We start from the raw sequence: 121,896 nt of genomic DNA, 5'->3' as shown, positions 1-121,896 counted from the left end.
AGGACTTTGACTCGGCCACTCCAAAGTCCTAATTGTGTTTTACTTAAGCCATTCAGAGGTGGACTTGCTGGTGTGTTTTGGATCTTTGTCCTGCTGCAGAACCCAAGTGCGCTTCAGCATGAGGTCAAGGACAGATGGCCAGATATTCTCCTTCAGGATTTTTTTGGTAGACAGCAGAATTCATGGTTCCATTTACTACAGCAAGTCTTCCAGGTCCTGAAGCAGCAAAACAGCCCCAGACCATCACACTACCACCACCACATTTTACTGCTGGTATGATGTTCCTTTTCTGAAATACTGTGTTTCTTCTACGCCAGATGTAATGGGACACACACCTTCCAAAAAGTTCAACTTTTGTCTCATCAGTCCACAGAGTATTCTCCCAAAGGTCTTGGGGATCATCAAGATGTTTTCTGGCAAAACTGAGACGAGCCTTTATGTTCCTTTTGCTCAGCAGTTTTCATCTTGGAACTCTGCCATGCAGGCCATTTTTGCCCAGTCTCGTTCTTATGGTGGAGTCATGAACACTGATCTTAACTGAGGCAAGTGAGGCCTGCAGTTCTTTGGATGTTGTTGTGGGGTTTTTTGTGGCCTTTTGGATGAGTTGTCGCTGCACTCTTGGGGTAATTTTGGGCAGCTGGCCACTCCTGGGAAGGTTCACCACTGTTCCATGTTTTCGACGTCTGTGGATAATGGTTCTCACTGTGATTCGCATAATAATAAAGACCTTCATTAATAAACTGCATTTTGTGTTTACTTGCGTTATCTTGGTCTAATATTTAAATTGATTTGGTGATCTGAAATATTTCAAGTGTGAGAAACATGCAAAAGAATAAGAAATTTGGAAGGGGCAAACACTTTTTCACACCATTGTATGCGTGATCATAAAACACATCTTCTGTTCATTTAAGGAGAGCTTTTACAAAAAATAAATAAATAAACCAAACTTTACATTTATTTCATGCAGTTACTGAATAATTTGTCTTAGAATTTGCTCATAAATTCAGATGGACATAACAAAAATACCCTGGAGAATAAGGTTAACTTGCTACCTAGCAAGCTAGCAGAGTAAAGACACTCTCTAAGTTGTCATGTAACAGAAAGTTTTTTCCATAAATCCCAATTTGAGCATAAATGTTATAGCTTTGAAAGATTAAATGCTAAAAGTACTTCACTGCTTATAAACAGCTTTGGCTGACATTTCCTCTGTCATCTCATAACACAATGATTTCTGGGCAAGTTCTGTCCTCAGAATAGAAGAATAGAATTTAGAATTTGTCACTGAGTTTGCTCACTGTGAAATTAGACCTCTGCATTTAACCCATCCGTGCAGTGAAACACCCACATACATGCACACTAGTGAACACACACACTAGGAGGCAGTGAGCACACTTGCCCGGAGCCGTGGGCAGCCACTTAAACTCTGATGTTTAAGGTTCATCTAATAAACTTCACTTGCCAGTCAGATTTGGCCAAGTTGCATATATGCAATAGAAAAACTTTATAAATGAAGTACATTTTCTTAAGGAATGCCCTCTTATGACCTACATATCTTTCACTATAAGCTTAGGTCAAGTCAAAATCAGGCTGCAGTATTTACGCTAAAGACGTTCCTTATGCCTGGGCTCATTCTGCCTGAGTCTTGTAGACTGTAATAATTTTGATCTGCTTTGATTAGATCAAATCAAAAATGATTTGATCTAATTCGCATCTGCTTTGCATAATTTACCATCAGAATTGGGCTCTAAAGAGTACTGAAAGATTCTGACTGTAATATGTATTTGGTGCTGGAAAAAAGGACACATGGAGAAAAAAAAAGAACAGATTTAATTGGATGATTTGACACAGAATTGGTTGATTATTTCGTAATGCATTTTCTCAGTTAATGCAGTGGGACATCATCACCCATTCAGGCCCAATCCCATTACCACTTAGCCCTTAACCCTCCGTTTTGTGCATTCATGATTAGGGGTAGGGGGTCCTGATTCTTGTTTAGATAGAGGGGGAGGGTGAACTATTAGGTCTACATGGCCCTCCAAACAGAGGTTTTTCATAGACTCACTCCAGAGGGTTATGAGGAAAAAAAAAGGATAAACAGCAAGGTGGCTGCACAAGTGGAATTTTCTCTGTTAAAAAATATGATAACCATTGTATTAACTTATCTTAGTTTAATGTTTCAGTGTATTATGCTCCTTTTCTTCATAACAAGTATAAAAAAACACTAGAATTATGCTGATATCTTAGTAGCTAAATTTCCCATTCCACCTTAAACGGAGCAGCAGTTACATTCTGGTGTGTCAGGTGTCAGAAACGCTGCACCGTTTAAGGTGGAACAGGAAAATTCAAACAAGAAGCTGGAGAATATCTGACTTCAACTTCATATCACTGATGAATTAGTGGTGGGTGATAATAAATAATTGCCCCCCGCTCTTTAAAGGGACATGATACCCTAAATGTAACTAAAGGGGTAGGGGTAAAAATAAGAAACAGGACTGGGCCTAAATGTCCACTGTCACAGAAATCCCTTTTGCTAACATCAGTGAAAAGTGATGAAACGAGTCAAAATGAATATTGATGACAAAATCAATGTTGCAAAAGGTGGAACGGGAAAATTCAAGCAAGAAGCTGGTGAACAGGAAGCTGACTTTAAAGCAGAGTTCTGGATGAGATCCTGTCCTGGCACTTCCTAAAAATCCTTAAAATCAGGAATGTACATGAACATTAGTAAAAAATTAAGACTCATTCTGATCACGCAACTCAGTGAAATTCAAAAAATACGTTTTTCAAGTAGTTTTGAAAAGCAGCTAAACACACATATCCATCATTAATGGTGTTTCGGTTGTTACTTAAAGGGAAATAAGATCAAAATTAAAAATATAACGCACCCCATGCCACTACAAACACCATTAAATGCGGATTTTAAGGCCAGAATGCCCCTTTAATAACAGAAAAATCATCTGTTATAAAGAAATTCCCTTCTTTAAGAGGTCAACACTTAAGGCACATAAGTAAGATTTAAGCAAGATAAATAAGTAGATTAACTGACTGACTGAAAGGCAGGTTAAAGGATTAGTGCGACCCTACATGCTACCAGTGCTGCTGCTAACAGTGAATAGAAAGCAGCAGGTAGTGATTTGCATACCTAATTTCCATAATCATAACTAGATTCTTTCACTGTGCTTCCATTCACTGATAGCAACGTTAGTTTTTGGACAGAGTTAATCTGCTCAACCGTGGCAACAATAAGAGCAGGTCGTTCAGGGAACTTGTCTTTTGAAGGCGTAGTTCAGCTCAGCTCCGCCGCTCAGGAGCAGGTCGATCCCGGTGCAGAACGTAGCGTCGGCAGCGAGGAAAAGAGCCATCAGCCCGCTCTCCTCTTCAGTCCCCATCCGACCCATCAGCTGCTCAAGAAAAAGGAGAGAGGTGAGTGAGAGGAGCTGAGAGAGTTACACTAGAGGAAGGAGAGGACTGTACACTGTGGAGGAAGGAGGCACTCCAAGACTGGATTTTAAGAAACTAATTTTTGTGAGGCCTAAAATACCAAAGTCACCTATGTGCGAGGAACTGGCTTTAAAATACACCACTATTACTAACAGGAATAATAATAATAATAATAATAATAATAATAATAATAATAATATGCAGGTACTTAGAGTAATTAATAAATGCACACCGTTCAGGCATAACATTATGACCACCTCCCTGTTTCTACAATCACTGTCCATTTTATCAGTTCCACTTTGTGGTTCTACAGTTACAGACTGTAGACCATCTGTTTCTCTGCATACTTTGTTACCCTGTTCTTCAGAGGTCAGGACCCCCATGGACCCTCACAGAGCAGCCACTATTTGGGTGGTGGATCATTCTCAGCACTGCAGTAACACTGACGTGGTGGTGGTGTGTTAATGTATGTTGTGCTGGTCTGAGTGGATCAGACACAGCAGTGGTGCTGGAGTTTTTAAACACCTCAGTGTCACAGCTGGACTGAGAATAGCCCACTAACCAAAAATATCCAGCCAACAGCGTCCTGTGGGCAGCGTCCTGTGACCACTGATGTAGGACTAGAGGATGACCAACATAAACTGTGCAGCAGCAGATGAGCAATCGGCTCTGACTTTACATCTGCGAGGTGGACCGACAAGGTAGGAGCGTCTAATAGAGTGGACAGTGAGTGGACACAGTGTTTAAAAACTCCAGCAGCACTGCTGTATCTGATCCACTCAGACCAGCACAATATACACTAACACACCACCACCATGTCAGTGTTACTGCAGTGCTGAGAATGATCCACCACCCAAATAGTTCCTGTTCTGTGGGGGTCCATGGGGGTCCTGACCACTGAAGAACAGGTTAACAAAATATGCAGAGAAACAGATGGACTACAGTCTGTAATTGTAGAGATACAAAGTGTACCGATATAGTGGAGCTGATAAAAGACAACTAGCGTAGAAACAAGGAGCTGGTCACAATTTTATCCTAAATTAAACGTATCCAATTCCACCCACAAGTCAGGACTCAACCAATGCTAACTGATCAGCACTCAGTAGCAGTAATTTTAACCACTTAGGACTCAATACTGCACAAACAGGAATACACTGATGAGTTTCCTTTCATTTTTAATGCACTATATCTTCATACTTTCCAAAATTAAAGAAAGCTGCCATATAAAAGACTGAAAGAATGCTTAGCTTTCAGTCTTTCAGGGCCCTTCAGTGACAACTAACTGGCACCCTCTAGTGTCATGATTTTGCTATTGTGGCTGAAACAGGAAATAACTAGGCTCCCCTTTGTGGCCCTTTAAGAATCTGCTCAGAATAACAAAAATAAAATGCTGTTTCTTCCATTTCCCTCCGTTTCACTGTAGGAATATCCATCGTTTATGATCTGACGATCTAATTCAGAATAAAATACAAGAAAACAAACTGGGTCCTTCTGTGCTAGTTTAACTCCCAGGTTTAAACAGAAGAACGTTAAAATCAAATCTAGAGGACGCAGGCAAACAGCGCAACGATGCCAGGCGCTATATTTTCTCTTCTGCTCCAGTGATCACTTTTTGATTGCAAGCTATAATCTGTCAGTAGTTTCTTAGCTGGTCAAAAAAAGGTAAAAGGTCTGTTGGTGCTGATGCAGATGTTTTGTTTGGCACAAGCAAAATGGGGATTTTTGGGGTTTTTGGTTTGTTCCCTTGTATATTTGTATTTTCTTTGTTACCTTGGGAGAAAACAACAAAATCTAAAGCAAGGACTGGAACATATTATCAATGTTACCATTTTATTTTTATTGTGATTGCTGCTCCTGCTTTGAAATAAATAAATAAATAAAAAAAGGGTAAAAGAACAGAAAAGCTAAATGAAGCAGCATGGAGTGAGCAGACCACCCCAGAGACTTCAGTGTTTTGGTTTACTGGATGGTGAAGGTGCTGGTGAGGGTGTAATGTGCCAATGTAACAGGAGAAATGAATGACAGTCAATCAGAACAGATTCCTTTGCCTTCTGTCTTTCTCTTTACCTGTGCGTTCTCTCCTTCTTTAATAGTGGCCAGAGCATCAGGTGTTTGTCCTGCGAGCTCCTCCCACAGAGGGGTCATCACGTTTCCAGGAGATATGCTGAAACACACAGAGGAGCGGGTACAATGCACGTACAATTCTATACAAACATGCCTGGTAAAATTACATGCTTTGTTAAATCTGTGAGTGAAAATTAGTCAAACCCTTCAAATCTCAGGCTTAGTACTACACTATACTAATCCTTATTATTCAGTAACTACAGGGACTTCATTACAAACTGGCTGAGCTATTCTTAGGTTATAGAAGTGTGTAATTTAAGTGGTTTGTTCATCCTCTATAGAGAGCTTAACATACTGGAAAATCACAAAATATAAAATATGTGGGAACACTATTTGAAATGGTCCTTTGTAGATGTAACATACTCTTAACAGAGCATCAGTAACAAATCAACATATCAGTTCAGTACCAGTGGTGCAGCATCTGAATACACTGAAGTAAATATCTTGATCTGTTGATACATTAACATTACATCTACTGAATGCAAGTAATGTTACTTTCATTACGCACAAAAACCTCATATTACCAACCTTACCCAACACCTAACCCTCACCCTGGCCCTAATTCTTACCCTAACCTTAACCTCAACTGTAAACCTAATCCTAACCCTTAGCCTAACCTTATCCTCAAACCTAATCCTCACTCTGGTCCTAATCCTTTCGCTAACCTTAACCTAAAACCTAATCCTAACCCTCACCCTGGCCCTGATTCTAACCCTAACCTTAACCTAAAACCTAATCCTAACTCTCACACGGGCACTAATTCTAACACTAATCTTAAACCTCAACCCTAAACCTAATCCTCACTCCAGGCCTAATCCTAACCCTCAAATGTTTTTGACATGTTACTGAGAGTCTGCTGAGTGTTTGTTTCATCTAAATGGACCCTCAAAGTGTCACCTAATGTGCCATTACATTTGCACAGGCCCAGCTGATAAACAGTACCTGTGCATTAAAATGTGAGGGGGGTGTCTCTGTAGAGGAAGTCTTCACTTATTTACACTTAAATCCACAAAATCAACCACAATTTCAACAAAAACATGGCCTTTGCCTGAGGTGCCCAAACCTTTGCACAGGACTTCATAAGCTGGTCAGCGAAATGAGAGAAGAGGAAAAACATCTGAGGGGTTATATCTGAGCTCACCAGTTCACTCTCACGTTGTAGCGGCTCTCGTCAACAGCCATGGCTTTGGTCATGGAAACAATGGCCCCCTTGTGGACAAAGGGGAGAATTACACAGCCTTAACATGAGCAGACGGCGTTTTAGTCCCAAACCGAGCGACTTATTTCAACGTGTTTTTATTTTTAACCACAGACTCAACTGATCAGCTTCATTTCTCATCCCCTCATGAGAACCAGCACTATAAAAGCAACCAGTGGTGGATGAAGTACACAAATCATGTACTTCAGTTAAAGTAGAGATACCCAAGGTAAAATATTACTCCAGTAATATTTTTATAACTAGAAACTTGCTCCACATGTAAACAAGTTTGAGTTGAATAAAACTGGCTTTAAACTCACAAATGAGTTTCCTTTACTATGTTGATCTGTAGGCCCCTGTTCATAAACATAAACTAGCCAAAATTAATTTACTGTGAAATGAAAGTTTGTATAAATTCAGAAAAAAGATGCGTCAGTCACGACTGCATGTGTGCACGTATTTCTATATCGTGGTCTATTTACACAAAGTTACGTTGGAGTCCGGAGTTTCTTCCATCATTTATGCCGGAAACTTTTATGCCGTCGGACTGTCGTTGAACCGTGTGCTGCACTGGACCGGTATGTCCAACAAGTCAAAACAAGTTAAAAGCGTGCGCTGTGCCCTGATTGGTATTCTTGATTTGTGCTTCTTTTGTTTTGACACACACATAAACCAAAAGGAAGGACAGATTTCTCAGAATGTAGTGGAGTGAAAATAAAAAGTCGCTCAAAAAAAAAAAAAAAAAAAAAAAGGAACTTACAATAAAGTACAGATACACGAAGAAACTACTTCAGTACCTAACGAATTACATTTACTTAATTACTGTCCACCACCGCAAGCAACAAAGTGAAAGATTTCCCACCTTCGTGGCCACGTAGGGAGCTGCATGCTTCTGACCAATAGAAGCCACCAGGCTGGCAACGTTGATGATGTTGCCTTGCGTTTGGCGCAGGTAGGGGAGAGCAAACTGTCCCGAAAGAAGAATGTGCAGAATAAGGATTACGTTCAAACATGAACTTTATGAGCTTGTTTGATTACAAAGAGAAGAAGAGAAGCAGAAGTGTTTCAGTAGTGCTGATCAGACAGGACAGACCGGGTTTGCAGCTCAAACCTTAGATGCGAGAAAGTAGCTGATCAGATTGAGGTTGAGTAAGTCTTTGAACTCCTCTGTGGTGGTCTCATCCGTGGGTTTATGAGGGGGATCTGAGGGAGAGAGAGAGGAGAGAGAGAATTGAACCTTTTTAACTTCTTGAGACCACCAGTGGTTCCAAAACACACTCCATCATATTTTTCATATTTCATAAGCTACATTCAGAAGGTGGGCGTCATATGAAGCTGTAACTCTTCTTTCCAGTCAAATGTGATGTCATTTTAAACCCTTATCATAAAAGAAGCTGAACTCACCATTTTGTTTTCTACTGAAAGTCGACTCATTTTTCCATAAACCCATAAATAACTAAAATAAACTATTATTAATATTACGTAATAAATAAATAAATTATTAATATGAATACATAAATAAACCCATACATTTTCCATTTTTCCATAAATAATTAATTTCATGCAGTTACTGAATAATTTGCAATTTGGTCACGTAAATTTAGATGGAATGCCATCTGCGCACAATTTTAAACACACCGTCGCTGTATAAAAAAACAAGCATCTCCAAACTGGTAACTTTACAGGGGAAGTTAAAAAAAAAACCTTCTTCACGGTTAAAAATGAGAGGTCAGCTCAACTTAAAATAGAAACTGACTACATGGCTTTTGTTGAGTTGACTCAACTTGAGGACACCAGAGGGGGGCCGTCCTACCCACCCAGAGAGAGCGAGGCCAGTTGTGCTCTCTTGGACTCCTGGCTACAGATGGCTGTAGCACAGTGCTCACTTTTTATTTAAGTTAATGTAACACGATTTTATTCCAGGCAATTCTGGAGCATTTCTATTGGTCCATTCATCTTGAAGTTGGCCCACAGTCTATAGAGCAGCGATGTTCATTTTTGGACAGTGAGCCTTGCTAAAACAAACACAATCAGGATGAGCAAAGCAACTGTACAAACTTTAACCAGTCTTTAAACTTTGGCCAGTCAAACAGACAATGCAGGAGAGGCTACTCACGCCATCCAACGTTATTGACCAAACAGTCTATCTGTCCGAACTGCTCGACGGTCACTGTGATCAGTCTCTGAGGGACAAAAAAAAAAGAAAAAAAAAAGAGAAGCACTGAACAAAAGCCCTCTAATGAAGCTGTGGGCAGTCAGGGTTTCATTATGGTCACCATCGCCGCACCTTGATGTCCTCTTCCTTCGCCATGTCACACAACACGAAGAGGCAGCTGCCTGGACCCACTTCATTCAGCTCCGCCTCCAGAGCTTTACCTGCGCCAGCTGACGGGACAGAAGAACATATATCCATATAAACATGCATATACAGCCATGCGCAAAAGTTCAAAGGGTCAAATTTAATGCGGTGCTGATGTTGCTGTGTAAATAAGTGACATCTTCTACAGAGATACTGTACATCCTTCTGCACACTTTAATGTACAATTACTCTTTATTTACGCACATTTACAAAAGATGGTTCTATATAGTGTTTTTAAATTGTTTTTAAAAGGTCTTAGATCACAAATACAAAATAAAACATTTACAGACAAAAGTACTAAAACAACAACTACAAAATATGGCCTTATAATCGTGAATGAATATGTAAATAAAATAACATGAAAGGAAAAATAATGGGTCTTTGGGATTGTTGTGTGTTCAAGAGGGGGGATTACCAAAGTCCTCCATGGGAAGCTACGGGAGGGATCTGAAAAAGGTGATGAAAAGTGACCAGCACCTATAAAAGTCCACTGAACCCCTCAAACTAAACTTGATCTTCTAGAGGTGCAAAACAACCCCAACATCTCTTAGCCAGAGGGAATGAGAAGGAGGAGAGCAAGACATCCAGCTGATAAGAATTCTTCACCTTGCCAATATCTACTGCTTTTGCTCTGTTTCCAATTCTTGAGAATTCAATCGTGTAGCGCCGACGTACGTAGTAAAAATAGCTAGTAGACTCGGGTGTTTATAAAGACTGTTGAGCGAGTAGAGTATACAAAGTCCCTGAGTCTCCCCAATTTGCGACAAAACCAAAACATATGAAAGAGGGTCGCCGGGTCCTCGTTGGAGCGAGGAATAGAACCATTTTCTTTACTGAAGAACCTTTGAGGGACCATCTTTTGTATGTGTGTAGAACCCAAAGGGCTCTATGTAGCACCAAAAAGGGTTCTTCTATCAAAGCTCGTCATCATAACAGAAGAATCCTTTTGATGCTATATAGAACCCTTTTCTATGCAGAACCATCTACAGCACAATCTTCATCAATTTCATGCTGCAAAGAATTCAATCATGCAAAGGGTTCTTTGAGTGTTCATGGCTCTATTTAGAACAACAGCAAATAAACAGAAACCCTGGGCTAAAATTTGCATAATTGAATGAAGATGTGTTGACTTGTTTTCAATCAGAAAATTAGGGAAGCATGTCGTTTATCCAGGGTTGGGTTTTGGACACAACTGTACATATAGCGCAACAACAAACCCAACAGTGGATTGATGTTATCCAAAAAAGTTGGGATGTTGTGCAAAATGTAAATAAAAACAAACTGCAATTATGTGTAAATCAATGTAAAACCACATTCTGCATGTATTACAGCAGCATTGCTGTATCCCGGTGCTCCCCTTCACCACTGAAAATATTTGGAACATTATAAAACGAAAAATCCGACAAATGAGACCCCGAGAGCAGCTGAACCCCTGCTGAGCAGCTGAAATCCTGTATCAAACCAGAATGAGAAAACATTTCACTTTCAAAACTACACCAGTGTCCCCTCAGTTCCCAAACACTTACAGAGTGCTCTTCAAAGAAGAGGTGACGAAACACAGTGGTAAACATGCCCCCGTCCCAACTTTTTTGGAATGTGTTGCTGGCATCAAATTCAAAAAGTGCAAATATTTTTCAAAAAACAATAAAATTTCTCCGTTTCCACATTTGTTATGTTGTCTTTGTAATAATTTCCTTTAAAAATATGGTTTACATCAATGCATCCTATTTTTATTTACATTCTGCACAGCGTCCCAACTTTTTTGGAAATGGGGTTGTAAATAAAGTGTATGTTGAAATGAAACAGTAAGACAACGTAAATAAAACTGTATGGCAAAAAAAAAATTTAATATTAAAAGAACCATATCTTTTTATATATATATATATATATATATATATATATATATATATATATATATATATATATATATATATTTAAACATGATTCTTTTCCAACCTTTCTTTAGCCCTATAATCAAAACAAGATATTTGTATTACTGTGCCTTTAAGACTGCTGTATGCGAAATGTTCTGATTGGCTGCCCTGAATTGGGCCTCATCTGAGTAGAAACACTCCCTATAACTTCAAAGTGAATGGGCGGGGCTAAACTGCTGTAGGCTGAAAAGGCAGATGTATGTAGCTAACAGTGTGCACAAACTACAAATTGATTTATTTTAAAACAGTGAGGGGAAAGCAGTTTTCCCTGTTACTGGCCCTTTAAATAGGACTGTTTGAATTCACAGTTCACAAGAAACTTAATTGCAATACAATACAAGACTACTTTTCCAATGAGGCAGAATTCAGGACAGAAGATCATAACAGCTTATTTACACACAGCAGTACAGTAACAATAAACAGCCTGCATATGTCAAAGGGGGAGATTGGAAAATGGCCATCCATAAATGATTATTGTTACTGTTTCTGGCTAACAAAACATGGGAAATTGTGATTATAAGAAGAAGTAAGGGGAAGTACAGGAAGAACAGGCAATGCATAAATGAATGAAAAGGCAAATGAACATGCAAACTCACACGTTATATGGACAAAAGTATTGGAGGAGCTTTTATGAATCCCATTCTAAACCCATAGGCATTAATATGGAGTTGGTCCCCCTTTGCAACTGTAACAGCTTCCACTCTTCTGGGAAGCTTCCTGAGGCATTAAGATTTCCCTTCCCTGGAACTAAGGGTTCTAAACCAACCACTGAAAAACATGAAAAACCTGAAAAACCCCATACCAATATCCCTTATCCACTAAACTTTACAGCTGGCACAATGCAGTCAGGCAGGTAACGTTCTCCTGGCATTCACCAAACCCAGACTCATCTATCCGACTGAAAGATAGAGAAGTGTGATTCATCCCTCCAGCATTTTGATCTTAGGCTTGTGTGCAGCTGTTCAGCCAAGGAAACCCATTTTGTGAAGCTCCTAATGTGCAGTTTTTATGCTGATGTTGCTTTCAGAGGAAATCTGGATCTCTTTAATGATTCAACAGATGACAGATACTGTGCTTCTGCACTCAGCTGCCCCACTCTGTGAGTTTACGTGGTCTACCACTTCATGGCTGACCTGCTGTTGCTCCTGGATGCTTCCATTTCACAATAATAGCACTTACAGTTGTCTGGGACAGATTTAGCAGGACAAAAATCTCACAAACTGACTTGTGGCAGAGACGGCATCCTATGACAGTGCCATGTTTAGAGTCACTGAGCTCATCAGTGCGACCCTCTACTGCCAGTGTTTGTCTATGGACACTGCAAGACCACGCGCTTAACTTCATCCACCTGTTAGCAACGGGTGTGACTAAAACACCTGAACTCAATGATTAATAGGGGTGTCCCAATACTTTTATCTATACAGCGCAAATAAGTATATAAATAAATAAATAAATAAATAAATACCCATGTCAACTCGTCATTATAAGTGTATATTTGCATATTTACCTTCATTGGCGCAGAAAACAACTTTGGCCCCATTCTGCACTGCAAAGAAGGAAAGCAGGACAGCCTCATTACACCAACTCCACACACACCGCGCTCCTCTTTCACCCGCCCCCCCTTCGCCCCCCCTTACCGAAAACTTTAACGACTCCTCTCCCGATGCCCCTCGACCCGCCGGTCACCACCGTCACCTTCCCGCTGTAGCGGAGCCGAGCGCTCGCCATACTGCGCCTGACCGACCGGCTGCTGCTCTCCAGACTGAAGTCAGTCACCTGACCGCCAAACTCCCTGCAGCTTTCACTTCGCTCTCATTGACCAATCAGCGCCGCTGCTGCTCCTCAGCCCCGACCACAGCTTCCCAAACATCAGCCGCCTGACACGCGCCCTGTCAACTGAGCCGGCGTGGTGCATCATGGGACTTGCAGTGTTTTTTTTTTTTTATATGTACACACACACACACACACACACACACACACACAGACATACACAACCACACACACTCTCACACCTAGGGGTATTTAGCATGTCCAAACAGCCTGACTGCATGTCTTTGGACTGTGGGAGGAACCCGGAGAACCCGGAGGAAACCCACGCAGACACGGGTAGAACACGCAGACTCCACACAGAAAGGACGCTGGTCGCCTGAGCGGGAATCGAACCCAGGCCTTATATGAAAACAATATAAATGGATAGATCATAGTCAATAAATCATTAATAGTGATTACTGAATAATTCGTAGTCGACACTGAATAATTTATAATAGATAATCAATAATTCCTAGCATTTACTGAACAATTCATAGTAGATACTGAATAATTCATAGTGGATACTGAATAATTCATAGTACAAACTGAATAGTTCACAGTAGATACTGAATAATTCATAGTGGATACTGAATAATTCATAGTACAAACTGAATAATTTACAGTAGATACTGAATAATTCATAGTGGATACTGAATAATTCATAGTGGATACTCAGGCCATCTAGTGTTCATTACATAGAGTAAATGAAGTTTTAGTGTAGACGCTACATAAGCATAAACAACAGACAGGGGGAAACTCATGCATACGTTACTGATAACTGTATTATTACTTGGCCAGACAGCAAGCCTTGGAAAAAGAACTTCAAAGGAACAGTATTCATTGGCATTCACATTTACAGCACTTGGCAAAGCTGCTTACGTAGATGGTATTACAGTAGTGCTTTTCTGTTTACTTGGACACCTTTTCCTATGATGCTGCATTTAGGCCAGTGCCTAAAGATACCATCAATCTACATGAGTTTGGCTTGGAAATGTTTTGCTTGTAAAAGCAATGACATTGGGATAAATGTAAATAGACGCTGATCAGGCATAACATTGTGACCACCTCCTTGTTTCTACACTCATTGTCCATTTTATCAGCTCCACTTACTGTATAGATGCACTTTGTAGTTCTACAGTTACAGACTGTAGTCTGATCCACTCAGACCAGCACAACACACACTAACACACCACCACCACCACCACATCGGTGTTCCTGCAGTGCTGAGAATGATCCGCCACCCAATTAGTACCTGCTCTGTGAGGGTCCATGGGGGTCCTGACCACTGAAGAACAGGGTAAAAGGGGACTAACAAAGTATCAGAGAAACAGATGGACTACAGTCTGTAACTGTAGAACTACAAAGTGCACCTTATACAGTAAGTGGACAATAAAATGGACAATGAGCGTAGAAACAAGGAGATGTTATGCCTGATTGGTGTACAGTGCTACGCAAAAGACAGAGAACACAGTCAAACAAAATCTGAAAAAATATATTAATATCAACGTAGAACAGGAATAAATTTTGATACAGAGATTAAAAAGAGAAAAAAAATATGATAATAATAGTAATATAAAGAAGAAGTGGAAGAAGAAGAAGAAACTGAACAGACAGCAGAAGTAAGACAGTAGTGACATTCTAATTTGGGCAGGGTGTACTGGCACCTCCTGAGGTAGTGCGTTGTGGGAGTGTGTGTGTGTGTGTGTGTGTGCGTGTGTGTTGGTGGTGGGGTGGGGGTATGATGGAAGCTGGATTGAATTTCGGCATGACAGCATTCCCAACTCTGCCTGAGTGAAGAGGCAGCGGAGACGAGAGACGGGGGGCCAGTGACCTACAAACAGCTTTAAGGGTCCCACTGTGGCGAGAGAGGGGCACAACGCCTCCTGCTGGACACACATGCCAGATGGGCACAGGGAACCACACAAACACACACACACACACACACATACAGACAGACAGTTCATGGTGTTGTGGAGGTTGTCAAGAAAACAGTGGTGGTCTCAGAGGAATCAGCCAAGACCTACAGTAGGTGACCGACACCAGTGTGAAGAAGCATTTCACAAGTAAGCGACACTCACACTCACAAACAGACTTAATGATCAGAATGTTGAGAAAATGTTCTAACTGCATTTGATAGTAAAATAACTTCATTTACTTAATAAAACTTAATTTTATCCGTGCAACTTAAGCCTGATCTAACCACTTGATATTTAAAGTCATATTTAATATGAATAGGGACATTCAGTGGAGATTCTAAGTGAAAACTCACTGCAAACTGGCTTTTAAAGCATCTCTGCAAACATTTGGGTGATTTTTAGGACCATAGAGCAGTGAAGTGTTTACTATGTCAGCTGCCGTAGATCACAGCTTATGATGGATGTGCTTCTAGTTATCATGTTCACTATTTGCAGATTATGGACGAGTAAATAAATCAAGGTATCATCTGATATTGAAAATGAATGATATCTGTTCCAATTTATGGCAACTTCTAAAATGTGAGCTTTAAGGTGCAGATGACTTAATAGACTAGATCTAGTGTAGACAACAAATACACAACATTGTGGAAAGGTAAACACATTAGTTGTTACTGTAGTTACTGAATAATTCATAGTAGATGTTGAATAACATAGTGTTTAATAAAGTATAGTAGTTAACAAATGATATATAGTAAATACTGTCAACTTCATAATAGATATTTAATGATTCATATTACTTACTAAACAATTGATGGTAATTCATGAATGACTTATAGTAGTGTAACAAATAATTCATAGTAGATTCCGAACAATTTACAGTCGTTACTGAATTACTGGAAATGACTAAATAATTTGTCTTGATATTAAACAATGTAATAACAAGCCTGCAGTTTAAGGGGTTTAAAGTGTTAATAGGGAAACAGAGGAACAGAGAAGATAATGTTTGCTCAATAACAGCAGCTCCTGAAGGCCACGCTGTGTGTTGATTTCGCGGTGAATAAAGTCGGAGCTAATCCTGGGGCAGCATTAAGTCAGCCCTCTGCTCCGTACGGCTTGTGCTCAAGTGACATGATGGTATTTCTGCTGCACGACAGGGGAACCGAGCAGTCCAGAGAGCAGAGGAGTGCCTCACAGCAGGATTTCACACAACTGAAGCCCCAAAACCAAAATTTTCCGCCAGAAGGAGAGGTAAGAGACATTTCTATTGGGAGTAACCCAGAAAAGTCACCCAGAAGAGTTATTACTCTTATTTTGCTGCACTATTTAAGTGTACAGTAGTTTTTAATTCTGATGTTGTTCTACTTCACTTTGTAACTGCTTGTGCTGTGACTTTCCTGCTGCATCTGTAGGTTTAATTACATAATTATATAATAAATTGCAGTTAGTTATGCAATAATTTGCATCAGGTTAGACAGGCTTGAGTCTGGACCTGTTTATTTAATTAATAATAATACAATATCTCTTTTACTAACAAACACAAAGACAGGCTGGATTGAAAATCTGCATTCTCTAAAATCAAAATGTAACTTTTTAAAAAAAGGTTTCATGTCTTTGTTCATGTTTTGCATGGACAAGATCAGATCATATGCTGTCCCTCAATCGTCGATCAATATCTAAGGACTTCTGCCCCGCCTCTGAAACGTCCTGCAACTTTTAATGATGTCACTGTGCACCAGCATGTGTGGCAAAATAATCTTAACCAATAATATCACGCTTCTCTCCCCCTCCCACAACTCCCCACCTATCAGCGAGCTCAGAGACCTTCCCTGAAACCGTATACGACACAGTACAATACAAATTATGATTTCACATCTGTTTATAGTTGTGATCTGTTTATAGTTGTGCATGTAATGGGGAGCTGAGGATGGTCAACATGTGGTTTAACGAACTACACTTTAATGCTTTTAATCACTGACCAACAGAGAAGCAAAGAAAGCGAACTGAGAAATCTTGTTTGGTGGAATTCCCCCTAGAGCAGCAGAAAAGCCCTGTAGGCCGAAGAGATGGACAGCCAGAGAAAAGCTGGAGGAGAGGGAGGAGGAGGAGAGAGGAGACAGACGGAGGAGGAGGAGGCCGGAGAGAGTGATAAGAGGAGTAAAGAGCAGCGGAACAAGGCGGAGAAGGGTGAGAAGGAGAAGGGAGAGAAGGAGAAAGAGAAGAGAGAGAGCAGGAGGTCAGTCTCTCAGTACAGAGGAGGGTGGGCTTTGACCGAGCGTCTGGCCATCAATGTGTCCGGCATGCGGTACGAGACCCAACTGCGCACACTGGCCCAATTCCCTGACTCCCTGCTGGGTGACCCGCACCGACGCCTGCGCTACTTCGACCCGCTCCGGAATGAGCTCTTTCTGGACCGAAACCGCTTCTGCTTCGACGCCATCCTCTACTTCTACCAGTCCGGCGGACGCCTGCGCCGGCCAGCCAATGTACCGCTGGACGTCTTCATGGATGAGCTGCGCTTCTACGAGTTGGGCGATGACATCATGGCCCGCTTCAAGGTACAGCTGTTTGCATTTGTATTGTTTTTAAAAGGAGCTGGAAGTAGGAGTGGCTTAAACTGGATACTGGGTATATTATGACTTGTGGGAAGTCATATGAGTCATTCCATGCCATTTCCATATGTCTATAGATTTCCATAGAAAAATTCAAGTGAAAACTTCCATTTAACTATATTCCAATTAATTCTTCAGTTATGAATTTTTAAGTTTGCCTTATTAGGCTCTAAATTGCATCTTAAATGTTCAACTCTATTCAGAAAGGTTGAACTGAGATAAAACATTAACTGTATATAAATACAACATTAATATATTACTTCAGTTTAATGTAGTATCACTGAATTTTGAGCAAATCTACTGCATGCAACATTTGAAGCTCTACCACGAGTTCAAGAGGTCCATTTTTAAGATGCTTTTTGACCTATAATTTCCCGATAATCCAATTTTCTTCAAACTTTCTTCAAACTAAGCCAGAAATATCTCTGAGTAACATATAAAAAATTACAGATGGTCTGACCTCAGCTGGCTTAATCATTTTATAACATGAGATATTTGAATAATACTATTTATTGTATTTGTCTTATAATATTTATTATATTATGTTTCTTATTACATTTATTATAAGAAACCAATGATAAAATTACAAAAAAAGAAAATAAAGAAAGATTGAAGTCCAAAAATAATCTCTAGAGATTGTTACATATAGAGCTTTATAGACAGGAAGGCTGCAGATTTTTTTGAGAGGTAATAATTTTCATATTAAATGGATGTTTGGTGTTAGAAGCATGCACAATAACATTTTTGGCTAATAACAAAAAAAAAACAGTACTTATTCCTGCACACTTAGATTTAAATATAAAAATGTGACGGTTTAAAAATGGCTAGTGTGCAGTCAAAATGTGTGGAGTTGAAGAGGAAACTGAAGGAAATGCACAACATGATATAAGAAAAAAATCCTAACAAATAAGGATAATTAAAGAATTCATTAAAAAAATGATCATTATAAGCTTTTTCTAAAATACAAAATGTATAAATACAGTCTAAATGTTTAAAATGTAACACAATATCTTTACAGCCTAAGATTCTGTACGCAGCTTGTTTACATGATTCCTTTTGCTATATAACATGTTATAGGCTGTTTTTCATAGGCCTACATTCTATTTAATGTATCATAATTAGGTTTATGAAAAACAGACACTGGCCTCTATTTCACTGCAGGGCTGAATGGTGCTGAGCACAGATGGTACCCTATTCAGTGGTGTTTCCACACAAAACGCTTAAAAACTGGGCCCAGCATGTTTTTTGGTACAATGAGCTAACCGTGCTCAGGGCCATAGAACCGTTCTGTGAGATGCCGTACCAATGTAGCTATTCGCTGATTGGTTCTGTGTTTATGTTTCTATCTTGCCACTGCAGTACAGGCTTGATTCTAGAGAACCGATGATTAAAAACACCAGTTTACATGGAAAAGACTCGTATATGAGAACACAGATTCAAATAACTGTTGAACTGACAGAAAGATAAAAAAAGAATTGCTGTCCTGCCAGGTGATGCTAATGCTAACGTAGCTTGTTATCCGGCTACAGGTGACACCCACCGCACTACAGGCTGTTGGAGTAACAGGTGCTCAAATAAACTGGCTCTAGACAATAAAGAAGATGAGAGCACACCAAGAGGCTGAAAGAAACAATCGAACATGTTTTGTGATGGGTGGTGTGTGCATGGCTATTAGCATGTTAGCAGTTAGCCACTTGTGTAGTTTTCTTGGATATTTCCTGGTTTTGATTTAGTGGTACAACAGATGGAAAAAGAAACTGCAACTAGTCTCGTGAGTCCAGATCGGTGCAGAAGGGCCCAGAATGGCCCTGAGAATCATTTGGCCCGATAGTGAGCCAAAGCAGCCACTGTCATGTCGAGTTGTCCTGCAGAAACAGCTATGATGTCCTGCAAATGAACTGTTCTGATCTAGTAACTCTCTCACCAATTGGGAGACAGGAAAAAAGTCTGTATTTGTAATATAGAACCATATAACCAAAATGAACTGCAGTTTAGTGTGGGATTTTTGATAATATATGTCCTTGAATCACTGTTTAATAAAAAGCTTAGTTAAATTGCTACCTTGAAATAACTAAAGTACGTTATGGTCATACAACTGAAGCTGATGAATCCTCTCACTAAGGACAGGTCATGGATGGTTTGGATAAATGAGGCAGGTAAAACCTTTAACCCAGGAACAGGCCCTGATTTGTGTAAGAGAGTTGTGGACACTGGAATACACCTGGAGCTCTGGAGGCCAGTAAAAATCTAAGAGAGAAAGTAAGCTGATAAGAACCTGCAAAAACTGCTTCTTGAGCCAAATTAATGAGAAAGTGTCAAAACAATGGCCTTGGGAGGATGGGACAGCCTGGTACGACCAGGCTGGGAATGTTTTAAAAGAACAGTTATCAGGGACGGTTGGAAATAAGGGTTTCCAAGGAAAGTGTCCAATTAAGAAATAATAGGAACCAAAAGTGATTCAAGATCATAAAATTAGGGAGGGGTGGGGTGATGGGCTCACCCTGAAACAGGGTATAAAGAAGGATACTTTGTGATGTTCTTTGCATTTGCTTGTCCGGGAACCATCTTGCCACCTGAAGCTCAATAAAGAAGAAGGCCTTTTCTTTCCTTCCTCAAAGAATTCAGTGACTGAAGTCTTTGTATTTCTTTTCTTTTACCTTTTGCAGAATACGTTTATTTTTATGATTTTTGCACGAGTGATCAGAATATACTTAGATAAAAAATCATAACTTAGAATAATTAATTGTAAAACTTCATATGTTGGGACTGTTGGCAAGTGGAGAACAACTCTTGGTCCTGACAGTAGAAATCAAAATTTCAAAAGTTTTTAAAAAAATTTCAATGAAATGCTGTTTACAAATTCAGAAGACGTGAAGCTAAATATATGCAGCTTGTATGATGTGCCACTTCACAGCTTCTCTATTGCTGTGCTGAGTGACTGCAGACCTGCAGACATGCACTCCCCAGGCTGGACCAACTGGCTCTGCTTTGGGCAAAAGACACAACACACTTAAAAAAGATAAAGAAAATGATTCTATATAATACCATCTACAGCACATTCTCCATCAGTCTGAAGAACAATGCAAAGAACCTTTTAATCACGCAAAGTGTTCTTTCAGTGTTCAGTTTTCAGTGTTTCCATATACTGTACATTCATTTTCTTTACTAAAGAACCCTTTAAGAACCATTTTTCAAGAGTGTATGTAGCTACAGTTTTGATGAAGTAGCTTACATTACCATTAGGTGAAGGCTTATTAGCAAAAATGAGAAACTGTGTTGTTCATGTATAATTATGTGTAAAGTTATTAACTAGCTCATGTAGTTATTGAAGCCTAACCCTAAAGCTAACCTGACTTGCCCTAACCCAGGGATCAGCAACATGCAGCGCTTTTACTGTCCTGTTGCGGCTCCAAAGCAGAATCAGGTTTGTAGATAAAAAATAAAATAATCCTCCTTTACAGTCAAATAAAGCTCTGCTGATCGTTCAACACTGTTTTAACAATAAATGCTCTTAAACGATGAAGTTAATGCAGAACTGAAGATCAGCTCAGACTGCTGGTCATCATAGCAATGCAGACAACAATCTCATCTAGCTAGTAGCTAACGAAACAGCAAAGAGAAAGATTTTAGACGAATATCAATAATTGGGACACATATCGACTTATTAGCATTTATAATCACTCCAGCTTGTTTCCTCATACGTTTAATCTGCAACGAGGAACTGCCAAACACTAAAACGTCACAAAAACAAAGCTGAAGAAAATTTGAATAAGAAGCTGGCAAATGAGAAGCAACTTCAGCCTCTGGGAAAAAATGGACATTGAGAGACATTTTAATAGAAACTGTTCTACTTTTGAGGAAAAGTGTCCTAAAAGCTGCTATAGCTGGGCTAAAGCTTAAAGGAGAGCAAAATAAGTCTGGATTGCCATATTTTTAGCCTGTACTAGTACATTAGCACATATTTACAGCCAAGATGGTAAAATGTTGCTTCAATAAATAGACAAAAAATGTTGGGGCTCACAAGGTCAGCTGATTTTTAACTGAAAGGACAAAATGGCTCTTCTTAACATTTTGGTTGTCGACCCCTACCCTAACCTAATCTTCATTGTTTTATTTTGAAGTTGTAATTCACATTCACCCAAGCAGGGGTTTTCTCAGTAGTCTAGGGTTTACATCACTGGACTACTGGGCTACAATTCAGTTTTCGGAATGAAAACCAACGTTAAAAAAGACAAAAAGCCATATAGCAAATATTTGGAAGGAGCAAATAAATAACACATTAATTGAGCCTCTCTGAACGGCATAGTGTGGATTTAGGTATTATGTGAAATTGGGTAATAGTGGACAATTAAAGAAATGCTTATTTATTCCAATTCTATTGATGTTTACTAGTTTGTTCTTTCTGAATGAGTAAAAAAAACATATTAATTTTTTTTCATAGTAAATAGAATGAAAAGCTCTGACAGGTGTTTCTTATAATACCTGAATCCCTGAATTAAACTCATCTATTTCCTTTGCTTATAAATCAATCATCTGTCAATCTTTCACAATACTGGGGAACACCTTTACTTCCAGGAGGATGAGGGTTTCCCTAAGGAGGAGCCGCGACCTCTGCCGGAGAACGAGCTCCAGAGGAAGCTGTGGATGCTGTTTGAGCACCCGGAGTCATCCGGAGGAGCGCGCATCATCGCCATCATCAGCGTGATGGTCATTGTAGTGTCCATTCTCATCTTCTGTCTGGAGACACTGCCGGACTTCAGGAACGAGAGAGAACTGAGAGAGGTGAGGAGAGGAACACAAAGATTAAGACGGTTAATGCAAGTTACTGTAGATACATAAAATAATTGTTGAGCAAAAGATGTAAGAACATATAAAACAGTGTTAATGAAATGAGTAAAACAAGGAATTTTAGCCCATATGTAGCCCATCAATCAAGACATGTTTGGTGTCTGAAGTTTGTTTCTTTAGTTTTAGAGCTGCAAGGCTAATGTCGCCAATAAGTTAGGAACAAAGAAGCTTATATCCCTCCAATTAGCATGGTGCTTTTCGCATGCCTAAATCATCATCATTGTTCAGTGATCTCTAATAGATCTCTAATAATAACAGGCCAAACCAAACATTGGTTTGGGTGATTGACAGATTTTCATGGAACTATTGCTTTAACCTTTGTGCGGTGTTAGTGTGTTTGATACTCAGTGGTCTGCTGGACCCACCACATTATTATTAAATCAATACAGCCATAACAATTTATGTAAAAATACAGGTTGTTTAAAATATCACGTGTCCAGTGTAGGGTTCTCTTTTAGCAGCTGTAGCCAGTCAGCAGCCTGTCCATGTGGTCCATCCTCACATACACACAAAAACACACACACACACACACACACTCACACACACACACACACACACTAACAGCTGGCCATGTAGGAGGAAAACAGAGTGAAGCACACAGCACCTCCTCACTTTTACTCCCCACGGGTTCAGCCCAACACCACATGTGTAATATAATTGTGTGGGGGTGAACAGAGTAAAGACACTGAAAATGGGTTATTTTATATGTTCTTCACAGAAAATGAGCAAGGACCAAGAATCTGAGGGTCAAATAATAATAAATCACATCATTTTGCTTTTGGTAAACATTGGTCCCACCAATGAGTCCCACAGACATGAACGCCAAACAAGGGTTAAGTTACCACACATACAGTACAATAAGAGTCCAAAAGAGTGGGCCAAAACAGCAAGAGCCAAAAAACGAAAGTGTGGGCAGCTGATCGAGAGAGAAGGAGTGGGGTGAGTGATACAGAGAGAGATAGATAATGTGGGAGAGAGAGAGAGAGATAGTGAGGGGTTAAGACTGAGATTATTTTGGACCAGTCGTTAAATCTGATCCAGATCAGAAGAGGGGAGGGATGAGAATGAGAGTAGGAAAAAAGACAACCGAACAGCAGAGGGTACCCGGTGGGGCTAATTCTCATGTTATTCCTACTACTAGTATTTTTAGTAGCCATGGTATTTATTTTCCGATCCTTATTTCTAACGCAATTATTTTATTAAAATTTCAGAAACCGTAGAACAGACAGGCTTATATCACAATATCTACATTTAATCTAATTTCATATAGTAAAACTGCATGTAAGAAATCAAATCAGTTTACTGAAACCAAAGTGAGAGGGAGAGAGAGAGAGGGAGAGAGAGAGAGGTGGGGAGTATGCTATATCAGATTAGTTTCCTATTTGCTGTCCAAAAGCCTGATCACCACTCACTACACCCTAAGGCTCCACCTGTGCTACTGGGTAGACCGGACAGATATTGATGAGGAGTGAAATAAAGAGCTAGAGGGAGCAAGGGCGAGAGACACAGACAGTGAGAGAGAGTGAGAAAGAGGCTCAGTCTCGTGTTACATCTTAGAGATCTGAGGTGCTAAATATAGAGGAAGGACAACCCTCAGCTCATCAACACAGAAACCAGAGTGTTCATAAACACACACATTGGAACAGGTACAGCAGAGGATTTTAAATCACACGATCAGTAATCCTTTCCTGGCTTCCACAAACACATGCTTTCATAGCTACTTGTGAGACTTGGACAAGCTTTACAGAACAGGGAAACCTTCATTCAACCTAATGAGAAACTGTAGAACAGACTCAGTTTATATCACAATACCTACATTTAGAGCCAGTTATTCATTCAGCCTAATGAGAAACTGTAGAACTGACTCAGTTTATATCACAATACCTACATTTAGAGCCAGTTATTCATTCAGCCTAAAGAGAAACTGTAGAACTGACTCAGTTTATATCACAATACCTACATTTAGAGCCAGTTATTCATTCAGCCTAATGAGAAACTGTAGAACTGACTCAGTTTATATCACAATACCTACATTTAGAGCCAGTTATTCACTCAGCCTAATGAGAAACTGTAGAACAGACTCAGTTTATATCACAATACCTACATTTAGAGCCAGTTATTCATTCAGCCTAATGAGAAACTGTAGAACTGACTAAGTTTATATCACAATACCTACATTTAGAGCCAGTTATTCATTCAGCCTAATGAGAAACTGTAGAACAGACTCAGTTTATATCACAATACCTACATTTAGAGCCAGTTATTCATTCAGCCTAATGAGAAACTGTAGAACTGACTCAGTTTATATCACAATACCTACATTTAGAGCCAGTTATTCATTCAGCCTAATGAGAAACTGTAGAACTGACTCAGTTTATATCACAATACCTACATTTAGAGCCAGTTATTCATTCAGCCTAATGAGAAACTGTAGAACTGACTCAGTTTATATCACAATACCTACATTTAGAGCCAGTTATTCATTCAGCCTAAAGAGAAACTGTAGAACTGACTCAGTTTATATCACAATACCTACATTTAGAGCCAGTTATTCATTCAGCCTAATGAGAAACTGTAGAACTGACTCAGTTTATATCACAATACCTACATTTAGAGCCAGTTATTCATTCAGCCTAATGAGAAACTGTAGAACAGACTCAGTTTATATCACAATACCTACGTTTAGAGTCAGTTATTCATTCAACCTAATGAGAAACTGTAGAACAGACTCAGTTTATATCACAATACCTACATTTAGAGCCAGTTATTCATTCAGCCTAATGAGAAACTGTAGAACAGACTCAGTTTATATCACAATACCTACGTTTAGAGTCAGTTATTCATTCAACCTAATGAGAAACTGTAGAACAGACTCAGTTTATATCACAATACCTACATTTAGAGTCAGTAATTCATTCAACCTAATGAGAAACTGTAGAACAGACTCAATTTATATCACAATACCTACATTTAGAGCCAGTTATTCATTCAGCCTAATGAGAAACTGTAGAACAGACTCAGTTTATATCACAATACCTACATTTAGAGCCAGTTATTCATTCAGCCTAATGAGAAACTGTAGAACAGACTCAGTTTATATCACAATACCTACATTTAGAGTCAGTTATTCATTCAGCCTAATGAGAAACTGTAGAACAGACTTAGTTTATATCACAATACCTACATTTAGAGTCAGTTATTCATTCAACCTAATGAGAAAATGTAGAACAGACTCAGTTTATATCTCAATACCTACATTTAGAGCCAGTTATTCATTCAGCCTAATGAGAAACTGTAGAACAGACTCAGTTTATATCTCAATACCTACATTTAGAGCCAGTTATTCATTCAGCCTAATGAGAAACTGTAGAACAGACTCAGTTTATATCACAATACCTACATTTAGAGCCAGTTATTCATTCAACTTAATGAGAAACTGTAGAACAGACTCAGTTTATATCACAATACCTACATTTAGAGCCAGTTATTCATTCAGCCTAATGAGAAACTGTAGAACAGACTCAGTTTATATCACAATACCTACATTTAGAGCCAGTTATTCATTCAGCCTAATGAGAAACTGTAGAACAGACTCAGTTTATATCACAATACCTACATTTAGAGCCAGTTATTCATTCAGCCTAATGAGAAACTGTAGAACAGACTCAGTTTATATCACAATACCTACATTTAGAGCCAGTTATTCATTCAGCCTAATGAGAAACTGTAGAACAGACTCAGTTATATCACAATACCTACATTTAGAGTCAATTATTCATTCAGCCTAATGAGAAACTGTAGAACAGACTCAGTTTATATCACAATACCTACATTTAGAGTCAGTTATTCATTCAACCTAATGAGAAACTGTAGAACAGACTCAGTTTATATCATAACACCTACATTTAGAGTCAGTTATTCATTCAGCCAAATAAGAACCTGTAGAACAGACTTAGTTTATATCACAATACCTACATTTAGAGCCAGTTATTCATTCAGCCTAATGAGAAACTGTAGAACAGACTCGGTTTATATCACAATACCTACATTTAGAGCCAGTTATTCATTCAGCCTAATGAGAAACTGTAGAACAGACTCAGTTTATATCACAATACCTACATTTAGAGCCAGTTATTCATTCAGCCTAATGAGAAACTGTAGAACTGACTCAGTTTATATCACAATACCTACATTTAGAGCCAGTTATTCATTCAGCCTGAAGAGAAACTGTAGAACTGACTCAGTTTATATCACAATACCTACATTTAGAGCCAGTTATTCATTCAGCCTAATGAGAAACTGTAGAACTGACTCAGTTTATATCACAATACCTACATTTAGAGCCAGTTATTCATTCAGCCTAATGAGAAACTGTAGAACAGACTCGGTTTATATCACAATACCTACATTTAGAGTCAGTTATTCATTCAGCCTAATGAGAAACTGTAGAACAGACTCGGTTTATATCACAATACCTACATTTAGAGTCAGTTATTCATTCAGCCTAATGAGAAACTGTAGAACAGACTCAGTTTATATCACAATACCTACATTTAGAGTCAGTTATTCATTCAGCCTAATGAGAAACTGTAGAACAGACTCAGTTTATATCACAATACCTACATTTAGAGCCAGTTATTCATTCAGCCAAATGAGAAACTATAGAACAGACTTAGTTTATATCACAATACCTACATTTAGAGCCAGTTATTCATTCAGCCTAATGAGAAACTGTAGAACAGACTCAGTTTATATCACAATACCTACATTTAGAGTCAGTTATTCATTCAGCCTAATGAGAAACTGTAGAACAGACTTGGTTTATATCACAATACCTACATTTAGAGTCAGTTATTCATTCAGCCTAATGAGAAACTGTAGAACAGACTCAGTTTATATCACAATACCTACATTTAGAGTCAGTTATTCATTCAACCTAATGAGAAACTGTAGAACAGACTCGGTTTATATCACAATACCTACATTTAGAGCCAGTTATTCATTCAGCCTAATGAGAAACTGTAGAACAGACTCAGTTTATATCACAATACCTACATTTAGAGCCAGTTATTCATTCAGCCTAATGAGAAACTGTAGAACAGACTCAGTTTATATCACAATACCTACATTTAGAGCCAGTTATTCATTCAGCCTAATGAGAAACTGTAGAACAGACTCAGTTTATATCACAATACCTACATTTAGAGCCAGTTATTCATTCAGCCTAATGAGAAACTGTGGAACAGACTCAGTTTATATCACAATACCTACATTTAGAATCATTCAATCCAATGAGAAACTGTAGAGGAGGCCCATTTTTATGCTGCCTCTTTTAATCTGTTTTTGATCTCTTATCTCCTCAGAACTACACTATATTGCTAAAAGCATTTAGTCACCTGCCTGCAAACTCATATAAACTTGAGAAACCCATTCCATGAAGCTCTAAATGCTGTTCTTGAGCTAATCTGAAGGCCACGTGAAGTTTGGAGGTCTGTAGTGATCGACTCTGCAGAAAGTTGGCGACTTCTGTGCACCATGTGCCTCAGCATCCATTGACCCCACTCTGTCATTTTACGTCGCCGACCACTTTGTGGTTGAGTAGCTGTCGTTCCCAATCGCTGCCACTTTGTTATAATACCACTGACAGTTGACTGTGTAATATTTAGTAATGAGGAAATTTCATGACTGGACTTGTTGGAGATGCAGGTGGCGTCCTATCACGATACCGCGCTGGAATTCACTGAGCTGCTGAGAACGACCCATTCTTTCACTAATGTTTGTAGGAGCAGTCTGCAGGCCTAGGTTCTCGGTTTAATACATCTGTGGCCATGGAAGTGATTGGAACACCTAAATTCAATGATTTGGATGGGTGACTGAATACATTTGGCAACATAGTGTCCCTTAGTTGCTTGTATGTTAGTGTTTGAAGGACAACAGAATGTCTGTGAGATCTTTGAGAAGCTTTAACTGGGAGGACACAGCTGTAACTGGTTAGTTTTAGGATTGGAAGGATGGAAGAGTCAAAGTGGGACTGCACAACAGTAACAAGTACACAAATACTATAAATATATAACATCAAACTTTGTAACACTGGGTTGACGAATTAGATACTTATGGATGTAAAATAAAATGGGAGGGTTTCACAAAGTAACAGTGAAACAGGCTTAAACACACAGTGATGACAATCAGGTGACATGTTGTAGGTGCTAGTTGGCTGGTTATTGGTGGACAAAGTCACATGACATACTGAGGGATCTCAGGAGTTGGAAGTTGGAGAATCAGCAAGAGAGACACACTGAGGCCCAATCCCATTTCACCCCTTGCCCCTACCACTTAAGCCTTAGCCTTCTGTTGTGCGTGTCCCAATTCTTATTGAGATAGAGGGGGAGGGCGAAGTGTTAGGGCTACATGGCCCTCCAAGCAGTTTGTTATGAGAAAAAAAAGACAAACCAGCAAGACGGCTGCACGAGCGACCAATGAAACCCACAAATTTAAATATTTTCTCCGTAAAAAATTCCGATAACCATTGTTTTAGCTTAGTTTAGTAACAAGCACAAAAAATCACTAATAGCATTGTAATGTCTCGGTAGCTAGCTAGCTAACTCCATTCCACCATAAATAATCCAGCAGTTCTGACGTCTGATGTGCCAGAATGTAACTGCAGCTCCATTTAAGGTGGAACAGGAAAATTCAAACAAGAAGCTGGTGACTATCTGACTTCAGCTTCATATCACTGAAGAATTAGGGGTGGGTGACGATAAATAATCGCCCCCCTCTTTGAAGGCATATGATACCCTAAATGTAACTAAAGCCCAGCAGTGAGGAGCTGAACTTTACTCTCCTCTGCTGTCACTACAGACTGGTAGGGTTGCCTACAGAGCAGCTCTAGTAGCTGTTAATGAAGTGATGCTCTTTTTAAAAAAATTTTGTAGGGCAAGATTTCAAACACTACCCCTTGTAACTCAACTCCAGGTCCAGCTCCTTGTTTCCTTTCGAAAACAAGGGGTAGGGGTAAAAAGAAGAAATGGGATTGGGCCATAGTGTCAAAAGCTTTTGTGTCATTTTCTGTTAAACGTTTCCTGCTTTTATTTTCTAACACTGAAAAATAAATATCTTTTACTCCGTGGCCATTTTGACTACTAATTAAATATTCAAAAAGGTGGTCTCTGACTTTTGCACAGTCCTGTCCATGTTTTGTTTAATATTTCTTCCCCCAAAAAAGAAAAGCAACCATTGTTTTTACTAAGCAACTGGTGGAAAGCAAGTGGGAAGAACAAGAAGCTGTTATCAGATCTTACAACATTAGTCTTAATCAAAGTAATTAGACTATGTAGTATTAGAGTAACTGAATGCTAAGCCTGTGGTCGAAAAGGTTAAGAACTGGTGATGGACATGAATGAGAAAGGAATGTGTGCACGTGAAGAACGCTGTCTATGCGTGTGCATGTAAGAGAGAAGCATAGGGCATTAAAAGTTGCTCATGTCCGAGCCGCTGATGATTTTAGACACGTGCAAAGAACATACAGTACTAGTAAACCTCTCCTCCTCTCTCCTTTCATCCCCTTCTCCTCAACTCTTTTCTACTCTTTCACCTGCCTTTTCTCTTTTTCCTCCTCTTCTTTCCTTCCCCACCTTTTCTGCATCTCACTTTTTCCACCCTTTCCATCACCTCGCATTTTCCCCTCTTCTTTCTTTCTTCGTCCTCCCTTTCTTTCTTTCTTTCTTCCTTCCTTCTTTCTTTTCTCTTTCCTTCCCTTATTTATTCCTTCTTTTTTTCTCCCTTTCTCTCTGTCTCTGCTTCATTTTTTTTAAAGCTGTCTTTCCCTCTCTCCTGGTTTAACCCCTGTTCCTCTCTTGTTCTTTCTCCTCCTTTTCCCCTCTTCCTCCCATTCTGCTCTTCTCCCCCCAGCAACATACACACCCCCTCCATCACTCCAACCCCAACTCCACAGTGCCGCATTCGTCGGTCTCCTCAGTCTTCCTGGATCCGTTCTTCTTGGTGGAGACCATGTGTATCTTCTGGTTCTCCTTCGAGCTCCTGATGCGTTTCATCTGCTCTCCCAGCAAGACGCACTTCTTCAAGGATGTTATGAACGTCATTGACTTCTTCGCTATCATTCCTTACTTCGTCACACTGGGCACAGAGCTGGCCAAGGCCAAAGGAGGAACGCCCACCATGTCTTTGGCCATCGTCAGGGTCATCCGTCTGGTCAGAGTCTTCCGGATCTTCAAGCTGTCGCGTCACTCCAAGGTAGGGATATGCCTTTTGCTACTCAAAAATCAATGTTTTTGACATTTTTTAAATTAATGCCTATTAATTGTTTGTCTTAATTACTAGTGGTTTTGTACTGTGTTTTGGCTTTTCTTGATGGGTTGATATCACAATGTAAATGGCTAATGGTTTAGTATTTTTCTGGGACTGATTCCAGATGCATCTCATGGTTTTCCAGTGGAATCTAAATGTGTTCTGCAGTATTTTGTTTTAGCTCACATAAATGAAGACTGTTGTATATAAAACTGAATATATCCTATGTACACTGTAAAAATAGCTTGTCAATTAAACCTAAAGAATTACTTTATGTGGTAAGAAGTAAACTAGTTTTATTCAACCTAAATACTGTGAACTTCTTTAAATCAATGTATTTTTTTCTTATTTGAATATAACTTGCTCAGTTGCTTTTTACTACATGAAGTAATTTTTTAAGTTGATCTGAGCCATTTTTACAGTGTACTACTCAACTATTTTAATTCAGGGAACCTTTTTGATGATTTATACACTCAAATGACTGCCTGACCTTGTATTGCTGGTAAGTTCTCTTTGTTCTCTTTTCTGTGGTTGACCATGTTCGGTTAACCCTTCAGTGTATGGCGAAGTGGTCAATATCAGTTAATTTGAAAATGTCACTTAATTACCTGACAAAATGTATAATTCAACTGGAATTTTAGGTTTGACAAACTCAAACAGTTTAAATAATTAGCATTTACGATTTGCTCAAACATGCTTTTATGTTAATCTAACACAAAAAAATTGTTATTCTAACATGCAGTGTTTAATGTCACTGACCTTATTTTTTTTTAGGGCAATGTTATCTGAAATTTTTTAAGTTAGGTGAACTAGTTTGGGCTTAAAGTGTAGAGGAAACTAGTGTTCTCCACTAGTAACCATTAAGTAAATTCCCATTAAGAAGCCAATCCATCAGGTTTTAATCCTAATGTTTGTAATGGTCTTTTTTCAGCACATTTTGACTGTCTTCCCCTTATCCACAATGTTGTGAATCAGACAAGATGTGTTCAGTGTGCAACAAATGCTTCTTCAGTTTTACATTGAAACTATGAGGCTAATGTACCTAACAAGTATAATCTCCCACCTCATGCTTATGTGGTTTCTAACACTGTATAACATCCTTTTGTCAATAAAAAAGGACAAAAGTTGATCAAATACACTGTAAAATCAATTCAACCTAAAAACACTTAATGTGGTAAGAAGCAAATTATCTAGTTTTATTCAAACTAAATAAATACAACCTCGTTTCCAAAAAGTTGGTATGCTGTGCAAAATGTAAATGGAAACAAAATTCAATGATGTGCAGATCATTTAAACCCTATATTTCCCTGACATTAGAGGAAAGACAACATACCAAATGCTAAAACTGAGAAATGTTATTGTTTTTTAAAAAATATATGCCCATTTTAAATTTGATGGCGCAACACATTCCAAAAAAGTTGGGACAGAGTCATGTTTACCACAGTGTTTCAACACTCTGTAAGTGTTTGGAAACTGAATAGACACTGCTGTAGATTAGGAAGTGAAATGTTTTCCTGTTCTTAAATGATATAGGATTTCAGCTCCTCAACAGTTCGGGTCTCTTTTGAAATATTTCAGGCCCAGAGAAGGTGGCAGTGTTTTTAGATCCTGTTTATATTTGGTTTCTTTTTGTGTTTTAAAGTTGTAATTTGTATTTGTGGATGCAGTGTTCACAGTGTTTTTCAAAAGTGTTTCTGAGCCCATGCAGTGATTTCTGCTACAGAATCATGTCTGTTTTTAATGCAGTGCTGCCTGAGGGCCCAAAAATCTTGGTCAGCCAATACAAGTTTTCAGCCTTTTACCTTACATACAGAGATTTCTCCAGATCTTCTAAATATTTTAATGATATTATGTACCATAGATGATGAAAAGCAAAAGTTCTTTGCTATTTTATGTTGAGAAACGTTATTCTTGAACTGTTGCACTATTTGATTGTGCAGTCTTTCGCAGAGTGGTGAACCCCCCCTCATCTTTACTTCTGAAAGACTCCTCCTCTCTGAGATGCTCATTTTACACTCTGTCATAATACTGACCTGTTGCCAAACAACCTTCAGGTGTTTTTTAAGCATTACACAACTTTACCAGCCTTTTATTGCCCCTGTCCCAACTTTTTTGCAATGTGTTGCTGCCATTAAATTCAAAATGGGCATAAATAAAAAAAAAAGATTGTTCAGTTTCAACTTTTGATTTGTTGTCTTTGTACTATTTTCAATGAAATATAGGGTTTGAATGATCTGCATATCATTACATTTTGTTTTCATTTACATTTTGCAAAGTGTCCCAACTTTTTTGGAAATGAGGTTGTACTCTGAAAGAATGGTTCTTTCAATCAATCTAATAAAGTTGAATAAAACTAGTTCAATTGTTTGATACTACATGTAGTCATTTTGTAGGTTGATCTGATGGGCCTTTTTTTTTCACAGGGCAGTTAGAAACAATGGACATGACCATCCGGAAGCCTGAATTTTGCCTGTGATTTTGTGCATTTCTACAGATAACAGCATGTCATATAGTGTCAAAAACCACATAAGCATGTCTAGCTGACATCACAACTTGATATATGAACTGGCGGCTATCAGAGCTTAATTTGTAAATGATGAGGTCTCAGAACATCCATCAGATCGATACAGTGGACGGGAGTCCTGGAACAAATATGACTAACAATGGCTCTTAAGCGTCAACCGTTCTTTCATACGTTGGTTTTCCAAAACTGAATAAAGTTTCAGTAATTATAGCTCCAGTGTAACATTAAAGAAGCAAATATAAGACACCAAACATGTCAGAATATCTGTATATGAAAATGACTACATGTGATTTTACTCATAGGGCCTGCAGATCCTGGGCCAGACGTTGAAGGCCAGCCTGAGGGAGCTGGCCCTGCTCATCTTCTTCCTCTTCATTGGAGTCATCCTCTTCTCTAGTGCGGTCTACTTCGCAGAAGTGGACAACCAGGACACAGCCTTCACCAGCATCCCCGAGGCCTTCTGGTGGGCCGTGGTCTCCATGACGACGGTTGGCTACGGTGACATGTACCCAGTTACGGTCGGGGGGAAGCTGGTAGGGTCCATGTGTGCCATCGCCGGCGTGCTGACTATTTCACTGCCCGTCCCGGTCATAGTGTCCAACTTCAGCTACTTCTACCACCGCGAGATGGAGTGTGAAGATAGCCAGGAGTACACACACATCAGCACATCACTGTGGGAGAAGGAGGAGGACAGCGAAGGAGAGGGAGAGCGAGAGAGAGAAGGGGAGGAGGGGGACTATGTACCCCTAGACGGAGGTGAGGGATGCAGGGGCATCTGTGCTCCGCTGAACGGGACGCTGCTGGCTGGACTGTGTGCAGGAGAGCAGAGGAGGGGAAACGTTTTTACACGAGAACCACTGGTCACTCAGGTCTGAAAGAGATAGAAAGAAAAAGACAGAGAGAGACAAACAGAAGATATGGGAGGAGAGAGTGAAATAAAGAAAAAAAGAGTGAAAGTGATCACAGGCAGGTAGGGAAAGAGTGAAGAGACTAGGGAAAAAAGAGTGTGAAGAAAAGAGAGAGAAATTTAAACATAACACAGTTATGCCAATAAAACCTCTTCCTGAGTTGAGAGAGAGAGAGAGAGAGAGAGAGACAGAGAGAGAGAGAGATGGTAGAGAGCTGTGAAGAGAGGAGTGGGCCGACCTGCCTGGCTGAAGAGTCTCTAAATGCATCTGAAGAACCTGAAGGGAAGACATGGACAAGAGTGTGCAAACCACGCACATCAACAGGAACAAGAGGAGAAAACAGGAATCATCCAGCTCAGCGGGCTTCCACAAACACATAGACACCACTACAGCACATGCAAGATCTTCATATTCTGACATTTCTATAACTGTTTATCTACATTTGTGTTATTATTTATCTATTTATTCTATTTTAATAGGTGGACATTCCACTGAATTTTCACATTTTCTGCTCAATCATTAATAAATAGACACTTAGAGTAGCTGTAGAGAATCATACCAACTTGAACTTCTACACAGTGGTGGCAATAGGAACCAGTCTACAACACAAATAAGGCCATTTTCTTTACTATCCAAAACAATCAGTGAACCTATACGTCTTCTGAGTTCATATGTGAAATGCTGTTGATGATAAAACAGTGGTAATTTTTGGGGGGGTACTGTTTTAACAGCTTACAGGATTAAATTAGCGCAGAGATTTTGAAAAATTGGTGGAATTTCCCTTTAAAGAGTAGCAGTCATTGTCTTAACGTTAGAATCGGTGTGGAGAGCATGATAATAGAGCTGGCTGAAAGACTGCAATGGCACAAACAATCACCCCTGAACTTCACAGGGCAGAAGGTGACCCGAGTCGAATGCCTGTTGTTAGGATGAGAATCAGAAGGAAAGTCTTAAAGAGCTCAGCCAAAATACAAGAAAATGGGCTTGAATAAGCTGATGTGGTTTGTGTGTACATGTACTGTGTGTATGAGTGTGTACTTTGTGTACGAGTGTATGTGTGCTTGAATGCCTTTTAGGTTGAAGCTACAGAAGTGTATTTATTCTAGAAACCAGTGTGACCCTTATTTACAAATGAATATTTAATAAAAAATATTTTCATCAATTAATGGGACTTTCTGTAGACATCTCTATTAGATAAACACACACACACACAGACACACACACACACACACACACACACACACAGACACACACACACACACACACACACACACACACAGACACACATACACACACACACACACACACACACACACACACACACCAGTCTACATAGCACATCTTGTACATCAACAAACAGAGAAAAAAGCTAATTATAAAAAAAAAACATTTCAAGGAATATTTCAGAACAATTTGTTCTTTCTTATGGACACATACAGTACAAACATAATCCAGTGGAACATCCATAAATACATGATAATAAATACATAAAAGTGTATTTACAAACTATTTAACAAAGAGAAAAATATAGTTCTGTGTTTTTTTGTCTGTTTTATATGTCAAAGGTCTAATTATTTATTTACCTTTATAAATACAGAATCAATTATAAATATATAATACAACATGTTTTCTCTTTAATAAATATGGACTGAAATGGAGGCTGTCACTGCAGACCTCGTCTCTTCTTTTTTCTGTGCATAGATGGACTGAAGATAGCGTGTGCCTGAGACATCTGGCCAAACCCCAATGGGTCTTCCGAGTTCACATCAGGGTCCTCAATTCCAGGCTCCTGTCCGTCCTTCTCCTCTATAAGAAGCCCAGGGTTTTTCACTGGGAGGAAGTGAGACAAATGTAAATGACCTCGCTTTTTCCCTGACTGCTTGGAGCGGAGTGAGACAGGAAGACTGGTGTGTGGGGAGAGAAACATAGTGTATGAGTCCACCAGCAGCTCCCTGAAGGTACAGTCTTCTTCGGTGTAATGCCACTGAAACAGTGAGGGAGAAAGAAAAGATGAGACAAAGTAGTGGATAAATCTACCCACAAAAAACCTCAAACGTTTTGACTTCTTCTGAACTTTGACTCTTCTCACTTCTCACTAACTTTTAAATAATTTAATAATAAATCAATTAAATACATTTACATGGCCCAAAAATGCGCTCTATTTAGTGGACATATACAACAGAGTCCAATGGGCAGTGTGAGCTTTACTGAATATAAGTATGACAGTGAGAGGCAGAGGGATAAAGGGTGTCAAGAAGAGCGTAACGATGGAAAGTGTGACGATGAGGAACGGAAGGAAGAAGATCATAATGATAAGGAATAATGATGAAGAGCATGATGAGAAGCTGAAGAATAAAGAGTGTGGTTACCAGGAGATGAGAGATGAAGAGCAGAATGATGAGCATGATGATAAGGAGCAGAATGATGAGCAATATGTGAATGAGAAGCAAGAAAATAGTGATGAGGAACAGAGAAAGAAGTAAGCAGCTGAGAGACGAAGAACAATAATAATAAGGAGCAAAGAAATAAAGAAAATGATGATGAAGAGCATGAGGATGATGAGCAGAAGGATAAAGAAAATAAAAATGAGTAGCACTGGGGGTGAAGAGCCCAAGCAGAAGAATGCGTGTGATGAGGAGCAAAGGGATGAAGAGTGTGATGTTCAGGAGCAGAGGGATGACGAGTATGATGAATAGCAGCAGAATGATGTGTGGTTTATTTAGTAGCGATGCTGTGAAGGTGTAGGAACAAACTCTTCGGTGACACTCGTCTCTTGCATAAAAAGATGTTTATTAGCATTGAGAGGTCGAAGTCACAAACAAGCCTTCGCAAAACAGCTTGGAGAGAACAGCCAATATTCTCTGACACATTCATTTCTGCTCCTGGTTTTATACCTGTGGTGGACGTGTAGCCCATATCTGGTTTCTGTTAAGATAGCCCCAGTTCAATGTATGGATCCTCTCAAGCCATATTAGGTATTTAACCTACTTTCTTCTCCAAAATGACCCTTGGTCATCTGCTTGCATTGATTATCATTCAGGGGGCCCCTTTGTCCAGATGCCTCCTTTATCTGCTCCACTGATACCCTATTGTCCTACTACTATTTTAGTCAGAGGCCCACAGAATGAACTCTAATAAACTCTAAAAAATTAATGTTACGACTATAGGATTAATAAGATCAAATTCACCACAGATGGATGAAGAGCATGATGATAAGGAGCTGAATGAAAGGGGTGTCCAAACATTTTTTTTAAAGAGGGTCAGATCGTACTGTGCCAAAATACCTGAGGGCTGAACTATTATTCAGAAATGAGTCAACATATTAAGTTTTCAAAATATCAGCTCTCAGAAACTAACCTACCATGTTTCTTATCACTGCATATAAGATGCACGAGGCTTCTTTTATTGTTGGACTGTACATTGAGAACAGTTTGGATTGATGAGCACTTGTAATACATAATTAAATTGTTTGAGAGTTACCATACCACATGTGTTAATCATATTCCTATTCATGTGTTTACTTGTTGAAAAATATACTTTAACAGACAAGCTAAACAAAACTCTATTTTTGATTTTGTTAGATAATGTTCATATCAAATAAACACAGTGTAGCCACGTAGTTGTTTGACCTTAAAGGATTAATATTTACTGAATGACTAAATTTGCTCTGTTTTCCATCTTGCCAGCATTGCCAGTCCTCAGAGTTTAGTTTGAGCTTTATGTTGTAGTCTTGACTAAATGTCATTCAGTAAATGAAGCTGCAAGTCTGGTCAGCTGCCATCATCAGGTGAAAGGAAGAAATGCAATGTATTGGGTGGTGGGCCAATACATTGCAAAAAACGCTGTAAAACATTTAAAATCTGTGGGCCACATTTGGCCCTGGGGCTGGACACAGAGAACACAGTGATAAGGAGCAGAGTGATGAGATGGGGAGCTGAAGGATCAAGAGTATGATTATAAGGAGTTGAGAGATGAAGAACATGATGATGAAGGAAGAAATCAGGAAGAAGAGCAGAAGGATGAAGAAAATAAAGATGAGGTGGAGGGGGGCGAAGAGCTAAGGAGCAGAAGGATGAGTGTGATGAGGAGTAGAGGTATGATGACTGTGATGATGGGGAGCAGAACGATGGATAAAGAGCATTATGACGTGGAGCAGAAGGATGACGAGCATGAGGATGAGAAGCAGAACGATGAAGCATGTAATGATGAGGACTAGATGAATGAACAGCATGAGGACGAGAAGCAGATGGATGAAGCATGATGACATGCATGGTAAGGAGAAGAATGACAAGGAGTACAAGAATAAACAGCAGAGAGATAATAGTGATAAGGAGCAGAGAAATGAGATGGTGAGCTGCTGAATGATGAAGAACCATCAGGATGAGGAGCAGAAGGATAATGAAAAAAATGAGGATCAGGGGGGTGAAGAACTAAGATGAAGTGTGATGAGGGTGATGAGGAGCAGAGGGATGAGAAGTGTGATGACATGAAGCAGAGTGATGACGAGTATGAGGAGGAGGAGCAGAGGGAGGAAAAGCATGATGACGAGGAGCAGAAAGACAAAGATTCCTCACCTGTCCTCTGAGATGCCCCGCTGGGTTCACACACAGGAATAGAGAGGCGGCTACTCCACGAATGACTGTCTCTCCTGGCCTCACTGACCGCAGCTCCAGCACACCTTCGACACAACAGACTGGTGTCATGTGCTGCTTTGGCTTAAGCTTTACTGACTGTGGTGAATTGATTACTCTTGGTCTATGAGTCTTGGTCTGTTTTTTCACCGTGAAAGTGCTTCTTTCACTCTCATGGTCTCATGTGGCACAGCAGCATGGCCGCCTTGATTACACACGGGATCAGCTGATCGCGCTGAAGCCGGTCAGCATGGCGACCAGGACAACGAACATCCCCGAAGAGCTTTGGAGACGCATGCACCGGGGATGCAGAGGAGGAACAAACCAGCGCATGGGGAAAGCGAGGGAGAGACGACGGAGACTTATGGAGAAGAGGAGATATAAACCGCATCTACCCTCCCTCACCATGGGCAACGTGAGGTCACTGGCTAATAAGATGGATGAGCTAACAGCACTAGCCAGGAGTCAGAGGGAGTACCGGGAGTGCAGTCTAATGTGCTTTTCGGAGACATGGCTACACCAGGACATCCTGGATGACAACGTTTCCATCGATGGCTTCCAGACTATTCAGGCTGACCAGGGCTGCACCAAAAGCAGTAAGTGTAAAGGAGGAGGGCTCGCTGTGCTAGTTAATAACCGCTGGTGTAACCCTGGTCACATTACCATCAAGGAACGTGCCCATTGCCCGGACATTGAGCTGTTGGCTGTTGGGACTCAGGCCATATTATTTACCACGCGAGTACTCAAGGGCTATTATCGTGACTGTTTACGTCCCCCCCCTCTGCCAACCTGGTGTCAGCGTGTGACATTATTTATTCAACTATAGCACGTCTCCAAACTCAACACCCGAGTGCCTTTATCACCATATCAGGTGACTTTAACTACATCATTACGGCCAAGGCACTACCACACTTCACTCACTATGTGGACTGTCCCACCAAAGAGGAAAGAACACTGGACCTGCTGTATGCTTATGTTAAGGATGCATACAGCTGTTCCCCCCTTCCCCCTCTGGGTTGGTCAGACCACAACTTCGTGAACCTCAGTCCCTGTTATGTGCCACTGGTGAAGAGTCAGCCTGTCACCACGTGGACAGTGAGCAGATGGTCTGAGGAGACTTCCAAGGCACTGCAGGATTGTTTTGAGGCTACTGATTGGCCAGCACTCTGTGAGCTGCACGGAAAGGACATCGATGGGCTCACAGACTACATTAACTTCTGTGTGGACACTGTCCCAACCAGGAATGTTAAATGTTAACCAAAGAACAAGCCTTGGGTAACAAAGGACATTAAAGCTCTCCTCAACAAGAAGAAGAGGGCCTTCAGAGCTGGAGACAGAGTGGAGGTGAGAACGATCCAGAGGGAACTGAAGACAGCTATCAAGGAGGCGAAGAACAAATATAGGAGGAAGCTGGAGTGGAAACTCCAGGAGAACAACATGAGGGAGGTTTGGAATGGAATGAGGACCATCACCAGCTTCAGGTCCAGCAACAACAGAGGAGTAGAGGGCAGTGTGGACGGGGCCTACAAGCTAAATCTGTTCTTTAACAGATTTGACACTGCAGGCTCCCTTTTCTTTGTATCTTACTTGTTTCTCTGAAGTCCAGGTTTGTGGGGTTTCTGTACCAAAAACACTGGTCAGTAATATTAACATGATGACTTTCTAACCTCTCTATAATCTGTAGAATTAAATAGGCTGATTCTATGACTGCCTTTAAGACTGATATGTCTAAATGAGCTCTGTTCTGATTGGCTGCTCTGTATTGTACCTCAAAAAGCAGTCCAGACTGAAAAACTCATTTACTTCAGTGTGAGTGGTCAGGCCTGCTATAGGCTGAATAAGTGGATATATGTAAATGTGCTGGTTTTTGTGAGATCACAGAAACAATGTATTCAAAATATAGGCTGTTTTTGCAGCTTAGTTTCTGTATACTGACTTTGTAGACTGGCTGATGAATGGCACATTTTAAAACGTGAACATACTGCATGAAACTCTTTAAAAAGTGAGGAAATATGATGTGGGTCCTTTAAAACTAGAGGAATGATACTGTTATATATTCAGTACATCTAGGACAGTTCCCATTTTCACCAGAGGGGGTGACAAAGCCTTACGTTTTGACACAAAAAAGCATGTCATGATCACAGCATGTTAAATATCTCTGCGCCTTATTCTCACTACCTCATGTCCAGAATGAGTGCTGTGTCAGTGCTGCACGGTCCTGTTTGTTTACTGTGTCTAATGTCTGTTTTATTTATCGTATTTGTTGTTTCTAGTTCAATGTCTTGTTTGCACACGATGTCTGCACGTTCACACTTTGTGCTTTTTGTTCCTTGTTGCACCTTGATGTTCCTGGAGGAACATAATTTCACTCCACTGTGTACTTGTACATAGATGGAATGACAATAAAAGCCTCTTGACTTGACTTGCTATCTTTCTCTTCAGGGGTACGGGATAATGCAAGGAAAACAAAGGCACCCAGTGTGGCCTTTGTTCTCCTAGTCCTGGACAGTACCACTAAACTCACAGTTAAAAAAACACTGCAGCAATGCATATCTTAGTGTAACCTTTTACTGTTTGTTAGGTTTTACTGCTTATTGCAAAGTACAACCCAACATTAAACGCAAGCTAAAATGCAATCCTTTTATATTTACATGGTGTATAACCACAGCTGTTGTCACTTTAAGTATTAACAATCACAGTTTCAGCAGAGGCATGTTTACTCTCTGATATCTCAAAATGAGATATGAGACAATACTGATTTGAACTGATATCTAAGCTGCCATAAAAAGGTCTGACCTTGATCAGCTCATTAGCTTCATGTGTCTATATTTTATTGCCATATCAGTCAGTGATTGAGGAATTTGTCTTAGCGCCACTCAGAAAAACAAACAATTCCAGTACAACATTTGCATTTCTCAGCACTTTCCTGTGTGCTCTGATGCTTTCATGGTGTAAGACTTTGTCACAGTGAGACACACAAGTTCTTTATAGGGGTTATAAGAGTGTATCAGAGAGCTCTAAAAGGCCTGCATACCTCACAGAATGTCTGTCTACGTTCCAGCATATAACCTTAGTTCTGGAGATTCTGCAAATAAATTCTGTATTTTCTCTGTAAAATACAGGAAACGTGGAGGAACTCTTTCAGTTATTCTGCTTCTAAACTGTGCCTAATAAAAGGTGAATTGAGCGTGAACGATTGGCTCCAGCAACCCCCTGCGACCCATAAGAATAAGCAAATTAGAAAATTGTGTGGGTATTATTATTATTATTACTATTATTATTATTATTCTTGTCCCAGAGTTTGTGTGTGTATAGTATGTTGAAGTTACTCACAGTTCGAGCTTGAATGAGGGGAGGCCCGTACAGAACCATCGGCAACAATCTCAAGAAAAAAACCCTCATTCCTGCTGCCTGAAACCCACACACACACACACACACACACACACACACACACACACAATGCTAAACATTAAAAACAGCTATATGAATGAAGGCAATTATTAAATGAAGTTGAAACTGTAATGTAAAATTTGTTTGCTGGAAGAACTGATCATACTGATCATACATTACTGTGAGGAAAATCACAATGTATCACGTTAACTTTTGATATGTCACCACATTCAATCCCTGAGTACAAGTCAACCCCCCAGTGCAAGCCACTTGCAACTTTCAGAGAATAGCTTGTATAGTTAGAATGAATCAAAATGACTTCTTTAGGACTTCCGAAATTATTATACTGCATATTATTGCTATTAGAACTAATGGTAAAACTAGAACTAGTGTGAAGAAGAAACACTGAGAGGAACCAAGATTCATAAAGAAAAACTCTCAAAAAGGAAGAAGAAACACTGAGAGGAAAAAGTCCAGTCCATATCTTAATTAGCAAGCTGGGTAAATTTACAAAGATACAGGAATCACACAGAACAAAGATTAAACAGATATAACAGTAAAAATGGTAAAGTCTGTATAGAGCTGGAGGATTTAATAATTGTGTGGGTCTCATACAAGATGACAGAGACAGATCACAATGAACACATATAGAATGACAGATACAGAGCCTGGGGAAAATATATAGGACAGCAGATATAGAACATGGTAGAACACATATAGGATGATAAAAAAGAACATGGTGGACACAAACAGGACAGTAGATAGAGACATGGTGGACACAAACAGGACAGTAGATAGAAACATGGTGGACACATACAGGACAGTAGATAGAAACATGGTGGATACATAAAGGATGGTAAATAGAGACATGGTGGACACAAACAGGACAGTAGATAGAGACAAGGTGGATACAAAAAGGATAGTATATAGTGACATGGTGGACACAAACAGGACAGTAGATAGAGACACAGTGGACACAAACAGGATGGCAGACAGAGACATGGTGGACACAAACAGGATGGTAGATAGAGACATGGTGGACACATACAGGATGGCAGATAGAGACATGGTGGACACAAACAGGATGGTAGATAGAGACATGATGGACACAAACAGGATGGTAGATAGAGACATGGTGAACACATACACGACGGTAGATAGAGACATGGTGGACACATACAGGATGGCAGATAGAGACATGGTGGACACAAACAGGATGGTAGATAGAGACATGGTGGACACATACAGGATGGCAGATAGAGACATGGTGGACACAAACAGGATGGTAGATAGAGACATGATGGACACAAACAGGATGGTAGATAGAGACATGGTGAACACATACAGGACGGTAGATAGAGACATGGTGGACACATACAGGATGGCAGATAGAGACATGGTGGACACAAACAGGATGGTAGATAGAGACATGATGGACACAAACAGGATGGTAGATAGAGACATGGTGGACACATACAGGACGGTAGATACAGAACAGGGTGGACACATACAGGACGGCAGATAGAGAACAGGGTGGACACATACAGGACGGTAGATAGAGACATGGTGGACACATACAGGATGGCAGATAGAGACATGGTGGACACATGCAGGATGGTAGATAGAGACATGGTGGACACATACAGGACAGCAGATAGAGAAAAGGTTGGACACAAACAGGATGGTAGATAGAGACATGGTGGACACAAACAGGATGGTAGATAGAGACATGGTGGACACATACAGGACAGTTATTACAGAACAGGGTGGACACATACAGGACAGCAGATAGAGACATGGTGGACACAAACAGGACAGTAGATACAGAACAGGGTGGACACATACAGGACGGCAGATAGAGAACAGGGTGGACACATACAGGATGGCAGATAGAGACATGGAGGACACATGCAGGACAGTAGATAGAGACATGGTGGACACATACTGGACAGCAGATAGAGAACAGAGTGGACACAAACAGGATGGTAGATAGAAAACAGGGTGGCCACATACAGGACAGCAGATAGAGACATGGTGGACACATACAGGATGGCAGATAGAGATAGAGACATGGTGGACACAAACAGGACAGTAAATAGAGACATGGTGGACACATACAGGATGGTAGATAGAGAACAGGGTGGACACAAACAGATGTGTAGATAGAGACATGGTGGACACATACAGGACGGTAGATAGAGACATGGTGGACACATACAGGACGGTAGACAGAGACATGGTGGACACATACAGGACGGTAGATAAAGACAAGGTGGACACAAACAGGACGGTAGATAAATACATGGTGGACACATACAGGACGGTAGATAGAGACATGGTGGACACATACAGGATGGTAGATAGAGACATGGCAGACACATACAAGAATGGAGATAGAGACATGGTGGACACAAACAGGATGGTAGATAGAGACATGATGGACACAAACAGGATGGTAGATAGAGACATGGTGGACACATACAGGACGGTAGATACAGAACAGGGTGGACACATACAGGACGGCAGATAGAGAACAGGGTGGACACATACAGGACGGTAGATAGAGACATGGTGGACACATACAGGATGGCAGATAGAGACATGGTGGACACATGCAGGACAGTTATTACAGAACAGGGTGGACACATGCAGGACGGCAGATAGAGAACAGGGTGGACACATACAGGATGGCAGATAGAGACATGGTGGACACATGCAGGACAGTAGATAGAGACATGGTGGACACATACAGGACAGCAGATAGAGAACAGAGTGGACACAAACAGGATGGTAGATAGAGAACAGGGTGGCCACATACAGGACAGCAGATAGAGACATGGTGGACACATACAGCATGGCAGATAGAGATAGAGACATGGTGGACACAAACAGGACAGTAAATAGAGACATGGTGGACACATACAGGACCGTAGATAAAGATATGGTGGACACATACAGGACGGTAGATAGAGACATGGTGGACACATACAGGATGGTAGATAAAGACATGGTGGACACATACAGGACGGTAGATAGAGACATGGTGGACACATACAGGACAGTAGATAGAGACATGGTGGACACAAACAGGACAGTAGATAGAGACATGGTGGACACATACAAGACAGTAGATACAGAACAGGGTGGACACAAACAGGACGGCAGATAGAGAACAGGGTGGACACATACAGGATGGTAGATAGAGACATGGTGGACACATACAGGATGGCAGATAGAGAACATGGTGGACACAAACAGGATGGTAGATAGAGACATGGTGGACACATACAGGACAGTTATTACAGAACAGGGTGGACACATACAGGACAGCAGATAGAGAACAGGGTGGACACATACAGGACAGTAGATAGAGACATGGTGGACACAAACAGGAATGTAGATAGAGACATGGTGAACACATACAGGACGGTAGATAGAGACATGGTGGACACAAACAGGACGGTAGATAGAGACATGGTGGACACAAACAGGATGGTAGATAGAGACATGGTGGACACAAACAGGATGGTAGATAGAGACATGGTGAACACATACAGGACGGCAGATAAAGACATGGTGGACACATGCAGGACGGTAGATAGAGACATGGTGGACACATACAGGACAGCAGATAGAGAACATGGTGGACACAAACAGGATGGTAGATAGAGACATGGTGGACACATACAGGACAGTTATTACAGAACAGGGTGGACACATACAGGACAGCAGATAGAGAACAGGGTGGACACATACAGGACAGTAGATAGAGACATGGTGGACACAAACAGGATGGTAGATAGAGACATGGTGGACACAAACAGGATGGTAGATAGAGACATGTTGGACACAAACAGGATGGTAGATAGAGACATGGTGAACACATACAGGACGGCAGATAAAGACATGGTGGGCACATACAGTACGGTAGATAGAGACATGGTGGACACATACAGGATGGTAGATAAAGACAAGGTGGACACATACATGATGGCAGATAGAGACATGGTGAACACATACAGGACGGCAGATAAAGACATGGTGGGCACATACAGTACGGTAGATAGAGACATGGTGGACACATACAGGATGGTAGATAAAGACAAGGTGGACACATACATGATGGCAGATAGAGACATGGTGGACACAAACAGGACGTCAAGTTAAAGCTGCTTCAGACCCTCCGAACCTACTGGATGAATATAACGATGTGAACAAATCACATCTGTATGATATTTAGACAAATCACATCTGTGCCATTTCAACCCTATAAGACAAATGCAGCCAAACTCGGAGATGATTTTTACCTGTGTAGAGCAGACGCTCTCTGACCAGGCCTGCAAATGGTGCCAACACGCTGTCAATGGGTACACAGCCACTTGGATGGAGAGAGACAAAAAAGAGGAGGAGCCAAGCTAGGGAGGAGGAGGATCTTACCAGCAACATGGATGACCACACTACAAAACTACTCAAAAAAAAAAAAGTCCAAAAAATGATGTAACTGACTAGACTAAGAATCCTTAATGAAGTAAATGATAAAAGCCTTAATGAAAGTCTGTGGCCTGTTACTTCGGGCTCCTGAACTGAAGGAGCAGAGAGAAATAAACATCAGCTTCACGGTCTGACTTATATACTCATTGCTTATATACTGCAGCTATGAGTCACTCATTCATGGGTGAATAGGAAGACAGATAAAGTAATTCTCTGGGAATTTACAGGAACAGAGGCTGTCATAAGAGCCTTGGGACCTTGAGACTCGTAGCACTTCCAGCACCTTCACGACTGTTTAACGCAGCGCAGTGAAATGTTTCTGATTTCTATCACGTTGGAGGTCAGTGGGTTACAGGAAATAGTGGTTAAATAACAAAGGCCATACAAGATTAAGTCTGGCTGTAAAGGCAGTAGGAAGTAGGAAGTCACAAGAGTTGTAATGCCCCAGAGTCATCTATAGGGGGTGCTGTGTTTTAAATAAAGGAACGAATTCATAAATGCTAAATTCCTAGGCTTTGTGAAGTGTAATGGCCCATATGTGGGTCCATATCTCAATATTTTACTCTCATAACTACAGAACGGACACATTACTTCTTGAATAATTTAAAGCAGTTACTGAGTCATAAGTTTTGAGTAGGTATGCACAAAGACATCGGAATTATACTGCTCTCAGCAGACAATCGGCACTAGACAGATGTTTACATTTGATTGATCATTCAAACCAACATTTGATGACGTTTTTACTAGATTTACTCTGAAAGACTAGAATGTTTAGACGACGTTGGACTACTGCACTAAAAAAGTAATTTATATGATTGCATTGATAAACTCTCAGTTATAATAATCCATTCAGAGGTGGTCCTAATTCCTACATTTTATAAGTGTGTATATATCAGCATTGGCAGATATGTTCATGAACAACATCAGAAACTGGCGTCATCCCCAAATTCCCATATGAGTGAATCCCTAGTATCACTACCTGAATTGTAAACATGCAGCTTGTGGTTTCGAATTGCTGTAATGCAGAGACAATTTCATTTTGTCCGATATGGTCCTATGAGTTAACCACTGGAAGTTGAATTGCTTTGCTTTGCATTCAATTTGCATTATATTAGACATTTGTACATAATCAATTATCAATCCATTTTTAATGAACTATCCTTGACTTCCACTATGACATTTTAGAGCCCATGTGTCAAACACGAGGCCCGTGGGCCAGTTGAGGCCTGTGACACAGTACTTTCCGGCCCGCAAAAGTATTTCAATTCTCTATTAATATTAGCCCGTTTCCCAATGCTCTGAACTACAGTTCCCAGCATGCACTGCAACGTGTTGCACGCACTGACCCCAACAACATCTGTAGGACAGTGGTTACACCTCAGTTCTATGCAATTCCACACCAGTCATATGTCAAAATGCATTTCAGCTGCAGTTCAATCAACATAAACAAGCTCAGCAGCTCAGAAACTGGGCCAAAGTATTTCTTTGCAGTAAAGATGCCAGGTGTCTAGATCAAGCAGGTTTAAAAGACCAAGCACCTGGAGGCCTTTCAGTTTTGAATATTTCAAGTGTCCATGTAATGTTTCAAGGTCTGTTACAAGTGTCTGTATTTCACTGTCGATGTTTCTGCATATTTTGAATAAACAGTGGCCAGTTTAGCTTAACAGCACAACTATAATTAAAAATGAAATTTGTTTTTAAAACATTTTTCTCTGGCCCGCTGATTTGTTGAGATCTTCTTTCACTGGTTGAGTTTGACACCCCTGTTTTAGAGTCTGTACTTCTCTGTTTTTTCTGTTTTGGTTTTGTCAGAAAATGACAACTGCCAAAATGTAAAGAATGGTTAGAATGTGAAACGTAAAGAATGGATAGAAGACTGGATAGACAAACTTTTCATCAAATCTCAATTTGAGTAAGACGTCACCTCCTCTACTTACAACCACAACTGTGGTGTGGATGCAAAGTTTAGAATCTGTGCATTCTGCACATTGTTTCTGCTCGTTTCGAGCCTTGTGTGTCATGGTGAAGCTAGTAGGGCAAGCGCGTGTGTGTGCAGGATTTATTCTGAACTCAGTCTTTCTTCATCACAGCATCCCAAATCTTCTGAGTGGATGCTTGACGCTGAGTCTGACCTCGCTGGTGCATCTTCTCTGACGTCCATGGTGTCCAGTCTAACGTCAGTCACCCAGCATCCCCTTCGCCCCCTACCCCCATCCCACCGCTGTCTGAGGAGAATGAGGGGGATTGACGTCTTTCTGGCCATCTGCCGCACTCTACCTCCTCTTCATCCCTCGCTCTGCCTCTCCTTCTTCAGCTCTCTCTCCCACTATCACTCTCTCTCTCTTCTTTGAGCGGATTAAGTGTGTCGATGTCTCTTTGTGTCTTTGTCTCTTTGCTGTGTGTGTGTGTGTGTGTGTGTGTGTGTGTGTGTTTCTACTGCGTCTGTTGCAATATCTGCATCAAGTAATGTCTTTGTCTGCAAGTTATTATTATTAAAGCCTTGTAGGTTTTAAAATACCATAAACTGAAGACTTGCAGGACCAAATGAAAACAGGCTGTAGAGAGTGAGAGAACACATACATACAGTACATCTACAGTGGTGTGCAAAAGTCAAAGACCCCCGTCATTTGTTTAATTTCCAGTTAAAGCAGAAGTCATTCACTTTTCAGTGATACTGTAGGAAAAAGCAGAAAACACACATTTAACAGAAATTTACACAGAAGCCTCAACAACAAAAGGTCATTTTTTCAGTGTTTAGCATGCCCATCCTTGGCATGTATAATAGCGTCCATTCCATTCACCAAAAATGCTTCCCAGTTGTGTAATATCTGCAGGTGTATTGTTCATCGCCTGTCGATGTTTTTGAACTCACACTGACCTTTGTTTGCCATGGTTTCACTGATGCCAAGCACAAATCAGATGTGTTCCTGCTAAAAATAAAAAGGCTGGTGAAAAATCGCTTGTGTCCTTACTTTCATTTAAGCCCTGTGTCCAGTGAGTGAGGAAAGCTGGTCTTTGGGATTACTGTCTATTGTGGTGAAAGCCGCACAACTATTACTCCATCTCTAGTAGGAATGATTATTTAGGAACTCAAAAAGGAGCGTGGTGGAGTCAAAGTGCATACTATGCTGCTCAATGCTCAATTCCTATTGGCAATCACCTCATCGCTTCACTCCTTATTTGCATAAAGTTCAACTCTGCTCAAATTTGCTCTGCTCACTTTGCGTTACCATCATTCGAGCTACCTCCTGTCACTGAAAATCAATGACTCCCAACCGCCTTGTCGTGTTGCTGCCGGTGTGAATGCAATGTAAGAATGGTTGTTTATTTGACTGAGATAGTTTCAGTGGTCCACCGGGTCTTGCATGTTTGTTAGGGGTCTCATTTTCTCTGTCACTGAGTCATTTTTTCTTCAATGTTAGCAACTTCTGTTTTTTTTCAATCATTTTCTTTTGACTTCCTCCATGCCTACGCAAGTGTATTATCGAATTTCATCATAAATATCTGCAGAAAAATGAAGAACTTGTACTTAATGGCTGTTTTGACCGTGAATTAAAGAAAACCAACACACATACACAGAAAAGAAGGTGGCACATACGTCAGGAGTAACTGAAATAATTCTCTAAGATTTTATTACGTACAGTATACACTCGAACTGGATGTGTCAGCTGAAGAGGAATGGGAAATGGCTGACGAAAGGCATTTCAGAGAGACAGAGAAAGACAATTAAGAGCCTATCATACAACAAACAAACGCTCAGAAAGACAGAAATCAGACAAAAGAGTGATGAAATGACACGTATACACAGATCTGAAAAAAATCAAAGAAAGAAAACTGGTTTGAATGTAGTTCAGAAAAAAAAAACAACTAATGACCCATCGTAGCACACACCACACGAAAAAGAAAGAATACTAGCAATACAAAGTAAAATCAAATCAAATCCAATAAAAATAAATATTAACATCAAGGTAACTTGACTGCTAAAACAGCTGTGACAACAGAATCCAGAATAGCAGGCAGGTTTTTTGCAAATTTATCAGTTTATCAGAATGTAGTTTATGAACATACAGCACGTTTTTGCTGTGATTAAAGGTTAAGCTAACAAGGAAATGGAGAGACATACTGGACAGGACTAGAAGACCTATATATAAAACTTCACTAGGCTATGCGCTCCCTGTAGCTGCCATGACAGCAATCTTGTGTTTTTATTTCTTGTTCGTCCGACACCTACCCAAGTCTTTACTGTATAAGAGAACATCTAGTAGGATAACGAATGAACGGGCAAACAAGGGACGTACATGATGAAGGAATTTCAAGAAAGGAGAGAAAAGAAACTGGCCTTTAATCTGATCTGACTGATCCCTTGTTCAAACACAGGGATTCATAAAGCAATATGAAAGGAATGATAAGGACCAGCAATAAAAGGAGTGAATGGCTGAGCAGGAACAGCCAATGACCCCGATTCACTCTCATTAAGATGTAAGAAAAACAACCCTAAAATTGCCCTACCAATAAATTAGTCAGTATGTTAGTATGTTATTTGGAAATGGGCTCAGAGTTGTTTTGGATAGGACTGTGGCAAAGCATTAAAGAAATAGTCTAGCAAATAAAAAAAAAATAAAATAAAAAAAAAGCACCCCCCCCCACCCCCCGCCTGACTCCGAATGTGGACAGTCAGCCAAGACCTGTTTTGTTTCTAAAGTTTTCATCTAATGCTAATGCAGCTAAAAAGTATTAGAACCCTATACCCCAGTAGCACCGTGCAAACTGCATGCCTAGATTATCACGCTGTCACCACTAAATGCAGCAAGTTCTGTGGTTTCTGTCCACCATTGTATGTTTTAACTGTGTTTTGAACAGTGCATGATGATGCAAATTGGTGGGGTATATTATATTGGCCTCGTTGTTCCAGTGCAAAACTAAAAAAACTAAATACTGGGCACAAAACATCTTGGCTAATCGTCCTACATTTGGGTTACGTGGAAAATTGTGTGAATCTGATTTTTATTAAAAAATGATTAGAATTAACCAAAAGCTTCAAAGCTTCTTCTCAGCCCATTCACACAAAGCAGAGAATCACATTGCGAAGAAAAAGAACCAACACTTGCTCCTGCCCAGACTCAAAAACAGCCAGCGTTTCACCTGATAACCAGCAGAAGGGAGCGTGGTGAAAGTGTGCTGAGTGGGCAGTGCGTGGGACTGACCAGCCCTCAGGGGAGATCACAGGGAGGGATAGCGTGACTTCGATCGTAAGCGGTGTCATCACTTTCTTCCCCGTCACTCCCCTCATCCATCATCATCCTCTCTTTCTCTTCTTCTTCCTCTGTCTCACTTTCTTTGTCTCTCTCTCGCCCACGCAGTCTCCCCCTCTCTCTATCTCGCTCTCTCTCTCGGTTTCTCTCTCTGTAGCCCCGGGGCAACGTGGGCACCTGAGGACATGAAGAGGAGACGTTGCGTGACTTCAAAGTATGGATCACCAAAACAGACAGAAATAAATCAATAAGATATAATACGAGTCAAATCTTTGGACACACTTGGGGACAAGATTGCTCACTGCATAATTCCATATGTTGTCACTGGGACAGCAGCAGAATAATGATAATGATATGCAGAATGTTGACCTTCAAGTTGTGGTCCAATCACATGTGTTACCTCATAGCATTCATGTTGATAGCACTATTATAAAGTTTGAAAAATACTAAGAAAATCTATTACCATTTCATAGTATCTTGATGAGTTACATTCCTTAGGAATTGGTTACCACTTTTCAAATAAATAACATTCTAGATATTATATATTATTAATATTATATTAACATTATTGATGTTCTACAACTGCACTTCCTAATCCTGCTCCTGACCTGCAACTATTACCTGCCTCCACTCATCAATTGATTATGAAGCCCTTCATGAACTGGATAAGGGGGGTAGGGGCAGACAACAGTTGAACCTGTGCAGAGCAATGAATCCCCAGGAGCAGGATTAAGAAACCCAGCTGTACAGCATCATGAAGGACGTTATAATAAAGTCGATATCCACATTGCATCATAATTGAAAAGTGGTAAACAACTCCCAAGGCAGATAACTTGACAAAGAGTCAGTCTTCACTGACCACCATGACTGTTCAAACCTTTTAAAGCACAGAATATACTTTTTATAACTGTTATTATTGGTGTCTGGTGTCTCACCTGGTTGTCAATGGAGGGCAGGGCACAGTATCCAGGCTCTGCGCGGCGCAGGAGGCAGGGAGAGTGAGTGCGGAAAGGCCGCGGGGAGTGGGAGCAGACGGAGCGAGGCGAGGGGGAACGGATAGAGCGGGGTGAAGGAGAGCGAACAGACCTGGGCGAGTGAGGGATGGAGTGAGACTGAGACTGGCTAAAAGATGGAGGGTGGTGGTGATTCAGTTTGGGGGGTCTTGGGGAGCGCGGGGGTAATTCAGGAGGACACAGAGGGTCAATCAGGTCAATATCAGTCAATAAAGGAGGAGGTGGGACAAACTCCTCGTCTGAGAGAGGAATGTCGCCGTCAATCTGAGCAAGCTCCGCCCGCGACAGGAAGTCCACGATTCCCGCTCCAAACGAATCGCCCACCACGTTGATGGAGGTACGCATTCTATCACTACACACACACACACACACACACATGTCGCAAAGCAAGATCCAACTTAAAGACACTGTGTGCTCTGTTGTTCAGGAGGCTAAATGCACTTCAGAACATAAATAATGTGATGTGATGCCTCTTGGCAAATATATATATGTGTGTGTGTGTATATATATGTATGTATAATCAAGATGACAAAAAACAGCTATGATGGAAGTGTAAAAAACATTCAGGAGTCAAACACACATGCAAGGATCCAGCGCTTTATAACGAGAAGACAGTAGACAATGAGAAGTTTTGTCTTTGTACTCCAGCACAGAATATCAAATTTAGTGAGTATATTTACTTCTAAACTGGGTGAACCACATAGGAATCACAGAGTCTCCCAGTGAGGGGACTGTATGTAAATGGACAACTACCTGTCCAGTTTTTTCTTGGCCCAAGATATAAGTATATCAAAATCAAAAGATTAGACGCACAAACACAGTGGTGAAATTAGCAATAGCAACTACCTGGAAGACAATGGAAAAGTACAGTAGTGGATGAGTGAAGAATGCTTTCAATTATGAAGAATAACGACTGCGTTTGACATATCAATAACGCTATCCAAGATGCAGGACAGAGGGGCCAAAGATGACCATAAAAACAAAAAAAATGTCAATATGACTTTAGACATTTTAGCACAAGGTACAAGCCACTAGTAATCCTCTAGAAAAGAAAGCCCAGGGTGCAGACAGCTGAAAAGTACATTGAAGGCCTCTATAGGTCTTGCCTGAAGTCTCATGGACAGCTGAGATGAAGGTTAAAATGTAATCCATCTCACCTGTGAAACAAGGTACACGAGTATGCATGACTGCAACACCGTGCAGCTGAACACTGAGGAGAAATGTACTGCTAAAGCAACTATGTAGCTTTCAGGTTTGAAAATGTAGAATGTTTCTAAATAACAAAGTCAGTGAACCTAATCCAGCATTTCAGGAGAGTAAAAGCTCCCAAAACATCCAGGAACTGAATCAGCTACATTACAGGCCTGGCAGAGTATCAGCAGAGAATATATCTAGTGTCTCTTAATGTTTATGGGTCACAGACTTTGAGGAGTCATTCATCGCAAAGGATTTGCAGCCAAGATGGTTCATTTGTCCAACTTCTTACAGTCCCCTGAAATGAAGGATGTGTATGAAAAGGGCTGTGAATCCAAGATGGCCCATTCCAAATAGATGTAAATGCCCTCACATTAAAACTGACATTCTGTGCTTCAAACTCAGTCACTCTTTCATGTGCAGGAGTCAAAACAACAATAACATGCTGAAATGTGGACTCACAGCAGCCAGTCTACAGCAATGAGCAGACTGATGTCCTGCGTTGGGAGGCCTACAGCAGTAAGGATTAGCAGCATGGTGACCAGTCCAGCACTGGGAATACTGGCCGCTCCCACACTGGCCAGAGTGGCTGTCATACTGCAGCCCAGATGAACAGACAGTGGGTATGAGACCATTGTTAAGTGACGGAATAGGAAAAAAAACAAGGTGTGATGGGTAGACAGAATGGAGAGATAGAGAAAAGAGAGAAAAATTAAGAACAGGGGGAAACTGGCAGGTGCAGATATAAGTACAAAATAAATAACACTCCATTTACAATTTACAGTGTAAATTGTGTATCTTAAACTTGTCACATAAAAAACTTTGTTTGTTTTTTTTTACACCATTTAGTCTTTTACACTGTGTAAGTATTCCTCGATCCAAAATGACCTATTGACCCAAAATTACATAATGCTTTTTTTATCTTCTCCTATAAAATGTACCATTTCGGAGAGATACACAGTATGTTTGCTACCATACTGACAATATGAGGCCTACAATGACACTAAAAATCCCTTTGATGAGGCCTACACATCTTCCTTTATTTTCCAGGAATGGGTGAAAACGGCTCAGCAGCCTTGATACAAGTTTTACAGACACACATACATACATACACACATACACATGCTATTATGATTCAACTTTCTGTGGTACTCTTTGATCACAACAACACTACTAAAGAAAGCCATTAAAACTGACTGGTAAGTTCACACAAATCAGCTGCTAATTACAGTAACAAAGTAAAATGCTTCACTTTGCCTCAGAGAAAATACGTAGAGTGACATTTATACCAGGTGTTATTTACATCAGTGATTCTAGACTAAAAGGAAGGAAGCCTTCTTCTGACTAAGGATACAGACAAAGAAGGAAGACTTATCACTAAGGACAGAGACAAGGTATGACAGTTACATTATACCTGTCATTATGTGATATCATATTATGACTTCAGGGAAAAACTGCTGGTGTTTACAATTTCAACGTAACAATCTTTACTATGTGTTCTTTATTCAACTCAAGAAATGTGCTTGGAGGAAAGTTTTCCAGGGAAATGTTTAAAATGAACTGCCCAAAACAAGGTCATTGACAGCTCCATACTCATTACTTTATCTTCATTAAATGTATTTTATTTAAACTTAATCTATTGCCTTAATAAAGTTCTTTTTTTATTTAATTTGTCTACACAGCATTTTGAACAATAGCCATGTTTACATGCAGCCTGATAATCCGTTAATAATCCAACTAATAGCTCAATCGGAATAGAATACGTCCATGTAAACACCTCAATCGGAATAGACTAATCCGATTGAGGCCATTCGGAATAGAGTTTCTATCCGATTTTTAGAAAAAATCTAAATAATCAGTTAAATAGAAGAATAACAGCCGTGTAAACACCTGAATACGATTACATTCCAATCGGAATGTGCAAGTATGGTCTGCGCATGCGCGCGTCATAGCGAAAGGTTTATAACATTCAACATTGCGGAGGAGAAACTGGTCTGCAAAGGAGACAAAGTTCATGCTCTGAGCTTTAAAAGACGGCGGTGGGACGGACATCCAGCTTATGTGTCTCAGAACACGACATCTTCCTCTTGCCACTTCCTTTATAAGGACATGTGAAGGACGTTTTTCTGACATAAGTTTAAAGCAATTAAAACCACAAGCACTGCTCACTGCTGCTCATCTCACTCTGACTGGACCTCACATGATGTTCACTGTCATAGTAACGTTTACTCTAAGCGCTACTCCACGCATGCCCATCATTTTGCATCGGATTACTTGTAGCAAGCATGTAAACGAAGATTTTCATCAGACAGTTGAATAGAGTGAGAATAAACACCTCAGTCTGAATCTGTAATCTGATTGTATTCAGTCGGATTGGCAAAAATCTTTGCATGTAAACACAGCCAATGTTGTGTATGAAAATGTGCTATAGAAATAAACTTGCCTTGCCTGGAGTTTAATCAAATCTACATACCGACTACAAACTAAAAGACTTTAGTTAAAAAAAGTATCAGAACCATCCTTTAGTTATAAAAAGTTTTATTTTATATTAGATCTATATATCTATCATATCTATAGATCTATCATATAATGCATTATGCCTTGTGGATTGTCAGTGTTTCTCACTTTACTAGTTTATTTACTTTTTGTACACCAAGTAAAATGCAACAGATTATAACTCAAAATACAGGATTTGTTATAACTATTTTAGTACAAACAGGACTGACCTCACAGTGGCAATCTGTCCTCCGTCCAAATCGATCCCATTCATTTGGGCTATGAAAATGGCTGCAACAGCCTCATACAGGGCTGTGCCGTCCATGTTTATGGTAGCCCCGATAGGCAGCACAAACCGGGTGACCCGTTTATCAATATTCAAATTTTCTTCTAGACAGCGAAATGTGACGGGCAATGTCCCTGCACTAGAGTAAAAAGAGCAGAGAGGGTGAGATTTGGAAGAAGAATCAGGTAAAAAATTCCTGGTATCAGGTAATAAAATCCATATCACATTTATGTTCAAACACAGGGGGTATAACAGACACACCACCTGGAATACTCATAGTCATACTTTAGTGATTTCACCAGCTCAGCAGTTCATTATAAAAACTTTTCAAGCCATAATTCAGGTGTGTTAGGGTAGGAAAACCTCTATACTCTGCGGTGCTGTTTGACAGCTCTACTATTAGAAGTCCTACTGTTACTGAGACAAAGATTCTCCCAGTAGCATGGCTTAGCCCTTGAAGCCAAATGCAAGACAAAAGCTTCAAAAACAATGCTGTAGTTGCAGATCATAAGCCAGAGTCAACAGCTGAGCAGAAATGCCGTTGTATAAATGTTGAGTTGAATCCAAGGTAAACCCGGGTTAGAAGTAATTACAGAATGAGCCGACAGGATTACACACTTATTCTGTGTAATAATGTGCCAAACTGACAGTTGGTTTAATATTCCTGAAAACGGAGGCCAGTTTGGCTCATCAGATGTAATCCCACAAGGCTGGGCGAACAGAACAACCCGGACAGACAACGAGACAAAAAGAAAAAGTGGAAGGCACAGAGAGACAAACATGAGGAAAATGATGAACAATAAAAAGGGAAAGTGATTCAACCGGAAGCTACAGCGATAAAGAAGCAAGCAGAGTGGACTACCAAAGCTCAGACACGCCTATCCAAGTTTCCAACAGTAAGCCAATGTTCCACAGTTTGAAACTGAAGTGAAATTAAATAAAAAAACGAATATATGAAAATAACTGAAATGCATCTAGATCTATATTTCACTGTGATCATTCATCTCTAAGTGAAACACACCGAGAGTCCCAGAGATGTTTATAGCCGAGCAGGAAGAGCCAAGCTTGCACCCCATCAATCAACACATTCATAAACACGTTTAGTACAGACAGCAGTTTAGTCTGACATTTCTTCTTGTCATAAATCTGAGAGTTTATAATATTATGTACATGATTTGACTGCATTTTGATTCCTTTTTTGGAACATACAGACATGAAAATATTGCATAGGAACCACCACTGGCTGATTTATCTCTAGCATACTGCACATACATCTAAAACAGAGTACAATAAAAGCAACAGCTTTTATATTATATATAACACAAAATATAATAAATATATTTACAATCCACATGCTAAAGCTTATTAACCCTCCTAGGTCCCCAACATTTTGAAATCCCTCCAGATTTTTCAATATATATATATAGAAAACTGAGAGGAGTTCAGTATGATAAGCTCTGCTTACCTGCTGGCTGTTCCTAGCGCAGTGATCCAGGCCTGGAAGATTCCAGAATAAAAGGCAAATGGGTTTTTCCGCGTCACAGTGAAGAATATGATTGGCAGGATAATTCCTCCATGGATAATCAGGCCGACGATGACGGTAACCATGTACATGCCCAGCTGCCTCGCAACCACCTCTAGGTCACCGATGGCTGCAATCTTCCCACAGATGAGGGAGGCGATACCCACAGGGGAATACCTACAAACAGGGCATTACAATTACTCTGGAAATCTCCACTCCAAATCATATTTCCCTTGCTTATCTGATTTAATCCCCCTTTTTAAATTATTTATTTCTTTCGTCCAACTGTCTTCTCTGTAAACTCTCATTGAAAGAAAGCCTTATTGTTTATTGTTTGACGATCTAGTATACCTACCATACTATTTACTATGGTTTTAACATCTTGAATGGCTGGCAGGTCAAGGCTTCCATTCCTTACTCCTATGATCTAAAAATAACAGACAGCCTAGAATTTGATGGAGTTCGTCTAATCCCACTTTTGGCAGAAGGTCAATATTTCTGACTGAAGTAATTCCATGTGTAGCACAGTTTTATTGTCATCATTATATACAACACAAGATTCTTGTAGTGCATGTATTGTATTGCTTTTAGGACAATAGCTGAGTGAAATATATTGATACACAGGCTTAAAGAGTCTAGTTACTAAAAGACATTTGAAGACATATTCAGTCTGAATAAAGAATGTCTGTCTTATAGCAGCTGTTCTTGTCAGACCTCCTGTTGTCTAATGGCATGGACAATGAACCCAAACATTGAAGCCTTACATGGTATAAAGATCTCGTGTTTGTATTTGGGGACCATTTAAAGTGTCTAAACCAACACGTATTTAGCGCTGTGTTAGGTCATTGGGATTTGTGTCATATCATTTTGAACAGGCGTGGTAGGAGCTGGTTGTGCACTATGCATTTGTTAAGAAAAGAAATGCTGCGGTTTGATATGGGGCCTGAATTTGGTGTACCTGCTATGCTGTGTGTACATACTTCACTGCATGCTATGGTAGATGAGTGATAGTGTTTACAGTAAGAGCCACAGTAAGAGTTTCATGAAGTAAGTTGACTTTGGGACAGGGCAATGAACTCAGTCTGGGCTTTATCAGCTTGCTATGCTGTTGCACTGATCTCAGTTTGTGACTGATCTTGCTGCAGCGATGTCTCACTGTAAAACTGCCCACTGTTTCACAAATCATTTCTCCAGGCTTTTATTGCTGTGAGATCACGTTCGTTCGACATCCTGGAACATGTTCATACGTTTCCCTTAAGAATTGATTGCGGCAGATCAGCTCCCACTCAAAACTGATTTCGCTTCTCTCCTTGTGGATATCCTCTCTCATTCTGTCTTTCTTTCCACTCTCTCTCTTCCTTTTGGCTCCTGCACTCTGTTGCTCAATGTGAAAACATCTATCTTTCTTCAATGCAAACCGTTCAAATTCAAACCAGATTTGAAAAAATATCATTTGTCCATTGTGTCATTTCTGTTTCATAGGTATGACTGATGGAAAACTACAGTGTGTTGGCTCTGAACGCAGGTAAGGAACATTTCTAGATTTGGGATAAGGGCATGTTAGCTATGTGAAATTCCACGATCAACTACAATGACACCAAGACAGCTGTCAGTTTCACTCGGATCATTTAAAGGAATGACATTTTAATTGAAACAGCCTCCTCATACTGCACTGCATCTTCAATAATCGGGTTGAGGTTGAAAAAATCTGTCATTAGTTTTCCTTTCTCTTGTATTTTATCCATGCTGATACCAAAGCGAGCGTATCGCCAGTGACCCACTTTGAGAATTTTAACTCTTAACTTGCTTAAATCTGTCATCAGAGGAGTTTCAGTGTATGTATATCCATGTAGACCCGAGTGAAACATATCAGTGTGAACAACTAGAGCTTTAGGTGAACTAGCATGTTTTCTACTGTACAAAAAAAAAAAGTGCACCTCATTCAGAGTGCTGTTCGGATCACAAAGGGCTTATTCAAGTTTGGTTGATAGGAGTTATGATGAAACACAACTGATGAGTGATATTTTAGGCTGCAACTAATGATTTCCACAATTGATTTGCGGGTTCATTATGGCTTCAATTAATCGATTAGCCTAGTTGGGAAAAGAAATAATTTAGCAAGTCGTCTGTCAATAACTAAATATTTCACATCATGCAGAATATTTCTTTTGATAAAAATACTAGAATCACTCCTCTTTTTGCACATTGCTCTTTTGATTCTAAAACACCTTCTCTGTCTTCTCCTCCTCATGGTAAGGTGCCTTGTTAAGGCGAGGAGGCTTGCACGAATCGGAGAAGAAGCGTTATGCCTGTCTGGAGTGTTTTCTTTCTTTCAGTCAGGTGATATAAATGTGAAGCACATACACCATTGTGACAACTACCAATGTGACAACAATCAAGATTTGTTGTCAACAATTTTTACTATCAATTTCCGGCTTTGTCAGATCACACTCTTTACATGTCAAATGAATGCAACAGCAGCAAAAGCACTAAGGAATCGTAAAAAACGCATCATTAATCGAAAACAGCAGAAATAGCCACATTTTTGCCTTGGCAAAACTGAGACACACAGAAACACACACATACACACAGTGTCACTGACCACATGATCATGGACACCATCTTCATGATGATCTCATTGAGGATGTTGAAGAAATCTGTCATTAGTTTCCCTTTCTCCCCCATTTTGCCCATGCAGATCCCAAACGTGATAAAGAATCCAATCAAACCTGAACACAAAGTAAAAAGACAGTTACAGAGTTACAGAGCAGCAGTGTCCGAATGGAGCTGCAAGGTTCGATGTGTTGTTTATTCTCAGTTGTGTAGGTGGGGAGACGAAAGCTCTGTAGACACTATATGGAGTTAAACACAAACACCTTTATTTCAAATTAATAAGATAGTGTTAAAGCCCTGTGAGAGTCCCGAAGGCCGAAATGGGATCCCCTCTTGTGTCCGAGTTGGCTCTGGTTTATGTATGGTGAATGACCACACGTACATAAGATGATTAGAGATGCACACACACATCCATACATCCCATAAGGAAACATCTGGAAAAACTTATTCTATACATTAGCTTCCTCTCTTGAAGGAAGGGGCGGAAGAGGCCCTCAAAAGAACACACACACACACACACATTAACAGAGGAAAAACAGCTTAACAGTCCGTAAATATAATATAAAGAAAAACATGAATATTACAAGGTAACAATATAACAAATACAAGATGAGTGTAAATACACTTCAAGTGTTTTTCTCTGATGTGTCTAATCAGGCTTGTCAGAGGGCCAATATATGATAAAACATTCCTCATGTCATGAACACCATCACATTTACATATACCTGCTTATTCAGCCTACACTCATTTAGCCTCGCTCATTCAATCTCATGTCAGAAGGGGTGTTCCAGTTTGGGCAGCTTTTTAAACGAGGCACACGACCAGGCAAGCCAATCAGAATAGAGGTATTTTACATACAACAGTCTTAAAGGCATGAGGCCCCTTTAAATCACACAAAACAACTCAACTGTGTGGTTCTGTGGCCTTCAAGTACTGGAGCCAGGCAGCTCAATGTAAATAAATACCATCCAGCAAAAACCATCATCCATTACTCTTAAAACTTCAACAGCAGCATAACAGACGTGTGAAATCACACACACTATAAACAGTGACACTTTGAATCATGACGTTTAAGTTTTCTCACTCGATATGCATAACTAGCAATGTTCATAATGGAAGGTCTTTTCCTACCCAGTACATTCATCCCCCACTTGAACTCCAGTTTCTTCTTGTTGATGAAAATGGGTTCTGTCTGGTTCTCAACGGGCACTGCGACCTTCTTCAACACTGTCTGAACCTACAGGGAGCAGACACAGATGACATTTTGTACACTTTTAAAAAATGAGAACATGAGCTGTTTAGGACAAAATTATAAATTTGCAGAGCAGAAAGGCATCATGAGTGAAAAAACTCACAACTGTAAAAGAGGACAAAGAAATAGAAAGTAAGAAAGAGAGAGACATTCTCTTGTCATGCATTGCTTCATGTTAGGTAGACATGTTGGCCACATACCATAGTAAACCCACATGGGTACGAAGAGATCATAGCCAACAGAAGCTTGGACCCTGAACTTCTTTAACTCCTAACTCAAACCCACATACACAAACTCAGGCTTCTAATCATTACATAGTGCTACAAGAAAGAGAACAGGAGGAAATTCTGATTCTAATCCTGCACGGGTCATTTATATTGGCATGCATTAAGATGTTTTGACTAAAGACAACAGCCTTTTAGATGCAGCCAACTTTGGATGCACTGTGGTTTCAAATAACCCATGAATTGTAAAGTACACTGGCTCCGCTCATTTACAGTCAAAATCAAACACTGCAAATAAAACAAAGGGACGAACATGTGAGCTTTCACTGTTTAATTTACAGTATTCAGCATTTTGTTAGCAAAAGACAATGAAATTTGCGTGTGTGCATGTGTAACAATGCTGAGGTGCCACAGAGAAAATGACACAATACTACATATTACAGACTTCTCATGATATGGTACCTTATCAAGGTAAGGCTTGCATACATTGTAGAAGCAGAGAGCTATGCTGCCTGGAGTTTAATGCTGTCTGGAGTTCTCCAATGGCAGAAATGTCTTAACAGAGGTATCAGACTGAACCTGCCAACTATATTGGGCAGCAGTAATACAGGACAATGTCTTCGGCAGATGATTACAGAAGTAAGAAATGTCAAAAAAGACATCAATTCAACTGTGTGGAAGAAAGCAACGGTAACCCACTTCTACACTTTACCAAGAGAACCACATGGATAGACACAACAGAATGACTGCTGAAATCAGAAAATGGGAAGATGGGACCCTCAGGTTGAAAAGCACGTGGCTAAATCAAAGTCTTTGGGAAGTCTACTTGCTAAAGTTGGCAAATGTGAAAAAAGACACAAAAACAAAATCACAGTTTGAACTTGGAATGTACAAAGTATGAGTCACACCAAGCCCAAAGCCTACGTCTACGCATCAACATCCTAGCTATCCGCATACAAAAATGGGCTTGATTAGGACACTTTCAATCAGGGGAACATATCATCTACTACTCAAGCAATGAACACCAAAGACGAAATGAAATGGCTTTCATTGGTAACAAGGATGTCAACAAGACTGTTAATGGATACAATGCTATAAAGGATTGACTGATGTCAATCCGATCTTATGCACAACCATTCAGATCATCCGGGTTTATACACAACAACAGATGCAAGTGCTGGTGATGAAATGCTAAGATCAAAAAGAGAATGAGAGAAATGCAGTTGGATAACATGGCCTTGGCACACAGGAATGAAGCAACAGAATGAGGTTCTGCAAGTACAATAACTTTTTCATTAGTAATACATTTTTAAAGCAACCAAAATTATGTGGCAGTTCACCAAAACCAAATAGATTACATTCTTTGCAGCAAGTGATAGAAATCTCCATTTAAATTGCAAAGACATGGACTGGGGCTCCAAGTGAAGCTGACAAAAAAAAAACTATCTTGAAAAATGTGTCTTGAGAACACCTGTCTTCAAAGAAAACATCAGGAAATGATTTCAAATGTTAGACATAACTGACCAAAGAGCCAAAGGAGCTATTTATGAAGTTCAAAAAGGTCATGAAAGAAGAATCAGAAAAAAAAGTCTGGGAAGTATAAAAGGAGAAAGAAATCAATGTGGACAACTGATACAATGGAGATCGCAAGAAAGAGAAGAGAAGCCAAAATCAAGAGAGACCTTTTAAGAAAGGGTGGCCCAATACGTCAATCCTCAGTGCACATATGTAGATTGTGCCTCATTCAAACAGGCTATTAAATTTCAACTTACTTACTGCTTCTAGCGGGCAGGTCAACATAATTGACTGATGTGAAATGTGTTCACTGTCTCTTTAATTTACTGCTTGTTATCATAGCTACACCCCAGCCAGCCTAAAGCACTGTTGACAGTTTGCCTTTAGCAGTGTAGAAAGTTTTCATTTGTCGTTTGCCAGTCAGTGTAGCGCCAGTGTAGTGTGTTTTCCTTTCGTTAACTACATTAACAAATGTTTCAAAGGTTTTTTTCTAAGATAGATCATGAGGACCTGTCCACTGAAAAAGTAGATCTCAAGCCATAAAAGTATGGGCACTCCTGTTTTAAGACACAACTGTCAGGAAGGACAAGGACCAATACTAGAAAGTGTATAAAGACACTGAAAAGGGGAACGAACATGGAAAAGCAAGGATTGTTTTTCACAAGATGCAGGAGATCAAAACTAAATTTCAGAGATGTCATAAAAAAGAAAAATCAAAAGAAGATGTAGGGAACACACAGAAGACCTCTACTGTAACATGGTGGCCAGCTTACAGAAATGCATGTGGCAGCATTAACTCAAGACTGAGCAAAGAGCTGCGTGTGACTTCCCTTAAATAGGGAACTCAACAACTGACAGCACTCAGTCCTAACGAGTCCGATATAGCTTTATTCCCCCCAAGACATTTTTCTTGGTGTTGGTTACACAGAAGAACCTTTAGTGTTAGAAGATAAAGCCAGACAGGCCCTGAGATCATTGCCAAAGAAGAAAGCCATAGCAATCGACAGCCTTGCAATAGATGTATTTTAAGATTCTGAGGAAGATTTGGTTAAAGTACTGACCAAATTATGACAACAAATCTGGAAAACAGCTCAATAACCAGTAGATTGGAAGTCAATACCCAAGAACGGAGAAAACAGTGTGTAAACTATCACGTAATTTCTCTCATATCACACGCCTGCCAAACATAAAAGCAGGATACAGAAAAGGCAGAGGAACAGGAGATATTATTGCAGATATATGCAGGAATGTTGAAAAAGCCAAATAATTCAAGAACGAAGACAACATGTTTCACTGACTACAGCACTGTGTCTACAAATATAGATCAGAATTGTTCAGGCTGTGGTCTTCTCTATGGTTCCTTATGGATGTGAAAGCTGGACAATTAATAAATGAGACAGGAAAATATAAATGCTTTTGAACTTCAGTGGTGGTGAAGACTTTTGAGAGTACTTTGGATGGCAAAAAAAAACGAAAGTCACACTTCTCACTCAAAGACCTTATTTTGGACATATTTTGCTAAGAACCAATTCATTAGAAAGATCTTTATGTTTGGAAGATTTGAGGGCAAAAAACGACCAGCAACATCACAAACAAATGATTTAGATGATTTAGAAGCCTGAAGACCCAAACAGAAGACAGGATATGCTGGAGAAACAATATGCATGGTCATCACGAGTCAGAAACAATTTTGACAGCACTATGAACAACATATTACAAACTTTTTAGGCAATTTGCCATTTCTGCATGTTCTTCAGCAAATATGGTAAAACATATAAAGTATATTGACATTCAAAAACTACAGATCAAGCACTGCAGAACAAACGTCTATTTTAAACCCAAATCCTTTATCTACTTCATAGCACAGTGTGACTTAATACTGAAATACCCAAAACATATACAATAACTGTGTAAGAACATGCTTACATGGCAAGAACATGGCTAAAAAATGAGACAAATATCTTTTTTATCTGATTTGGAAAGCTCCTCTAAACCACACTGCATATTAGGTAAGCAGTTCATGCAGCCAATTAAACTGAACTAAACAACTTTAACTGCAAAATGAACATAATTTACATCATTTATGGTTTTCTTGTAAACGTCTTGGAACGTTTGACCATGTGCATTAGAGCTACAAATTTATTACATTACATTTATAGCATCAGATATGAATATACTAATAAATCAGACATGTCCACTAAAAAACAGAATTCTAGAGAACAAATCTCAGTTCTTAACCCTTAGAAGTGCAGTCATCCCCACTGATAAGAGTTTTACACCTCACCTCAGCAACTCTGATTTGGCATAAATGCTCTGGAGACCTCCCAATTAAGCACTGATAATCTCTTTTAAAAAGCCTCACATTCCATAAATGGATACTAATAGTTTTGTGAAAATGTAACTTAATGTAATAATTAAAAAGTAATATGAAATTGTTTTCTATAAACCACTGACTGCTTGCATTTTAAGCATTTATTTCAAGTTAAACGTTTAAGGCATACGTTTAATGCTGAATATCACAACTGACCACTTGTGATCTAAAATTCAATTACACAGTTCATTTAAAGTAAAGGGAAAATTTGAGACCAATGATTACTTAAGATGTATGCAAGTGACCACAGGTCATGAAGACCAGAATATCCACTTCTTCTGGCTTGAGAATTGAGAATGTAGTATACAGACACTTGTCCTTGTGTTGTCATATTTAGGACATATGGGTGTTTGGTTGCTTCTGAGTAGTATAACTCATCTACAGGTGGGTCCCAAGCTCTGTGTTATTGGTTAAATTTCCCCTCTTAAAACTTTAGACAACACGTTTGGTATTGTAAGCTGTAAAAATTTGAGTCCTTGTGATTAGAAAATTAAATTTTTTCAAATTGCGATTTCGATATAAAAAGGTTCATCTTTTAGACTTATATTAAAACTAGTCTTTTTGGCTGCTTCAGGAAAAAAACATTTTGCACAGAAGCCGTCATGCGGCAATATTATTCTGTCAGCAGACAGAAATGCCCTGCTAGTGAAAGAGGTCCATGGAGAATGGCCAGACAGGTTTCAGCTGAGAAAGACTACAGTAACTCAGGTAACTCTGTACAATTGTGGTGAGCAGAAAAGTCTTTGAACACGCAACACATTGAACCTTGAGGTGGATGGGCTACAACAGCAGAAGACCACATTTCATTCTGAAAGAAGTTTCAATTCTGTCAGCCAAGAACAGAAAGATGAGGCTGCAGTGGTCACAAGCTCACCAAAAAAGGACATCTGAAGACTGGAAAAGCGTAGCCTGGTCTAATGAATCTTAATCTCTGCTGAGGCACACAGAGATGTCAGAATTTGGCACCAACAGCATGAATCCATAGAATCTGTAATTTAGGGTCATAATTTACCATCTTCTAATGGCTACTTCCAGCATGATAATGCACTATGTTACAAAGCAAAACTCATCTGAAATTGGCTTCATGAACGTGACAATGTTCTTCAGTCGCCTCCCCAATAAGCAGATCTGAACCATATAAAACACCTTTGGAAAATGACTTGCAGCATGAAAGTGCACCTGAAAAACTCCATGATGCAATATCAAGGGAATATCAAGGGAATGTTTCCAACATCTTATGTAATCCTCGTCACAAAAAACTGAAGCTGTTTTGAGAGCAAAAGGAAACCCTACACTGTAGTAGTATAGCTTTCTGGTAAAGCGCTCAGTGAGTGTATTCAGTAATTTGTTTACAGATTAAGTTAATTCTGCATAAGCTACATTTGGATGTAGCTCTACTGACAATGTTCTTTTGATGTAAAGGAGAATTTCCACTCTAGGACTCTATTTCTTTAAAAGTAACTGCTTATGAATAATTCTGCAAGTCAAAAAGTTGTAGAGTTTACCTGTTGAAAGCAGGCTTGAACCAAATTCTCAGGGAACAGGTTTCGGATTAGGTCCAGAAAAGCATCCATACTGCTGACTTCTTGATCCTTGGGGCCAGTGTTCACCTGGGTTGCCCTGAGTTTGGGGTTCCCTGGGTGTATGCCTAGTACCAGGATCACACCCAGTACAGCTGCGATAACTGTGGTGGACATGTAATACACCATGGCCCTAGTGCCCATTCTCCCACTGGAGCGTGCATCCAAACCGGCCAGACCTGCCAGACAAAAAATGGTAAGAAAGGCCTTCATATCTGAATAATGATTATCTAGTATTTTACTTTACTTTCCTTAACAAAGCAATAAAAAAATTTGTGTCTAAAGTTGGTTACTGTAATTTTTTGCTGGAGCTAATGTTGCTAACAAGTACAGAAGCTTATATCCCACTAATTAGCAAAGTTATATGCAGTAAACCTCACACATACCTCCAAAAGAATTGTCTGTCATCCAATACAGTTGGCGATTGTAACTGTGTTACGATAGGTACGTTGTATGGCTAAACCAGTAGGAACAGCCATCTCTAAGCCTCAATTTTGTACAGAATTTTGCCCAAACTACTTTTGCTCCAAAATGTCTTGGCTAATCAACTACGTTTGGGGTTGCAAAAGAGCACTGAATACTATGAAAAAATATAAAAAATTTAAAAGCATTTAAAAAAACATTTTAAAAGCATAAAATTAACATAATTTCACTCCACTGTGTACTTGTACCTAGACGGAATGACAATAAAAGCCTCTTGACTTAAATGATATGAAACTAAATTCATATAATATGAAAATGAATATAAAAAAAATATTCTTTAGTCTCAGCTAAACACAGGATCAATCAACATATCTGGTTACTATTGTTTAAATGTCCCTGAGATCTTTTCTAAATGGACAGGCTTGACTTTGGGCTTAGATTACACTCTTAAAAAAGATGCTTCTTCAAGGGTTCTTTAGCAAAAAAAATGGTTCTATAGAACCATGGGCACTTAAAGAACCCTCTGCATGATTAAATTATCCTAATCTTTGTGAAAAGGATTCCATGTAGCACCAAAAGGATTTTGCTATTGTTATGATGTCAAGCTTGTTCTATATAGCACCCTTTCACCCAGGAGCTTTATATGATAGTCTTGTGAATCTAGTGATGCGTCTGCATTTTCAGAGTTGGTAGCAGTAAAATATCAAACATTCAACTCTGAAACATGATTCTGCAACCATGTTATCTAACCAAAATTCACTGAGGCGCTGACAGAAGGAACACAAAAAAACTGGTAAGCTAGGCTGCATCACGATCGACAAACATTCTTCAGTCTATGAGATCAGCTTATGAATGAAAAACTAATTTTCCTCAGTTTATTTCAAGTAGCTTCGCTGAGCTGACAAACATACTGTAATATTATCAAGTCAGCACTTTTTCTAGTAGCTAAAGCACATTTGTCTGCATTGCAAACTCAGTTATTACTACTTCAGCTCTGGTTTTTCCCCTTTTTGTGATATTTCTGCTGATAGTGCTCACAGAAAGAATGAGCTCCTGACTGGATTACAAATCCAAATTTGAAATAATTCTTCTGGCCTGGTCTTCTGGCTTAAAATGTTTTGGTCATACTTGTTCTCATTACTTCTAATGATGTGTTTTGTGTGAGTTGTTTATGGCACCAAACCATTCATGTCTTTCAGTGGTGTGTGACAAAGACTAATTTTTATTACATCTGTGTTCTTCACCAACACAAGCTGGCAGACTGATTGACTCAGAGTAAATCTGCTTATTAATTTCACAGAATTGCAGCCATTTAGCAAAATCAGCGATGCTAAACTCGTGATACTTGAAGCGACGTGGCCATGCAGTGTTGTGCTGATACAGCCACACCCCCACTAAGCTGAAACAGTACTGGTTACCTCTGAGACGTAGGAATCAAACTTTACAGCTGCTGGATTAAAACGGTTCTATAACTGTGGAACTAATTGTAGATACTGACCTTTTAGACCAAAAACCTGTGGGAAATGACTGCACTGTGCAGTGTGTAGAGAAGTCTGTGTGCATCACCTGTGATGAGGCTGGAGATGATGAGGGGAAGGATAAGCATCTTCAGCATCCTCATCAGAATATCTCCAGGAAAGGAGACGAGCATGAGTGTGTCTGAGTCGAGATCGGGAACATAACGCAACAGCAAGCCCAGCACTGTGCCTCCTATCACACCTGTAAGCAGTGTATGCAGGGGAGAGAGAGAGAGACAGAGGGACAGGGAGACCGGAAATGAGGCGAGAGAAGGGGAAAATTAAGTGATTAAGTGACCCTTATTAGTCCCACAACGGGGAAATTTCACCTCCGCATTTAATCCATCCGTGAAGTGAAACACCACATACACACACACTAGGGGGCAGTGAGCACACTTGCCCGGAGCGGTGGGCAGCCCAATCCGCAGCGCCCAGGGAGCAGTTGGGGGTTAGGTGTCTTGTTCAAGAACACCTCAGTCATGTGCTGTCAGCTCTGGGGATCGAAGTGGCGACCTTCCGGTCACAAGGCTGGATCCCTAACCTCCAGCCCATGACTGCCCCAAAAGGTCAGTAAATTTTGTCGCATCATTGTATCTCATCCGATAACTGCCCAAACATGTGACACCTGTAAAGAGGTAAGCAGCCTTGGTAAATGATGTTAGGGTCCGTTTTAGGGTAATGCATTAGTGCTGGAGAATGTGCTCATATATGACAATATGTGCATGGGTTGCATTTCACTTTGTACTTGTATATGTGTTGCCAGCACAAAACCTTGTTGCTCCATAACAGTAACTATTTAAATTATTGTCAAAATTGTGTCAAATTATATATACATATAATTTTACACAATTTTGACAATTATATGCATTTATATGTATGTGCTGTGTGGGTGTGTGTGTGTGTGTGTGTGTGTGTGTGTGTGTGTGTGTGTGTGTGTGTGTGTGTGTGTGTGTGTGTGTGTGTGCGCATCACTATAGGCATAAGAAAGTAAGGAGTGAAATAATTTAATAATTGCCCTAGACGTTTAAGCAAACGCACAAAGCACGGACTCAATAGTTACTGAATCACAACTGGAAGACGGGAAGAAGAAAAAGGAAAAGAAAAAAAGAATAAATAAGGGAAAGACAGATTAAAGCAGCCAATAAAAATGGCCACAGGCAACCATGACAGCAGCAGTGATCATTGATAAGTAAATGCTAAAGGAGTGACGTGCTCACCACAGTACTTGCTTTGGATTTACGAACTGTGATGATGGGAAGTTAACAAAGGGAACATTGTAAACAAATGTGTTGGTGTCTGAAAGCCTTTTTGACTGCCAGTAAAGTGATTCCTGATTTGGGCTTTGAAAGGACAGACATTTGATTATCCAGCCTGACTTTATCCTCGCATAACCCTCCCTCCGTCCCATTAGCCACACAGAAGGCTAAATCACTAGTCAAGCCAACAACATGCTGCAGTATAATCCCATTTTTGTTTGGTCCCTTGCGAGATTGATTGTAAACTGTGAGTTAAATTCATAAGTATTACAAGCATAATTGCTGATTATGGTGAATGAATTGAATGTTTTCAATGTACAGTACCAGTCGAACGTTTGGACACGCCTATAAACAGTGGGGTTTTCCTTATTTTTACAATTTCCCACATTTTAAAATCTAATCTTCTATTTTAGATTCTTTGTAAGCAGCTGCATGATGAGCTACCTGGGATGCTTTTCCTGCAGGTCTGAACAGAATATGCACAAAAGTACTTATTTGGGAGGGCATTTAAAAGATTTCTTTGAAAGCTTAAAACAGATTTCAAGCATCCAATCATAATTCTTTAGATATAAATGTCTTTAAGATTCTGAAAATCATACATTCAATAAGGTGTGTCCAATATTTTCACTGGTACTGCAGTTTCACTTGCACATAAACACGTACCCAACACAGTAAGGGTAAGGAGAAGGTTGCGTGCGAACCAGCCGCAGTGTTGATGTTTAGCGCCTTCTTTAGGCTCTGCCTCGCCTCCCTCCTCAGCCACACCCTTCTGCTTCCCCAACTGCTGATTTGTCATCCTTCCTGAGAGAGAGAGAGAGAGAGAGAGAGAGAGAGTTTACTAGAAGTATTTAAGAATAATGACCTTTAATGACAAGAAGGTCATTGCCATTCTGTTCTCTGGAACGTTTACCACCCATTTAGTGGAATAAAGGCCAGTCCACCCTTAAACCTCTAAACAAACTGAAGTTCTCTGTGAATTAGCCTGCACTATTATAAGCTGTATGAAGCACAATGTGCTTCACATTGTCTGGTCTACAAGATGAACTCACTATGCCGCAGCACATAATATCACAGGAAACGTCAGACCGTGCAGCATCTGCGGAATGTGCATCACATTTTTTCCCTATTATAAACTCTAGGTGAGTAATTGTGTGGGGTGAAGGCAAAATGTATGCAGTCCAGCAAAGTTTTTATCACAAGGCTTTTATTCATGCATGATTTTCACTCTGAGGCAGCAATAAAGAGCAGATGAGGAGAGAAAAATGTGGAAAGAGCTTGCTTTGCCAGAGAGGGGGATGTGAATTCATGTAGGACTGGATTTTCAAATGACTCGTTTTTGTTTATTGCATCTAGCCATTTACAACAAAAGCACGATTTTTGTAACCAGAATTCTAGAATAACACCTACATTCCTTTTCTAGAACTCTTCAGAGCTCTCTGAAATTCCCAAACTCCTTGACTCTTTGCAATTCCCAGACATCACTGTTTCTAGATCTCTTGCCAGAACTTAATCTAGAGCTCTCTGTAACTTCCTTTCTACAACTTTGCATTTTCCAGGATTCCAGAATTATCCGCAGTTTCAAAAAACCTTTAGCAGTCTTAATTTCCAGAACTGTTTCCAGAATTTGTGTACTTTCAGTGCTTTTTTAACTAACTGTTGCTAGCTTTAAAGAAAGCTGACACAAATCACATTCAGTCTAATGAGAAATTGCAGTGCACAACTCAGCTTTTCTCAAAATACTTAATAAAATGTTGAGCTCTTTATCAATTTCCAGCAGTTTCTCTTCTGTATGATCCTGCATAGACAAACTGCTACACTACAGTCAGTGTAGTGTAAATGGTGTGTTTTGCTGCGTAAATCAAAGATTTTAGGGATAAATCTGGTCTATAAGCTCAGCACCAATGTGCTACAGTTTCTCATTAGATTGAATGCTTTACAACAGCTGCTATGAATGAATGCATTTGTACGCAAAGCATGGGCAGGTACATTCTTTGCCATTTTCAGGACTCTTTCCACAACTCCTGACAATTTCAGGAGCATCCTGACAATCTTCAATGCATTGCTCAAAATGTCTAAAGCTCTATCCAGAGCCGCAATTTCTAGACCTTGTTTTGTAGATTTTTATTTTTTTCTGCAACTTTGAGAGCACTTCTATTTCCTTTGCCTGTTATAGATATTTAGCCTCTTCATGATACATCTTTAAATCCTTGCTCTTCCTGGCATTTATTCATGAAATTTCATGAGCACTGTTTGAATCTTTGAACAAATATTTAAGAGAACCATGTTATTTCATCTTTTTTACCACCAGGTGTACCTGAAAATTAGATTAAAGCTGTAATACTAAAGGATGAGTTATTAATTAATTAATAGCAGTGGCTTGCACGTCCTCAGCCAAGCAAGTCTATTATTTCTCTAATCTTGTCTCCTAAACAAATGCTCAGCTAATTATTGGCCTTAAACAACTCTATGACAATCCTCATGCCATGTTCCGTTAACTTAGTTTGGTCTAGCTTGGATTTTGCTCTTACTGTGGCATTTTTGATCTACATATTAACTCAGCCCATTTAAAGACCTGCTGAGGTGATTTGCATGTTAGATGTTAACGGTAAATTGCAGCAGGGCTGGACGGTTGTCATTCCTGTGGTTACTTGTGCAGCTGTCTTTCTGTTCAGAGCTCAGCTGGTGTCAGCCAGCAGAGACACACATGAACTGTAAGATTTGTATCACAGGGCCACTGCAGGCCAGGTTTCAGACTCACACACACTTACAGTCTGAGTACAATGGACAACTTACAGCTGTTTCCTAGTCAGGGACCTCCATCTTCCTAGACAGTGTTTTCATTAGAGAGAAATAAACCAATACTCAAAATAAATGGCTAACTACATTTGGCACAAGCAGAGGGTATAAACTGAGGAACCAGAAAAGCAAGAGAGATCTTGGCAGAAGAGATCGGAATGTTTGTTCACGACACGACTTGACCTGCTGGAGAGGAAACATGTGAATATGAGATTGCATCTCTCTCTGAACTTTCACACCTCATTTTTCAGACCTCTTGCCTTGTTTCCATTCATATATATACACACACACACTCTCTCTCTCTCTCTATTTCCCTCTCCTTCACACACAGAGAACGAGACCTGATGAGATTAATTCCCGTTCCCTACAGTTTGTCAGTATGGCCATGAAACATACACACCGAGCACACCGAACACTGATTACAAACGAACAGCAAGCATCGTCTCTAATCAGGCTCGGTCCATTAGAAACATCTGCACAGTGAGGATCAGTGACTGCAGTTGTAGAGGAGGAAAAACAGGCCGTGCATAAACACATGAATAACGCAACCAGCACGCTGACCGGTGTAGCTCACACATACAAGTGACATCATATTTACAAACTCTCAACAATACACTGTGTGGAAAAATTGTCTTCGCTATGATAAAACAATTCCATGAAATAAGAACATTGCAGCCGGCTGGGTGAGTAATGTACTACTCACCAAGGTTTGTTTTGGTTTGGCCGGAGCTCCTTTCCTCTTTCATTCCCTCTCTGCCTGTTCATCTTAGGTTTTCACTCAAACAACAATTGCAACTACGGTTGTCGCCTGGACATAAAGGCAGACGGGCAGCTGGAGTTGAAGTGCTGCTTTTAATTGTAAAGCTATTATTAATATGGTATGTATTTATCTGGTTGAAAAATGCAAACCTTGCTATACATGCACATAAACACATAAACAATATATTGTGATTTTATGTCTGCCAGTGTGTTTTATTATTTTCAAAGCTCATTTCAAGGAAGCCCAGTATTTGTAGTGCCCATCCAGTACCTAGTTGGTTTAATCAAGCCTTTATTAAATCAAGTGTGCTGCTGTTTGAATTGAACAGATCCCTCATTAGTGCATCAGCAAGTCTAAAACTTGAAACTAAACCTGTGTTCTGTGAACTGTGTTCTTCTAATGCCACTAAAATCTAAATAAATATCTAATAAAAAATAAAAAAAAGGAATCCCTGTTACATTTTATACATCAATGTATTTATTTTTTAATCATACAGCAGACAGACAGACAGACAGACAGACAGACAGACAGACAGACAGACAGACAGACAGATAGATAGATAGATAGATAGATAGATAGATAGATAGATAGATAGATAGAGAGATAGATGTGAAAGTGGGACAGAAAAAACATTTATGGTTTAGCTTTTTGTGACATAAAGTACATAAGACCAGACAAAGTGTTGCATCATCAAAGAATGACTATTTGTCTAATACATAACTCTGCTTAACAGAGGAAGAGAAATAAAGAAGACACAAAAAGAAATGATTTAAGAGCGACAGAGAAAGAAACGCTTCTAGTATGAGTTGATAAAATCTTTTATCTGCATGTTCTGTGCAGATCTACTCATGCATCTGCCAAATCTCCCGCTGCTAAGGGCCTTAAGTAGTTGCTGGGATATGTAATCCTTCCACACAGAGGAAAGAAAATAACTGCAACTCTCTTTCTCTCGGCAGCCCACAGGACCTCTCTGTGATAAGTGTGTGAAATAAGCCTGGAGCCTGGAGAGCCTGCACAGGGCCAGACGGTGTCAGCCATGATTCTGGAGCAAACTGGGGTATGGATCTTAGTGCCATTTTATGTTATGGAATTATTTTAAGCTGTGATGTAAGCCTGGAGGGTTATCTGCTGCCTCACAAAAAAAATCCTCTTCTTCCAGAAAGAATGCAGTTATTTTAGTAAGGCTGTACGTTAGTGGTCCACTATAGGGGCATTAAATAAGATGAACTCAATCTATTCACATTAACTTTCCCCCTAAACCTAAGATAACCAGTAAACAAAATCAAAATAGTCTAGTTCTCTGGTTCTAAACCACAACTTGGAGCCCTCCAGATCATCCATATGTTGAATATATCCTATCTCAACACATAGGGGGCCCTAGGGACAGGTTTTAGAACCACTGGTCTAATTACAAGCTATATAAGTTAAACAGATCAATACCTGTTAAAAGTGGGACATAATCTATGAGACACCTGAGCTGTGAGTTTGGCCTAATATTTCAAGCCCTGCCATTTGTGGATTAAAACAGTAGTATGCTGAAAGAAGCCTTATGCATGCTTTTGCATAGTAACATAGCTCATATGGGTGGGATTACAATCGATCCCAGATAAGCACATGCTTTACCACCAGCCTCAAAATGAGTTTCAAAGAAACAAACAAATCCTCTTTCCCTTGTTATTCTAAAGCATTGTGCCATCACAAAAAAGGCTTATGCCATTTTCAGTAGGGGACTCCACATATCTGGCAGTGACCTGGGCGAGAGTTCAACACAGCTGAGTTCAACACAGTCATTTATATCGTCCAAATTTGTGTTTAATCAACAAATGTCAATTCTGATAACTATACTTTCTACTTGTTCTATGAGGCAGTGTGCTTAAAACTACCATAATGAGAGGGGGATTCTCGCCAAGTTCTCTCAAAAAGGAAACATTTGCTTGATGTTTCAGTAAATCTACAGTTTCAGGAATATTACATGCTGGGTCAAATGCTGTTGCGCCAAAAGCACAGAGGTGGAGAAGTTCTACTTGATGTCATTCTCTGACAGCATCAGGCAGATTTACTGTATGTCTCTAGCACATTTAGGGTACCTAAATTGCATGATTTGCTTCATGGCATCAAGCAAACCCAAATTTAGAATCCTTGTGGCCTTTTTGCATTTGAACCATATCATATAATCTCAAAAGCAATACAAAGTAACTTGAATTGGGGCGTTAATGTATATAGGGGTGTATATCCTTTTCAGAATTCCAGCCATTCTTTTTCATTAGTATTATTTGTTTGTTTTGCACTACATGTTTAAAACCAGATGATGAACTGTACTGGTCCAAACAGAAAAGCGACATTAAGTATTTCATCTCTTAAATTCCCAAGTTTAATATCCTTATTGACTTGTTTCAGCAAGTTTGAACTCTGGTCCTGGAGATCTTTCTTTCTTGAGTTTAGCTCCATCCACAATCTGTCACACCTGCTCCACCTAGTTAAAGCCAGGAAATGAATGTTGCTTGAATAGCTATACTGTATCAATACTGGTGCTGATACTGGCACTTAAACACAGTATTACAGGGAGAACAATACATATGACATACAATGATCATGCTTGATATTATGACTGCTGTGTCTGATCCACTCGTACCAGCACAACACACACCAACACACCACCACCACATCAGTGTTACTGCAGTGCTGAGAATGATCCACCACACAAATAGCACCTGCTCTGTGACGGTCCATGGGTGTCCTGTGCAGAGAAACAGATGGACTACAGTCTGTAACTGTAGAACTACAAAGTGCAGCTATACAGTAAGTGGAGCTGATAAAATGATAAAATCATAAAGAGCATAGAAACAAGAAGGTGGTCAAAATGTTATGCCTGATCGGTGGATACCAAGAAGTAGTTTCTGATGCACACTGACCTATGCATATGCACCAGTAGATACAACTTAAAATCTCGTCAGTAGTGTAGGGTGTCAGGCCAGTTTGCTATTGAAGGAGTAAATCTTTGAAAGACATATGGAAGGAACTGCCACTCTCTTGGGATAACAATAGCTGTGAGGCTTGGTTTAGTCTTTAGCGCAGCAGGCCACTAGCTCTGCCTACAATGTGCCTTTGCCAGTCAGCTGTTTCACGTAGCATCCGGGTCTTGCAGCCCACTGCTTCGAAACAGCCATTAGTGGCACCATAAACTTCTGTAATATTTACTCAACTGCACCAGAGCAGCCTAACGCTCAGACATGTAAACGCTGGTGTACCGAGACGTACGCGCCAAATGACTTTCGGATGTGAAAAAATATTCAGCACTGTTAATGACAAGCCAGAGAAGCTGCTGCATTACATGTACACACCTTAGGTTTATCTATATAACATTTAGTTCTGTGTTTATTTTTCACAATGAAAATATTTTCTATGTAGAGTTTTTTTATTAATATATTATTAATATGGTAAATAAACAAAAACAAATTTTCCCTAAGCATCTTACATGGTTTTACACATACACATATGAGTTAGACGCTCACCGAGCACTTTATTAGGAATACTATGGTAATGTTAGGTAGGGCCTCCCTTTGCTCTAAAAACTGTCCATGTTGACATGATTGCATCATGATGAAATTAGAGCCACCAGTTTGAGACGAATTTTGCTTTGTGACATGGTGCATTATCAGGCTGCAAGTGACCACGAGAAGAAGGTAAACTGTGACCATGAAGGAATGCAAATTGTCAAAAATAATACTCAAATAATTTATGGCATGAAAGTGTTGACTGACTGGTATAGATGGGCTCAAAGCATGCCAAGAAAACACCAACACCATTACACCAGATTTGGGTCTATGTATTCATGCTGTTATTGACAAATTCTGACCTTTCCATCTGTGTGCTTCAAGATTCATCAGACTTTGCACCCTTGTGCCATCTTCAGCTGCCATAAAGTTCAGCTTTTTAAATCGTGGGTCAAGGGAAGCTAAAAAAAAACAATTGGGTGGTGTCTCTCAGCAGAAATTATGTTCAAACTCCCCCATCGTTCATTTATCCTTTTTTTGTTTTGTTTTTTGCACTGCCCAAAAATGCTTTTCCCGGGCTTGTGTCAAAACAAAGGGTGTGCTGTATGGATTGTTGCAGCCCTTTGACCAGCTGAGGAAGACATGAAACTACTGCAGACTCCTGCCCACTAAGGTAAATGGTAAAACATTCAAAACGCTGTAACCCATGTGCCAGCTCTTCAAGCAGAATCCTTACTGTTTTAAAATGAAAGCTAGATTTTGCTAGAAAGTACCGAATTCTCTGGATGCAAACTTGTGCAGTTGGCAGCAAGCCATTAACATCAGGTGTAATTCAGCAAACAGTGGTGAATGTTTGTGGTAAACTTCTTCTCCAAGAACAGTTACCATTGAATTATTTTGTGTAAACATTCCATTTTAGAGGTAACTCTTTGTCCAGCTATCCTGTATTTTCATAGAGAACTACCTCTTGAGTGTTCGCAAACATTCGCCGAGAACTCAAGGCAAACGGAAAACTTTGCAACCGTTTGAAAACTTTCTCCTAAGTTTCACTGAATATGAATATGTCTATGGTTTTTACATTAACACAATGATGCAATGTTTAAAACTGTAAACATTCTTTGGAACATGAAAAGGATTGTTGTGAATAATAGTTACTTAATTCTCTGTTCCAACTCCATAACAATTCAAGAGAACATGCATTTCAAAATACAAAATGTTACAGGTCATAACATGCAGTAGGACAGCTTTTGACATTAACCGTAGCTAACTAGCCAGTTAGTACAAGTAACTTGCCAAGATGAATCTCCTGCATCTTTTTCAGATGCTCAACACGGAGGATGTGCTTCCATAGCCAGCTAAGGTCAGCATTAGAAACAGCCCAAATGACAACCTTGCTGTTCGGAGTTAAGCATGAAACGCTCCACACTTTTGAGGATTTTCTTCTTGAGGCTGCCATCGCACTGTTGTTAACTCTCCAATAAGTCATAAGGTCAAAACATTTCTAGTTAACGCAAAAAACCACCAACTTCACCAACTAATCGGCTATTAAACAAATAATTTGGTCATCGATTTTAGTCAACTTTAAGTCGAGTGATTATTGCACCCCTAATACAGGGAGATTTACTCGAAAGAGGCCTCAAATATTTTGTAATTACTCCCTCTAGCAATGGATGAAGCAATGTGAACAAAACAACATGCAATGAGCTCCTGAGTGTAAGGAGCTTCAAACATACCAGGATGCCCCTATTTTGGAGCGATGAGGCAGGCCTCTGTTTGCAACTTCCCGGTGCATACCTCTGTACCCCTTCATGTGTCTGGCAGAAACCAGTGATCACTTCCAGAATTGCATGTAATGCATTTTCTTACACATACGTCAATGTAGCGTATTTTTCTGGTTCAGACTGCTTCATCCTAACAGGAGTTACAGCAGAAGATTAGGGGCCTCTTTCAAGAGAATCTCCCTGTGTGTGTATATATATATATATATATATATATATATATATATATATACTTAAGCAAATAGCATTCAGTCAAGATGATTATGTTTTATTGATGACACAGAACATCTTTTTGTCTAAATAAAATATTTAAAAGTGGAAGGAATCAGCATCAGCAACAGAAGGGAAAAAGTCTTACCGGTACTTACCGACTGGTAATTTAAAGGGTGAACAGTGGGATATGACAGGATGGTATAGACAGAGCTCATGCAGTGAAACACAGCGAATGTGAGAAACTTTAAAGCAACTGTCAACAAACAATAAAATTGAATAGTTTTCCATTTACTACAAACATATTTGATCATCCAGGATATATGCAGTGTATGAAGTTTGCTTCTTTAGTTTTGCACTTGAGCTACAAAGCTAATGTAATGGAAGCTTTTATACAGCAATTAGCACTGTGCTAACTGCATGCCTAAATTATCATACACTTGCCTTAAACCATGGGGAATAATTAAGTAATCTCTAACAGACTTGCTTATGTGGTTTTTGGCGTACAGTTATCTATAGACATGGACAAAAATTAGGACGAAATTCAGGTTTCGGTGTGGCTTCGAAGTTTCTAAGCTATGCGTCACATTTTTCGTCGATTTTTGTAATGCATCACTCAAAAAACATGTCAAAAACCACCCAAGCGCATCTGTTTGAGATCACTTAATGATATTGGCATGCAGCTTGTATGATGCTCAACTGTATACAGATGTTTCTTCATTAGCTACATTAGCCTCATAGCTCCAGTGCAAAACCAAAGATACCAAAATGTGTTGACTGACTGAATCCGTTCTCATTAAGTAGAAAATTGAGTAAATTTGATTTTTATTACCAAAATATCATTTAACAAGTGTTAATACGGAAGAGAGAATTGGGAGAGAAGACATCGTCTGCGGGCACACCTAAATCCCATGGATGAGTCTTAAGCTTTAAGAAATCCCTGAACAGAACCAGCCAAGCACTGAGGCAATGAAAGAAAACCACACTATAGCAAAGCAAGACACTGCCAGGAGAATTCAGGGTGATTTACTCGAGTGAACTGGGTGACACACCGCTCACGCTCTGTGTAACAACATGCAGTGGGGGAAAAGGAGGAGACAGAAAGAATGTAATTGAGATGTAGAAGGCCGTGTTTACTATGCTTGTGTGATCTTCGGTGATTTAGCTTTCACGTACTCTTTGATGCCCTTTCAATAGCAGCTTAGAGGAGGATGAGTTCCACTTTTTTGAGTCTTAGTTCATTTTGAGGTTCAGTTTTCCCTTTTGAACTTCTGTTCATCTCAGTGCTTCTTCTTCATGTTATCAGAGAGTTTTCTTCTTCTGAGTCTTGGTTTCCCTCAGTAGTTCTTCCTTATGCCCTAAAGGAAATTTTTGATTTCCTTTTTTTTTTCCTGCTAGACCCACATTCCTGAAAAGCTGCTTTGGGAAATTGTCTGTTGGAACTGAACTGGTGCTGCAGAGGGCTTTGTAAATAATTCAGATCAATTGAGCTGAAGAACAGAAGGCAAAGGCACATGTATGGTGAGTATGTGGTTTGGCTGCTCTCATTCTGTTTGTGTCCAGGGCAGAAAGATTGATGGACTTTTGGGGGATCTTTGGACGACACTGCAGGGGGACTGTAAAAGGACCATGTGTTTTCACTTTTTTGGAAATGCAATAAAAAAAGGGACGGCACTCTGGATTAAAACATAATACATCTACAGCATTTCACACGCATAAGATGCCAGACAGCTTTCGTTCATTATTGGGAGCAACAGATTTTTAGGTTAATTGTTAATAACAAATATTTAATATGTATTTATTAGCACTGTAAAATGATAGAAATATTGAATCATCATGAATTACACTAATTTGCATAGTTAATCACATTTGACTACTTTGCTCTAATTTCAGCCTAACGAGATATTTTCCATTTTATTATAGCAATACGACCGGACAAAACAAGCTTTATCTGAGTGAATCTAAGCCTGAACATCAAATCACACAAATGCACAGTGTCTAATGTAATCTGCTGAAGGCATCCAGTGCAATCATTACTGCATCATCAGTGTGCTTCACTTATAATTGTAATAAGCGCTAAATACTAAAATACCTCAGACTTTTTACGTACTTCAGTGACGAATAAGTTTTGCTGGAGATTATTGTGGGATTGCTGGTTTTATCAAGAACCAATATCAGTTGAAATAATACGAATTAACTAAAATCAATAAATAAAAAAAACTTGTCACTTAAGTCACTTTAAAATTAATATTGTCTCTTTTTTTCTATATATTTTCTCTATATTTTGTGCATATTTAAAATATTTCTATTTTTTTTATATTTTACTTTTACTTATTTACTCTCTGCAGAGCCTCACCACAAGCATTTCAATGCATAAATGTCCTGACATGTTGTACAAATGACAAATAAACTTGAAACTCGAAATCTTGTGTTTGGAAAACAGGGGAAAAAAGTTATTGTCCCCCAAAGAGTGGGTGGTAGTGCAGCCAAGTGTTTCTGGCTTCTATTACAAATTAAAAAAGAAAAAGAAAAAAAGAGCCATTGGTGGGACTTAAAGCTGTATTTGAACGGGGAAGCTGAAGATGCAGAGATCTGGCAACATCACATGAGCAGCTGGGTTTCAGGCTTGAACTCCAGATGGTTCAAAGGAACAAAAGAGAAAAATGCATTAATAAACTAGCATTATTAACACAATCATTTTGAAACCACTGATCTTTACATTAAGATTTTATCTGCAAGCACTGACCACTTATTGTGAAACTCACTGTCCCTTACACTGCCTGTCTAATGTTTGGAGACGTTGCTCTCTTTTGCAATTTTCACAATTGTTATTTTCCAATTCCTTTAGAAAAAATACCTGCAAAGGTTAATTAAACACAGTAAAACGACGTGTTCACCCCCTGGGTTTATCTCAGCTTCATGCTCATCAGTGTGTCTTCCGTGACATGAAGTACTTTTTACCCTAAATAACCATTTGAACATCTTCTTTTCCAAATAAAACACATATTTAAAAGATTTAGCCATAAATGTGCCCCTCAAACCTTTGACCAGAAAAGACTTTGTTGAAGAAATGTGCAAATTAAAGCAATACTTCACCTAAAGATACTGTCCATCAGTGAGGGTGGGTTAGTGGCTATTTTTAGTACTACTAGTGAATAAATCTATTTTGCATGATCTCATTTACGTTTACTATATAAATGAGATTATATAGCTATGTTGGATTTTTTGTGTGGACCGCCTGTTCATTCACTGACCACTTGCGCAACTTACTGCCCTTTGTCCCTTATAGGAGCCACAGCCAGAACTGTAGTTTAGATCCTGACCATGAGGAACTACCTTTACGTCACTACAGTTAAGTGTAATTTTGGTTTCGTGATGTAATCTGTTATCTCATGGCCAATGTGGACAATAATAGCTCGTCAATCAACACTGTCTCTTCTCCCTACAATCAACGATCATCCAATCATGAGCCACAACCTTCCACATCCAATCAGTAGCTCAGATTAGGGCACACGCATCTGTCTAAAGATAAAGCCAGAATAAAGTCCTACTCACACAACACAGACACAATGTGAAACTGCAACTGAATTCATTCGATCATCATCGTATCCAGAATTTAACAAAATTAAGTGCCAGTTTTATTTATTTATTTTTTTTATTTGACCAATAATAAAGAATCAACCTATTAACTGCATTGGTTTATATGATTGCTTCAGTATAAAATTGTAGTTTTGTTAAGTTCTTTATATATTTGAGAGAAATGGAGAGTGAGAGAAAGACAGACAGTGTGTGTGTGTGTGTGTGTGTGTGTGTGTGTGTGTGTGTGTGTATATGTGGGATTATTTTCTGCAGCTGATTGTTTGGTGTGAGCTTTGTGACGGGATAGAGTTATAATCCCATAACTCCCTGATTTAGAGAAAAAAAGAGAGAACATGCTGGCTTACTGCCTCACCTGTCCTGAGAGGGTTAAAAGACACACACACACACACACACACACACACACACACACACACACACACACACACACACACACACTCAATCATACTTACATTGTAATTATTATTGACTGTTCCACTGAAAATGCATCACTGTCACATAAAAGCCTTTCCACATAATCTAAAAGCATCCAAGTTCTCTTTTACATGGTGTGTACGTTTCTTTATGAATGGACCATTAGCAATTAACTCACATTTAAAGTAAATAGGAAAAAAAACACTTTTGCTTCTCCCGTAAGGTTCTTATTTTGGAGATACAAGGTTTTGTTCCAATATGAACAACATGCAGCAAGTCTACACCGCCTCATGATGCTTCCTCTTCACGATGGACACAACATGTGTTGCCCTGTTGCTTTTCCAGTAATAGATTAGTCAAAAACCTTCAGAAATATTTTCTTTTAATTAAACAAACTGTATGCAGACCATATTTGAGCAGAACATCTTTGAAGAGGTACCTATTGACTGATTTCTCAGTTACTTCACTCATTTGGCTAACAGACTCTAGAACTTTCTCATTTTGTACTAGAGCAAAACGCTGCTACAACTCAAAACATAGCTGTTTGCTGTTCAGAGTGTGGACCTAGACTGCACATGTTTTTTATCAGACTGGAGGCATATGGTCTCCAAAAAGACACACACACACACACACACACACACACACACGCACGTACGTACATGCACAGTACATACTGTAAGGTGGAGTAGACAGTGTGTGTTCAATCAGTGCCTTTGTTTAACCTCTTTACATACAGTCACTGTTCTAATCAAGTCTAATACACTCCAAACAGCCACACCGACTGCTTAATATGGTAACACAGGCGCCACTTCTGCTCATAGTTTCCTATTACATTTCATCGAAAGCTGAAATAGAAAGTATGGTGGGTTGACACAGAATCGACCACATACAAGTTTCATTGAAGATAAATTGGTTCACATTAGTCGAAGAAAATGTTACTGCTCCATTGTTGCTCTGTTATGACTCAGGAGACTTAAAAGGGACTTCCAATGATTTTTCAATTCAATAGTTCAGATGTGGACAAAGCATTCAGACTGGTTTGATGTTAAATGCTCTGTTCTAGAGAAACGTACTGAGTTAGAATTGTTCCCAGTGACTTCTTAATAGTTGCCTCTAAAAAATGTCTCACAGAGACTCCTGCTCCAAAAAAGAGCGACAGTTGCTGCAACACATGCAAGTTATATTGAGGAATTACATTAAAGACTATTTGACTTGACTTGACAATACATAAAGTAATACAGATAAAATACAGTATGAATAGAAATGGGTGCGCTATTTTACAATTATCAGCATCACATATAGAACTCAGAAAATACATGTAGGTTCACTGTTCATTTAGGATAGTAAATAAAATGGCTGTATTTGCATTGTGGACATTGTGACCTCTAGATCCATTCATTAGCACTGTAGAGAATCTGCACCATTGACAACAAACCATGCTGAATGACTTTGCTTTAGAGGTGGGCGATATGTCACAAATATCACAATATTTGAAGATTTTCATGTAATGCAATATATTTTTTATTTTGCAAAACTGAAACAAACGTTGTGTTTCAAAAATTAAAACCTATATATATTTATATATATATATATATATATATATATATATATTTTTTTTTTTTTTTTTATCAACGTCTTACAAACTGCACTGCAGTAAACCCAATGATACAGGCCTAATTATGCCCTCTTTGTAGCAAAGCATGCAGGTGGTCACTGTTTTTAAGCTCCGACAACATCCCCCATATACTCAGAAAAGCATACTGTGATGTAAATTATCGTAACGATAAAATGTCATTAAATGCCCACTACTTTGCTTACATCTCAACAGTTAAAATATGTAGGAATTGTGACAAAATCAAAGAAATTTCTTTTTATTGGTAATTCTGAAATCACCGTTGACATTACAGTACCAAAATTGAGAAACGGTTGAGGTCTTGTAGTTCCGTAAAAAGATGAGTGTTGGTATCTTGATGAAGACATATAATCTCAGAAATGCGTGTGGCTTTACTGAGATCTTTAGTAAAACTCAAGAGGAGGAAAAAATGGGAGATTACTGGGCTTTTTCTCAAGAGAGACATCTGAGTAGCAGGAGTCTCAAAGAACATTTCTTTTGTCTTTCCATCTGTTCTCATTGTTTTCTAGGGGAAACACAAGTTTTATATATATATATAATGTTTTTTTCTTTTAAGCTTACATATTCTGTACACATGCCAATGTATGGGTTGACAGTGTGCTCATGTGAAAGTGTGATAGTATTTCAGTATCCTTTCTTTTTCTCTCTCTCCGTCACACACATACATACACGCACAGACAGACACCTCCCCCCGGGTTTGTTCGTCTCTCTCGGACTATAATCTGAGTGCATTAATCTGTTGTTTGAACTCCTTAAGCACAGACTGTCTATCACATCTGCTCCCCTCACCCTGCTAAAGCTCCGCTATTTATAAATAATCCCCCACTCCCTCTCTTTCTCTTTTCCCTCTTTTCTTCTTGCTTTCTCCTGTAAAACACTCATTTTTACTCCTATAAGGATTCTTTGTTAAATTATTCCCTCCTACTGTTGTCTATTTGAATTCTATAATCTATACCGGCGCTGCCCAAAATGTGGGCTGAACGTCAAAGTACATTTTAGTACAATGTAAAACTTCTTTTTTATTGTTCTTTTAAATGATATTTTGATATTATTATCTTATACTTTTTAAAAAAATGTAATCTACTGATCTTCTTTATTTCTGTAGTGTTTTGGGGGTTTTTTGGTCGTTGGCCCACCGCAAATATTGCATTTTGGCCTCCCTGGTCTTTACTAATCTGCAAACATTAAGACTTACACTGTCCATCAAATGTCTGCGGACACCTAACTTTAACAGGTTAGCCCCTTTTCTTATGTAACCTACTATCAAAGCCTGAACATGTTCATTTAGAGGAAAACAATATTACCCATGTAAATATTTGTGTCAATATTACTGACTAGTGCTACCTTGAGAGTAAAACCAAAACTTGTACATTTGATCCCCTTGTTGTGATGCCAGCACTTATCAGCACTCAAAATTCAGGTGGCTGAGCCAAATTTGAATAATTATTCATAACGAGGAAGACAGTTTGACGAACAGGAAACCAAGTGTTAAAGTAAATATATCCAACAGATTAGCGCATAGATGCTGTATGCTAACACAAGCTTTGCAGGGATTTTTTCTTAATTAACACACAACTCAAATTCAGGCGACATCGTAGTTGGTAGCCCACTGTAGACATGTTTTACATCCCCACTGTCTCCCATACCGTAAAACCTAAAGATACCGCCCACTCCAGCCCCTAACCTTAATCTCAAACCAAACCCTGATCCTGGCTCTAACCTATATACTACTGGAAGTCAGGTTTGACCTTATATTTTATTCATAACTTCAGCTTGATTTGTAGACAGTCCATTGTGGACAATTCAAATGAAATGGGACCCAGACTTCAATCCCCAAACTTTTGATGGGTGCTAGGTTCTCTTTCCCCTTTCCCTCTCCACTATGTAAATTTCAACCTTTCACTCACATACCCCACCTGTCTCGGACACATAGTTTAGTCTGTAATGAGTGTGCATGTGTGCAAATAGCTGCTCTTTGAGTCACAGCTTTAACATTTAACATTAGAGCGGTGACTCAAACAGGTCTAATCTCCACTCTCCAGCCAATCTGTCATCAGTCTGCACATCCAACCCTCAAGGAATGCCCGCCGTTCCTCTAACTGCTAATGCTCTAGGCTCTGCTGGAGCACAGAGGATAATTGGCGAGCAATAAATAACAAGCGGTAAGAGGGATAGACAGCGCTGATCCCACATTACAGAGCCCTACGAGTCTAAACCATGAGTTATAATGCCAAGAGACGAATTATGGAGATGATCACATGCGGACAAAATGCAGAATTTCCACACACACAGACAAATAAATTTGTCAAAAATAACCACTTGTGTTTTTTGTACCAGCAAAGGCCACATAACAGGAAGATAGTAAATATATAGAGATTGAGGAAGATGGGGAATGTGAGAAAGTAAACAAATGAAGAAGATTAAACAAAAAGAAAAAAGTGTAGCATGGGGTGATTCTTACCTGTGGTCTGGTTGTGCCTCCCATCCATCGAGGCATCAGGAGAGAGACAATGATGGAGGGCTAGAGAGAAAAAGAGAGAAAGGGGGAGAGAGAGAGAGAGAGAGAGAGAGAGAGAGAGAGGAGGGTGCGGGGCAAGTCACAATCTTTGCGTCATCTGAGAAAATTCGCAGATTAATAACAACAGCTTGATTCTAAACCCCAATCGCTAAATCTGGCGGTCTATGTCTTTCTCCCTTACTAATTCAGCCTGTTTAATCATATTATCCTCTTTGACACTTTCGATTTGTGTCATTTGTCCTGACGTTTTTGTATGGGATTATCACTTTCTTGTCTTTTTTGCCCATCATCTATCTTTTCTTACTATGTGCTGCGTGTGAGCTGAAACACAGCCATTATAAATCTGTTGATCACCCAAAATAAATGTAAAACGACCTGCATTCAGTGGAACAGTGCAGTCGACCACATAAAGATGGAGGCTGAAAAATGCAGGACCATATTTTTGGGGGCCAACTTGCTCACCTCTGTTCCTCTTGCTGATGAATGAGTTTCACAGGAGCGGTTTAACCTTCTGTCCACTGGGGGGCGACAAGCCTCTGCTGCCTTTATTATTATTATTATCCTCTTTATTATTATTTTTTGTCTTAGGAGTAATTCTATTCTTCAAAAACAATCTTACCCTCTTAAAAATGATTCTTCATGGGCTCTTTAGTAGAAACAATGGTTCTATATAGAACCATAAACACTTCATTTGCATGCTTAAATGGTTCTTTGCATGGTGAAGGTGTTGGTTCTATTTAGGTAACATTTGGGAAAATGGTTCTATATAGCACCAAAAAGCATTTTTCTATTGTTGCAAGCTTAATATTGTAAACAAAAGCAGAACCCTCTTGGTGCTATATAGAACTATATATGGCACATTGTTAATCAAACTGAAAAACATTTCACCAGGCAAAAAAAAACATTTAAGCATGCAAATGGTTCATTTTGCTTCTAACTTGTTGGTTCTAAACAGCACCAAAAGGCGTCCTGCTGTTATGTTACCCTATATACCCTTTTTGGTGCTGTATAGAACCACTTTCAAAAAAGATCTATAGTGTATGGGAGGCAAATCCTGCCGAAATGAAAATGAAAACAATAAAATGTAAATGCAAACCTCTTTTTGCCATTTCTTTTTCCAAACATCTGCGCAAATACCCTGCCAAAATTGAAAATGAAATGAAACGCCTTCATTTGCAATGTCATTTTTCACATGAGCACGAGCCGTTTGTGACAAAAATAAATTGAAAACGCCTACTTGTCATTTCATTTTAGTCGTTATTCTGTTTTTTCACAGCCAAATCTAAAATGAAAAAGCTAACAGACAAAAGAAAACATGAACTTCACTTTGGCTTTGGCTTTTTCTTCATGAAACGCTGAAGATGCGTCAAAACTAAAATCAAAACGCAAAGTTTACTTTCCTATTTCTTTTTCATAGCGATCGGCTGCAAATCTGACAAAATTAAAATGAAAATGCAAAATGAATAAATCAACAGCAAAGTGACCGTCTGTGATTCCATTTTCGGTGCTGACGCGCTTTAACTGTCAGAAAGAAAAGGAAAATGAAAACAAACATCAGCGCCACCTGCTGGAGACTCACTTTTCATTTTCCACTTTTCATTTTCTTTTTCTTTTTTCTTTTTCAATTAGGTTTAATATTGGAATCACATCTAAAACCACATACTATACCTAAAATACATGCGAATATAGTATAGTATGTTGCCCATATATTACACTCCATGTACTATAATGAATAAATGCACTTCTAATAGTAGTGCACTACCATTGACACCATTATATAACACTTTCCTGCGCAACATATCAGCAAGCCTTTAGTCCTTTCATCATTGGTCATTTTGTGACCATAGAACCACTGTTGTTCAGATATTATTTGGGTGGTGGTCCATTCTCAGCACAGCAGTGACACGGACACGGTAGTGTGTGTGGTGCTGCTATGAGTGTATCAGACAGAGCGGTGCTGCTGGAGCTTTAACACATGTCAGTGTCACTGCAATGTTGACAGCAGACCACCACCCAAAAATACCCAGCCAAGAATGACTCTGTGATCAGAAACAGAAAATGATATTGATTAAAGTCCGTGCGAATTGGAAACGAGGGTGCATTTTTCTTCCTTAATGTTACAAATTCCTTAGTGAAACAGGATATTCAGGCAGGAAATAACTGTGTGAGGGATATGAGTTTTATTCTTCAGCATCTAATTGAAGCATGAAAAGCAAGAACAAACACAGATTCAGACTCTGACGGTCAGCAGGGTTTGTCTCTCTGGCAGAAAAGCCAAAGAAAAAAATGAAATAAAAATCAGATTTAAAAAACTGAAGCACTACAATTATTTGTCATGCATATTCATTCATTTCATTCTCAGTTGAATGCTGTCATTTTCTTTTACTTTTTTAGGATGAAGACGGGGTGAAGTGCCAGTTATCAGGCCAGGCTTTTAGCATCCACATTTCTCTCGCTGTTCTTACTGTAACACTAGGCTGACAAATCAGACACTTGAGGATATAAAGTAAACTGGAAGATTTATTGAAAGAAGGATTGACACAAAAAACAGGGTTAACACCAGGCCACATCAAAGACCAGTGGAGCAAAACACATGGGAGCATGGGAGCTGGCAAACCGTTGTCATAAACAAGAGAGGGCCGAAACGAAGAGATCTAACTGACCTGTAAACAAAGCCAACAGGGAGAATCCAACAACTGACAAAGAGAAACAAAGCAGGGTCAAACATGGAAAAAGAGGCAATCAAGAAAATGGCTCAGTACAGGGCCAATACTTCGCAATGTACCAATGAAACAGAGAGGCTTGCATATAGAGTTCTACAGGCCATGACAATCAGAATTCAGGTGACTTGGATCTGCTAGTTGACTGGTGATTGGTTGACAGAGTCACAATGACATACTGAAGAATCTTGGGAGTTCGTAATAAAATCAGAGTCCGACTGAAATCCAGGATGCCTTGACACTTGTGAATAAGAGCAACAACTAGTGAAGCCTAGGCTGCATTTCTCGGCCGCTATGTCATAGCAGGCTGTTTCAATGTGAAGGACCCTTTGTATACAGCCTAGAAATGCAGCCTACATTTGGACTGATTTCATGAATGCAAATGATGTATCTTTCCAGGCCTTCTCTTACCCACACTTCTGTGTACACGAATGACGCGAAGGGAAAAAAACAGCGCCACAAAATGGTGAAAAACAAAGCTGTTGGAGCAAAGCTTGTTTTAAAATGTTATTTGTTCACGTTCTTGAATTTGTCTTTGTTAAGTCTTTGTATTTATATAGTTTATCGTACTACATAAGCTTGCTGGCGTATTAGCTACCATAGCAACAAACACAATGCAACGGGCTCCATTTTTCTCACCAGTTCCCTCACAAGTTCCACAGCACAACTGCAAGAAGCGACGTCACCACAAAGCCTCGTTAGGACTTTTTAATTTGTGTGACCAACAGGCTACTAAAGAGGAGTCTTCATAGCCTTCATAGTCTTACTGAGGACCGCCCTAGCTCGGCCTCAGCAGATGGAGTCAGTCAGGGGATGGAGGTTTGGGAACCAGCCTTGCGACCACAAGGTCACCGGTTCGATTCCCTTAGCCGACAGTACCTGACTGAGGTGCCCCTGAGCAAGGCACCTAACCCCCAACTGCTCCCCAGATGCTGTGGATAGGGCTGCGCACCGCTCCTTGCAAGTGTGCTCACTGCCCCATTATGTGCATCTACACTAGGTTGTATGTGGTGTTTCACTGCACAGATGGGTTAAATGCGGAGGTGAAATATCCCCACTGTGGGACTAATGGGGGTCACTTAATCTTAACAAGAACGTTGTCTTTTGAGTGACGTAACACAATGGATTGTGCTTAACGTGACCAGTGACACACACTAACATGGTAAAACATGTCCATTTTGATTTCAAGTTGACTTTAAGGACCAGAGGACGGCCAACACAAACTGTGCATCAACAGATGGGCTACAGTCTCTAACTGTACACCAGCAAGGCGGAGCTACAGCTTAACAGCAGCAAAGGTTAAACTCAATCTGTGCTGCTTTGTCCATAAGTTTGTTACGACACTCGTAGCTGAGGCCTCAGGCAGATGGCTGGCGTTTTCATCTTGCATCTATTACAGAAGATGATACTGATTTCCAGGTGGGTAATGCAGTAATGTGTGAATAACTGAGGGTGAACAGCAAAGGAAATGAACACCAGTAGGGCTGAAAAGTTGAAAGACTTCATGGAATTATATTTTATTCCTGTTAAAAAACAGCAGACAATAGAGCCTTTTTTCTATAACTGATTGCCAGCATAATACATTACAGCGCAGACTTAAGAAAACATAGAGACTACAAATTATAAATAACTCTGCTCTCTTTGCCAGATCGAGCCTCCCACATCTCGCTGTGATCTTTCAGTGCACTACGAGGCACGTGAGCTCAAGTGAATTACTAATTTCATCCATGCAGAACGTTTCTGAGCAGCAAATGTGAAATGCCAAATGCTAACACATGTAGCATGTACTTGCATTGTTTGAACAGGATGTTTGGAAGGCTCTGTCGGAGAGACTGGAGGCCACAGTGTCACTGTACCATTGTGTTGTGTGTTCAGTGTCTGACCTATTTATTTTTTTGTCCAGACAAATTGTTCTATTAGATAAAACACAATAATTTCAATAGCATTTCATCAATGAATACAAAAATAAAGTATTTTGTCATATTGTGTCAAAACCTCATAATATTTTTCATTTTGCAAATTCCAGCTGTTCTTTACATTGTGAGTCCAAAATTATTTACAAAAATGTTTGGTACACTGACATACTTTAATCAGCTCAAGGAGATCAAGGTGAACAAATATTTGAAATGAAAGAGTTCAATGTACATTGCTGAAGTTTCTAAATGTACCATTCACTCTCCACTGTCTGTACAAATGAATTGTTTTAGTGATGTCACACATTTGCATGTATTCTGCCTATAGCAGTTTGGCCCCACCCATTGACACTGAGTTCTAATAGTAGATAAAGAGAGCCAAATTAAACAAAGGAGACAAAAATGTTGACACGGTCATTTATTTATTGAGGAAAATGGTCCAGTATTACAGATCTGTGAGTGTGAAAAGTATGTGAACCTTTGTTTCCAGTATCTGGTTTGACCCGCTTGTGCACAGGCAGATCAAAGTTTCACGGAGAGATGTCCTGATATTTTCCTCTAGAATTTGCTGGTGTAATTCACAGTTTGTTGATCCATTAATGATGGCAAGCCATCCAGATGCAGTAAAATAGGCCCAAACCATGATACTACCACCACCATGTTTCAGTGTTTTCTTTTCTCCAAACATAATGCCTCTCATTTAAACCAAAAAGATCTCTTTTGGTTTCATCCGTCCACAAAACATTGTTCCAATAGCCTTCTGGCTTGTCCATGTGATCTATAGCAAACTTCAGATATGCAGCAATGATCTTTTTGGACAGCAGCGGCTTTCACCTTGCAACCCTGCCAATGCACATGTTTTTGTTCAGTGTTCTCTTGAAGGTGGACTCATGAACATTAGTATTAGCCGTTGTGAGACAGGCCTGTAACTGCTTGGATTTTTTTTTCTGACCGTAACAGTGGTCTTCAACTTCCACCATTTGTACAGAGTCTGTCTAACTGACCAGTGATTGGTGGAGTCCAAACTCTTTAAAGATGGTTTTGTAACCTTTTCCAGCCTGACGAGCATCAACAACTCTTCTTCTGAGGTTCTCATAAATCTCCTTTGTTCGTGCCTGGACTCACTTTCTCAAATATGTGTTGTGACAATCAGACTATGATAGATGCCTTTCTTTAAATAAAACAGGGTAGTCACTCACACCTGTTTGCCATTCCATACCATTGATTGAAAACACCTGTCTCTAATTTCACCTTCAAATGATTGGCTAATCCTTAAGGTTCACATGCTTTTGCCAATCAAAGACAAACATTCAAGCACCACTGTACATATATCAGTCTTAAAGGCATGATGACAAAAGCAGCCTGTTTAATTCTAAGGGATAAAATGATGTAAAAATGACTGTTTTTGACTGCTTTCAGATATGCAAGGTTTTTTTATGACAGCGATTATAAGCCACTGAACCTGAAGCTCCAGGCTTACATTTGCACCTCAAAAGTTTGATCCCAATCAGTTAACACCCAGTTCCAGGACAGCACACAGAACCAATAGTAGGTTCAACAAAACAGACCTGTTCTATGTAACACACCTAGCAAGACCCCACACATCATTCCTTCAGTGATACAGCAGTCTGAGTTGAGCAGTGTTGCTGTAGGGGAAACCTTGGAATGTTAATGATGCAAAGAGCCAGTGAAGCCTGCGATAAATCAGAACTTTGTTTGTTTACCACATACATCAACATGTTTCAGAAATTTGTTTTGATGTTAGGTCACTAAAACATGATACATTCAACACAGATTACAATTTACACGTACATGTACACCGATCAAGCATAACATTCTGACCACCTCCTTCTTTCTACACTCATTGTCCATTTTATCAGCTCCACTTACTGTAAGGCTGCACTTTGTAGTTCTACAGTTACAGACTGTAGTCCATCTGTTTCTCTGATACTTTGTTAGCCCCCTTTTACCCTGTTCTTCAGTGCTCAGGACCCCCCATAGACCCTCACAGAGCAATCCCCAGAGCACAGCACATGACTGAGGTATCCTTGAGCAAGACACCTAACCCCCAACTGCTCCCCGGACGCTGCGGATTGGCCTGCCCACTGCTCCAGGCAAGTGTGCTCACTGCCCCCTAGTAAGTGTGTGCTTACTAGAGTGTATGTGGTGTTTCACTTCACGAATGGGTTAAATGCGGAGGTGAAATTTCCCCGTTGTGGGACTAATAAGGGTCACTTAATCTAATCTAATCTTTCACCCTGTTCTTTAGTGGTCAGGACCCCCATGGACCCTCACAGAGCAGGTACTATTTGGTGGTGGATCATTCTCAGCACTGCAGTAACACTGACATGATGGTGGTGTGCTAATGTGTGTTGTGGTGGTATGAGTGGATCAGACAGCAGTGCTGCTGGAGTTTTTAAACACTGCGTCCACCCACTGTCCACTCTATTAGACACTCCTACTTTGTCAGTCCACCCTGTAGATGTTAAGTCAGAGGCGATAGCTCATCTGCTGCTGCACAGTTTGTGTTGGTCTTCCTCTAGTCCTTCATCAGTGGTAACAGGACGCTGCCCACAGGACGCTGTTCACTGGATATTTTTGGTTGGTGGACTATTCTCAGTCCAACAGTGACACTGAGGTGTTTAGAAACCTCACTTTTCACAAATGTTAGAACAGAAGCAATTTAAGATTAGGAACATTGAGAAATTATCAAAAAAACATCTTGTACAGGGGATGCAACTGTGCTTGGATGTAAAAGGAGCCTCCAGGAGAGGCCGAGTCCTGTATCATTGATGATAAAGTCGAGGCTTGCCACTTTGCCCAAAATGCATCTGCAAAAACAGTTCAAGAATGATGTTCTTCATCCAAGGCTTGCAAGGATTTTAGGTATTTCACCCGTTACTGAGTGTAACATTCAGGGAATTCTGAGAAATCTCTGTGCATAAACCACAATTGAATGTCCATGATTTTCAACCCTTCGGGAGGCACTGCACTAATAACTGACGTTTCTGTGATGGAGATGACCACATGGGCTCGGGAACACCTTGACAAACCAATGTCATTGAACACCATTTGTTGTTGCATCCACAAATAAGTTGTACTTAATTGTGCACCATGGAATTTATTTGTCAGCAGCATCCAGAGGAGTGATGCATGTGTATTGTGTTCTAACCTTTCAGGTTACTTATGGAAATAAGGAACATGGTGGTGTCTGGGCCAAAGAAAAGGGCCATCCAGATTGTTATCAGTGTAAAGTACCAAAGTCAGTGTCTGTCATGGTGTGGGTATAGGGAGCAATGGTCCAAACTGTGAAAGCACCATTAACACTGAACACATTTTAGAGAAACATATCGCTGTTGTTGGAACAAAACCTTGTATCTCCATGGTTTCTGACATCATTTAAAAAAGCTTGTTGTTCTTTACATTGTTTATAAATTTCATGATGAATGGACTAAAAGAAACGGCATAAAAATGACTTGGAAAAACGTCTGGTTCCACTTACATTAAAAGTAAAGTAATTTTTTCCTTCTCCTGTAAAGTTACAATTTTGGCAATACAGGGTTTTGTTCTGACAACAGCAATATGCTGCCTTTTAGATGCCATCTTTCATTTCCATGCCATTCATGCATATGTCAACATGACAATGGCAAGCAAGACAGAGTCAGAGAGTGTGGGTGAAAATGTCTGCAAAACAACTTTCACAACTGGATTAATTTGTATCTTCAGTCTCCAAAATGTTCATTAAGTGCTGTTAAATGTTGTATTTTAGATGCTGGTCAGCGGCAGTGGAAACAGTTAGCCTGATCATCACCAAAACCAGCATGTTTTGTGGGTTGGATGTTGGTGTGCTGGTCAACCAGCATGTCCGTGCTGGGTGAACAGCTAAAATAGCACCAGACTAGCATGAACCGACAAAAATCAGCTTTGACCAGATGGAATTCAGATGGAATAAGGTGTTTTTTCAGCAGGGTGACCAGACAAATAATGACTCAAGCAACCATATACACATCATTCAGACATTTTTATCACAAACAGCAACAGAAACTGGCTCCATCACTGAGTCAACATCCAAACTGGCTCTATCACTGAGTCAAGTCAGTGACAGAATGCTTCACGTCTGTTGCCAGAATGTGCGCTCATCATTGCAACGTCATCTTTGTTTACAAACTTTGATAGCACAGAGCATGCAGCAGATAACTTAAACACAAAGCCACAAAACCATGGTAGATTTCTCTGAAATGCCCTCCGTCTATGCCCCATGCACACACCTGTACACCTGCAAAGATATTGTAATTACATGCATGGTCAAGCACTGTAATACCGTAGAATGTACATGTGTACTCATCGCTCTCCCAAAAAAACCACCCACACAATCATATACACACATTCCACTGTCTCTCACACACACCCTGTCCCACAGGACAAACAGATGGAGGGGCAGAGGAGTGCAGAACAACACTCTCTCTTTCTCTCTCCTGCTTTCTCTTTCTTTTGTGCGATGGATGCACTGTAAGTCTATCCCTTGCTAATTGCCAGAGTGGTTCAAACACAAAGTCGGCTGCTGTAACTCAACCCCACAGGATGTTGTATGGTCCGAAACATTTACAACGTGTTACATTTCCTCCACAGCACACAGAAAATGTGTGTGTGTGTACGTGTGTGTGTGTGTGTGTGTGTGTAAGGGAGGGTGTTTATGTCCGCTGAACCAGTTGCATGTTTTGAAACACTGGGCAGATAATCCATCAAGCACTTGCTAATTCAGTGATATCTACAAGATCAGCAGTCCAGCGCTCACTGGAGCAGACACAGGCAGAAAGGTAATGAATTCAGTCCAATTGAAATGCATGAGAGGACAAAGATCATTATCTCACACTGGCTGGAGGTCGCAGTGCTGAACCAGGCAGGAGGAATTGGTTTGGTGAAAAAATCTAACGCACAGTTTCTTCCTTGGTCAGTCAGCCAAAATACGCTTGGTGGCTAAAGTTTGCTTCTTTAGTTTTGCTCGAATAAATGCTGAAAAGTTAGGGCCACACATGGTTGCAAGATTTTAGCTGTGTCAAAACCAGACAGGCCTTGTTGGTGTGTTTTGTCTGTCTTTTATGGCATATCTTCCCCTTTTTTGTTGTGTGTTTTAAATATTTAATAATTAATAATAATAGTTAATAATTGTCTATTTCTTTTTGAAAAGCCTCGAAAAGCCTTGAAAAGCTTCAAAAAGACGTAGCTTGCCTGGTTCCATTCATTACAAGGACAAATCAGATGCATTCCTGTTAAAAATGTAAATCTTGATGAGAAATCGCTTGTGCTTATTTTCATTAAATTCCTGTGTCTGTGCAGTCAGTATGTGAGGAAATCAGGATTTCGCTGCTTTCGGAACAAAACCTTGTATCTTGATTTTTGTAATTTTTCAGTTTTTGACATAATATGAAAATACCCATAGTCCTATATTGTGTCTAATTTTCATGATGAATGGACCAAAACAAACAACCTAAAACTACCTGGAAAAAAGTCTGGTTCCTTTGACTTCTATTAAAAGTAGAGTATATTTTTAACTTCTACTGTAAAGTTACAATTTTGGAGATATGTCATGATTGGCCCCTCCCAGTTATCCATGTGCTTGTGTTTTGGTCTTCCATGTGCTTTTGTTCATCTTCCCAGTCCGGCCCCCATGTTTTCAGACTCCGCCCTGATTGTTACCACCTGTGCTTTCCACCTGTGTCCTGTTATCCCTCGTTATCTCTGTAGTATTTAATCCCTGTGTTTTTCCTAGTTGTTTGTTGGTCTTTGTATCGTTTGTGCTGATTGTATTCTTTGTATTGTTTGAGTTGTTGGATGTATTGTTTGTCTTGTTTGATATGTTTGAAATGTTTGAAGTGTTTGATGTGTTATATGGTGTTTGATTTTCCGGCCCCCGTTGTTTGTTTAACCTGTTCAATTTTCTTTATGTCTGTACCTCCTTCTCTCCATGTTGGCTCTCTGACCCTGGACCATCTCGATCCTGATTATGGATTTGCCCTCAATAAATCTCGTTTATCTCTGCATGTGCATCCGCCTCCTCATCGCTCCCCAGCATTACAAGATATGAGGTTTTGATCCGACAGCAGCAATTTGTTCTTTGCGATTACTGTCTATTTGCGGAGAAAGCAGTGCTGCCATTACCCCATCTCCAGTAGGAGCAATTATCTAGGAACCAAAAAGGAGCGCATTGTTTCACAGTGGTGGAGATAAAGTGCATACTCTGCTGCTCCATGCTCAGTTCCTATTGGTAGTCGTCATATTGCTTTGTTGTTTTTAATTCTGGACATGCACATTTGTTTCTGCTTTGTTCGTATGTAAAGCGCACAATGGATGCACATAAAGCACTTTGAGTTGTAGGAGAAGGTACTATATATAAATAAAATGTATTATGAGTAAAATGTATTATTACTGTTTGTAGCGCGATGTATGTTTGTCCATACAGGCAGGTCTATTTAATACTAATTTGTCTTTCATTACTTCTTAATTATTTTAGCTTTGTAGCTCCAGTGCAAAAGTAAATAAACACACTTCAGACGCCAAACATGTCTGGGCTGATGGACTCCATTTGGGGTAAAGGGGAAAAATGTGCACATGTTTCCATTGTTCCTTTAGGAGAAGCGAGTATGGGTGAATACTCAATGGATCAGTGCTTCCGGTGCTTTTGCAGACGTCACTTGCTCTGAACAATGAGATCTAATGGAACATCTCAAATCAAGTGAGCACTGTGGAACACTGTGGACATGACATGGAATAACAGTTCAGCTGCCTTGAAGAAGAATCCAAACCCTGTACAACAGCGGCTCCAAATCAGCCGAGCAAAACTAAACAATGAATTCATTTCCGCAACATGGTATTGAACCCACATCTGCAGCGGAAGAGGACTTGTGTAACTGAAACAGTAACATGATACAGCTTGTAAAGCTAGTCAGGTTTACTTTGTCACACGATGGTGATGCAAAAGCCTTTCTGTTGGCCAAAGATCAAACGAGCCTGTTGGTTAAGTATCTCTCTAAAGACTGCTAGCACGTGATGCAGTTCATGTGTGAGTACTAAACTTGAATAAACAATAGTAGCTTTTTTAACTTTTTAACTGTTTGTCATTTTTGTTATTTACACTTACATATAATTGTGAAGTTTCTATGTTGGTTATTATTCAATTTAAATATGATTCATTGCATTTTAAAGGGCCTGTATTTTGGAAAACCACCATTTCTTCACATTTTTTTAAATACATATTGTCCATATACTGATCAGGCATAACATTCTGACCACCTCCTTGTTTTTACGCTCATTGTCCATTTTATCAGCTCCACTTACTGTATAGCTGCACTTTGTAGTTCTACAGTTACAGACTGTAGTCCATCTGTTTCTCTGATACTTTGTTAGCCCCCTTTCACCCTGTTCTTCAGTGCTCAGGACCCTAATGGACCCTCACAGAGCAGGTACTGTTTGGGTGGTGGATCATTCTCAGCACTGCAGTAACACTGATGTGGTGGTGGTGTGTTGGTGTGTGTTGTGCTGGTCTGAGTGGATCAGATACAGCAGTGCTGCTGGAGTTTTTAAACAGGTCAGTGTGTGTGTGTGTGTGTGTGTGAAAACTAAGCTGCAAAATTAGCTCATTTTAAACTAGCTTTTTGTGATTTCACAGAAAACCTATTCTATTTACATATGTTTGCTTATTCATCCTATGGCAGTTTAGCCCTGCCCATTTACACTGAAGTTATATATTTGCAGCCAAGATGACCTTTTGAATGTGGTACAAAACAGGGTAGCCAATGAGAACAGAGTCTTAAAGGCACAGTAACAAAACAGCCTATTTAATAAAAATGTGAGGTAAAATGAGTTTGGAAAATGGTAATGTTGCATAAAAAGATGTAGATTATGAGCCCTTCAGGGACCATATAAAGCACAAATAAACACAAACATGCATCTAAAACATGTATTAAATTTTTTTTCTCCATTTAAAATTCCTTTCAGTGCACTGCGATCAGTAATTGAGCACAGGCCCCACAGGACCACAGCAGGAAGGCATAAGGCACAAAACTAAAAAGCACCAGAAAAACATCAGCGGCAGCTGTTTCTATGCAGAGATCCTGCCATGTTAAATCTCATCCTACTCTCTGGGACACTTTCATTATAAAATCAGACTGTCTGACTGCGTGATTCTTCGGGGAGAGTTGATGAAGGCCGAGAAACTGAACTGACTACATAGTTGGTTTCATTTCCTGCCTATTATTTCTGAGTAGACAAAACATAATCAGGGCTTAGGGCTTGTAAAATTAGCCACCAATCGTAACTAGCAATAGAACTTTAACTGGCCTCGTCTCACAAACGCGATTATGTCATTATGTTATCATTATGAGCTTATATGACTGCTGAGCTGTTATAGAGTATTAAATTCTACAAGGCAATAAAAGTTCTAAATTCAAACAGATGAATTTGAAGAATTTGGAGAGAGAGACCATAATTCTGAATGAATCAGGCCAATAAAAAGCGCTGTGGTTTGTGATAAGCCCTGCATCAGCCGTTATACAGCCAGCGTCGAGGCTGCTTATCCATCAGAAAGTTCAGCGGCAGCTCAGTGTGAGGTCTAGCCTCCACACTCTCCTTTACATTCAAGCCTGTTTCTCATCAGTCACCAAACAAACTGAAATAAACCCACTGTTCCCATAATGAAGGCATTTCTACAATCAATGGCTCCTCCCCAGTCTCGTAAATCGCTCTCCACATCTCATTTAGCCCAAAACTCAACTTCCCATGCGTGTCAGGTCTGCAAGATCGAGCGATAGTCTGGCAACAAAACACATGTACCAAATATAATTGATCAGCCAAGTCATGTCTGGTGTCTGAAAATTGCTTCTTTAGTTTTAGCACTGAAGCTATGAGGCTAATGAGCTAATGTGGCTAACAAGAAAGGAAAACTTGTGAACACCAGTTAACATTGTGCTAACTGCCGGTTGAAATTACTTCGATTTTTTTTCAAAAGCTCAAAATGTGTAAGATGTAAACAGAGTGGTTCAGAGTGCTTTGGTGTGAAATGCTCTGTTCTAGAGAAACGTACAGTCATAGTTGTTCACAGTGGTGGTGATGGGAATTAGACGTCCACCTCTAAAAGCTCCCTCACAGAAACACTACAGGAAATTAAGATTAAGAGACCCTTATTAGTCCCACACGTTGGGGGTTAGGTGTCTTGCTCAAGGACACCTCAGTCATCTGCTGTCGGCTCTGGGGATCGAATCGGCGACCTTCTGGTCACAAGGATGGTTCCCTAACCTCCAGCCCACGACTGCCCCGGTTATGAATGTTTATGAATTCAGTGCCTGATGACTGAGACACTGTTTTCAGATACTTTTGAGGAGACGTTGATCCATAACCAATTCACTGGATTCATGCAGGGTGCTGTGAGGCAAAATAGTGCCCAAAGAAAACTTTTTTTTTTTAGATTTTCCACTATTTTCCATCATCAACATTCCATATAAACACTCAAGACGTGTGTAGGTTCACTGGTGATTTCGGATAGTAAATAAAATGGCTATATTTCACCTCAAGACAGCTCTGAATAACTGCTGTCAAGTTGACCAAACGTACACAGACATTGGTGGAATTCCCCTTTGAAATGTGTGGAGTTGTTCAGTAATTTTTAATATACTTTAGTATGAGGTTTCTCACCCTGTATGACTATTACCTATAAACAAGGACTAAAGTACATTCGCATAGCTAAAGACAGCAGCATCCATCTTAAAGCCTGACATTTTAATTGCTTGTTAGCCCTGTTAGCCCCAAAACTCTTGAGCAAAACATGTCTTGGCTGATGGACTACTAAGAGATAAAGTACTAATATTTATGTAGTTTAGATATTTGGCCAAATATCAAATCCAAAGTTTAAATAATATAATATACAGTATGAACAGTTCTACTGAACTCAAACTGCCGTCATGCAGCTGTGAAAAAGAATCATAAAAAAAACAATAATAGAAGAAATAATAATAGAAAAAACAATTAAGTGTTCAGACCTTTACAAGGATTGTGTTACTATCTAATTAAACTAAATACCGTATTAGATATATCACTAAGCCAAATGTGTACAAAGACATTATGTATAGGTTATGGGTATTAGGAGGTGACTGTCCCAAACCTCATAAAAAGTAATACTTTAAAACTTGCAAAGAAAGTATGAAAAATGAAAAAAAAGAAAATAATTCTGATTTTTTTTTAAAAATTATTTTAGTGAATGTTAAAGATTTAAATTTCACAGTTTTATCACAGTGTAATTTGTAAATAAACTTAATTTTAAAAAATTCTGTCACACATTTTCATGTCATTACCAAAACACAGGATTTTACTATGAGGGCCATTTTCCTTCCTTACAGTAGGAAGGAAGGCTGCATCCCTGTCCACCTTGGCCACATGGTGAGCAGTTAGATCCCATTGTATTGAAGTTCATTTGTCCCAAAGCCTGAAAATCAGTGTGGAACTTTCTGTAATTAAGTGCATTTTTATTGTTTTAATGAAAAATATGATGATTTTATGTGTGAACGGCTGTTCAAAGCTGTGTTTGCTGGTCATGTACTGTCTGTCTTTTTTGAGTTCTGCTCAAAATGAGCTAAATTTGTCACTACAGAAATATTTGGTATTTTGTTTGGGTGTTGCGATTGTTTTAATAATGACAACATGGAATGGTCAGCCATTTGTTTTAGTAAAATAAACACAATTAAGGTATTACAATGGTTTAAAATGTCCACAATGTGCTTTCAACTCTGTAGCAATGCAGTAGAATGAGCCGTATGTCTGAGAGATGATCTTGGACACGCGTGTATCCTGTTCTGTATGCGTTCTGTGTGAGAATATATGAAGTGCTCTGGATCTCAGTGGCCTCTGACTTTACTGCATGGCTATGAAATCCAATTTCAGGCTTCACTGGCCTCCCTAATGGCTTCAAACACCGGGGCGGTGTGTGAATAACAGGCTGCGAAGCAAAGAACATCCCCACAGAAGAGCAGGACAGAGACACCAGAGACACATCTATCAGCAGTGCTGTACCCATCAGTGACCCCTGACCTTTGACTTCTACCTCTGCCAGCCACGGTGGCTGCTGTCGGGGCAGTTAATTAGGTCAGACCGCGGCGAGCTGAGCTGTGTGACTGAAATTGGAAACACATGCGAAGGCCCAGTGTGGTCCAGAGGAGGGAGGTAATGGTGCTGGAGCTGGGCTGGGGTAAAGGGGTTCAGGGTGGAGGGGGTAAAAGAGCTTTTGAGGCTTGACTAAGAAGGAGAAAATGGGATTAGTGCGGAAGAAGGAGAAATGGATGTAATTAAGGTATGACACTGCATTGCAGAGAGTTCTAACCTCAGGCATGACAGAGCATTTTGTGTGTATGTGCTTGTTTTCATACACATCAAAGACTGAAAGAAATCTAGAGAACAGCAGGCCTAACTTTCAGGACCAACTCAATGCATCTTTATATGGCGCATTTTTTTGTACATATTTATTTGAGAGAGAGGAGGAAATCAGCACCTTCAGATCTGAAAACATCCACAGGTGTTTCTGTCCATCCTTCCACTGTGAAACGATGACTCAGCGCTGTGGGTCTGAAAGGATGTGTAGCTGTTCAAGAAGAACCTCACTGAGAAAAGGAGACGGACACATCAAACAAAGAAGCTGAACAACGGACTGACCACCCCAGAGTCCAGACCTCAACACCACTGAATGTGTTTGACTACTTCAGGAAATCATCAACCAGCTTCTAAGACTGAACTTTGAAGGTGTGTCTGCAGATTCTTTGAGGAACTGGAAGTGAGTCTCCTGAAAAGAATGGAGGCTGTATTAAAGGTAAAGAGTGAAACACTAAACACTCACACAGCTGATATTAAATTTAGCTGTTGAGGCTTTCTGCAGTTTTTGGTTAAATATATTTCTGCTTTCTTCCAGGTGCAGATGACTGTAAATTAAACAAAGAGTGGTCTCTGACTTTTGCACAGTACTGTATATATAATACATTACATTGCATTTTGGGTTCTTTCATGTGTCATACATATGGGACCTTTGTATGCTAAACGTCCTGACATTGTATTAAAAACAAGTGTGTGTGTGTGTGTGTGTGTGTGTGCGCTAGCCTCCATGACAGCCCTACCATTTTCAATAATTGCCACAATAGCTGCATAGCAGATCGTAATTGCATGGTTATGGTGTGAGGTGGGATTTCTATAAAAATAAACATTGGTCATATTCATACCACAACGGAAACATTTAAAGGGAAAGAAAAAACCGGAGTCATGAATGGAGACGGCGGAGATGGTTCTACAGGGGTCAGATTAGTTTCTGCCCCGTTCACCATAAATGATGTCTTTAATGTGTTGCTTTTCCTGTTTTGTGTTCATATTCACTCTCAGCCACAGCAATAACATAATGTTATTATATCTGAATCAGTCTCACTTGTAGGTCATTGAAACAAGCAGAGAAATTGTTTGGAAACTTTCACCACATTGAATTTGAATTTGATTAAAAGTCACTGGCATGCTGTGCTGCAGAAACAAAGACAACCATTCTTTATAGCAGGGCTGCCCAAAGTGTGGCAAGGACGTCTGTTTTGACCAGCCAGAAAGTCATATATATTTATATATATGTTGTGTTATTTTTTTTCTGTATAATATTATTATTTTATTTGACTGCTGTTCTGATCCCTCTATTTCACTTCTTGTCATATTCCCTTTATATTACTTTATGGCTTCATGTGAGTGGGCAGTTATCCAGCACTTCACTGCTAGTTGTACCGTGTATAACTATGTATGTGACACACACACACACACACACACACACACACACACACACACACACACACACACACACCACACTCTCACCTAGGGGCAATTTAGCATGTCCAAATATATATACTATCAGATACTTTTATTATTAGGTGAATGCTACATTCTATCAGGTAGGCACAAGATACTATCAGGTTAGTGCTAGATACTGTCAGGTGAGAGCCAGATACTATCAGGTTGGTGCCAGATACTGTCAGGTGAGCATCAGATACTATCAGGTGGGAGCCAGATACTATCAGTTGTGCACAAGATACAGCCAATGGTATCCAGTGCTCACCAAATAGTTTCTGGTGCTCACCTGATAACATTTGGTGCTCACATGATTGTATCTGGTGTTAACTAAAAAGTAACTAACAGGTAAGTGCCAGATATTATTGGTTTGGTGCCAGACACTGTCAGGTGAGCATCAGATACTATCAGGTGGGAGCCAGATGCTATCAGGTGAGTGCTAGATTCTGTCAGGTGAGAGCCAGATACTATCAAGTGAGTGCTAGATACTATCACAAGAGCACCAGATACAGCCAATAGTATCTAGTGCTCACTGAATAGTTTCTGGTGCTCACCTGATAACATTTGGTGCTCACATGGTTGTATCTGGTGTTACCCAAAAAGTATCTGCTGCTTACCAAATAGACCAAAAAGTATCTGGTGCTCACCTGATAATATCTGGTGAGCACTTGATAGTATGGTGAGCACATTGCAGGATGTGGTGTTCTACAGATTTTTACCTTTAAAAAAATACAGCATGTCTTTTCAGAGTCTGCAAAAATCTATTTTTAATGTATTTTGGTAACAAATACTGTTGAATGTTCTAAAATACCTTTTTAAATATACATTTAAAACCTGCTTACTGTCTTTATGTATATACTCTTTTGTTTTGTGGCCTTTGGCCCACTACAAACTCTGCACTTTGGCCCCCCCAGAACAAGAAAATTGGGGACCCTGCTTTGCAGTTCTGCCACTGGTCAGATGTCAATGCAGCATGTAAGTAAAAAGCACATGTGATTAATTGCATAACTATGTTTTTAAATATGTAATGTCTGTATTATGTTATTATAACTGAGCAATATATCAAAAGTAATAACTCTTGATTTCTAAGAGTAAAGCACCTCAGTATGTGGAAGAACCAGCTTGATGCTGGTATTAGTGGCATTATTACTCTTTTATTGCTAACAGTGAACCAAGTGAAATGAGAAGGATTAGGTTGTAAATATGCACTCTTTTGTCAGTGAAACAGTGTGCACTCTCCTCTGTGTGTGTGTGTGTGAGTGAGAGAGAGAGAGAGAGAGAGAGAGAGAGAGAGAGAGAGAGAGAGAGAGGAGTGCCAACAATCTGTGGCATAGGGTGTAAAAATGACGCTTGAGTAAACGAGAATTGCTGGTTTACATTATTAACACTGACTCTGACTTTCTCTGAATGGTGACTTAAAGGGGATTGGTTAACTGTTGAGAACCTTACTGACAAAGATTCCTTTACAGTGATGGTGATGGGAACCAGGGGTCACCATGTCTACAACACAAATAGAGCCATTTATTTACTATCCAAAACCACCAGTGAACCTACACAAGTCCTCTGAGTTTATATGGAATGTAGATGATGGAAAATAGTGGAAAATCTGAAATAATGAGTTTTCTTTGGGGACTATTTTGCTGTAAAAAAACCCTGCATGTACCTCTCCCCATAAATGGGTATTAAAAAACCTAATTTAGGCAGAAAACCTTCCTTTAACTATAATAAAACAATATCGCAGTCATGAGGCAGTGAATTCATAACCATTTCCTATAATAACTTTCTGTGAGGGAGCTTTTAGAGGTGGACGTCTGGTTCCTATCACCACCACTGTGAACAGTTGTGACAGTTCAAGTTTCTCTAGAACGAAACATTTCACATCAAACCCCTCTGAAAAACTTTGCTGATATCTTACTGCATGAATTTTAGTGCATCAAAAATGGGTGGCTTGTCCCTGTAGTGAGTGTCAGTTAGTGAATGAGTGAGTGTGAAGGTGTGAGTCAGGGTGTGTGTGTGCCTGTATGTACAGTGCATATATCCTCAGTCTTTGTTTGTGAAAAGCACTTTTGTCACTCAGTGTGAGTTTTTATCCGAGTCCTTTCCTCCACACTTTTGTTCATCTGTCATCTCTCTCAGTACCTCAGCCTCCTCTTTCACTCACTCTCTCTCTCTCTCTCCCTCTTTCTCAGCGATAGGCCCTGGGGCTGAAATAACTAAGTGCATACAGGGCGTGTTGAGACACAGCCGGAGACGCAGAATGATGGGAGGGAGGGAGAGATTACGAGTGAATGACACCGAATGCCATGAGGGAGGAATACCACAGTGGAGGATTTTGGAGATTTTTGGAGATACTTGTTTTGTTTTTTGGAACAGCAGCCATATGTATATACATTTTGTTTTGGTCCATTATTCATGAAATTTACAAAAAAATGTAAAGGCCAACATGCATTTCAAATTATGGCAAAAACTGAAAAACAACAAAAATGAAGATACAATGTTTTACTGGAGCTGTCCTTTACACTGTGTCAAACCTTTATGATGAATGGAGCAATAGAAATGCTCCAAAATCATTTGGGAAAAGGTTCTCCTGTAAAGGGACCATTTTGGAGATACTTAGTTTTATTTTTTGGAACAGCAGTCATGTATGTATATATATATATATATATATATATATATATATATATATATATATATATATATATATATATATATATAGATATATATAGATATATAGATATATATATATGGGCCATATCATTTTTACATGTAGACACTTGGAAACAGGAAATTCCTTTTCATTTAGGCTTAAGCCTAATTGAAGTGTCTGGGAAGCTGCCCTATAGATGTGTATATATATCCTGACATTGTATAAAAACAAACCTGTGAGCAGGGTTGTGACAGCGCCTGAAACATTTGCAGTTTACTTTCTCAAAATTTGTAGCTAACTACAATTTAGCTGCTTTTCCAGAAAGAGTAGCGGCTACTTACTGCAATTGTCAGAAAGTTTGTTTGTGAATCTCCACCTGACACACTAAGCAGGTCCAACTGACAGTGTGAACAGGACACTGCATTTAATCCTGTGCCAGAAAGAAACACAGTTCAAAATAGCTGCAAATATACAAACCAAAAGTGTAACCAACAATCGAACTTACACACTCAAAGGCGTGATATCCAACAAAAATTAAGACTAAAGGTGAAGTCAATCATTCCAGACTTTTCCTAAAAAATCAACAAAAATAACCAAATACAAACCAGAGAATTTGTGCAAAACATCGTCAACTGTAGAAATAAAACTCCAATTTAAACATTTCAGCAAGATGTACAGACACGACATTCAGAGACTTTATTAAACTTCAGCAACACTTTAGCCTCAAAATCCTCATCAGTGACTCTGACTCTTGGGGTGAGAATCAGGCCTGAATACTCTCTCCACTGCTGCAGAGCTGTTGCGGCTCCACAGCAGAACTAGATTTTTAGGTAAAATAATCCTCCTTTGCTGTAAAATCGTTATAACACACAGTTCTAACACAGTTCTCATAATAAATGGTCTCAAACGCTGGAGTTAATGTAGAACTGCTAATTCACCCTTTAACGATGAAGACTGACGCGCAGACTGCTGGTCACCATAGCAACGCTGATAACAAAACGGCAAAGAGAGAGATTTAAAACGAACATCAATAATTTGGAGATGAATGGACCTATTTGCATTTATAATCACTCAGCTGGTTTGCTGGTTTAATCTGCAGCAACTCGTGAAACTTAAGTCAGCTTCTCTTTCTCCTGCTTCTCATTCTAACTCTCCCGTTCCACCTTAAATATCGCAGCAGGACAATCTGGCACCTCAGGCACCATTTAAGGTGGAACAGGACAGTTCGAATGAGAAGCTGGAGAATGAGAAGCGACTTTAGCTTCACAAAAAAGTCGAACATTGAGGGATATTTTACAAGAAAGTCGTGGGAGAAGTCTCCTGAGATGTGAGAAAAGCGGCTACTGCTGAGTTTAAGGTTAAAGCAGAGCAGAGTGAGTCTGAGTTTGTGTTTATATCATATCTTTAGCCTGGATTAGCACATCAGCACAGACTGAGACATACAGCCAACATAGTAAGATGGACATAAAATGTCGTGCCTCCCAAGGTGGTTTAATTTTTGGCGAAAGGACATTGGCTCTTCTTAACATTTCGGCTGTGACCCCTGAGTTAAGCCTGCTAGTAAGTGGTGATCAGCGTGTGACCATTTGCTCGAACTGTCTGCACAGTCATCACCAGTCCAGTTAACGGCCGCATTCTATGGCTCATTTTTTGTCGTGAAATTGTAGTGAAAATTATTGCTATAGCTACAAAAATGTGTAGGTAGGTACAAAAAGTAGCGTGCTACTTAGCTACTCCACCATCCCTACCTGTGTGTGTGTGTGTGTGTGTGTGTGTGTGCGCCGACATGCAGCACCACATTGACTCTGCTCCTCATCTGAAAAACTCTTTTTTCTCTCTGAGTCTTTCTCTCATTCTTTCTCACCTATCTCTCCCATCCCAAAACTCTTTCATGGACACTCTCAGAGGGGCAGGGTTGTAACTCAACACTTCACTTCTTTGTACCCTTTCTTTTTCTTATCCTTTCATCTTTTTAAACTTGTGGGCGAGTGGGGGGGGGGGGGGTGACTGGGTTTTTGGTGGGATGGAAACTTCTGCGTGGTCAGGAAAAAAAGAAAAGGGGGGAAGAGAATATGAGTGAGAGAAGAAGAGAGAGAGAGAGAGAGATAGAGTGAAATAAGAGGTGGGCCATCGGTGTGGCTTAAGATGTCACATACTATGACTAACCCAGTGGAGCGTAGTTTAGGCCTATTTAGGTTTTACACTAACACTGAGCGTAAATACAGCTCCTCTTCTGCTGCAGGTCTCGCACTGTGGAGCGCCGCCTCACAACCAGCCACTTAAAGGTTTTTGAACTTGGAAAGTCCACACGGTTGCCCCCCTCCTTTTCTAACCACACTTTTAATCATCCGTGTCCCTGTTCCTCAGTTTCCCAGGGCAACCAAAATGATGTCTGTTTTCACAGGCGTGCAGATGAATTTACACGTTTCTGTAGCTGTCTGGAAATGTCTCCACTCATCATTATTAATGTACCTGGTAGACCATCAGACAGTGTTTCCTGCTGGCATTTGAGCCTTTGAGGATTTGGAGAATGAGATATACATCTAAATTACACCCTTCAGCTCTTTTAAAACACATACTGATGTTGTCAGAGTGGATCCAAACCATTTTGAATCTACATCTCTATTGATGCAGCTTATATTTAGTTTTAGGCTGTATGAGAGATTAGCATAAAGGTGATAGAGATTAGGCCCAAAAAGCCTGGACTGTCTTGGTGAAAGACTCAGCTGCTATGAAGAAAATCAGGCCTGTAAACTATAAACCAATGGGCTCATGACTAGGGGGGCTGGGGCTCCACTATAGAAGCTACTTTTTTAATGAAATACAGATTTATTGCATGAAACTTTGGAGATTGTTAACATATAAGACATTAACACTCTTACCCTGCTTACAAAAAGATCTATAGTAATACTACAAGGAATTCAACTTCTAAAGACCTGTATAAACTTTCTATAATAATCTATAATATTTTTGTCTTTGAGTACTCTCTCAGGAAAATGTTGTTGTGTAGTATCCTGGAATAAACTGTGATATCTGAATTCATAATATTCCAACAGAAATCCTGTAGAAAATCCTGTAAAGATCTTTTTCATAAGAGTCTATAGCAGTAATATAAATTAACACATCAATATAGACTGGTAAGTGCTTTACTATTCAGCACTGATAGGTGAGAATGTAATTACATTCTCTTACAGAAAAGTCACATTCATTTCAAACATATGTAATGCAAACACGTGAGACATAATGTAAATAATGTGATCACATGGCACAATCTGAATAACATGTGATCACATATGACAATGGGAATGACATGTCAGAACATATGCAATATGTAGTATGTAACTGTGTGACAATGTAAATAATGTGATTGTGTGATGGTGTAAAAATGTGATCACGTGTGATAATGTAAATAATGTGATCTTGTGTGACCGTGTAAATAATGTAATTATGCATGACAGTGTAAATAATGTGATTGTATGTGACAGTGTAAATAATGTGATCGTGTGTGACCATGGAAATAATGTGATTGTGTGGGACGGTGTGAACAATGGGATCGTGTGTGACAACATGAATAATGTGATTGTGTGTAACAGTGTATGTATAATGTGATCTTGTCTGACCATGGAAATAATGTGATCGTGTGACAATGTAAAAAAATGTGATTGTGTGTGACAGTGTAAATAATGTGATCTTGTCTGACAATGCAAATAATGTGATTGTGTGTGACAATGTAAAAAATGTGATCTTGTGTGACAGTGTAATGTGATCTTGTGTGACAGTGTAATGTGATCTTGTGTGACAGTGTAATGTGATCATGTGTGACAGTGTAAATAATGTGATTGTGTGTGACAATGTAAAAATGTGATCTTGTGTGACAGTGTAATGTGATCATGTGTGGCAGTGTAAATAATGTGATTGTGTGTGACAGTGTAAATAATGTGATCTTGTGTCACAGTGTAAATAATGTGATCGTGTGTGACAGTGTAATGTGATCATGTGTGACAGTGTAAATAATGTGATTGTGTGTGACAGTGTAAATAATGTGATCTTGTGTCACAGTGTAAATAATGTGATTGTGTGTGACAGTGTAAATAATGTGATCTTGTGTGATAGTGTAAATAATGTGATTGTGTATGACAATGTAAATACTGTGATCTTGTCTGACAATGTAAATAATGTGATCTTGTGTGACCACGGAAATAATGTGATCTTGTGTGACAGTGTAAATAATGTGATCGTGTGGGACGGTGTAAACAATGGGATTGTGTATGACCGTGTGAATAATGTGATTGTGTGTAACAGTGTAAATAATGTGATTGTGTGTGACAGTGTAAATAATGTGATCATGTGTGACAGTGTAAATAATGTGATTGTGTGTGACCACGGAAATAATGTGATTGTGTGTGACAGTGTAAATAATGTGATTGTGTGGGACGGTGTAAACAATGGGATCGTGTGTGACAACATGAATAATGTGATTGTGTGTAACAGTGTATGTATAATGGGATCTTGTCTGACCATGGAAATAATGTGATTGTGTGTGACAATGTAAAAAATGTGATCTTGTGTGACAGTGTAATGTGATCATGTGTGACAGTGTAAATAATGTGATCTTGTGTCACAGTGTAAATAATGTGATCTTGTGTCACAGTGTAAATAATGTGATTGTGTGTGACAATGTAAATAATGTGATCTTGTGTGACAGTGTAAATAATGTGATCATGTGTGACAATGTAAATAATGTGATTGTGTGTGACAGTGTAAATAATGTGATTGTGTGTGACAGTGTAATGTGATTGTGTGTGACAGTGTAAATAATGTGATCTTGTGACAGTGTAAATAATGTGATCATGTGTGACAATGTAAATAATGTGATTGTGTGTGACAGTGTAAATAATGTGATTGTGTGTGACAGTGTAATGTGATTGTGTGTGACAGTGTAAATATTGTGATCATGTGTGTCAGTGTAAATAATGTGATCGTGTGTGAGTGTAAAAAATGTGATCTTGTGTCACAGTGTAAATAATGTGATTGTGTGTGACAATGTAAAAAATGTGATCTTGTGTGACAGTGTAAATAATGTGATCATGTGTGACAGTGTAAAAAATGTGATCTTGTGTGACCATGGAAATAATGTGATCGTGTGTGACAATGTAAAAATGTGATCTTGTGTGACAGTGTAAATAATGTGATCGTGTGTGACAGTGTAATGTGATCATGTGTGACAGTGTAAATAATGTGATCATGTGTGACAGTGTAAATAATGTGATCTTGTGTGACAGTGTAAATAATGTGATCGTGTGTGACAGTGTAAATAATGTGATCTTTTGTCACAGTGTAAATAATGTGATTGTGTATGACAATGTAAAATATGTGATCGCATGTGACAGTGTAAAAAATGTGATCTTGTGTGAGTGTAAATAATGTGATCTTGTGTGACCATGTAAATAATGTGATTGTGTATGACAATGTAAAAAAAATGTGATTGTGTGTGACAGTGTAATGTGATCGTGTGTGACAGTGTAAATAATGTGATCGCGTGTGACAGTGTAAATAATGTGATTGTGTGTGACAATGTAAATAATGTGATTGTGTGTGAGAGTGTAATGTGATCGTGTGTGACAGTGTAAATAATGTGATTGTGTGTGGTAGTGTAAATAATGTGATCGCGTGTGACAGTGTAAATAATGTGATCATGATTGACAATGTAAAAGATGTGATCGCATGTGAGTGTAAATAATGTGATTGTGTGTGACAGTGTAATGTGATCATGTATGATAGTGTAACTAATGTGATCGTGTGTGATAGTGTAAATAATGTGATCGTGTGTGATAGTGTAAATAATGTGATCGTGTGTGACAGTGTAAATAATGTGATTGTTTGTGACAATGTAAAAAATATTATTGCGTGTGACAGTGTAAATAAAGTGATTGCGTGTGACAGTGTAAATAAAGTGATTGTGTGTGACAATGTAAAAAATATGATTGCGTGTGACAGTGTAAATAATGTGATTGTGTGTAACAGTGTAAATAATGTGATTGTGTGTGACAGTGTAAATAATGTGATCGTGTGTGACAGTGTAAATAATGTGATTGTGTGTGACAATGTAAAAAATATGATTGCGTGTGACAGTGTAAATAAAGTGATTGCATGTGACAGTGTAAATAAAGTGATCATGTGTGACAGTGTAAATAATGTGATTGTGTGTGACAGTGTAAATAATGTGATCGTGTGTGACAGTGTAAATAATGTGATTGTGTGTGACAATGTAAAAAATATGATTGCGTGTGACAGTGTAAATAATGTGATCGTGTGTGACAGTGTAAATAATGTGATTGTGTGTGACAGTGTAAAAAATATGATTGCGTGTGACAGTGTAAATAATGTGATCGTGTGTGACAGTGTAAATAATGTGATTGTGTGTGACAATGTAAAAAATATGATTGTGTGTGACAGTGTAAATAATGTGATCGTGTGTGACAGTGTAAATAATGTGATTGTGTGTGACAATGTAAAAAATATGATTGCGTGTGACAGTGTAAATAAAGTGATTGCGTGTGACAGTGTAAATAAAGTGATCGCGTGTGACAGTGTAAATAAAGTGATTGCGTGTGACAGTGTAAATAAAGTGATTGCGTGTGACAGTGTAAATAAAGTGATCGCGTGTGACAGTGTAAATAAAGTGATTGCGTGTGACAGTGTAAATAAAGTGATTGCGTGTGACAGTGTAAATAATGTGATTGTGTGTGACAATGTAAAAAATGTGATCTTGTGTTACAGTGTAAATAATGTGATCACGTGTAACAATGAAATCACAATTTTACATGACATAATGTGAACGTGATCACATGGCAAAATGTAAATAATGTGTTCATGTGTGACAATATTAACAATGTAATCAGGTGTAACAGTGTAAATGATGCTGTCTGGTCACATGTGACAATGCAAATAACGTGATGACGTGTGACCATGTAAATAATGCGATTTTGAAGACTTTGAATACTAATATGAGTTCATCCTCAAACTGCACATGTGGAAAGCGGGCAGATGCGCGAATCTCGGTGTGAGAAAACCACAAATGAAAAACTAGAACGTGAAGCAGTCCACACGTGAGAAAAATAAGGTGTGAAGCGTCTAAAAAATATTCGTGTGGTTACCCACAAGTGGAAGTCATGTGGTTTCTCCGTGAGCTCCGTGGTGCTGTGTGTGTGTGATAGGTGAAAGTTTTGTGCAGCGGATAGAGAAGAACTACACCCACAGCCAGCCAGCAGATGTTCCTCGTCCCTTTCTTCCCTCCTCATGTCTTCCTCCCCCCTCCTCTCGAAACCAGCCCCCTTTTCTCTGGATCTGCTTCTTACCGTCGCCTCAGAAACTTCACGGTCCCACAGGCTGCGGACAGTCCAGGGAGGACCCGAGAACAGCCCTCCTGAGAGGAAGCCTGAGAGCTGTACCTGTGTTTCCGTCACCGAGCCGTGTTGTGGTTGCGTGTAAGTTGTCGAAGGGAGCGAGAAGTTCGTTTTGGTGGTGCCTTCTGAGGAGTTTCCGAGCTGAAAGCCTGGCTAACTGAGTTTTCTTACCTTTTCCCCCTCGATGTATGGATTTACAGATGTGCGCGGACGCCCGCGGAATGATTTGGAGATGACCTGAGGAAACTTTCGGCTACGTTTGGGACGAGAAATGCTCCGAAACCTTGACATCTTCACTCGGCGACTCTTCTAGACTGAGGGAATCAATGTGGTTTCATTCGAAAGGACGTGACGTCCGAAACTCGCCTGAACGGTAAGCAGTGAGGGGTGAGTGCGAGTCTGAAAGGCTGTGGAAGAGGAAGGTTGTGGGTTTTACCGTGTCAGCGAGTGTAAGACGTCTCAGGTGTCTGTTCAGGATCAGCGTGTTTGTTTTTCGTACCGAAAGCGATTAACAGAGCGCAGGTGTCAATCACATTCAAGCTGACAGGCTTTCAAGCCTCGGAATCCAGATAATTAGGCTGTGAGGCTGCGAGCGGCTCTTCCTCGGGGCCCTTCATGTTGGAGAAATGGGGGCAGTTCAGTCGAGGCTCCGGCTAAACCACGACTTCCAGGAGTCCCTCAAGAAGATTTTTGAGCTTGGCTTAAGTAGAAGTGCCTACCTACACACTTCCCACCGAACATGTTTCTTTATAGGTTCTTTAGAAAAGCCAGAAGATCTGTAGAGAAACAATTTGTGTGCTCAAATGGCTCTCCATGCTGGAAAGGTTCTTCAGATTGATGGAGAGTGTGTTGTGGTTCTGCATAGCACCAAAATGAGTTACTTGTAACAGCAGAAGAACCCTTTATGGTGCTACATAGAACCATTTCCACATGGTGCTACATAGAACCATATTCAACACATTTTTCATCCATCCAACGAACCATGCAGACATATGTAAGCAGGACATGGTTCTAGGTAGAACATCTGTGTTTAAACCCTTTACCAAATAACCCTTTACCAACCATCTTTTTCAAGTGTGTACTTGAAGAACCTGTTTAAGTGAGTTCCCTATCATTCTGGGCAAAGAAATTCTATAGAGTAGGTTCTATGACTTGGAAACAGTAGGGGAAGCTTTTTGGTGCTATATAGAAGCATTTTCACAATGTTCTACAACGTTAAACGATCAGAAGAACTACTTCACCTTGCAACGAACTCGTTAAGCATGAGATGTGTCTATATAGAACTCATGGTTCTACAGAAAACCATTCCACTTACTAACTTACAAACTCTCGAAGAGCCACCTTTTTGAAGTGTGTAGGTGAAGAATCTGTTTATGTGCTTGGTTCTCTATCAATCTGGGCAAAAAATGTTGTATAGAGTAGGTTCTGTGATTTGAAACAGAAGGAAGGTATTTTCTGGTGTGTACTTGAAGAACATGTTTAAGTGCTGAGTTCCCTATTCTAGGCAAAAAGGTTCCATAGAGTAGGTTCTATGACTTAAAACAATAGTAGAACCCTTTTTGCTGCTACATAGAACCATTTTCAAAAAGGGTTCTACATAAAGGCATGTACAGCACATGCTCTATCAATCTGAACAACTATTTCATCATGCAAAGAAACATTTAAACATACAGAATCTAACAGAACAATTCCCTTTACTAAAGAACTCTTGAAGAACCATTTTTTCAGTACCAGATGAAACTCAGGTGCTTAGTTTCCTATAATTCTTGGCAAAAAAAGTTCAATAGAGTATGTTTTATGGTTTGAAACAGTAGGAGAACCCTTTTTGGTGGTATATAGAACCATTTTTAAAAATGTTCTACATAGAGCCATGGACAGCACATTCTCTATGACTCTGAACAATCATTCCACCACGCAGAGAACCATGTAGACATATATGACTCATGGTTCTTCTCGTGTTTACTAGAATAAACTGTTCAGGTGCTTTGTTCTCTGTCATTCTTGGCAAAAAAAGTTAGAAGAATAGGTTTTATGACTAGGAGAACCCCTTTTGTTGCCGCATAGAACCATCTTTAAGAGCTTTTTGTGTTAGAAAACTGTCTGCAGCAGGTTTTCCATCATAGAGAAGAACCATTTAGGCATTCAAATAGTTCTTTGAGTGTTCATACTTTTATAACCACTGCCTTAGTGGAATGCAGAGCTGGGCGATATGGCAAAAAAATGTAATATCGTGATACTTCAAGAAGGTTTCAATACAAGATTAGTCACAATATTTATTTTTTTCTGACATCTGATAAATTGGAACCGTCAAAATAGATCCATATTTTAAAAATACGATCAATAAAAATGAATACAATGATTGGTATTCAACATTTCACATGCTGAACTGCACTAAACCCAATTAAACATGACTAATTAGGCTCTCTTTGAAATTTAAACATGCAGTTTGTAAGTACAGATAATATCATGAAACATTAAGTCACAATATGCTAATTTTTCATGAGAATAATAAGTCATATTGCCCAGCCCTGCTGGAATGTCCATTCTGCATCTGTCAGCTGTGGAAAGTTTGTTAGACTCTTTTCTTCTCTTTTGGATACTTTGGATATACAATAATGCTAATGCTCCAGAATGAGAGGTGTGAGTACCAGGAAAGCAGTCCAGGAGTTGAACTAACACAACAGGATGAAATTAAACCCAAAATATGATCATAATGGAGCTGCAGAAAAGTATATTTCCTTAACACAAACATAAATCTGTCCAAACTACAGTAATGTGGAGTAAATCAACTGCCCACCTCTGATTTTGAGTAGCTGGTTGTTCCTTTTTTTTTTTGGGCTAGACTCCAAACACTACCTCTGCCTACCTGTGTAAAGTGATCAAACTCTAGGTCGCCCTGGATAAGAGTGTCTGCCGCGTGCCGTAAGTTCACCTTAATATCACAATACTTGCAAGTTACACAACATGCATCATGATACGGTCATGTGCAAAAGTTTAGGCTCCCCTGCTCAGATTACATGTGATTTTGTAAGTGAAAATAACACACTTCTGCCCATATTAATGCACTTTTAATGCACTAATTACTGCTTATTTGCTGGAAATAAACCATAAATGTGGCCTGTGCAAGGGTCATGCCACATTTTGTGCTCTCTGTTTTTCCAGTATGTTAAACTGAGCAAATAAATAGACACTGAAAATTGCAGAAAACTTATTTTCACTTAGAAAGTCAATTTAACTGGGGATGTTTGAACTTTCACATGCAACTGTGATTTGGTGAGTTAAAACAGAGGAAAAATGCCACATTTAATAAAACACTGTCACAAATAACTGCCATTGTGCTGTGAATGACACTATTACCTATTCCTAATTCACTTTATTTAACATCGCAGTGCTTTGAATTTACAAAACATGCATCATGATACAGTGTAAGTATAAATAATTAAACACATGCTCTTCTACATATGAGGGGGTCTGGCATTCTAGCTACATGCAGAAGTTGCCCAGAACTCCAGTCCAAGTTCTCAGAGTTCTAGCCCCTTCCCTCAGTCAGTTTTCCATCATACTACCACCACCATGTTGAAGGCAGGCTCTGAACTCACACAATGAAGACACTTCTGCTTGTTTTAATGCACTTTACGAATTGCTGCTTTTTAGCTGAAAATTAAACATAAATGTGTGCAGAAGTCGCACTTTATATTCTCTGGTATTCCAGTATGATAGGCTGAGCAAAATATATGTATAATTATACACTGAAAATATTTAATTCCGTTTCTTATAAGTAACTTATTTTCACTTAGAAAATCAACAAAAAATGTAATTTAACTCGGGATGTTTCATATGCGACTGTATGTGGTTTGCTGTGTTAGAACAGAGGAAGTGCCACATTTAACAAAATATTGTCCAAAATTATGACTACAGTGATTTTTGTTCAATGTTTCACACACAGCCCTGCACTAAATCAAATTAAATCCAGTTAAATCCAATTTAACACTGTCTTTCTAATTAATCATGCAGTTGGTTGATGTTCTTGAAGTGCTGACGACATCCGTGTCGGGGTTTAGAAAGTAAGTGATGTAATTTCTCACAGTGACGGTAAACTTCATCATATCGCCCTGCCCTGTTTCGTACGTGCTGAAACACTGAAGCGTTCATACTTTCAGCTGTTTGTCACCTCATTTAAAGGCTCTCCAGCTTTGTCATCCTCCCTGTTACCTACATGCTTTAACTCCTTTACAAACTCTTCACCTGCACAGCGCTTCACCCTCGTAACACTTTTGAGATGGATGGCTGTTTGCTTCCACCGACAGCTCCATGAGTGTGTTGACAATCAGACCCAGTATTTTGGTCACGAGTGAATGAGAGTTTGGCTTCAGCAGTGCTCTTTCTCGGAGACGTTCTCTAAGTATGTCAGTAGTGTTTTGGTGATTTGTCTCCTCGCTTGCTTGGATGAGTTTTCAGATGAGTAAAAGGCTTTTTGCACTTATTTTCCAGCTGTTTGTGGACTCGAGGACAGCTGAAAGGGTTGTGTGTGTGTGCAAAGGGTCAAAAGCCTGAAAAAAAACGACACAATCCTGGATATCAGCTCTTTCTTGGAGCCAGTCTCAGGTTGGATGTTTGTCTGGACATGCTCTCGCACCAAACCAAATGCACTTTCACTGTATGAACACAAATAATTTCCTTCAAGCAGATCAGACCTTTAGAATGGTTCTCAGCATGGCTGCATGGGTCTATGAAAAAAAGCTTTAATTTGATATTCGATATGATCGTGAAGTTGAAGTCTTGAATATTGGCATTTTCTGTTGTTTATTTTTTTTTCTAAGATCTGAAACAGTTGATTTTTTTTATTTGAAGTTTGTTACAGGATAGAATCACAGTGAATACTTATTCCATCTAATCTCCCGTCCTGCATTTTCTGCTGACCAATTCCAAAAAGTCCATTGTCCAAAAGTCAGAGACAACTTTTCATTTATGTACTCTCTAGTTAAAACAGCCAAAATTTTCGGGAAATATTTCTATGGACATTAGATAAAAGATGATCTAGAAAAGATGTAAAAAAAAAAACCCTGGAGTTTCCAAAACCTGAGTTTAAAAAATGCTTAAAAGCTACAGAGTAACCCAGACTCCTAACAACCACCTGGAAGACCTGGTAGACACCAAAACTGCCCCCATCAGATAAACGGCACTTAAAGCTTTTATATTTTTCCATGATTCATGGTGAACGCCACCCGTGAAACTCTATGCAGCAACACAGTAGTGATGTCTGATTACATTTCTTTGAGTAAGAGTCTTTGAACTGGTTGTTTTCAGTGAATCAGACAAACCAACCAGCCAAGTCCAGTCCAGCCAAGTTGAATTGTAGCATTTCCCCTGGTTTATAGGCTGAATAACTCTAATGCAATTCAAACAATAATCTTTTACTATTTAATCTTGCATCACAGAACACCCCATGTTAGGAACGGCCTCTCTAAAGTCTCATGTATTTTTCCTCTACAGGCACAAAAATTCATTAAAACGTTTGAAAGAATGAGTTTGGAAAAATGAATTAAACTTCCCATCATAACTACCCAGCGGCACTAAGCTGGATCCAGGCATATACTTATATAAAAGATGTTCTTTGAATGGTTCTTTAGTAAAGAAAAAGGTTCAGTATACAACTATGAATGCTCAAAGAACCATTAACATGATTAAAGAGTTCTTTACATCATGAAATGGTTCTTCACACTAATGTAGAATGTGTTCTTTAGGGTTCTATACAGAACCTTTATGAAAAAGGTTCTATATAGCACCAGAAAGGGTTCTGCTCTTGTTACAATGTCAAGCTTGACACAATTGAAGAACTCTTTTCAAAATAGTTTTATATAGAACCATTTACTGCACATTCTCCAACGGTCTAAAGAACCTGTTCATGATGCAGAGAACCCTTAAGCACGCAAAAGGTTCTTTGAGTGTTCATGGTTCTATATAAACCATTTTCTTCACTAAAGAGCCCTTGGGGAGCCATCTTTTTAAAGGATGTGTTGTTAGGAGGTAAAGCTTGACACAATGAAAGAACCCTTTTTGGTGTTATATAGAACCCATTTCACAAAATTCAATATTGGACCATCTACAGCATGTTCTCCAACAATCTGAAGAACCTTTAGCCATTCAGAGGTGTTCATGGT

At 39.5% G+C, this 121,896-nt stretch overlaps 5 protein-coding genes across 8 annotated transcripts in view; 2 read left to right on the top strand and 3 right to left on the bottom strand.

Moving 5' to 3' along the window:
* Positions 1-1,804: 1,804 nt before the first annotated feature.
* hsd17b14 (hydroxysteroid (17-beta) dehydrogenase 14) lies at positions 1,805-12,850 on the bottom strand. The gene is made up of 9 exons (XM_017710350.2): positions 12,694-12,850; positions 12,564-12,602; positions 9,051-9,148; positions 8,880-8,946; positions 7,875-7,966; positions 7,626-7,730; positions 6,707-6,774; positions 5,509-5,605; positions 1,805-3,401 (listed from the first exon to the last, which is right to left on the bottom strand). The coding sequence occupies exons 1-9, from the start codon at positions 12,782-12,784 to the stop codon at positions 3,258-3,260; spliced, it is 801 nt and encodes a 266-aa protein (XP_017565839.1). The 5' UTR covers positions 12,785-12,850; the 3' UTR covers positions 1,805-3,257.
* Positions 12,851-14,712: 1,862 nt separating this feature from the next.
* Positions 14,713-35,140, top strand: LOC108434931 (potassium voltage-gated channel subfamily A member 1). Of its 3 annotated transcripts, none has more exons than XM_017710378.2 (6): positions 14,713-14,890; positions 15,936-16,029; positions 16,815-17,336; positions 21,966-22,172; positions 30,147-30,488; positions 33,369-35,140. In XM_017710378.2, exons 3-6 carry the CDS (start codon positions 16,845-16,847, stop codon positions 33,939-33,941), a joined length of 1,614 nt encoding a protein of 537 aa, XP_017565867.1. In that variant the 5' UTR covers positions 14,713-14,890; positions 15,936-16,029; positions 16,815-16,844; the 3' UTR covers positions 33,942-35,140. The 3 variants fall into 3 exon arrangements, with proteins under 3 accessions (XP_017565867.1, XP_017565866.1, XP_017565865.1); XM_017710377.2 differs by having other exon boundaries at positions 14,713-14,928; positions 16,820-17,336; XM_017710376.2 differs by having other exon boundaries at positions 14,713-14,928.
* A 338-nt stretch (positions 35,141-35,478) lies between these two features.
* Positions 35,479-46,551, bottom strand: fgf21 (fibroblast growth factor 21). Its single transcript, XM_017710345.2, has 4 exons — positions 46,303-46,551; positions 41,939-42,016; positions 38,549-38,652; positions 35,479-35,958 (listed from the first exon to the last, which is right to left on the bottom strand). Exons 1-4 carry the CDS (start codon positions 46,439-46,441, stop codon positions 35,638-35,640), a joined length of 642 nt encoding a protein of 213 aa, XP_017565834.1. The 5' UTR covers positions 46,442-46,551; the 3' UTR covers positions 35,479-35,637.
* A 3,541-nt stretch (positions 46,552-50,092) lies between these two features.
* Positions 50,093-88,275, bottom strand: slc1a9 (solute carrier family 1 member 9). Of its 2 annotated transcripts, none has more exons than XM_017710374.2 (11): positions 88,144-88,275; positions 71,664-71,801; positions 69,794-69,946; positions 67,730-67,983; positions 61,994-62,099; positions 60,852-60,978; positions 58,193-58,426; positions 56,672-56,866; positions 54,408-54,542; positions 52,674-53,103; positions 50,093-51,915 (listed from the first exon to the last, which is right to left on the bottom strand). In XM_017710374.2, the coding sequence occupies exons 1-11, from the start codon at positions 88,169-88,171 to the stop codon at positions 51,697-51,699; spliced, it is 2,019 nt and encodes a 672-aa protein (XP_017565863.1). In that variant the 5' UTR covers positions 88,172-88,275; the 3' UTR covers positions 50,093-51,696. The 2 variants fall into 2 exon arrangements, with proteins under 2 accessions (XP_017565863.1, XP_037400840.1); XM_037544943.1 differs by having other exon boundaries at positions 52,674-52,824.
* Positions 88,276-115,701: 27,426 nt separating this feature from the next.
* LOC108434921 overlaps positions 115,702-121,896 on the top strand; it is a 27,392-nt gene continuing 21,197 nt past the window's right edge. Inside the window, exons 1-2 of the mRNA XM_037544667.1 lie at positions 115,702-115,816; positions 115,936-116,108. The gene's annotated coding sequence lies outside the window, so the exon portion shown is untranslated. The remainder of the gene's footprint in view (positions 115,817-115,935; positions 116,109-121,896) is intronic.

Source organism: Pygocentrus nattereri, chromosome 14 (assembly GCF_015220715.1).
Source record: "Pygocentrus nattereri isolate fPygNat1 chromosome 14, fPygNat1.pri, whole genome shotgun sequence".
Taxonomy (NCBI): Eukaryota; Metazoa; Chordata; class Actinopteri; order Characiformes; family Serrasalmidae; genus Pygocentrus; species Pygocentrus nattereri.
This window is presented reverse-complemented; position numbering and strand designations above follow the sequence as displayed.

What these genes read in the sequence shown, in the direction of transcription:
- slc1a9 (XM_017710374.2), bottom strand. Translation starts at nt 88,171, where the DNA reads ATGGATGGGAGGCACAACCAGACCACAG. An exon ending in ATGGTGTCCATGATCATGTG is followed by an intron (nt 58,427 to 60,851) that starts GTCAGTGACACT and finishes CCCTGTTTGTAG; the next exon opens with GTATTCCCCTGTGGGTATCG. An exon ending in GCGCTAGGAACAGCCAGCAG is followed by an intron (nt 56,867 to 58,192) that starts GTAAGCAGAGCT and finishes TTTTTACTCTAG; the next exon opens with TGCAGGGACATTGCCCGTCA.
- LOC108434931 (XM_017710378.2), top strand. Translation starts at nt 16,845, where the DNA reads ATGGACAGCCAGAGAAAAGCTGGAGGAGAGGGAGGAGGAGGAGAGAGG. An exon ending in ACATCATGGCCCGCTTCAAG is followed by an intron (nt 17,337 to 21,965) that starts GTACAGCTGTTT and finishes CTTTACTTCCAG; the next exon opens with GAGGATGAGGGTTTCCCTAA. An exon ending in AGCTGTCGCGTCACTCCAAG is followed by an intron (nt 30,489 to 33,368) that starts GTAGGGATATGC and finishes TTTTACTCATAG; the next exon opens with GGCCTGCAGATCCTGGGCCA.
- fgf21 (XM_017710345.2), bottom strand. Translation starts at nt 46,441, where the DNA reads ATGTTGCTGGTAAGATCCTCCTCCTCCCTAGCTTGGCTCCTCCTCTTT. An exon ending in AGAGCGTCTGCTCTACACAG is followed by an intron (nt 42,017 to 46,302) that starts GTAAAAATCATC and finishes TGTGGGTTTCAG; the next exon opens with GCAGCAGGAATGAGGGTTTT. An exon ending in CCCTCATTCAAGCTCGAACT is followed by an intron (nt 38,653 to 41,938) that starts GTGAGTAACTTC and finishes GTTGTGTCGAAG; the next exon opens with GTGTGCTGGAGCTGCGGTCA.
- hsd17b14 (XM_017710350.2), bottom strand. Translation starts at nt 12,784, where the DNA reads ATGGCGAGCGCTCGGCTCCGCTACAGCGGGAAGGTGACGGTGGTGACC. An exon ending in TGTTTTCTGCGCCAATGAAG is followed by an intron (nt 9,149 to 12,563) that starts GTAAATATGCAA and finishes CTGTCCCGTCAG; the next exon opens with CTGGCGCAGGTAAAGCTCTG. An exon ending in TACAACGTGAGAGTGAACTG is followed by an intron (nt 5,606 to 6,706) that starts GTGAGCTCAGAT and finishes TGTGTGTTTCAG; the next exon opens with CATATCTCCTGGAAACGTGA.